The 144,179-nt window shown below is 43.9% G+C and overlaps 1 long non-coding RNA gene across 1 annotated transcript; it reads right to left on the reverse strand.

Moving 5' to 3' along the window:
• Positions 1 to 22,335: 22,335 nt before the first annotated feature.
• Positions 22,336 to 87,496, reverse strand: LOC140069570 (uncharacterized). The gene is made up of 3 exons (XR_011848808.1): positions 87,388 to 87,496; positions 85,720 to 85,861; positions 22,336 to 22,835 (listed from the first exon to the last, which is right to left on the reverse strand). It is a non-coding gene; the product is annotated as an uncharacterized lncRNA (long non-coding RNA).
• Positions 87,497 to 144,179: the final 56,683 nt, after the last annotated feature.

The following is a 144,179-nucleotide window of genomic DNA, read 5'->3' on the forward strand; positions in this document are numbered from 1 at the left end:
ATCTCCCCTGTGGGATCTTACCACCTCCTTGGGATGTGATTATACTCACTTAATATCCCACTGGCGCGCATTCTTATGTGCTTTACCGATCTCTCATTAGGTGATGCATCACCATAGTGGGCACCAGGCGCAAATCACCTTGAATCTATGTATACTACGTAGAGGTGTATATTACTATCCTGCCGCCATGGTAATGAGAGCGATTCTCTTATCCCCAATACTTAGGTTAATGTGTGTGTGCTCATTTTTTCATTTTAAGTTGCTGTCACAGGTCATTTGTTGTTCATTTTCTTGGCCTCAGTGCACACTGCATTGAGGGCTTAGATGCCCTTTTCCAAGATGTCTTCTCAGCAGCCTCAGGGCTCCACTGCACATGTGCAGGCTGGATCCACAGACGCTAAGATTGTATCAGCTGTGGACCAGAAGCTTCCACCAAGAAAGTTCTCTCCAGAGCCTTTTGGGTAATTTTAACCCCTACTTTACACGCCAGTCTTTGCACTTGCACACTTTATGATTACACTTTGTACTGTATAATTGTACAGAGAACGACATTGTTATATACATGTACTTGAAACTGATGCACTTTATCTTTGAATGTATTTTTTATATATTTGTACAATGATGAATAACACAATATTGCACAGGCACTTTAAGACACGCCTCTTTATGCTAATCACTTACTATGTTTTGCTATATATATCCCATGTGGGTCACTTGTTTGTTGCTTGATGAAGGTGTTACACACCGAAACGTCGCCACTTGTTCAATAAAGTTCACCTTTTATTTTGAAATTTTGAACCATGGAGTGCTGCCCGCTTTTTACTTTATTTTCCTACCTTGAGAGTTAGATTTTGGCTCTTCTCAGACTACTCTTTTGCATCTGCGATTTGGTACTATTTTGCTATCTCTGTTGTGACACGGCTCGTCGATTATACATCCCTGTTTGTCTGTCTTGTTACATGTTTGCACTTTGGCATAGGGAGGGGCCGTTCACCAGTCACTGGAAACTGTTTAGGGTGCTTCGAGTAAGCGAGGCTTTTGGGGCGGCTTGAGTTTAGGGTTTACTGTCCTTCATTATAGTGGGGAGCAAAAAAACTGAAATGCAAAAAATGGAAAAATGGCTCTGCCCTTAAAAGGTTTTGCTGTCACAAATGGAAATATTAATACTGTAAACTACAATATGTTTTTAGTGTCAGTCCTCCTTTTTTCTCCACCTACTGGCCATTGTTTAGGGTGCATCAAGTAAGCAAGCAGGGGCTTTTGGGGTGGCATTTAGGGTTCACTGTCCTGTTTGTTTTCCCTATCTGCTCCTTAAACTTCTGTGGGGAGCAAAAAACTGAAACGCAAAAAATGGAAAATGGCTGTGCCCTTAAAAGGTTTTACTGTCACAAATGGAAACATTTCATACTGTAAACTACAATATGTTTTTACTATACTTCAAAGTAAATTATCCCACTCCCAGATCTGCACCTTTCTTTTGGATCAGTACATTTCTATTTGAAGAGCACTTTTTTGGTTGAAAACCCATAAGTGTTGGTGCTCCTTTTTTCTCCACTTACTGGCCATTGTTTGGTGTGCATCAAGTAAGCAAGCAGGGGCTTTTGGGGTGGCGTTTGGAGTTCACTGTCCTGCTTATTTTCCCTATCTGCTCCTTTCATTTCAGTGGGGAGAAAAATTGAAACACAAAAAATGGAAAACGACTGTGCCCTTAAAAAGGTTTTGCTGTCACAAATGGAAACATTTCATACAGTAAACTACAATATTTTTTGACTATAACTCAAAGTAAAACATCCCACTCACAGATCTGCACCTTTCCTTTGGATCAGTATTCTTCTATTTGAAGAGCACTTTTTTTTTGTTGAAAACTTATTAGTGTCAGTCCTCCTTTTTTCTCCACTAACTGGCCATTGTTTAGGGTGCATCAAGAAAGCAAGCAGGGGCTTTTGGGGTGGAATTTAGGGTTCACTGTCCTGTTTGTTTTCCCTATGTGCTCCTTTCATTTCAGTGCCGAGAAAAATTGAAACGCAAAAAATTGAAAATGGCTGTGCCCTTAAAAGGTTTTACTGTCACAAATGGAAACATTTCATACTGTAAACTACGATATGTTTTGACTATAACTCAAAGTAAAACATCCCACTCCCAGATCTGCACCTTTCCTTTGGATCAGTACTCTTCTATTTGAAGAGCACTTTTTTTTTTGTTGAAAACCCACAAGTTTCAGTTCTCCTTTTTTTTTCTCTCACCTCTACAGTTCGGGCAGTTTAAATTCAGCATAGTAAAAGCCTCCCGCCTGGTGACTCTCTTTTATGTGCGGCAGCCTATTGTTCGGCTCATGTAATGTGCACATTGATGGAGTTTCAGCATTTATTTGAAATGGAGAGTGGAATATTAGACTTCAAAAAGTCAGGAGCAGCTTCCTCCAGATAAAGGGGAACGCCACCTGCAACTGTCACATCTGACAGGTTTTTCTAGCAGTTACCGTCGCTGGCAGCTCCCGACTGGCATCCCCATGCAATGCACTAGAAGCTTTGGAATGGATAATTGTGTCACTCGCCAGATTCAGTTCTTTCTGCCTAAAACAATTTGAGTTGAAGTAAATATACGTGTCCCCCTCCCCTCCCCCCCCCCCACATTTTCCAGTGGAAGCGAAATGACGGCATGAGAAGCCGTTCTGTCTTTTTTTATCTATATTTCCCCCGCGGATGTGAAAGAAAAGACACTGAATGTGACGTAAATTCTCATTTCTTATGCTATGTGCAATTGTGCATTTGATGAGATATAGGAGAAAATGTAATTGAATTTTTTTTTTTTTTTTGGTAATTTCATTCTTCTTTGTGAAGGCGAACTTCACTGGAGGAATCATCACAGATTGAAGCACTTGTGACAATGACGCCGTTCTCAGATGAAAGAGAATAGGCGCAGATTGTATGTAACACGCTGTAGTGAAAAGACTTTTTAACTCAAGCGGTAAAGTACTTGTAATGTGGCAGATTGAAATGGACATGAATGGATCCATGGCTATGCTCTTCAGCTATCAGATTAACCATTGACTTGACCAGATTCCTAAATAGGCCATATTAGCAAAATGCCTTATTATAGGAATTATAGCAAGACATGAAATACATTTCTGTACAGTTTTTAAACTGAATTATTCCCAGTAAAGGTAATGCCCTTACATTTGATGAAAGACTGGAATACTTCTGCTGGAATATGACACTTAAAGATAAAAAATATCTAAAATATACAGATTTGTCATGGATTGCCCTTTCAACATTGCAGAGCGAATTCTATGACGGAAATATGATGCATGATTTAATAGTTTGCAATTAATATGGTGAAAATTTCAAAAAGTATTCAAAAAATTGAAGGGGTATTCCCATATAGACAAGGTTTTTAAATATACTCAGCATAACAAAATAACACATTCCCTAATTTACTACTTTTAACAAAAAATACAGCATTTCACAGATGTAAGTTTAACCTGTCTCTCAGTCCTGCTGTACACAATTTTGGTTGTTCCATTATACGACCGTAAATTTTCTGACTGTAATCGGATTCTTCTCTTGAATAGCTTCTCTTATCTGCACACTGCAGTGCTCTCTGCCCCCTGCCCCTCCCCCCTACATTACAAGACCAGCTCAGACACAAGAACTACTTGCCAGCAAGCAGCAGGGTGCAGAGACTTACTCTACTGAATACAGACAGATAAGGTCTTTATCCAGGGGAGGGGGAGGAAAGCATAGCAGGGCTATGCGAGATATAGGTGAGTTAGCAGAGCTGAGAGTGTCTTTGTGTTTTATAGCCATGCCATGGATCTCATTATCTCTCATCCCTAATCTGTTGCATCTCTCTTTTTCTATGTCAGATACTAGTGCCTGAATAAAGAGAAAATCCTTGAGGGAGGGGGAATAAGGAAGCTGTTGGCTGAGTTACTCAGTGACTTACTAAAGATAAATTCCTGAGGGAGGAAGACGTTGGCTGATTTACTCAGTGACTCATTGAAGAGAAATTCCTGAGGGAGGGGGAATGAGGGAGACGTTGGCTAATTTACTCAGTGACTTACTAAAGAGAAATTCCTGAGGGAGGGAGGAAGGAGGGAGACGTTGGCTGATTTACTCAGTGACTCATTGAAGAGGAATTCCTGAGAGAGGGGGTGCTAAGGGAGCCGAGGGAGACTTTGTAGAAGAGAAAACTTGGCCCTTGTGACTCGGTGAGTCTCCTGCCAAGGGGACAGCTACTTTTTAAAAATTTATTGAATACAGATATGAGCTATGGAGTTTTATAATAAAAACTGAATGGGAAGCAGTGTGAAGACTTCTGGGGGATCCTGTCACTAGACTTAATGGAGAAAACTTGATGGCAGCTGATCCAGCTGCAGTACTATCTTTGTCTGGTCATGTGGTGTCAAGCTGAGTCATTATGTGATTGATAGCAAACAAGTGAGAGAAAGAAATTAGTGACATTCTGAAAATGAAGATGGAGCATTTATAAAATGAGATAAGAAGCTGCACTACAAAAATGAAGTGGATCATTTATAAAAGTTGTGCAGAGTGTTACTTACAGTCCGGTGGAGAAGGGCCAGGGATGTAAAGTTTAGATGTAGGTCTTCTTTAGTAGCATTTTCCTTTTGAAATTTGCTAATAATTTGCATTCATATGGGTCTCATAATCAGCTTATCAGTGGGGGTCTCACATTGTAAGCCCCACTGATCCTTTGATTCCCCATAGAGATGAATAGAACATCAGCAACCTGTAGCTCCATTCATACATGAAAACAAGCACCCATTACTCAAGACGGGTGGATGTTCCAATGGTTGGACACCCACCAATAAAAAAGTTATCACCAATTCTCCTTATGGAGGGCTCAAAACACGATAACTAGGTGCAATCCCTTTACATATTCTAGAATGGACTTTTCTTTAGGTGACAATGAAGATTGAAATACTAAGACATCATACATAAGCGATTGGTAACCAGTTTTATACATTACTCACAAAAAAATTAGGAAATTTGTCTTTCCTACAAAATCTATGGAAAATTGTAAAAAGATATTATAGCATCAAAGTTGATTATTTAAGCGGAAGCATTCATTGGTGCTTTCCTCATGTCAAGCAATTGAAAAACAGCAACACCAGAGCTGGGTGCACCCCACAAGAAATTTCTCAATAAATTTTGATTTGGCCTTGCGCATCAATTGCAGCTTGACAAGGCTTGGCATTTATCACACAGCAATGAAGCAATCACTGGTGTGGGATGTGGCCAAAGGATGTCCTATTCTATTTCTTTATGTGATTCCAGTCTCTCTGTATCTCTGTTCCAACCTACTGATGACACTCGGTGACACTCAGTTGCAACTTTGTCTACAGATACTACAACTGCAAGGTACAGTTGTCTCATGATGTCAACATGTGGACAGCATGATGAGGAGGACTTTTTAAATACCAATTCTAATTGAATCAGGAAATATATTGGGGGATTCATGGATCAAACACCTGTTTTGAATTTTGCATTGAGTTGGCTTGTTGGTGAACATTAGGAAGAACCACAAAATTCGCTTTAGTCCACGATCCTCAGTTCACCTTGCAATTCCGGTGCTTTAACATCCTGACCACGAATAATGCACAGTGTCTTTGTAAATTACACATTAACCTTTATGGTTGATTTATTGGGGTTGTCCGGTATTATACATGTTTTTATATATGGCTGGGGGTCTCTTAAAATTCAAAAAGAACTTATACTTCCCTCTATCCCCATTCTGTTTCTTCCACGGTGTCGCCCACCATTGGCGGCTTCTGTTTGTATACAGAGACTGACGTCAACGTGGTGACGAGCATGAACAGCCGCACTCCAGGTACTGCATTCGTTTTAATGTGGTATTAGGATTGGGGCTGTATTTGGGCGCCACCACCAGTTTTTTCTGGGAGCTTTGGGCGCCACCACAGGAGAACGGGAGCAGGGGCAGAAGAAAGTTTGAGAGTTCTTTTTTCATTTTTAGAGCCCCCCCCAGCCATATATAAAAAAAATTTAGAAACCCTGACGACCCCTTTAAATTTACTTGTAAAGGGCACTTTAGTTTCATCTTGAAACTTCCCTAACAAGCCATGAATCCCTTATATTTTTTGAGAAGTATATACTAAATAAATCCCTATTTATACTGCACCTAATACCACATCGCAGGTGGAAAGCCTTGATACAGATCGAGACCAAAGAGCTACGTGTTGCATGGGAAATTGAAATAGATTTGTTATTCGCCGGATGTTCACTTGAGTGTAGATTTGTTCATATAAATTCATGCCTGTTAATATCAAAGCAGAAGAGCTTTAAGATGCAGTCTGGAGCCAATCAAGGCTGACGTTCTATTCCGCAGAAAGAAATATATACAGCCGGGATGGGGAAGACTGAAGGACAGAAAGGAGATGTCACCGAGTTCTGCCGCTGTGCTCTACTAATGTCAGGAAATCACTAGCACGCCGGAGGGGAGTCTGATTTTCTCCATTCCACACCTGCTTATCTCTTTGCCCTCACGAGACGAGTCAATGCATAGAGTACGGCAATGGATTTGAATAAATCAAAGCGTCTTGCCATGAAATATACATCTATTTGCTGGGCTCTGACTTGATTAAACAAAGGCACAGTCTCCCCCCTTAAATCACACATATCAAATACATTTCTATGCATATATTGATTGGAATTTCAGTGTATAATACCGTAGACATCAATTCAAAGGAGGCATACATCAAAATGGAGTCACTCATCTAGAAGTCTTTCTTCTCTATGACTTTCTGTTCTCCCAGAGGTAATGTAAATGTACAACGGCGGCCATCTTGAGTGCAGACAGTATAGATCTATATTGAACACTGACATACGGTCACCCTTCATGGAAATGAGCTAAAACAGATCAATATCCCACACGTGATATGATTGATATTTGGAATTTAACCAATTCAGGTAATGGATATGTTGGGTCTTGAGGAGGAGAGACCATTTTGCAGTTTTTATCAAGTCCGTTTTTTTGGGATTAACAATAGGATTAATGCAAGATTTTATTTTCATTTGTTTCTTGTCTTATCATTTATATACATAACAATCTTATGTAACAAGGGTTTTGGGCAGTTTTAGATGAATCGTAATAAAAGGGGTATGGCCACGTGAAAAAAAATCATGGCTTTATGGTGAAGGTTGGCAAGGCCTCAGTTATACTATAAAATGATGCAAATTAACCAAACTTTTGGTGCATAACTCCGGTGTAAACTAAGCCTACAATTAGGTAGAGTCTAGACTTATACAACGCCAGATACATCATCCAGCATTAGAGACCGCTAAATTTGTTTACATTCTAAATTCTAAAATTCTACTGTAACTTGGGTTGTTCTGCATCCTCAGTTACAGCAGGATTCAGCTTTGTTGCACCAGGAGTCTGACGGGTCGGATGACCAATCCCTGATCAACGGGACCAAAATCGACAACAGCATTGGTGGGGCAAAACTCTTCTGGCTTTTCCCCAGGCTATAAGGCTTTAAGGACCTGGCCCGCAAAGCGTAGTTTTCATTTTCAAACTTTGCTGTCCCCTTTAAGGCAGGGCTTTGGAAATAGAGACTACAACATTTTTATAAGGGATCTGATATAGGTTTGTTGGTACTTTTCTGCCACAATGTTGTGGTAAACTGCCACACTATAATCTTATAAGTGCCATAGCTGGGCAGGTATAATTATTACTTGATGTATACTGTCTCTTCTATATCTCCGAGTCTCTATACTTCCAAGCGTTTCCTTTCATCAGTGGCTGCAGTCACCAGGTCCCTTACACTCTATGATGTGCCCTCCTTGCAAAAGCTGAAGCTCCTTTAACCAATGCGATTTGTGTAAAATTATCCATAGCCAAACCCTGGTAACTCCTGTTAGTGTCCTGCAACAGTTTCCTGATTTGTTTGTGAAGCTACTACCACAACTACTGTCTGCAGAAACAGGTCAAAACAGATGACCTCTCCACAACCATGAAATTGGGGCAGGAATAGGACCTGCTCTATCTTTTTTGGTGAAGCCACCCAACTCGGTCACAATGCAATGAGGCGTGATGTATTCACGACCATGACGGTGACCATGCACAATATTCCTCGATGGTGGCAAACATTTATGGTTGTGTGTTTACGGTCTCACTCAACACAATTTCTCAACTGCATCCTGATTTAACTCTTACGTGTTTTAGAAGACAATTTTTAGATGTCTGTCCTGACCCCGGGTCTGATATTTGATTACACAAGATTACTACCTGCCCCAACCCCAGCTTGCTCCTGACCACTCTTTGTCTCATTCCCTGGTGCATCCAAAGGAAGAAGCAGGCTGATGACCACAGAGAAGATCAGATTCCTGTGCACGGTTTACAGAGCAAAAACTTATGGGTTCATTTAGACAATGCTTTTAGGAGTATTCAAAGTCAAAACTGGTTATGGGGAGTTTCAAAACCCATTGGGGCAGATTTACTTACCCGGTCCATTCGCGATCCAGCGGCGCGTTCTCTGCGGTGGATTCGGGTCCGGACGGGATTCACTAAGTCAGTTCCTCCGACGTCCACCAGGTGTCGCTGCTGCGCTGAAGACCATCGGAATGCACTGAAGTTCACCGTCCTGTCGTGGGTGGAGGTAAGCGCGTATCGAGCGACACTTTTTTTTAAAAATGCAGCGGTTTTTCAGAATCTTTCGGGTTTTTTTATAGCCACGCCCCCGATTTCCGACGCGTGCATGCCAGCTCCGATGAGCCACAATCTGATTGCGTGCGCCAAAATCCTGGAGCAATTCAGGAAAAATTGGCGCAAATCGGAAATATTCGGCTAACACGTTGGGAAAACGTGAATCGAGCCCTTAATAAATGACCCCCATTGTACTTTACACTGGTGAATGTTTTCTCCAAATTTAGTCTTCTCTACTTTTCAATGTTTTGTACTACCCTTATTACATATTAAAACAGAAAATGCACTTGCCAATGGAAGATCACTTGTATCTCTGGTCCACAGGGTCAAATTATTTCTTTGTTTTGTTCAGAGCCATAATAATGCCCCAGAGAGGTGCCTCCAATTTTCTAATAAAGGTATAATGCTCTTCATTAAAAACGCTTGTGGCATGCATTAGCGCTCACAATATTATGGAATAATATCCGCCACATATGGCAGTAGCTGCGGGCAACCTGATACAGTTTCTCGATGCGTGAGCCTTAAGTAATATTTCTACCTATTATCGCGCTCCTACAGCTGGACTGACATTAGGACAGAAGAATAATCTGCCATTGACTTCCACGCAATACTCACAAGCTGAAGATGTAGAAACAAATTAGGATGTTTTGTGTAATCTAATTCTACCGCACCAATATTGTGTACATAGTTTTCTTTGGCGCCACAGGAGGCCATTTTTAGTCATTGCTTTTTATGCAGCATGGTATGTTTTATGCTGCATGCATAGATTTCTAAATCTCGGGAACAGCATGTTCCTATAATCACAATGTAGGAAGCAGAGACAGCTGAAGTATGAGTAATTAAGGAATATGTGCCGTACACTTAAAGAAGTTTCGAATGTTTAAGGATCGTATAATTGTTCTGTTTACGGCTCACTATTGTTTTCTTCGAGCATCTGGAAAATAGACAAGTATATTCAGGTGAAATGATAGGAATGTTCTGTTCAAGATGGATTAAGATGTTGGTTAATCACCTATAATAATCTGATTACTTTGCAGAAAGCCAAGATATTTTTTTTTCTGGGGCTAAACATAAAGATAACACGTCCTTCGAATAGGTCCATAATATTAGATTGGATCGCAAGATGGCAGCCATTAAGGTCATTGTTAAGGTTATTCGTCTCACGACAAACTTTCAGTGCTGTGAGGGGGTCAGTGGGGTTTTGCATTAACATGGGCAGTGGGTTAAAGGGGTTGTCCGAGATTTATGAAAAAAACAAAAGGTAGCTAGGAGGGGGTTGCTTAAAAAAGTAAAGATGTACTTACCTTCCGACACCCTCCGGGTGTCCCACGCTGCTTTCGCTCCGTTCCGCGCGCTAGCATGGAAGCTGAATTCAGCACTGCTCCGGCGGCCATGTTTGTTTACATGGCGCGCAGACCAGAGCAAAAGCAGCGTGGGACATAAGGAGGGAGTTGGAAGGTAAGTACATTTTATTTTTTAAGCAACCCCCTCCCGGCCACCCTTTGTTTTTTTAATAACTCTCAGACAACCCTTATAATGTGCAGGATCGGGGTGGGGAATGTGAGCAGGGGCGATTCTACACTTTGTGGCCATACAGAGGGTTGTGGTTAGGGTCCAATGTTTAAAATTTCAACAACCCTACCAACCCCCGTCCCCCCTTCCCCCCATCACCATGCCAGCTCAATCTCCATAGGTCCCTGGAGAAAATTCATACATGCAACCTGTTCCTGGTCACAAAATGGTTGGGGATCACTGCTATAGAGGATCTCTATTTCACCGCACCATTCTCATATCTTTTCGTATAAGTCAGGGTCATGCTGCAGGAAACTGGACAATGTAAGCAGTGGATCTGCTGCAGTAGGGGTTCTAAACAAAGGGTATGGGTAAGTATTGGGGGCACAAAATTAACTTTTTGGCAATGGCTCCTCCCACAACAAATTCCCACCTGACCTTCCCCCTTTGTTAGTCCTTGGAGCAAATTGAAGCATGCAGTCTGTCCCTGGTCACAAAAAGGTCAGGGTTCACTGCTATAGGGAACCCCGCTTTTACTGCACCATTCTCAGATTTTTTTGTTGTAAATTGTGAGCATTCCTCCAATTTTTTTATGGAAAGCCAAAGGGAATTGAGTCTTTTATGAAAATGTCACAAATTCTTCATTTTATTCTTCTTTCCCCTTTATTTGTACAGCAAATATCTTCTAGAAAAAAAAATCCTCTATAGACCTTCAATTTGTGAAGTGTTTGAGTTGTAGTAGTGTCCTGTATAGAACGGAGAGTCATTGTATATTCTCCTTATACAGGAAATCCGTAGAGACTTGGCGTGAATCCTGAGAAACTTTCATTTAAAGTGCCGGCACATCACTAGGTTATGTAATCGCTTTCTGATTGATGGAGGGGAGATGGGACCCCCAACTGATCCTGATAATGATGAAGGCTCAGCAGTCGTTTTACACTGTGGGCCCCTTCAAAGTTTTACCCTCCGGACCACCTGCCATGCAGGAAAAAGCTGTGATGGGGTCACAGAGCTACAACAAAGGTGGAACCCTTTCCTTTATAGGGTGTCTGAGCCAATAAATGTAGCATGTACCATGGTTTCCAGTGTGCTTGCATCTTAACACTTCTAGCCTATATACCATGTGTGGTATATAAGCCACGTGTACCATCACATTATTTGCCTCCCATGCTATTTTCCTTGATGTTTTTGTATGTTCATTATGTTTTCATTATGTCATGTTATGTTTCCCAGAAAAAAATTCTAATTACCTCTCCAGAAATGTATGACCATATTTATCAAAATACAGTACAAATGCTGCGTGTGAACAAAACCTAATATGCTGCATATACAGAATACCATATTTTCAATGTATTTATACCAGCAAACTGAACTAAATGCACAGATAAAATTTCCTTATACACATCAGTGTGATAAACCGTCTGCATATAGCCAACACTAGGGGGAGCTCTATACATGGAATAATACATTTCATACATTGAACCCAATGGAATCTGTGAAAAGAAGGCGATCAGTGTCAGGCTACCTCCACAAACTCCATAGCCTCTGTGTGCTCTTGGTATGCCATTGGTTTCCACCACTGAGGTTTTGCACAGAATTATTAAGGATATGTGGAGAGGGTTCACATGCCAAGCCCGTTCCATAAAGAGTGATGACAGCTGTACTATACAGCAGACACTCACTGTTTACACCAACAATCAACACAACCACTGCACTTGAACGGTGGTCGCCACTGTGTAGTCTCCCTACATGGTAGGTATGAGATTGCTTTTCAATTTGCCATTAAAAGACAATTTGAGCTATTTAACAGGGTTGTCCAGGATTAGAAAAAAGTTGTATTAAAACAATAAACTTTTTTCCTCGCTTACATTAACCTGCGGAGCCGCCTGTTACTGACTGCCTCTGTTTGTATAAAGATGTCGGTGGTACCATCCCAACCACTGCTACGTGCCTGCTACATAACTAGGAGAGGAAGGATATATTGGTATATACACACAAATTTATATACTTAATTACATAGACATACAGCTCTTTACATACATCTATACACTCTTACACACATTTATACACTCTTACACACATTTATACACACATACAAACAATCATAGGGTATATACACACATACAGTGCCATATATAAAATGTACATCTTAATATACAGCATATACACATAACAGATATCCGCACATGTAAAGCATAGTAATAAGCATAATGGGGCACATTTACTTACCCGGTCCTGTCACGATTCAGTGGCGCGTTCTCCGCCGAGGATTCCGGTCTTTGGGCGATTCACTAAGGTAGTGCGCTCGATGCCCACCAGGTGTCGCTGCTGCGCCAAGGTCCGCTGGAGTTTGCCGTAGTTCACCAACCTATGCTGGGTGCAGGTAAGTGCTTGTCAAGCGACACTTTTTTAAAAAAAAAAATACGGCGGCTTTTCCGAATCCGTCAGGTTTTCTGATGGCCCCTGAGATTTCCGCCGCATGCATGCCGGTGCCGATGCGCCACAATACGATCGTGTGCGCCAAAAACCCAGGGCAATTCGGCGCAAAACGGTAATATTCGGGAAACCCAACGGAAAAACGCGATTCGGGCCCTTAGAAAATGACCCCAAATATGTATATAATTGTGCACATCCTCCATTCTTTAGTGTGGCAGGTCGAATGATGGGTTCCCCCTCACACTGGGGCCCATTAGCAGCTGCTATGGCTGATACCCCTGTAATTACTCCTAAAAGGGGAAGTAAAACATGTAACATCTACCACTAAGTCATGGATTGTAAACCAAGCACACTGACCTGTGTGAAGCCTCTGGAAGGGTCTGCTCTTCTTTTAGCTTCTTATGCCCCAATTTTTAAGAAATAAAAGGCTTTCAAATGTATGCAAATTATCCTGAGGGGCTCATAGCTGCATTAACAACTATGGAGCCTGGAGCCCCTCAGGCTCGTTTGTTAAATTTTTAAAGCCTTTTTTTTTTGTAAAACCCAGTGTATAAGAAGCTAAAAAGGGTGGGGCGGCACACACCAGGATGTCAGTGTGCTTGGTTTACAATCCTTTATCCTGGTGGTAGATGTGCTTTAAAGGGTTCCTGTAGGAAGAACAATATGTCCCACAGAAAACAAGCCCTCATAGGTCTCTGTAAAGGTAAAAAAAATAAAAATTTAATGGGATTTAAAGAGGACCTGTCACCCAAAATTTCGGCACTAGGAAATTTACAGTGCCTACTAGTGCTTGAATACACGCCGCAGAAGGATAGCGTTGCCGGAAACCTGCGTTGCCAGAGTACAGTGTACTCCGCAAAGCGGTCCGATGTATTCATGAGGGAGGGGGGCGTGGTCCGAGGCGCTGCCTCTTCCCCGGACCGCCCAGCTCACTCCATATGTCGGCAGTGACTGCCGCGTGTCAGGCGGCAGTCACCGCCCCTAACCCCACCTCCTCATGAATATGTCGGACAGCTTTGTGAGCGGTCTGACGATTACACTGTACCCCGTCGCAGTGTTATCCTTCTAACACTGCGGCATTTGTTCAAGCACCAGGAGCTGCTTACTTTAGTAAGCAGCTCCTAGTGCCGAAATTTTGGGTGACATATCCTCTTAAAGAGGAGAAACAGAAAGAGAATGAGGCAGGAAGTTATACAATGAATCATGAGAGCCCTGCTTTCAGCAGTTATGTAATGGAAGCCGTGATGCCAGGAATAAAAAAATCAATGCTGCGCCCACTTAGTTTTTGAATGTAGAACCTGGACAACCCTTTCAAAAATGGAAGCTTATGTGGACCACCAGCATTGTACCAGTAAAATAACATTCTTCTAGTGCAGCTAATGATAATAATTAGAGATGAGCGAACATGCTCGTCCGAGCTTGATGCTCGTTCGAGTATTAAGGTACTCGAGACGGCTCGTTGCTCGGACGAGTATTTCCCCTGCTCGAGATCGAGCATTTAATTAAAAAAACACAGTGAAGAACAATGAAGAATAGAATAAAAACAATGAACACAGTGAACACAGGATCATTTAAGTGAAAAACACAGTGAAGAACACAGTGAAGAATAGATTACAGATGTTCGGCACATCTGCTTACTTGTCGGAAGATACGCGCGGAACGGTGCGAACAAAATAGTATGTGAAGAACAATATATATGTGTGAAGAACACATTGAAGAACACGGTGAGCAGGACAGAGACAACGGGGAGCAGCACAGAGACACCGGGGAGCAGCACAGAGACACCGGGGAGCAGCACGGAGACATGGGGCAGCGGCAGCACAGAGACATGGGGCAGCGGCAGCACGGAGACATGGGGCACGGAGACATGGGGCACGGAGACATGGGGCACGGAGACATGGGCACGGAGAGCAGCGGGGCACGGAGACATGGGGCACGGAGACAGCGGGGCACGGAGAGCAGCGGGGCACGGAGACATGGGGCACGGAGACATGGGCACGGAGAGCAGCGGGGCACGGAGACATGGGGCACGGAGACATGGGGCACGGAGACATGGGCACGGAGAGCAGCGGGGCACGGAGACATGGGGCACGAAGACATGGGCACGGAGAGCAGCGGGGCACGGAGAGCAGCGGGGCACGGAGACATGGGGCACGGAGACATGGGGCACGGAGACATGGGCACGGAGAGCAGCGGGGCACGGAGACATGGGGCACGGAGACATGGGGCACGGAGACATGGGCACGGAGAGCAGCGGGGCACGGAGAGCAGCGGGGCACGGAGAGCAGCGGGGCACGGAGAGCAGCGGGGCACGGGACAGCGTATCTCCCGACAAGTAAGCAGATGTGCAGAACATCTGTAATCTATTCTTCACTATGTTTTTCACTTAAATGATCTTGTGTTCACTGTTTTTATTCTATTCCTCACTGTTCTTCACATCTGTTAACTTGTCGGGAGATAATATACGCGCGGAACAGTGAAGAATAGATTGCAGATGTTTGCATACATCTGCTAACTTATCAGAAGACATTCTTTTTCAATTAATTAACACATTTTATTCCCGAACCATGGTCCCTTTGAAAAATGCTCGAGTCTCCCATTGACTTCAATGGGGCTCGTTATTCGAGACGAGCACTCGAGCATCTGGAAAAGTTCGTCTCGAATAACGAGCACTCGAGCATTTTAGTGCTCGCTCATCTCTAATAATAATGTTTTCCAAAAACAGATAGAAAATACTGTCCTCGGTGGAATAGAAAAACATAATAAATGAATAAATAAATCATTACTTACCTTTTACATTGGCTCCATTCTTGTCCTCCCTGGTGGCTTGTGTATAATGTTTTGCAGCATTGACATGCCTGCCTACAGATGTCACAACTTCAGGGGCGGAGCTTATTTTTATAGTGTAAAGTCTTTAATACGACATTGAAGCAATGGAGCTATCTTTTTAAAATAACACTGCAGCGTGTCCTGTTTTATATATATATATTTTTTTTAGTTTTTTTGCTTATTGACTTTGAATGGAAGAAAATAGACCTTGATGAAATGGGAAAACTATGATCATAGATTGTACAAGTGAGAACAAGAGGAAAATTACCATGGAAACATCTCCCTATAAGAGCCGTAATAAAAGTGTCGTTGTTGCAGAGATGAAGCAAGGACAACCTAGATTTACTAGTGGTTTTTGAGTTGCTGAAGTAATGTAAGTGTAAAAGGAAAAAATTCAAGCGGCTAAGACCGGCTCTTTCTTTAAATTTTTTATGGACCCTGGAGATTAATTTCCGGAAATCAATACAAAATTGTATATTTGTACTATTGAGTCTAGAACAGTGGCTCTCAACCTTCCTAACAACACAACCCTTTAATACAGTTCCTCGTGTTGTAGAGACCCCCAACCAAAAATTATTTTTGTTGGAACTTAATAACTGTGATTTTGCTACTGTTAAAAATTGTAATCACAGTGATCCTCCAGCAACCAGCAGTCACAGTTATGCCCCCGGTACCCAGCAGTCACAGTGATACTACCAGCAACCAGCAGTCACAGTAATGCCACCAGTAGCCAGCAGTCACAGTAATACCCCCCAGTAGCCAGCAGTCACAGGAATGTCCCCAATAGCCAGCAGTCACAGGAATGCCCCCAGTAGCCAGCAGTCACAGGAATGACCCCAGTAGCCAGCAATCACAGTGATCCCCCCAGTAGCCAGTAGTCACAGTGATTCCCCCAGTAGCCAGAAGTAGTCACAGTAATCCTCCAGTAGTCACAGCCGCAGCCCCCAGTAGTCAGTAGTCACAGTGATGTCTATTGTAGCCAGTAATCACAGTCATCTTCCAGTAGTCACAGCGCCTGCATCCAGTAGTCAAAGTGATGCCCCAAGTAGCCAGCCGTCACAGGAATGCCCCTAATAGCCTTCAGTCACAGGAATGTCCCTAATAGCCAGCAGTCATAGGAATGCTCCCGGTAGCCAGCAGTCACAGGAATGTCCCCAATAGCCAGCAGTCATCGGAATGCTCCCAGTAGCAAGCAGTCACATTGATGTCCCACAGTAGCCAGTAGTCACAGTAATCCCCCTAGTAGCACATGGGGAAAATAACATAATTACCTTCTTCCTCTTTGCGCTTTTTCTGTTTCTTTTTCATTCCAATGCTGGAGCTGTGATGTCATCTTGTATCGGCCTGCACCACTTCTGCACCGTAGGCCATGCTCATGGTCTGCGTCATACGGAGAGCATCTGTCTCACATAGTAGGTGTGAGCCAGTTCTGCCCTGTCATGTCTTGGTTCCTAAGACTATCGGAAAACACATATTTCTGGTGGTCTTAGGTGACCCCTTTTATAGGGTCATTTGAACTGCTGGAGGAAATAAAATGTTATCACTCCATCACTGTCACTCAACTTCCTGATGTTTCTCCGTTTATTTGGAGGTGACAAGATCATCCCTCACCTATTTGCCATTAGTATAAACCTGAAGTTTGGGGGTGCAGTCACACGTCGTGTCTAACACATGTATTTAAAAATGCATTATAGCAGCTGAAGAGAGATTTGCATAATTAAACAGCTGTTAACACTTGCCTTTATAAGACGCAAATGTTAACACTTGTTTACGTATGTTATCATTGTGTTAAGAAACACATGTGTTCACACATTGTAAACACATGCATTAACACCACGTTAACTGTTGCATTTTTTTAAAATTGCTATTTATTTAGGCATATCTCCCTCAAGCTGGTGCAGCGTATTTTGAAACGCATGCGTTAGACGCGACGTCTGCCCTAAGGGTGCAGTCACACGTTGCAGTTAAAACTGCATCGCAATCAGCTTGCGGTTTCAGGTGCAGTTTTGTCAATCTAACAAGTGAATGGCATTTATTGGGGCTTATTTATTAGGGTTTCCGCGCACACTTTCGTCTGACTTTCCAACGTTTTCTGGTTTTGAATGGCTATTGCAGTTATTTAGCAGGGGTTTGCGCTGGCATTGTGTTGCACGTGACCGGATTTTGGTGCAGCTGCGCTGGCTTCCATGTGACAGAAATTGGGGGGACGTGCCATCGGACAATGCCCTTTTGGTGGATTGGGTAAGAGGCTACTGGGGTGTGGAGTATGTGGAGCTGAGGCTACACATAGCGGCTACTCCACGCCCCAGTTTCCTCTTTGTTCCTCCTACCAGAAATCTTCACGAGAAACCCCCTTCTTTGGCTTTTCTCACCATTCTTCCATTTACAATTCCCATTATCCAAAAAATAAAATAAGACGGAAAGAAAGTCACTTTATCATTCACTGGGATGTGCTTTTGGCACTCTCTCTATGGAGAACTATCCAAATCTTAGTAACATGGAGATCTAGTTTCCTTATTGGCAATGTGTTTCGAAAATGTAGCGTTGAACACCTGCCCCCGGCACTAAAATTTGGCTCCTAGAATAAGCAGGTGGAAAGCTTATTGATTTATTAGTGAAACATGGATGAAAGAAAAATGATGAAGTTTACACACAAACCACAACCATCTAGAGAATGGACATTTAATTAAATTACCCAAATTTTAATTCTGTATGTTTGACTTATAGTGTAGACAAAAAAAAAAGCGCAGAATCCCAATGTTTGGTCTTCTTCATAATCCTCTCAATAATACAATTCTTTCATTCGAAATATTTTCAAAGGATTAACGAAACCAAATAATTGTAACACGTTGAACTACAGTAACTTGTAGAACAAATAGAAAGTTTTCTATCTTTCCATTTTGCAGTACAGGAGGGCCAAGACATTTGACTTAATTTTATGCGTGTGCTGCATATCACTGTGTCAACATGTCTACCGCAGATTCCAGGGAAATCTAAGTAATGAATCAAAGAGTTATACTGCACAAAGCCCCAAGCTACAAAATTTTTTACACCCTCTCTGGGAAACCTTGCTGGAAAGCCTCATTCCTATGCATAATATAGTACAGCGATAAGGCCAGGCAAGAACACGGTCAAGCTCCGAGCGCTGTTGAGATGATTAACTAAGTCGCTCCTGAAATCAGAGGCATGCGGGGGTACAACACAGTCTAATTTATTCTTTGGGTGCCCTGGTATGAGAACGAGACTTTATCGAGAGAAAGAACAGGTTCAGGAAGTGGCATCATGTTAGGTAGCAGAAATGGAGAGCTGTTTGCTCTTACCTATTTGGATGTCTGTTGTAGAAGTTGAATTGTGAAAAATGTATTTATATTCTAGGATTGTAGCTGGATTTGGAGGGTTCTCACACTGCTGTGCATTGAGCTGCTCTGAAAGCTCCTCCCATCTGCTCAGTGTAAGGTCTTGTGCACACGAACATGTAGAGAACATATTAAAACGTCCGTAGATATGGGCATTTTACAGCTGGCATACGGCCCATGCATTCCATGTACATGGCCGTAATCTCCACTGTACCGTACCGTGAGCGGGGAGTATAAAAATTTAGAGCATGTTCTATTTTCCACTGTATTTCTGTTCCTTACGGCCCATAGAAGTCAATGGGAGCATCTAAAACTTGGCAAGCTCTGTGCAGCACTGCGTAATCTGTGTGCACTTTATAAATAAAGAATTATTATTATTATTATTGTTGACCCCTTGATGCTCTGCGCCTTAGCTGTACGGCGCAGAGGCGTGAGGGGTGTATGAAGATGGCTCTTGGGCTTAGCCCTCTTCATACACAGGTGGGGTTTGTTGCATACTGCAGCAAACCATCACCACTAATAACCGGTAGATTACCGCTGACACCTTGTGACTCCCAATGCCGGCTCGGCTCTGGTGCAGAGCCGAACCGGCATCAGCTCAGCTCTGTACTGGTATGGCGCTGATCGCTAATAGCGGGAGCCCGCGCAGTACTAGTATGTTGATTACACCCCGTAAAGCAGTGAATAATGTGCTAGGAGAAGCGCTGGGGCAGCCACAGAAGCGAGACAGCTTCATTATCATAATTTTATCAGCAAAACCACTTAGTTCATAATGCATCAAATCAAATGGACGGTTCCTTTAATCCTACCTCTCTCTGACTGCTCCCGGCTCTCCTCCCGGCGCTCCCAGACCACAGAGCGGTGATACCGCCATTCCTCTACAGCGCTGAACGCCTGCACAGCAGCCCTAATCTTTCCTTCACATCACAGATTGTGTCTGACGAAGGTCAATGTTTGACCGAAACGTTACACTTACCTGTGTGCCAAAAATTAAACATTATTGATTTAAAAATTACAATCAGTGTGACTGGATTCCATATCAGATGTATTGATGGGATTGGGTCCCTATCCAGAGCACCTGAACAAGCCAATTGGTGTGCGGTACGACTCCTTTACACTAAGTGGCTCTCCTCATGGCGTCTCCCACTGTGTGTCTTGCTCTCACAGTCCCCTTACTGATAGACACAGAGGGGCAGATTTACTTACCCGGTCCACTTGCGATCCAGAGGCGCGTTCTCTGTGGAAGATTCGGGTCTTCCGGCGATTCACTAAGGTAGTGTGCCCAATGTCCACTAGGTGTTGCTGCGGCGCTGGCCTGGCCGGGTGTAGGTAAGCGCGTGTGAAGCGACACATTTTTTTTTAAAATACGGCGGTTTCTCCGAATCCATCGGATTTTCTTACGGCCGCGCCCCCCGATTTTCGTCGCGTGCATGCTGCCACCGATGCACCAGAATCCGATCGCGTGCGCCAAAAACCTGGGGCAATTCAGGGAAAATCGGTGCGAAACGGTAAAAATTTTTGTAACCCGACGTAAAAACGCGTTTTGGGCCCTTTGTAAATGACCCCCAGAAAGTGGGAGGAGGGGGGGAGCAGGATGGGCCATAATCTTCTACTGCTCACACATATAAACAAAGAATGACGGAGTGTTTGAACACAGCAGAGAAGTGAGTAGCCAGAATGCTGAATAGCTTGATGAAGATTTAGGGATTATTATTAAGGTAGTAAATTTGTGAAACCTTTCTGACTCTTTACTTACTCGTCAGATTGTAAAAATTGACTGTCTGTTCAAAGATGTCATCCTCGAGTATAAATGCCTCTGATACCTCCAAACAAACAGACTTAGGGGTACGACGGCCGAAACACAGAGCCCACATTTTTTTCTTAATTTTCTTTTTCTTTTCTAAAAATCACATCGGCCAGGCTGCCAGTCTCTGCTGTGTTAGTAAAGTATCGCCCCTAAGATGACAATTTACTCAAGGGCAGCGTAAGCGAGCACAGCTTATTTGGTTTATAAGCACATCCCATTATTCCCATACATTATTTAGCTGAGTAATATATAATTTGTCATATATATTGTCAAATGGGGACCTCAATCTTCGGGATTGTGAGATGAAGCTTTGCACTTTTAGCCGGGATACCTTTCCTACCTTTAATGTGTTTCTCTCAGATCTGCTGAGCCAACCATTTTATAACAGTCTATGACATGGAGATTAATTTGCTACTAAATAAATGAAGAAAACTGCGGCAAGTGATGATGATATTAATGATTTCAATTATTATGCCAGGTGAATCATTCAATGACCTTTCTCTTTGTTCCACATGGTCACCCTCTGCATTGACTAATGAAGCAAATAGGTCAATGGTGGAATTAATGTCATGGACGCAGCATTTTCAATAGACTCATTAGAATATGTTGACTCCTATATAATCGGAGGACAACTACTGTATATGATCAAACTGTGCATGGAGGGTCTTCTCACTGCCAAATACAAGGGGTAGGTTCACACATTCTTGGCATCAACACACCAACAAGATATACATTGGGTTGACATTTTTGTGGGTTTCTTATTTGTAAAGGGTTAATGGGAACCTGTCATCAGCAATGTGCCTAATGAACCATTATTGGAATATTGTAAAGCAGTGTGACACCTTATAGGTTTTGTTTCTTCCATGGCCCATGGTGGTTGCACCATCCAGAAAATCTACTTTGAAGTGAGATGTAAATAACGTCAAGGAGGAGGAGAGTTTAACACTGAAGTCAAGGTGCGGAGCTCTGATGCCTCCTTCTCTGTGATTGACATCATGCGATCTGGTTAGTGATCTTTCTGGAGGCAGGGCCATCAATAACAGTGAAGGGGGTTTCTGAGCAAAAGAGAGCTTGACTTCAGTTTTAAAATCTCTGCCTCCTTGACTTTATACTGACAATTTACGTATCACTTCAAAGTTGATTTTCTGGATGATGCCACCCTACTGGACCATGAAAGAAACATGATCTGAAAGGTGTTCAGCTGCTTGACAACATACTACACTGCACAGTGAAGCAGGGTGTACTGCTTTCAGCGACACCAGGTACACAGTATTTTATATGTGCCTGAGCTCAATATGTTTGGGTTCCTAAAACCCATGTGTATAAAGGCATGCTGGTGGTGTAGTAGTCCCAAAAAGAGATGAGCGAAACTGATGGTCAGGTTTGGGTTTGCCGTTCATTTCAGCCATGAACATGAACATATCCCCCCCCCCCAATAATAGCTGTTCGACTGCCAATCCGGAAATATGTCTGGTCAAGTGGCCAAACCCAAATGCTGAACCATTAGGTCTGCTCATCTCTAGTCCCAAGTGGTCCTGTAATACACACTTGCAAGTGCTTACCACTTCAAGTCCACAAAATACCAGTCCACGCCCGTTACATTCTCCTAAATGTAAGACTTTTTACATTTAATTTTCATTAGTTTAATTGAAAAGAACTATGAGACAGATTTTATTTTTAGAATTAAGTTTTAATTAAGTTTAATCAGTTTTACAACTTTTCATACCCTTTTATCCATTTTTATAGGTGGCGAGATAAACCAAAAGAGTTGTTTCCATCATTTTGCTTAGGTTTATTCTTTTGGAGTTGGTTTATTATATTTCTTGTTATAAAGTCAAAACAAACATGTAATGAATGTGGTTGTGGGGGGTGAGACACAACTCCCCCCTTATCAGTTCTGCCAGTAACTGATGTCTGTAGTGTTTGGATGAGGGCTTTGGCTTCTTCACACTCAACAAATAATCCACTGAGCATTGGATTTGGTATTGGAGCTTAGACCCATCCACTTGAATTAGAATGAACTACAAACAGTCTGTGTGACCAGGACTGTGGAGATGGAGCCGTGGAATCAAAGTTGGTGACCATTTTGGATAGAGTCGAAGTCTGCTGCAAGTGGCTGCTGTCTCGCAAAAGCAGCTGTTTCGATAACTCCGATCATCCACCGCCTTCGGTCCACAGTTCCAGTGAGTAGGCTGAGGATTCCCTGGAAGCTGGAGGGGATAGGATGGGGAGAAATAGGAGAAAAATGGGTAAGAGTGCTGAAGCATGGCATTGAGGCAGCCACCTATCTAGACTTAATGAAGCGATCACTGGGCTCTGACTGTCAGCAGGGTGCAGGATGCAACTCTCAGCTTGACAGGTTGCATGTAGCCCATCAGCCGTAGTTTGTGCATCCATGATCTAGGCTTTTAAATGAGATGAATGTGTTCTGTACTTTATGTACATACTCAGTAGTGAAACTTCTGAGCTACATATCAGAGGAATAAGGCCCTGGGAAGAAATGTTAAACTGCTAGAGTGACCTGAAAAACAGAACTGTGAAGTCACAGGACTATGAAGTCAGAGTCGCAGACCATATTGGTGGTGTTGGATACAGAGTTGGAGTTAGGGAAATTGAGGAGGCAGAGTTGGAGTTGGAAGTTTGGCTTACCGACTCCACCGCCCTGCGTGGGACTGAGGGTCACAACCTCACATGCCGTGAAGTAGAGGCAGCACTCACTGGAGCTCTAACATAACTGAACGGTGGGTAAGCCAGGTGTGAAACTCCTGCTAGGTAGTATAGGTGATCAAAATGTTCTTGAAAATCCTTGTGATTTGCTTCAAAAACTTTATTACATGCTTTAGACCCTTTTTTAACCTTTTCTGGTTAGAGGGCGTGACCTGATACTAATGGGGTAATGTCTGTAGGAAAAGACGGTGGCTTACAATACTCTTAATGTGGAAAAGACTGACCCCCTGATTGTGACACAAAAGTCAACTAATTGGCGCCATAAATTTGGACTAGACAATGCAACATATGAACCAGTGTAAAATCCCTACAAATCTTGTGGGTCCAGACTCCAGCTTTACAAGGGATGGAATCAGATATATGACATTTATTTGCTTTAAGTACATTTGGCTCCATTCTACTACGTTATACTGCACTTTACCGCAGACCCAACCCAATGGATACCTGATTCTATTGTACAGTACTGTATTATATCATATAGTAGTGTTTGATACAGTACATGTATAGACATGGTCTATGCATTCTCTTCCTTGCCTCATTTCCTTGAGGGATCTTAGTCACATTTATTAAGGTCATAAATGCTCTTTAGAATGGCAATGGGCCACCAGCAATACATGTAAGCATCTCTAATCCTGAGACCCCCATGAAGACCACCCACTGATTTACAGCTACTGGGCAACACTAGCTCCTCAGCTGAAAATAATTGATTGAAGAAATAGCAGCTTCTTCTTGACTGCAAGTCTAGGCTAATCCGAAGCTGCAAGGAACTACATTGCGATGAAACCGTCTGCTCCGTTCTGATAGAGAACATGTTTCTCATCATTTTAGAGCTTGTCAGTCTGAACAAGGTGGAAACAAAGAATAACCATGAAATGTGAGGGGATACACATCGGAAGGATCTGAAGAGTATTCTTATAGTTATAAGTCAGAAATTTTGATCAGTGAGGGTCCAGGGACTAGGACACCCACAGATTGCTGAAACGAAGGGGCAGAATCCCTCATCTGAACACTGTGTCTCTCCGACTGTGACTGTTCGGCTGTTCCTGGTTCTCCTCAGCAGTCGAAGACGAGATCATTGATTTTTTATGGCTCTGTCTTCAGCTGCTGAGGAAAGCAAAAATAAGTTGTCTGAATGTTCTATCCCTTAGTTTTTGGTTATTGGGCTCAGTATCAGAACCCCCAGTGGACAAGAGTTCTGATGTGTCACTACAATAAGGGTTTTAGTGGTCCACCATATTGTCTCCTGCAAATGGTACTGCCATGGCAAGTAAAATGTTTGGTGAATAAAACTGCACCTAAAGATGGTAAAGGACAGCGGAGGATATTTATGTGATCAATGACTTTTTAACAAGCTTTGCTTAAATGAATAGTACAAGAGACTAAAAGAAACTTTGTAAATCTGTAAATCAGAATTGTCAAGACAGGGAAGAAGTGGGAGACCTGCACTTGCCACAACCTCTGTCCGAACCAACTTGCCGGCCCTACACTAAAGTACGGGTGACAACTGTGCGGCACTCCCTAATCTGGGTTTGTGGACACAACAGTAAGTCAAACAAGGGAGACAAAGAGAAACATTTCAGCCAAACCAAATCAAAACCAAGATGGCCACAAGGTACAAAATCATAAGGCAGAGTAGAGATAAAGGTAGAAGTAAAAGCTCAGAATTCCAGCTAAAGCACAACAGTGTATAAGGATAATCAAGAGCCAGCAGACCTCTAAGAGAGAATACTATTCCAATTTGCTAAAGCATAACATTACATAGGACCTCTATGGGGGAGGGGGAATGGTGTGTCACAACAGCTAGATATCATCCTATCACAGGGTGACTACAAGCAACATAATATCCAGGAACAGTGTTAGGCTCATATACAATGTGTGGCCAGCTAATGGCCGCCATAGAAGTCTATTAAACCACGACAGAGCCAGGTGGATGTGCCACAAAAAAATAGGTCCTAACTATGATAGGATTTGTGGCGCAGTCGCTTGCCTTCCTTTAAAGACAGGTGCAGGGAGAAGCCCTCACAGTTGTGTGCATGAAGCCTTACTTTTTAAACAGACAACACTACTGACTACTTTCTGAAAATTTTGCTAAAATATTAGATGTGCTTCAAGATTCTGCAGTGTTCCCAGGGCAGACATTTTTCTGGACTTCTTGTTAGTAAGTTGATAGAAGAATACAGTCAGTCTGCTCATGACTGCTTTCAGAGAACAATAGATTAGACTACTAAAGCTATACATTAGGATTAGTGTCCCTTTCAGCCATATTCCAATCTGCTGGCGATGACATCATATACATATTCATAAATGCACATACATGTCCTGAGCTACTAATGCAATTGAATCCCCATTGTTCAACCCCCGATCCAGCGCTACACATTTCTTTACAAAAAAATAAAATAAAACTGCATATTCTTTAATAGCATGTCACGATTGTGGATTGTGCCCTATGCGGGAATTTAATGGACAATTTAACATAAACTTTCCAGCTCGGCCTTAATGACGTCTATGGAGAAACGGTATTCTCCTTTGTGTTGATTGCTTTTTTATGATGCAATATTTCTTACTGTAAAACTCCCCATAAAACATTTACTAGCATGATACGTTCCCCGGGCAGAATTACTACGCCACTGTCACATCCGCCTAAAGTTTCTGCCAGATTTTAAGAAGAAATAAAAAACAAACAGAAATCGGAGTCATATTCCCCACCACGGAAAACGGTCAATGCGGCGGAGCTGGAGCATTAAAGTAATTCAAGAATTGCAGACATGGAGGGTGGACATATATTTTACATTGGAGCGCCTCTGTCCTCCATGGCGTCCCTGGCTCATCCATCATCTCTAGGTTTGAGCGATCGGTATATGTAACAGGCACTAAAGACACGTCTAGTTCCCGGTGGTCCCGATAGATGCATTACTGCTTTCTTAATCAACTGCAGCTTATTTTTTATGGAATTAGTATTTTCCGGCATATATGGCAGCTTGTGCATGATCAGGGGCTGTAACCAAATCCAATCGCCCTACAGCGCTAATATACCGTTGTATTGGATATGTGTCGTAATATTTACCCATCAATATTACCGTACCGGTAAACAAATGCAGTGCAGAGCCCAACACAGCAGATGCTTCCATCGGTAATTATGTGTCGACAGGTTTCTTTACAGAATATTTTCTCACTGTCACATTCATGGATGCGACACGGACAACCTGCCCAAATAGAGAAATCAAACATGAGACACATGGGTCCGAAAAAGAAAAAAATCCCACAAAGGAAGTTGTGTTTCCAACCAGTGCATTCAGGGTTAATGATGAAGATGGGTACTGTATGTCTGGATACTGCAGGTATTGACCGAAAAGATGTGGTCCTCGCGCATCCATTCTGAACACGTACACGCTGAGCCGTGGTTACCAAGGCAACGGGAGCCATAGGAAACATTTCCATCTACTAAAATCCCCCCTACAGCACCCCCTCATCCCCCGCCCACGCATGGGCTGCTTCAGCAACCAGGGCTAACGAGCCAGCGTCTGGCTCAGAAGGCAATTAACCCCTCCATTACAGCAGCTGCATTGGATGACCACAGCTTCTGATTACTGACGGACCCCACCATCTTTCTCACATTGGTGAACGTGCCCTGTATTACGGACCGGTCACGGTGGTAGATGAAAATATGAAACAAATCGTTAAAAATTCGCTGTAGACAAAACAGTGGCAATGTCGTACCTATATGTAATACCTATAGGCTATATATCCAGAAATGGCGTGAAATTTTCTTTCTTCTATTGTTAAATTTAATCTTCTCATGACTTCTAAAATGAAGGTTTTTGCTGTTACATACTGTATGTACCTATACAATATGATGTATTTGGACACCTTACTATCATACCTATGCATGTGAACTTTTTGGGGCACTCTAAGGGACAATTTTTCAGATTAATCTGCTCCACTCTTCCAGGAAAACTTTCTGCATGAATTCTAAATCTGTCCATGTACACCAGACACTGATATCAAATGCAAAGCCTTCGCTTGCATTGGCTTTCCTATTCACCCAAAGGTGTTTGATGGGGTTGCGTTTGGAGCTATAGGTAACACAAATTCCTGCACATATAGATACCTTGAAAGTGGCACGGTAAAAGGCCAAGCATGTCCAGTGTGTAGCCTTGTTAGGTCATCTAGTCAGGTTACGTTCTATTGAATTGATTTGAGGGTCTAAACCAATGTTTTAGGGCCCCAAATCAACCTGTATTATACAATTAAATTCTACATTCTTCCATCTATCTACCAACCTTATCCACTGTACTTAGCCTTATCTTTATACATACACTCACCGGCCACTTTATTAGGTACACCATGCTAGTAACGGGTTGGACCCCCTTTTGCCTTCAGAACTGCCTCAATTCTTCGTGGCATAGATTCAACAAGGTGCTGGAAGCATTCCTCAGAGATTTTGGTCCATATTGACATGATGGCATCACACAGTTGCCGCAGATTTGTCGGCTGCACATCCATGATGCGAATCTCCCGTTCCACCACAACCCAAAGATGCTCTATTGGATTGAGATCTGGTGACTGTGGAGGCCATTTGAGTACAGTGACCTCATTGTCATGTTCAAGAAACCAGTCTGAGATGATTCCAGCTTTATGACATGGCGCATTATCCTGCTGAAAGTAGCCATCAGATGTTTGGGTACATTGTGGTCATAAAGGGATGGACATGGTCAGCAACAATACTCAGGTAGGCTGTGGCATTGCAACGATGCTCAATTGGTACCAAGGGACCCAAAGAGTGCCAAGAAAATATTCCCCACACCATGACACCACCACCACCAGCCTGAACCGTTGATACAAGGCAGGATGGATCCATGATTTCATGTTGTTGACGCCAAATTCTGACCCTACCATCCGAACGTCGCAGCAGAAATCGAGACTCATCAGACCAGGCAACGTTTTTTCCAATCTTCTACTGTCCAATTTCGATGAGCTTATGCAAATTGTAGCCTCAGTTTCCTGTTCTTAGCTGAAAGTAGTGGCTTCCGGTGTGGTCTTCTGCTGCTGTAGCCCATCTGCCTCAAAGTTCGACGTACTGTGCGTTCAGAGATGCTCTTCTGCCTACCTTGGTTGTAACGGGTGGCGATTTGAGTCACTGTTGCCTTTCTATCTTTCTATCAGCTCGAACCAGTCTGCCCATTCTCCTCTGACCTCTGGCATCAACAAGGCATTTCCGCCCACAGAACTGCCACTCACTGGATGTTTTTTCTTTTTCGGACCATTCTCTGTAAACCCTAGAGATGGCTGTGCGTGAAAATCCCAGTAGATCAGCAGTTTCTGAAATACTCAGACCAGCCCTTCTGGCACCAACAACCATGCCACGTTCAATGGCCTCAAATCACCTTTCTTCCCCATACTGATGCTCGGTTTGAACTGCAGGAGATTGTCTTGACCATGTCTGAGTTGCCACCATGTGATTGGCTGATTAGAAATTAAGTGTTAACGAGCAGTTGGACAGGTGTACCTAATAATGGCCGGTGAGTGTATGTTTTCTGTTATTTACTGACCAACAGAATTATTATTTCACTTTGAAAAAGGGGATGCCCCTTCCCTGAAACGTGTTGTGACTACCTGTTACAGTCTTTTTTATACTAATAAAACTTTTGGAGAACTATCGGTCTAGTTGTGCATCTCTCGTCCTTAACCCTCGCTGAACCTGTATAAAGGCTGCACATGTAGAAAAAAAAAAAACTTTTATACTTTTCTGCATGTGGGACCCTTTGTCAGTGCCTCCTCTTGTGATGTGGCAAGAGAGGCCAAGGGAGGAGGGGGCACTACACCGTCTTCACTAAGTTCAACCTGCAGAAGGGAAGGGAATGAGGATGGAGGTAACTACACGCTGCAGTTTGGGACACAAAACCACCGCTCCATAAGGTAGTGTGGGTTTAATGTCACTAATTGCCATGACAGATTCCCTTTAAATTAAAAGGTTAAAAAATTTGTGAAAGGGGTGGAGCCTAAATGTGGCTCTAACTAACAAATATAATGTATACAATTATTGTGGAGGTTTCCCTTCCAGAATTTGTATAATATATCATCGAATGGGGTTATTCAGGCCAGTGATTCCAGTTTAGAGAAGACAAGAATAGAGGTATCCTGTGGCTTGCTCACTTTCTAACATAGGGTTTTTTCTCCAGCAAAATTAATAGTTATTAAAACTTGGGTGCAGCTTCCCAAGGAAATCGTTTTCACAAAGCTGATCCATAGTTTTTTGCTGATGTCATTACTAAAGGCATTTTGGCACTCAGTAGTGTGTGATGCACAAGAGGATAGACGGAGACCACATGCTTCATTACTTGGCAGTCACTCCCAAAGATTCTAGGTTGAGGCGTTGTTCCTACTAGATTCACTGTAGAGGATAAAAAAATTCTCAAGTTCTTCGGCATGGAACATCCTGCTTGTATTTTTTGTCTATGGAGATAGCACAGTGCAACATACCCCACCGGGGCCTAGCCTTTTCTTGGGGCTGGAGGCAGCCGAGGCCCAGAATACCGGAGTGGCTGGTCTCCAGCAGGTGGCGTGTGCAAGAAATATGGAGGGAGAGGCTGATGTACTGGGTCTCCCAGGGGCAACCCCTTAATGTCTATAATGTATGTCCCTGGGTAATGAATGGGGAGCCCTTGTGGTAAAGCCGTATCCAGGGAACAGACGGAGGCAACGCTGTGCAAAATAACTCATTGTTCTTTATTAGAACCACTGCAGGCAACGGGCCAAATGGTCTTGTTACAGATGCCGAATTGTTGGAGAGTCCGGATTACTGGAGTGGTCATGGAGAGTGGTCCTTAGGAATTGGTTCACCAGCCTGGTAGTAGATGCAGGCTGGGATGTAGCTGTGTCAAATACTGGAAGCTGCAGCTTTGTCCTGGGTTAGTTGAGTGTCTGGAGGTGCACAAACCCTGTCTCTGGTCACTCTGATAATCTGCAAGGTGTGCTCTGCCCGAGAGCTAGATCCCGAGAGCTGAGACAGACTCTCTGCTCTGTAGAAGGGCCTGGGGCCTAAGAGCTGCTCATGTGGTGAGAGCATGTGCTCAGAAGTAAGGCTCAGGCTTAAGAGACCTAGTCCCTCCCTGTCCAGGGGTTTTGTTAAACCCAGGTCAGGCGGTGGTTCACTCCTCAATCACACTCCAGTGTACAGGTTGGAATACAATTGGATAATAACTTTCAGATACTTAACCCTTGCCTGTCCAGGCAGTATCTACCGCTGCTAATTACCAAAGTCCTGTGGATTCCCTCTCTACGTGTTGATCAGACTCACTAGATGGGTTCTATCAGGCTGAGGGCCTCATTCGCAACTACTCCTATGCCCATGTTTTGGCAGGGGTGTTGCAACAGCAATCTGTTGGCAATGGGTACAGTTGTCAAACATAACCTACATAATATTGGGGGTTGAACGTGCTTACCGATGTATTTTACATACTTCAGGAACAAGGCAGCACTCCAAAATTCAAGTGAAAAAGCAGTGTGTCTTTATTCCATGTTGCAACGTTTCGGTGGCACAGCACCTTTTTCAAACATATGCCACCGAAAAATTGCAACACGGAATAAAGACACCCTGCTTTTTCACTTGAATTTTGGATTGCTGCCTTGTTCCTGAAGTATGTATTGTGGACTACATTGCCAATAGTCTGACGGATTTGCACTCACATTTTTGTGCTACTCTGGAATTTCCTTACTACGATGTATTTTACAGTGAGAAGGAAACCAGCTTGTGTAATACCGGCACTTAATGTCTATCTGGCAGCTAACAGATTCTCTTTTACTTTATTTTTATTTACATATTTTATCGGAGGAGACTCTTTTATCTTATTCTTCTTTGCTGCCATCTCAGCTTCTTCCAGCCACTACTTCTCTCTGCAGATTTATCAATACAAAAATTTTAGGTGCCTCATTTCATCATCATTATCTCCTTATCTCAAAAATTAACTTGGCTGATTTATTGTAAGGGAAGTAAATAGGGGTGAGACAAGAGCAACAGATATAAAGAGGGAATATGGTATAATACAGCTACAAGCTGACACAGAGAACCCCTAGTGGTAGTAAAGGGTATACCAAATATACCGGTCAAGTCTGGCTGGGATAGTAGTGCAAAAAGTTCTCTTGATATAATAAACTCTGTAAGCAAAGATAGGGTAAAAGCACAATAAACCACAGAAATAGAACTCACTATCACTCCCTGCAGGTGACAACACACACTACCCGTACAGATTGACATAGCACTAGTGCTGCAGCAATGCATGTAACACAGTCCAATGATTGGGGCCATGGTGCCACACACGACGGTGAGATTTCTTCAAACATTGGTGCACTTTATACTCTCAGTCCTCTCAGGAGCAGTTCTCTTACAAACTTCTTAATAACAATGATGTCTACTAATACCTCCTCGCAGCAAAGGTGACTCCATTCCAGGCTGCAGCATTCAGATCCCTGGAGACAAGCACATTTACTAAGAACAGTGCAGTCTGTACTAAATGCAGTTTGCCTGTGTAGTGTGCAGGGGGCGCCAGATTCAGGATTTCTGGTGCCCGTTCTTCATGAATCTAGCGCCCCCTTTCACAGCTCCACTTTTTTTTGGTGCACCTTTAACATGGGGCGAGCTACACAATTCTGTCGGAGATTGCATGTTAAATCTGGCACAAGGGGGGTCATTTACTAAGGGCCCGAATCACGTTTTTCCGGCGGGTTACCCAAATTTTTCAGTTTTGCGCCGACTTTCCCTGTATTGCCCCGGGATTTGGCGCATGCGATCGGATTGTGGCGCATCGGCGCCGGCATGCACGCAAAGGAAATCAGGGGGCTTGGCCGTACGAAAACCGGATCCGTAAAAACGGATTTAAAAAAAAAAAAAGTTCACCTGGTGAACATTGGGGGAACTACCTTAGTGAATCGCCAGAAGACCCGAATCCTCCACACAGAACGTGCCGCTGGATCGCGAATGGACCGGGTAAGTAAATCTGCCCCATGGTCTGACTGAGCACCGGAATGCCCCCTAATTTGTGTCCCATGATGCCTAGTGCACCACAAAACGGTTGTGTGCAACACACATGTGATAAAATAAGTACCTGTGCAAGAAGTTTGCACTAGAAAGTCCGAAAGAAAACTGGCGCATGGAGCTTAGTCCCCCTTTGTGCGGTAGACCTGGAGAACTCAGGCTGCTGTGCAGAGATGAACCTTCTCCAGCACGGCTGGAGCTGCTGGACTGTCAGGACTGTCTCTGGACCACTGCTGTGTTTGCCTCAGTGCAAGACAAGTTCAAATTGCCCTCTATCCCTACATAGGAAATATAAATAAATCAACAGACATATACATAAATCTGTTTTGGTATTGCCACATCCCAAAATATAAAAATATAAAAACGATTATTTGATTATTCCGCACGTTGGAATCACATGTTGGTATCGTCACTTTTGCGCCATTTCAGAACGCCTGAAAATTTGAATAAAAAGTGATCAAAAGATTATACTGTCCACAAAATGATAGCAATGAAAACCTCAGTCCGTCCTACAAAAAAGTATAAAAAGGAATGAAAAGTATGAAAACTCTTTTTGGCCTTATATTTTTGTACAATAGGTTATAAAACCTACCGTATATGAATTTGGTATTTTCATGATTGTACTGACCCAAAGAATAAAAGAGAGGTGTCAGAGGTGAGAGAACAGTGAAAGCCATAACAGAACCCACAAGAAAATGGACGTCAAATTGGACATCAATTTCACCACTTTTTGAATGTTTTCCAACTTCAGCACATGGAATATTACAGACACAACAAAGCACAATTTGTTGAACAGAAAACAAGCCTCCTATTACTCTATACACATGAAAAAAGAAAAAGTTATAAATTTTGAAAGGAGGGGAACAAAAAACTGAAAAGGAAAAAGGGCAACGGCAGGAAGAGGCTAAAGAACACATTAAAAGGGTGCAATAAAGCAGTAAAAGAGAAGAATGGAACACCCATTTAAAATCCATTGTATAAGTTGTAGTGGTGGGTGCTGGAGGTAGCCCAGAGGAAGATCCTCATTGGTTTATTTATAGCAGGTCGTCCACCCGGGGGGCCTGGCAATCCAACCTGCTCATCTCATGAAGACTATGGGGCAGATTTACTTACCTGGTCCCGTCGCGATCCCACGGTGCGTTGTCCGATGTGAATTTGGGTCTGCTGTGATTCACTAAGCCCGTGCGCCCGAGTTCCTGCATCCGTTGCTTCTGCCTCGAGGTCCGCCAAAGTTCACCTTCTTCTTCCTGGTGCATGTGAGTGCTTGATCTTGCGACACAATTCCTTTTTAAATTCCGTGGCTTGTCTGAAACCGTCAGGTTGTCAGACGGCCACGCCCCCCGATTTCTGTCGCATGCATGCCGGCACCGATACGCCACAATCTGTTCGCCAAAAACCCGGGGCAATTCGGCGCACATCGGAAATTTTCCAGACGGAAAGGCGGTCCCGCGGACCCTTAGTAAATAAGCCCCTATATGAGAGCAGCTACAGGCAGATCTATCTGTAGGTGAGTGAAGCCGGAGAAAAGAGAGGGCAGGACATTAGCCGAGGTTCTGATCATCCTCCCTCCTCTTCCTGTTGCTGTCGGTCCTGCAGACGCAGGAGGGGGTCACGGTTCAAGAAAATGGAAGTAAATCGTTTTGTGCAAATGGAGAACAAAAAGATGCAAATCAGTCCTTTGACTTATAAATGCTGATAAATTCCCCCCTTTATAGCACATACTTCTGGGATGTAAGGGGTCCACATTTTTTGCCCATTGGTCCCTTAATCCGACACTGAGGTAAAAAATATTGATAATTGGTGCAGGTTCTGGGTGTCGGACCTTCTTCAATCACATACTGATGACCTATTCATATTCCACCATTGTTTGTATTATTTCAATGACCGCACTGAGTATAATATATTCATAGTTTTGCTGATACAAATCTATATGGAATAAAGGTTATTTTGTTGTTTCTAAATATCTCATTGATGTGAATATTTTTCCTTTGTTTCTAAGACATGAACTTAATCAAAGCCACAGAACTAGAGAAAGATACTTGAAGATGAGAATTGATGAAAGAACATCTATCAATATTCAGAGGTCCTTGCACTCATACTTGAAGAAGATGAAGAACAAACAGACCATATAAGGAACAATGCAGTGCGGGAAGGTGGGAATTCAATTAAAAGGTTATGAAGAAATCTAAAGGTCATAACAACAGGAATGCTGCTAACCTTACATCTGATGGAGAAGTAGAAAACAGCTTTGCCTACAAGGATCAATTATTAACAACAAAGGATCCAGCAGTCAAGAAATGAAAAGTCGAATGACACTTGGGAGAGTAAGGGTGAGAAACATGGAGAAAATATTTAAAGCGGACCTGTCACCTCTCCTGACATGTATGTTCTAGTAAATAATTATATCCCAAATGTCATAACAATTTTCAAACAATACATTTTCAACCGGGTTGTTACCATTAGGGGCGTATCTAACATCATCCCATCAATGCAGCCACTATTTAACAAGAAGAGTGGTAATGCATAAATAACCCTCACTATTAGAAGATGGAAATGTGAACTATCCAAGTTTCCCATGTGGACCATCCGGACAGTTCCATGAGAAAATCTGATATTTACAAAAATATAAAGGTCAAGGGACAGGACTGGTTCATTAAATTTAATGATGTTCTGTGAAACAAAGGTCATGATTTTGCAAGTCTTAGGGCCAGTTCACATCTCAATTATTTCATAAGTTTGGAGACAGAGATTAGGATAATGAAAAGATTTCCACCTGTTCTGAGTGTTCAACCCCTGGTTTTGGCTAACAATAGCTGATGAAAAAAAACTGAGGAAATAACTAATTTGTGGAATAACTATTGGCCAGTTTTCTTTTAGAACACCCAAAGACAATGTGGGAGATTCATTATACGTTTTCTGTTGGAGAGAGCACATGAATCTCCTCTTCTCCCACTTTGGGCATGTTGGGGTGGAGAGCGGGAAGCGGGACCACGGAGGACGTGAATGCCTGGCCTGCCACATTTACTAAAGTCTCCAGCGGACTACCGGTGGAGACTATAGCAAAAAAGGTTGGAACTGACGAAGTTTGCACCTGTATCCACTAAGAGGCTTCAGCTATGAGCGACAGACCACTAGTGGGGGAAACTTTAAGACTGCCGCTCGAAACACCAGTCTTAATAAATTCCCCCCAATGTATTGCTTACTTCTTACAACTAGGATGTAAGCTCTTATGGACATTGTTCCCCCTTCATTCAAATAGTACTTGACTCATTGAGGAAAAAAATGCCCTTAAAGAACTTGTTGGTAATCCCTTCGGCTTGCATCAATACCCCAAAAGTTGGTTATAGTCAGGAAGATACAGAGGATGGAGGACCTTCTCCATTCTTCTCCAGGTCGTATGTAGACATTTTGGAATGTATGGTTTTACTGAATGAAAATCTCATTGTCTATTATGTTCCTTGAGCTTATAGGAACAAACCCCAAACCAACTGGGGGGGACATTGAGTAAATATTACATATGGTTTGCCCAGACAATAAAGAGGTTATCTAGGTTTTAACTAGGCTCATAATTTTTAATTTGCACTTTTGTAGTGTTCTAGTTCTTGTGCAAGCAAAAAGTATAGTAAACTTGCTTATTTTAGATGTATTATTTTAGACAATGGGAAACATTTATTAAATTAATATTACATTAATTTAAAAGTGTCTAAAACTCAGCCAGCATAGAGTTAGACAGTTATAAACTAAAGCAAATACATCAAAGTGTCTGGCGCTGAATGATAAATGTGTCACAGTCTATGAACGTTTACTATAACATTTCACCTCCCGTTGTAACAACTATTGGTATTGGCTGATTGAATATGATACATGAAGGGGATAGTATGTGGGAGGCTTTGTTAGTGATGGTTAGTATTTTAAACTGAAGTTTTGTACAATGTGTAACCAGTGGAGAGAGAGGGGAGGGGAGGCAGAACAGAAGCGAGGGGACATATGGATTAGCCGAATAGAGTTATAGGGGTATTCTCATGAAGACAAGATTCTTAAATATACTCAGGATAACAAAATAACACATTCTGCAATTCACTGTTATTAACAAAAATGCAGCATTTCACAGATATAATTCCAATCTGTCTCTATCAGTCCTGCTGTACACAATTTTAGTTGCCCCTGGACCCTGGCTGCTCTCTGCCTCTTGCTCCCACACTTGCATTAAAGGTATAGCTCACACAAACACTGACTTCCTGCCGGCAAACAACAGCACAGCGTGAGGAGAGTAAAGCTACAGGCTACAAACAGTAAGAAGTTTACTGGGAGGTATATAGCAAATCTGACAGTATGTAATGGCTGTGATAGCAGAGTGGAGAATGTCATTATGTGTTATATGCATCTCATGGATCTGTCATTTCTGATCTATCGCATCTCTCTTTTCATGTGTCAGATACCAGTAGAATGTTCAGAAGCTAAATGAAAGTGTATATAAACCTATACCCTGATAATCTGACCACTTTGTCCGCACATAGAACTAGAGGAATCATGAAGTGTCTGCTAAAGGAGTCCCCGCCCACACTCTGGAATATTACACTGACCATTACTAAGTTATAGGAGCTACAACAGCTATAAAACTGAGTAAAATTGTAAAGTAAGGGGTTACAAATTATCTTTATTGTGTAAACATCACTATGGGATTGAAATAGGATAATTTTCTATAATGGGCAAACCCCTTTAAGGATGTATTGGAGTGACATTAGAGAGTTTGCTGTGAGACTGCAGAGAAGAATATTACAGTAGTAAAAGCAGAAGATGATGAGGACATGGACTCTCAATTTTGTAGACTCCGGATTGACAAAGGATTGAATGCAAAAGATGTTCTTGAGATGAAGGCAGCAGGTTGTACTAAGGGCCTGGATGTGAGGCTTAAGGGATAAGGCAGAGTCTAAGATGACTGAAAGGCAGCAGACTTTAGGGCTCTTGGTGACTGTGGATCCATGAATTGTGACAATTAGGTCTAGTGGGAGGGATGTGTTAGGTGGAGGAAGAACAACACTCATTGTACTTCTTCTGCTATTGAGATAATGCTTTGTATTCCAACCCTTGTTATGCTACAGTTTGTCATGCGAGTCTGTACCAAGTCATCCAACCATTTATCCTGACACCAAATGTGTCTACCTGTCTTCCGATCTATTTCTCTATTTATTTGTCATCTTTTCTGAGTACAAATTCAAAGTAGGGAACGTCAAACAGTTGCCACCTGCGGGCTAGCGCAGAAGCTGGCAAGTAGGCAAGATGAGAGGTCATGGGTAATTTCAGAGCCTGCACCCTTTTCTCTGTCTTGAAGACATCCTTTTGGAAATAAAACTGCCTAATACTCGTAACAAACCTGACTGGATGGATAAAAAAAGATATCAGCCAATAGAGGTCTGAAGCTGGAATCCCAATACATTCACTGATCAGCAATGGGTCATGAAAACGCTTCTCTTCATTTTCGGCAAAATAAATGTGATTGCTCTAATTGAGGATAATTCTACCAATTTGCTTCTGGGGAAAACATTGGGTTGTGCTTCTCCTTGCTGCTGGTGTTGAAAGGGAGTAAGGATGATTGGGAAGGGTCATAGTCAGAAGAAAATGTAATTGCTAGGTTATAGAACAGGTGGATGATCACTTTGTCCAAGAAAACACTTAGACCCCACTGGCCAATTATTCTGTTTTTATAGTAAATTATTTAACTTGAGTCATCCTAGAGAAATAGATACATAAGAAATGAGAGGTAACAACAATTAGGCTGCATTCACACTACAGTATGGGGGACGTATATACGGCCGACGATATGCGACCGATATACGTCCCCCATACACTTCTATGGGCTCGCGGCGCCCTACGGGAGCGGTACGGTGCAGCACACGTGCGGCACCGTACCGCTCCGTAGCCTGGGAAAAAATAGGACATGTCCTATCTTTCCCCGTAATACAGCGCCGTGCGCCATTAATTCCTATGGAGAGGGGCGGGGGTGAGCTGCGCTCACCTCCTCCTCCTCTCCCCGCGCTGCCGTGTGCCCGCCGTGCTACAGTGCGGCTGTATTTGTAGGCGGTAGAAACAACCAGGAGCTAGAAATAAGTTATCTTCTCACAAATAGTTAGAAGATGAGATTGAGGTTTCTAGCTGCTGAAGGTTAAAATGATGTGTCTAGGTCTAATAGGTTAGAAAGGTATTTGTAGAAGGTGGCCTATGTGATGACAATGTTTTACAAAGCGATGATGTATCTTTTTGACTACAATCGACCTTTGGGATATTGATGACAGCTGAAGGGACCATCAACAAGTTCTTCAAGTGACAAAAAATGGAGCAGGTACAACGTCCATAAGGTTGCCAATTAAAGTTGTAGATAATTTAACATAGAAAGTGAAATTGAATCTTTGTAGCCACCTATAAATGACCAAAGTTTGGTTCCAGTAACAAAGTCTTTTTGAAAGTTAAGTTATTGAGAAAGTTCACAAAAGATCATGAAACAAATTTCGACTGGTGTGCCACTAATGCATGTGCTACTGTAGTATTACTAGTACTGGTGTGGTTACAGGGTTTATTAGGCTTCATTTGGGGTTGGTAAACTATATACCCCACCTACCTACTGTATCCGCTGTATCTGAGGTCAATTAAGGAAGGGTTAGCAGGAGAAAATATTTGAGTAACATTAGGAATAGTAGGGATCCAGAACAAGATGTATGACTAGGCAGGCAGATGTCCTCCGTGATGGAGATGAGAAGGGGGTGACCCCTATCTTCATTGGAATGCATTAGGTATGGGCCGTAACATGGGGGAAGATAGAACATGTGTCTGGCCCATAGAAAGCATCTTTTAAGAGCCACCACGGTGGGTATACCAATACAAATGCCAATCATATTAGCACATTTAACCCCACTGCACCCATATCAGTGCCCATTCCATATCTCGCACAATAGTGCATGCCCCAAACACTGTGGCCCCAAACAATGTGACACATTTATCATGCCTTGCATGAAAAAGTCAAAGGCCATGATTCTGACTTTTTAAGGGTATAGACTGGTATTGACTTCATTCTGGCACACGAACACTGCCAGAACCTCTTACTTAACCCTGGGGTGCTTATGCCAAGATGTTAATAAGTGAATTAATACTTTACATTATAGAATTTTATATAGTAAAATGAAAACAATGAAAGATTTTTGTTTAAATTTAATTCTGTGTCCAGGTCTTTTAAAGAATTCTTTAAATGACCTTAATTTGTTATACTATATAAAACCCCCAAATAAAGTAGCAGCAGTGCCTATTCCAAGTGCATTGTGCATGTTTTTTTTATACATTTTAGCACATTTTAGCACAGCTTTATTATAGCATGCCATGTGCTTCTTGTAGAGGGACTAAGAAAACCTTTGTATGTTATTTTTTATCATACTAGGTGTATGGTATATGAAGCAGTTCATGATCAAGAAGTACATGCAACTTTTGATAAACCTGATTGTGGTGTTTTACTTGGACTGCTATGGAGAGGTACACAGCATAATACAGCATATAAACATCACATATAGAGCATATACACTTCACATATACACAAATACAGCATATTCACACGCAATACCAAAGGTGACAGGCCCCCTTGACACTTTGGGCCCCATCGCAGCTGCAGTCAAGGAGGTACACTACCAAAAAGTAGACTCAATAAGAAGTCAGTGATCAAGAGGAACACTACCCAAAATAAGGCTCAGAAAGAAGTCAAAGATCAAGAGGTACACTACCTAAAATAGCCTCAGAAAGTGGTCAATGATCGAGAGATTCCCCAGCCAAAAGTAACCTTACAGAGCAGTCAATGATTGAGAAGTACACTAGTCAAAGTGGTCAATGATCAAGAGGTACATTACCCGAAAGTATCCTCAGAGAGCAAGCAATGATCAAGTATTACAATAGCCAAAAGTAGCCTCCCACTGAAGTCAATGATCAAGAGCTACACTACCCAACAGTAGAACAATTGGGGAACTACTTTTACTCCCTCTTGACTCAATGCCTAAACAAGCCCTGTATAATTTACATATCTGAGTAATAATCTCCACATCTGAGACATAACTGCACACATTTCCAAGTGGACTTCACCTTTCATCAGTGAGTGCACTTACCGTGTCCGGAGCAATTAATGATCTACTATATACTCAGGACAGTAGGTATCTGCTGACATTTACTATAAGGGTGTATTATCTGCATTCTTTCTGTCTTCATCATCCGGTGTGTAGGTTTTCCATATCATGAGTAGAAGGAAGAAGCTGCTTCATCCACTCTAATCCGCACTGTTGACGCTTGAATCATCCTGACCTCCTACGTGGCAATCAGATTAATTCCCGGCATCAATCACCCCAACTGTGTAATTTACTATTTATAATCATCATTTCTCCTGATAGGGAATTATGTTTTACATTCCATGACATGCAGATTAAGCAGGAGGGGCTAGACCCGCACCCGTTACCGATTCCATACACCGCACCACAGACATAATATACTTCTATTTTTTCTTATTACTTTTCCTATCTTTGACTACATAAACGAATCATCTTTTTAACTTTTCATTACTAGTCATCTTCTACGTTCATTTTCTCTTTCTGGATAGCGCCAGTTATGGATTAGCCGATGCTCCCAGCATGCAATGCTCTGGAAAACATGAAGCATCTATTGATTACAGCAATGTAAACCATAGGTGAACAGAAGTTATCAAAGAAGAGATAGCTGTACAATCAGTCCTCGGGATGCTGCTGAGCTTTTAATATTGCTTACGTCTTGACACATTTACTCTGTAATCACTATGGTGTGAGGCTTCTCGGACCCCTGCTACGTCGCTCTTCCACCTGCCTTCCCCGCGTGTGGAGAGAAGGATTCTTCCGTGATCTGTATCCTGCACCGTGCAAAATCTAATATGTATCTGATGGAATGACCGATGCTGAGCTCATATAGATTATTATACAAAATTTTACATTCTATCAAAGAAATCAATGAATTTACACAGTTGTTATGACCTTGTCTACAGGAGAGCAACTACGAGGGTGCAGAGGTAGCGGAACAGAAGCCTCAAAGACCAAAGGAATGGAGAGCGCTGCTATTGCTTTAGCGTTAAAGAGCCTTAAAGGAACGTTTGCTTTAGATCATGTACGTAGAACATACGTAATGTATATATACCAAAACCGGGAGTGGAATCTACATAGAATGAAAGCATTATAGAAAGGTTTGTATATGTTTTAGACCTGCAACGTCCACCCACCGGTGCCTGCCCTTGGTTTGGAGGCATCTGGATTGCCTGAGTGGTACCCTTGTACCTGAGTGGCTGGGTTATATCACAGGTGGCCTGGCCCAGGAGAACAGGCCTCATCCACCCCCGCCAGGGCCAGTGAGGGGACGCAAGCAGAGGGAGAGGCCGGAATGTAGTGGAAGACTCCCTTGGGGAACTCCCGGTGGAAGTTTTGTGATGGATCCCCAGGCAGGTGGTGAAAGTTAATAGTGGCAGCAGGCAGACAGGGATCACACATGGAAACAGGGATGATGAACAACAAACTCAAAGTCTCTTTATTTGGTAGCAGTAGGGATCCATGAAGCAGGGGTTGGTTGGATTTGCAGCTTGGCTTAGGATGCCTCAGCCATTGTCTAGTAATTTAGGGCTGGATAGTAACTTAGGCTGCTTTGACAGTTACCCCTTGACAAAGGTCCTTTGACCGAAACACCTTTTGGAGCTGGTGCTGGGCTGTGTGGTCTCCCCCTATTCATTTGAGGTTATCTTGTGTAATCTTGTAATCTTGTCCTGCACTGGTGCTAAGTTACTTTTGGTCTAATCATTATTACACGCCATGCTGTAATCATATTCATATTATTGTGTGTATTTTAATAAAATATAAATAAAACTTATACATTTTACTGTAAGTGTGGCAACACTCTCGTTTTCAGTTTTTGGTAGTCATCCTGATATAGTCTCTTTGGAATTAGGCACACAACTGCTGGTCTGGCAGAGGGGTTTTACCTCTGAAGGGAGACAGCAACTGCAGGCTAACTGTCTCAACAGACTCAATGGTAGGACACTGAGGAAATATATTCAGAGCTTTGCATAGTGCTTCCTCTTATAAGCTTAAAGGGAACCTGTCAGCAGAAATTGACCTAATAAAACACTACCAGTATGTTGCCGATGCAGCTGAACACCTTCCAGATCATGTTTCTTTAACCCCTTAACGCTCTGCGCCGTAGCTCTACGGCGCAGAGGTATAAGGGAAGTATGAAGAGGGCTCACGGGCTGAGTCCTCTTCATACAGAGGTGGGGGTTTTTGCATTTTGCACAAAACCCCCACCGCTAATAACCGCGGTCGGTGCTTGCACCGATCGCGGCTATTAACCCTCTAAACGCCGCCCGCAAAGTCGCGGGCGGCGTTTAAAAGACGGCGGCGCGCGGGCGCCGCCATCTTTTTTTCGATCGCCACGCCCCCGAACGTCATCGGGGGGCGGCGATCGGTTACCATGGTAGCCTCGGGTCTTCTCTTGACACGAGGCTACATGGTTTATGCAGGTTCGTTACAATGAGCCAGTGGCTCATTGTAATGTAAGACCTGCAAAAACGCCATATATTGCAATACTGTAGTATTGCAGTATATGGTAGGAGCGATCTGATCATCTAGGGTTATTGTACCCTAGATGGTCTAAAAAATAGTGAAAAAAAAAAGAAAAAAAAAAGTTTAAAAAATAAAAAAAATTAATAAAATATTAAAAGTTCAAATCACCCCCCTTTCCCTAGAACGGATATAAAACATAACAAACAGTAAAAATCACAGACATATTAGGTATCGCCGCGTCCCAAAATGCCCGATCTATCAAAATATAAAAACGGTTACGGCCGGCGGTGACCTCCGAGGCGGGAAATGGCGCCCAAATGTCCGAAATGTGACTTTTACACCTTTTTACATAACATAAAAAATGAAATAAAAAATGATCAAAATGTCGCACAGACCTCAAAATGGTAGCAATGAAAACGTCGCCTCATTTCGCAAAAAAATGACCCCTCACACATTTCCGTGCGCCAAAGTATGAAAAAGTTATTAGCGTCAGAAGATGGCAAAAAATTTTTTTTCTTTTTTGTACACATTCGTTTAATTTTTTAAAATGTATTAAAACACAATAAAACCTATATAAATTTGGTATCACCGCGATCGCACCGAACCAAAGAATAAAGTAGGCGTGTTATTTGGAGCGAAGAGTGAAAGTCGTAAAAACTGAGCCCACAAGAACGTGACGCACGTGCGGTTTTTTTTCAATTTTTCCACATTTGGAATTTTTTTTCAGCTTCGCAGTACACGGCATGTTAAAATAAATAACATTACGGGAAAGTAAAATTTGTTACGCACAAAATAAGCCCTCACACAGGTCTGTACACGGAAAAATGAAAAAGTTATGGATTTTTGAAGTTGGAGAGCGAGAAATGAGCCGGAAAACCCTCCGTCCTTAAGGGGTTAATGATCCAGTGCAGTGGTATCATCCAGAAAATGTACATTCAAGTTAGATGTAAACTGGGTGTATAAAGTCAAGGAGGCGTCAATTTCAACACTGAAGTCAAGCTCTTTCTTCCCCAAAAAGTTTACTTCAATGTAATTGATGGCCCTGCATCCAGAGACATCACTAACCAGATCTTCTGTAGTCCAATGCATGATGTCCATCACAGAGGCGACTTTGTCTTCACTGTTAAACTCTCCGCCTCTTTGACAATTTAGACACTGGGACATGGAAGAAACAGAAACTAGAAGGTGTTACACTGTTTGATAATATGCAACTCCCCTGCCGACTGCTATGCAAGGTAGTGCTTGCGAATAAGGCCATCTACTGGTAGGACCACTCTAAGGGAGTCTGATCAAATCACCTTTAGGATAATGCAGTCAATTAAGGTAATTAGCAGCTGTAGATACTGCCTGTACAGGCAAGGGTTAAGTTTACTAAATTTATTGTCCAATAATATTCCTTTAAGTGAACTGGAGTGTGATTGGAGAGTGAGCCACCACCTGACCAGGGTTTAACAAAACCCCTGGACAGGAAAGGGCAAGTCCTCTTAGGCCCCAGCTATTGACAGAGGAGCAGCTCTTGTAATCCAGCTCTCCTAGAGAGCACATCATCCGTCAGAGCATACAGAGAGATAGTGAGTAGCACACCTTCAGTGCTACACATAGTACTACCTCCCAGGGCAAAGCTGCAGCTTCTAGTACTGGACACAGCTCCATCCCAGCCTGCATCTACTACCAGGCTGGTGAACCTACTCCTGAGGATCTCTCTCCATGACCACTCCAGTAATCCGGAATATACAACAATCCGGTATCCAACAATCCAACAAGACCGTTTGGCTCGTTGCCTGCAGTTGTTCTAATAAAGAACCATGAGTTATTTTGCACTGCGTTGCCTCTGTCTTTTCCTTGGATACTGTTTCACCATCACGGGGTCAACATCCATCACCCAGGGATATATATTACGGCTCTAAGGGGTTTCCCCAGGGAGACAGCCCTCCGGTACCCATACCAAGCACCGTGACATCAGCGTGCCTAGTGCGCAACCGCCAGCCACTCCGGTATTCTGGGCACCGGCTGCCTCCAGGCCCCAAGAAAAGGCTAGGCCCCTAGGGGGGATGTTGCATTTATATTGGTAGTGGTTTATTAGGCCAATTGCTGATGACAGGTTCAAGCAAGAGCTCACTGCCAGATAGTTCACCAACCAATAGATGCCTCCGAATTCAGCAGAAAGAATTACTTAGTGCAAAATTTAATTGCAAACAATAATAACATTAACCCTTCTAACAAAGGCATATCAAACATCAGCTGTAGTACTGCAGACAGTCACTAGGTGGTAGCATAGAGTAAGGAATGTATCCATTGGCAATAGGTAAAATTACCTAGCTTAGTTTAACAGAGTTGGCCAGACTCCATTAGCTAACCAGGAGATCAACTGGAGTGAATTAGGGTACATTCACACGCGGTATGCCCACCGTGCGTCAATTACTAAGGGGCCGAATCACGTTTTTACGGTGGGTTACCCAAATTTTTCCGTTTTGCGCCGATTTTTCCTGAATTGCCCACGGTTTTTGGTGCATGCGATTGGATTGTGGTGCACGCGGTGGATATGAGGGGGGGGGGGGGGGGCTTGGCCATTCGAAAACCCAACAGATTTGGAAAATCCGCTGCATTTAAAAAAAAAAGTGTCGCTTACCTGCACTCGGCCCGGCTTGGTGAAGTTCAGTGCATTCCGAAGGATCTTCAGCGCAGCAGCTACACCTGATGGACGTCGGAGGAACTACTTTAGTGAATCCCGGCAGAACCCGAATCCTCCACACAGATCGCGCCGCTGGATCGCGAATGGACCGGGTAAGTAAATCTGCCCCTTTGTCATATCTGCAGGCAGCATGTTATAGAGCAGGAGGAGCTGAGCCGATTGTACATAGTGTCCTTTCTGCAGGCATCATGTTATAGAGCACCAAGAGGTTAGCAGATTATACATAGTGTCATATCTGCAGGCAGCATGTTATAGAGCAGGAGGAGCTGAGCCGATTGTACATAGTGTCCTATCTGCAGGCAGCATGTTATAGAGCACCAAGAGGTTAGCAGATTATACATAGGGGGTCATTTACTAAGGGCCCGATTCGCGTTTTCCCGACGTGTTACCCGAATCTTTCCGATTTGCGCCGATTGTACCTGAATTGCCCCGGGATTTTGGCGCACTCGATCGAATTGTGGCGCATCGGCGCCGGCATGCGCGCGACGGAAATCGGGGGGCGTGGCCGAACGAAAACCCGACGGATTCGGAAAAAACGCCGCAATTAAAAACCCGAAAAGTGTCGCTTGCGAAGCGCTTACCTTCACCTGGTCCGAGGTGGTGCATTCCGGCGCGTTCAGAAGATTTTCAGCGCAGCAGCGCCACCTGGTGGACGGCGGAGGAACTGCCTTCATAAATCCCGGCCGGACCCGAATCCAGAGCAGAGAACGCGCCGCTGGATCGCGAATGGGCCGGGTAAGTAAATCTGCCCCATAGTGTCATATCTGCAGGCAGCATGTCATCCTCCACAAAACGATATTTCTGCTCGGCTCCTCCTGCTCTATGAATGAATTATGTGTACAATGTGACTGGCGTCTTTAATTCTGCTCCTTGCCTTTTATATTTCAGCAGATTTTCTATAAGAGACATGCTCCATGTGATGTAAGATCATGGGAAGATATTCATACAAGTACTTACTGCAATAGTCTGAGTAATTACCCCCGCAGCAGGTACATTTCTTATCATCCACCGTTGAGGTCATGCGGGCAATGGCTTCCTCTGGGCTGCAGCCTTCAGAAAAGCGAAAAGACAGTTTTCTGTGTACCAAAGCGCTGTACATACTTATCTGTGTAATCCTGTGCACTGTATATACTTCTCTGTGTAATCCCGTGCACTGTATATGCTCCTCTATGTAATCCTGTGCACTGTATACATAGCTCCCAACCGTCCCGATTTTGACGGGACTTTCCCGTTTTTCGTACCCCTGCCCCGCGTCACGGGCAGCTATGATATTGTCACGGATTCTCCCCCCAGGTCCCGCTGTGTCCCGGCGCTGTGTCCGCATAGTAAATACTTTGAAAGTCTGAACTCACAGTACAGAATGGCTTCTACAGACATCGGGAGGGAATCCTTTTCAGAGAAGTGTCGGGCTTAGTGCAGAGCAGGGACCACGTCATCAGCTTCAGATCTGTCCATATATGGTCACTGCATCTCCTAGGGTTCCCCAGAGCAGACATCGGGCAGGGAATCCTTTTCAGAGAAGTGTCGGCTTAGTGGAGAGAGCAGGGACCACGTCATCAGGTCAGATCTCTATCTGTCCATATATGGTCTCCAGGTCTTCCCCAGACACAAGCTCTTTATATAATTAAATTAAATAAAGTTTTGGCCAGGCTGAGATTCGAACCTGGGACCCTCTGCACCATAGACAGGAGCCTAACTAACTGAGCTATAAGCCCAGTGATACAGAGCTGAGGATTTCTGGTAAGTAAGACATGTTATCAGCCAGTGTTACATTGTGACACAGACTAATGCACTGATATATAGGGAGGGATCTTCTCAGAGATTATTATTGTAATTATTGAGACTTATTATTATTATAAATTTTATTATTATGGAGATGATTATTAATAATGGTAAAAATAATAATAATCATCTCAATAATAATAATAATAATAATAATAATAGTCTCAATAATTACAATAATCTGAGAAGATCCCTCCCTATATACCAAGGCAGTATATAGTTCTTAGTTACCAAAATTCTCCACTTGTTAATCACTGAGGTTATAGCTCAGTGGGGTGAGGCGCTGTGTTATTATTGTACATGGACACTGCAGGTTCTGGGTTCAAATCCCAATGAGGATAATTTTTTTTTTTTTTTTAAATTATGATTTTTATTATTTTTAATATGGCTAAAATTTGGGGCGTGGCCAGGGAGTGATTGGGGGTGTGGCTTAGGGGGATCGCCGCGGCACGCTACGCGTGCCGCCATTTTGTCCCTCTTTCCTTTTCCCAAATGTTGGGAGGTATGCTGTATATACTTATCTATGTAATCCTGTGCATTGTATATACTTCTATATGTAATCCCGTGCACTGTATATGCTCCTCTATGTATTCCTGTGCACTGTATATACTCCTCTATGTAAACCTGTGCACTGTATATACTTCTCTATGTAATCCTGTGCACTGTATATACTCCTATATGTAATCCTGTGCACTGTTTATACTTCTCTGTGTAATCCTGTGCACTGTATATACTTCTCTGTGTAATCCCGTGCACTGTATATACTTCTCTGTGTAATCCTGTGCACTGTATATACTCCTCTATGTAATCCTGTGCACTGTATATACTTCTCTATGTAATCCTGTGCACTGTATATACTTCTCTATGTAATCGCGTGCACTGTATATACTTATCTGTGTAATCCCGTGCACTGTATATGCTCCTCTATGTAATCCTGTGCACTGTATATACTTCTCTATGTAATCCTGTGCACTGTATATACTTCTCTATGTAATCCTGTGCGCTGTATATACTTCTCTGTGTAATCCTGTGCACTGTATATACTTCTCTATGTAATCCTGTGCGCTGTATATACTCCTATATGTAATCCTGTGCACTGTATATACTTCTCTATGTAATCCTGTGCACTGTATATACTTCTCTATGTAATCCTGGGAACTGTATATACTCCTATATGTAATCCTGTGCACTGTATATACTTCTCTATGTAATCCTGTGCACTGTATATACTTCTCTATGTAATCCTCTGCACTGGATATACTTCTCTATGTAATCCTGTGCACTGTATATACTTCTCTATGTAATCCTATGCACTGTATATACTTCTCTATGTAATCCTGTGCACTGTATATACTTCTCTGTGTAATCCTGTGCACTGTATATACTTCTCTATGTAATCCTATGCACTGTATATACTTCTCTATGTAATCCTGTGCACTGTATATACTTCTCTATGTAATCTTGTGCACTGTATATACTCCTATATGTAATCTTGTGCACTGTATATACTCCTATATGTAATCATGTGCACTGTATATACTTATCTATGTAATTCCATGCACTGTATATACTTCTCTGTTTAATCCTGTGCACTGTATATACTTCTCTATGTAATCTTGTGCACTGTATATACTTCTCTATGTAATCCTGTACACTGTATATACTCCTATATGTAATCCTGTGCACTGTATATACTTCTCTATGTAATCCCGTGCACTGTAAATACTTCTCTATGTAATCCTGTGCACTGTATATACTTCTCTATGTAATCCTGTGCACTGTATATACTTCTCTATGTAATCCTGTACACTGTATATACTTCTCTATGTATTCCTATGCGCTGTATATACTTCTCTGTGTAATCCTGTGCACTGTATATACTTCTCTATGTAATCCTGTGCACTGTATATACTTCTCCATCTAATCCTGTGCACTGTATATACTTCTCTATGTAATCCCGTGCACTGTATATACTTCTCTATGTAATCCTGTGCACTGTATATACTTCTCCATCTAATCCTGTGCACTGTATATACTTCTCTATGTAATCCCGTGCACTGTATATACTTCTCTATGTAATCCTGTGCACTGTATATACTTCTCTATGTAATCCTGTGCACTGTATATACTTCTCTGTGTAATCCTGTGCACTGTATATACTTCTCTATGTAATCCTGTGCACTTTATATGCTTCTCTATGTAATCCTGTGCACTGTATATACTCCCCTATGTAATCCTGTGCACTGTATATACTCCTCTTTGTAATCCTGTTCACTGTATATACTTCTCTATGTAATCCTGTGCACTGTATATACTCCCCTATGTAATCCCGTGCACTGTATATACTTCTCTATGTAATCCCGTGCACTGTATATACTCCCCTATGTAATCCCGTGCACTGTATATACTTCTCTATGTAATCCTGTGCACTGTATATACTCCCCTATGTAATCCTGTGCACTGTATATACTTCTCTATGTAATCCTGTTCACTGTATATACTTCTCTATGTAATCCTGTTCACTGTATTTACTTCTCTATGTAATCCTGTGCACTGTATATACTTCTCCATCCAATCCTGTGCACTTTATATACTTCTCTATGTAATCCTGTGCACTGTATATACTCCCCTATGTAATCCTGTGCACTGTATATACTCCTCTTTGTAATTCCATGCACTGTATATACTCCTCTTTGTAATCCTGTTCACTGTATATACTTCTCTATGTAATCCTGTGCACTGTATATACTTCTCTATGTAATCCCGTGCACTGTATATACTCCCCTATGTAATCCCGTGCACTGTATATACTTCTCTATGTAATCCTGTGCACTGTATATACACCCCTATGTAATCCTGTGCACTGTATATACTTCTCTATGTAATCCTGTTCACTGTATATACTTCTCTATGTAATCCTGTTCACTGTATATACTTCTCTATGTAATCCTGTGCACTGTATATACTCCCCTATGTAATCCCGTGCACTGTATATACTTCTCTATGTAATCCTGTGCACTGTATATACTCCCCTATGTAATCCTGTGCACTGTATATACTTCTCTATGTAATCCTGTGCACTGTATATACTTCTCTATGTAATCCTGTGCACTGTATATACTTCTCTATGTAATCCTGTGCACTGTATATACTTCTCTATGTAATTCCATGCACTGTGTATACTTCTCTATGTATTCCTATGCGCTGTATATACTTCTCTGTGTAATTCTGTGCACTGTATATACTTCTCTATGTAATCCTGTGCACTGTATATACTTCTCCATCTAATCCTGTGCACTTTATATACTTCTCTATGTAATCCTGTGCACTGTATATACTCCCCTATGTAATCCTGTGCACTGTATATACTCCTCTTTGTAATCCTGTGCACTGTATATACTCCTCTTTGTAATCCTGTGCACTGTATATACTCCTATATGTAATCCTGTGCACTGTATATACTTCTCTGTGTAATCCTGTGCACTGTATATACTTCTCTGTGTAATCCTGTGAACTTTATATGCTTCTCTATGTAATCCTGTGCACTGTAAATACTCCCCTATGTAATCCTGTGCACTGTATATACTCCTCTTTGTAATTCCATGCACTGTATATACTTCTCTATGTAATCCTGTGCACTGTATATACTCCTCTTTGTAATTCCATGCACTGTATATACTTCTCTATGTAATCCCGTGCACTGTATATACTTCTCTATGTAATCCTGTGCACTGTATATACTCCTCTTTGTAAATCCATGCACTGTATATACTTCTCTATGTAATCCTGTGCACTGTATATACTCCTCTTTGTAATCCTGTTCACTGTATATACTTCTCTATGTAATCCTGTGCACTGTATATACTTCTCTATGTAATCCTGTGCACTGTATATACTCCCCTATGTAATCCCGTGCACTGTATATACTTCTCTATGTAATCCTGTGCACTGTATATACTCCCCTATGTAATCCTGTGCACTGTATATACTTCTCTATGTAATCCTGTGCACTGTATATACTCCTCTTTGTAATTCCATGCACTGTATATACACCTCTTTGTAATCCTGTTCACTGTATATACTTCTCTATGTAATCCTGTGCACTGTATATACTTCTCTATGTAATCCTGTGCACTGTATATACTCCCCTATGTAATCCCGTGCACTGTATATACTTCTCTATGTAATCCTGTGCACTGTATATACTCCTCTTTGTAATTCCATGCACTGTATATACTCCTCTTTGTAATCCTGTTCACTGTATATACTTCTCTATGTAATCCTGTGCACTGTATATACTTCTCTATGTAATCCTGTGCACTGTATATACTCCCCTATGTAATCCCGTGCACTGTATATACTTCTCTATGTAATCCTGTGCACTGTATATACTCCCCTATGTAATCCTGTGCACTGTATATACTTCTCTATGTAATCCTGTACACTGTATATACTTCTCTATGTAATCCTGTTCACTGTATATACTTCTCTATGTAATCCTGTGCACTGTATATACTCCCCTATGTAATCCTGTGCACTGTATATACTTCTCTATGTAATCCTGTGCACTGTATATACTTCTCTATGTAATTCCATGCACTGTATATACTTCTCTATGTATTCCTATGCGCTGTATATACTTCTCTGTGTAATTCTGTGCACTGTATATACTTCTCCATCTAATCCTGTGCACTTTATATACTTCTCTATGTAATCCTGTGCACTGTATATACTCCCCTATGTAATCCTGTGCACTGTATATACTCCCCTATGTAATCCTGTGCACTGTATATACTTCTCTATGTAATTCCATGCACTGTATATACTTCTCTATGTAATCCTGTGCACTGTATATACTTCTCTATGTATTCCTATGCGCTGTATATACTTCTCTGTGTAATCCTGTGCACTGTATATACTTCTCCATCTAATCCTGTGCACTTTATATACTTCTCTATGTAATCCTGTGCACTGTATATACTCCCCTATGTAATCCTGTGCACTGTATATACTCCCCTATGTAATCCTGTGCACTGTATATACTCCTCTTTGTAATCCTGTGCACTGTATATACTCCTCTTTGTAATCCTGTGCACTGTATATACTCCTATATGTAATCCTGTGCACTGTATATACTTCTCTATGTAATCCTGTGCACTGTATATACTTCTCTGTGTAATCCTGTGCACTGTATATACTTCTCTATGTAATCCTGTGAACTGTATATACTTCTCTGTGTAATCCTGTGCACTTTATATACTTCTCTGTGTAATCCTGTGCACTGTATATACTTCTCTATGTAATCATGTTCACTGTATATACTTCTCTATGTAATCCTGTACACTGTATATACTTCTCTATGTAATCCTGTGCACTGTATATACTTCTCATGTGTAATCCTGTGCACTGTATATACTTCTCTATGTAATCATGTTCACTGTATATACTTCTCTATGTAATCCTGTACACTGTATATACTTCTCTATGTAATCCTGTACACTGTATATACTTCTCTATATATTCCTGTACACTGTATATACTTCTCTATGTAATCCTGTGCACTGTATATACTTCTCATGTGTAATCCTGTGCACTGTATATACTTCTCTATGTAATCATGTTCACTGTATATACTTCTCTATGTAATCCTGTGCACTGTATATACTTCTCATGTGTAATCCTGTGCACTGTATATACTTCTCTATGTAATCATGTTCACTGTATATACTTCTCTGTGTAATCCTGTGCACTGTATATACTTCTCTATGTAATCCTGTGCACTGTATATACTTCTCTATGTAATCCTGTGCACTGTATATACTTCTCTGTGTAATCCCGTGCACTGTATATACTTCTCTACGTAATCCTGTGCACTGTATATACTTCTCTATGTAATCCCATGCACTGTATATACTTCTCTATGTAATCCTGTGCACTGTATATACTTCTCTATGTAATTCTGTGCACTGTATATACTTCTCTATGTATTCCTATGCGCTGTATATACTTCTCTGTGTAATCCTGTGCACTGTATATACTTCTCTATGTAATCCTATGCACTGTATATACTTCTCTATGTAATCCTATGCGCTGTATATACTTTTCTATGTAATCCTGTGCACTGTATATACTTCTCTATGTATTCCTATGCACTGTATATACTTCTCTATGTAATCCCATGCACTGTATATACTTCTCTATGTAATCCTGTGCACTGTATATACTTCTCGGTGTAATCCTGTGCACTGTATATACTTCTCTATGTAATCCCGTGCACTGTATATACTTCTCTATGTAATCCTGTGCACTGTATATACTCCCCTATGTAATCCTGTGCACTGTATATACTTCTCTATGTAATCCTGTGCACTGTATATACTTCTCTATGTAATCCTGTGCACTGTATATACTCCCCTATGTAATCCTGTGCACTGTATATACTTCTCTATGTAATCCTGTTCACTGTATATACTTCTCTATGTAATCCTGTGCACTGTATATACTTCTCTATGTAATCCTGTGCACTGTATATACTCCCCTATGTAATCCCGTGCACTGTATATACTTCTCTATGTAATCCTGTGCACTGTATATACTCCCCTATGTAATCCTGTGCACTGTATATACTTCTCTATGTAATCCTGTTCACTGTATATACTTCTCTATGTAATCATGTGCACTGTATATACTTCTCTATGTAATCCTGTGCACTGTATATACTCCCCTATGTAATCCCGTGCACTGTATATACTTCTCTATGTAATCCTGTGCACTGTATATACTCCCCTATGTAATCCTGTTCACTGTATATACTTCTCTATGTAATCCTGTGCACTGTATATACTTCTCTATGTAATCCTGTGCACTGTATATACTTCTCTATGTAATCCCATACACTGTATATACTTCTCTATGTAATCCTGTGCACTGTATATACTTCTCTATGTAATTCCATGCACTGTATATACTTCTCTATGTATTCCTATGCGCTGTATATACTTCTCTGTGTAATTCTGTGCACTGTATATACATCTCTATGTAATCCTGTTCACTGTACAGGCAGTCCCCGGGTTACATACAAGATAGGGACTGTAGGTTTGTTCTTAAGTTGAATTTGTATGTAAGTCGAAACTGTATATTTTATCATTGTAGTTCCCAACAAATTTTTTTTTTGCCCCAGTGACAATTGGAGTTTCAAATTTTTTTGCTGTAATAGGACCAAGAATTATCAATAAAGCTTCATTACAGACAATTTTAAGCTGATTATTGCAGTCTGGGACTATTTTAAAGCATCCAGAGAGCTTCACCAGAGGTCACAGTGGGCAGAGGGGTCTGTCTGTAACTATGGGTTGTCTGTAAGTCGGGTGTCCTTAAGTAGGGGACCGCCTGTATATACTTCTCTATGTAATCCTGTACACTGTATATACTTCTCTATGTAATCCTGTGCACTGTATATACTTCTCTATGTAATCCTGTTCACTGTATATACTTCTCTATGTAATCCTGTTCACTGTATATACTTCTCTATGTAATCCTGTGCACTGTAAATACTTCTCTATGTAATCCTGTGCACTGTATATACTTCTCTATGTAATCCCGTGCACTGGATATACTTCTCTATGTAATCCTGTGCACTGGATATACTTCTCTGTGTAATCCTGTGCACTGTATATACTTCTCTATGTAATCCTGTGCACTGTATATACTTCTCTATGTAATCCCGTGCACTGTATATACTTCTCTATGTAATCCCGTGCACTGGATATACTTCTCTATGTAATCCTGTGCACTGTATATACTTCTCTGTGTAATCCTGTGCACTGTATATACATCTCTATGTAATATTTTGTGATACACATGCTTTCTTGTATGTTTCATATAAGACTTTTCTGTCTATTACATATAAAGTCACTACCATATGCGTTTACACTGTCAAACAATAGAATACCAGATAGTTGCTAGATGTATCTACAGTTAATGGCAATGGACCCAGTAATATAACTTATTGATTAAGAGGGGTCCCATATTTGCAGGATTAAGGGTTTGGAAAATAAGGAGGCTGAGGAAGTGGCAGGAAATGTTGGTCATGCTCTGAGAACTACTTGTCAAAATTTTGTCAGCATTACTTGTCACTCTGTTATCAGGGAAGGCAGTCATTGGGGCAAATTTACTTACCCGGCACATTCGCGATCCAGCGGCGCGTTCTGTGCTCTGGATTCGGGTCCGGCCGGGATTTAAGAAGGTAGTTCCTCCGCCGTCCACCAGGTGGCGCTGCTGCGCTGAAAGTCATCTCATCGCGCCGGAATGCACCACCTCGGACCAGGTGAAGGTAAGCGTTCCCCAAGCGACACTTTTGCGGTTTTTAAATGCGGCGGTTTTTACGAATACGTCGGGTTTTCGTTCGGCCACGCCCCCCGATTTCCGTCGCGCGCATTCCAATGCGCCACAATCAGATCGCGTGCGCCACAATCCCAGGGCAATTCAGGTACAATCGGTGCAAATCGGAAATATTCGGGTAACACGTCGGGAAAACGCGAATCGGGCCCTTAGTAAATGACCCCCATTGTGTATATTTTGCTTGATCCAAAAAGAAGGATAGATACCCAAACTGGTTGATATGACCTTTTAGGGGTACCATTAGACACACACAATTTCAAGTTCACATCCATAAGTCCAAAATAAAGCGGTCACCACCTTGAATTTGTCCAATAATGGTTAATCTTGCAGGTTTCTCACCCAGCATGCATGGGCATGACAATCGGTCCCAGGGATGGTTAAGGGAACCATTAGGGATATTACATTAGTGAGTGGAGGCTGCTGGGCAATGCATTAGTAAGGGGCGGCTGCTGGACATTTCATTAGTGAGGGAAGTCTGCTGGACATATAATTACTGAAGGGAGTCTGCTGCTCAATTCATTGGTGAGGGGAGGCTGCTGGGCATTTAATTAGTAAAGGGAGACTACAGGATATTTAATTAATAAGGGGACTGTTGGACTTTTCATTAATGAGGGAGGGCTGCTGGACATTTCAATAGTGAGGGGAGGCTGCTGAACATTCATTACTGAGGGGGCTGCTGTGGACATTTAATTATTGAAAGGAGGCTGTTGGACATTCAATTGGTAAGGGGATTCTGTTGGACATGTCATGAATGTGGGGATGCTGCTGGACATTTCATAAGTGAGGAGAGGCTGCTGGACATTTCATGAATGAGGGGAAGCTGCTGGATATTTCATTAGTGAGGGGAGGATGTAAGTTTAAGTATATGGGTGAAACAGGGCATTGGAAGAAGCGTGAAGAGGCAAAGCCTGAGATCGGGCAAGGCATTTGGCGCTTTTAAGGACTTCTCTGCGCAATTTTAACCTGCTTTTTTTTCTGTACAAGAATAAACTTTTTTTATCCTTATACTTGGGCGATCTGCACGATCTATTTGTTCTTTTATAAGATCTTTGACAGGTTTTGGACAAGAAAGTGTCTTGGATACCTGACTATAAGGATTACATGTTGGAACTTATGCACGAGGCAACGCTGAAGATCTTCCATTTCTGAACATAGCGGAGTACTGAGATTATCCTTTTAACAGACGGCATTGTTCTTTTGAAAAGCAGTTGAGGTTTTTTGTATTTTAAGTATATGGGGCCATGATTAGAGATGAGCGAGCACTAAAATGCTCGGGTACTCGTTATTCGAGACAAACTTTTCCCGATGCTCGAGTGCTCGTCTCGAATAACGAGCCCCATTGAAGCCAATGGGAGACTCGAGCATTTTTCAAGGGGACCAAGGCTCTGCACAGGGAAGCTTGGCCAAACACCTGGGAACCTCAGAAAAGGATGGAAACACCACGGAAATGGACAGGAAACAGCAGGGGAAGCATGCATGGATGCCTCTGAGGCTGCTTAAACGCACCATTATCCCAAAATTATGGGCAACAGCATGGCCATGACAGAGTGACCGAATGAGGCTAGATAGCATCTAAAACATGCAATAATTGACCCTGACACTATAGGGGACTATGCAGAGGCAGCGGCGGCAGGCTAGAGAGTGGCATGGCGACATACCCTAAATGGACTCAGGCTTCAAACCAATGGGTGGCAGAGAGGAACCAAAGGAGGTGAGCAAGAAGCGCTGAAATTATTTCCTCTGTGAACAAAAGGTTGACGGTATATTTAGTCGATAACACAGCATGGTGGCGACATAGTGACCAAGTTCCATAGCGTATCTGGTGAAACATCCGAAAAATGAGCCTGACACAGCTCGTTTGATAAGGGGACGACATTTGGAGGCTGCCATGGAGAGGACTTCCATGATTAAGAGCGACAGTATGGGGCATCCATATTGCGCTTCTATGATTGCAACTGCAGGTCTCCAGCATGGCGGCGACAGACGTGCCGAGTTCCACTATGTATCTGGTGAAACACCTGAAAAATCTGCCTGACACAGCTCGTTTGATAAGGGGACCATGTATGGAGGCAGTGAACTAGCAGTAGATTAAAGGTGCTGCAGTTAAAACTATGTTAGTTGGATCTTGGGATGGAGCTGGCGCTCCGCTGCCAGGCGAGCTTTCGCCAATCCAAGCCCCTGTCTCTAGGCTACTCCCCAAACAGCACTTCTAAGAACCTTTTGTATAAGATCAAGTGTAGTAGCGTTCTTATAAGTTTGGGATATGGCGGGTGAGGGGAATGTAAACTGATGCGCAAGAAGCGCTGAAATAATATCGGTAAATGATAAAAGTTTGCCAGTATATTTTGTGGATTACACAGCAGGGTGGCGACAAAGTTAACAAGTTTGATGTGGAATGCCCTGTAATAGCTCTTGGGCGGTGTGCCTTTTATCGCCTAGGCTCAGCAGTTTGAGCACCGCCTGCTGTCGCTTAGCGACGGCACTGCTGCTGTGCCTAGAGCTACCGACTGATGGCGCCATGCCCACGGATGGTAATTCGGAGGAGGAGGAGGTGGAGGAGGGGTGGGAGGAGGAGGAGGTATAGTAGGCCTTTGAGACCTGGACCGAGGTAGGCCCCGCAATCCTCGGCGTCGGCAGAATATGACCAGCCCCAGGGTCAGACTCGGTCCCAGCCTCCACCAAGTTAAGTGTAGTAGCGTTCTTATAAGTTTGGGATATGGCGGGTGAGGGGAATGTAAACAGATGCGCAAGAAGCGCTGAAATAATATCGGTAAATGATAAAAGTTTGCCAGTATATTTTGTGGATTACACAGCAGGGTGGCGACAAAGTTAACAAGTTTGATGTGGAATGCCCTGTAATAGCTCTTGGGCGGTGTGCCTTTTATCGCCTAGGCTCAGCAGTTTGAGCACCGCCTGCTGTCGCTTAGCGACGGCACTGCTGCTGTGCCTAGAGCTACCGACTGATGGCGACATGCCCACGGATGGTAATTCGGAGGAGGTGGAGGAGGGGTGGGAGGAGGAGGAGGTATAGTAGGCCTTTGAGACCTGGACCGAGGTAGGCCCCGCAATCCTCGGCATCGGCAGTATATGACCAGCCCCAGGGTCAGACTCGGTCCCAGCTTCCACCAAGTTAAGTGTAGTAGCGTTCTTATAAGTTTGGGATATGGCGGGTGAGGGCAATGTAAACAGATGCGCAAGAAGCGCTGAAATAATATCGGTAAATGATAAAAGTTTGCCAGTATATTTTGTGGATAACACAGCAGGGTGGCGACAAAGTTAACAACTTTGATGTGGAATCCATGAAAACAACCCAAATTTGTGCCTGACACACCTCGTTTGATAAGGGGACGATGTATGGAGGCAGCTATATGGACGACTTTTGGAGGTAGCAATGGAGACAACGTGTGGAGGCTGCTATGGAGACAATTTAATTTGGATAGTGCCTGTATGTGGCAGTCCAAAAAAGTTTTCAAACCAGAGGAGCAGGTAGGTGGCCCTCCAGAAAAATGAAATAGATTGAGTGCCTGTATGTGGCAGTCCAAAAAAGTTTTCAAACCAGAGGAGCAGGTAGGTGGCCCTCCAGAAAAATGAAATAGATTGAGTGCCTGTATGTGGCAGTCCCAAAAATTGTTTAAAACAGAGGACCGGGTAGGTGGCCCTCCAGAAAAATTAAATGCATAGAGTACTATAGCTAGAGCCAGTGGGCCCTGTCAAAAAATAGCCAGTTTCCTCTGCTTTAGTGTACAAAGAGGAAGGAGGAAAATGAGGAGGAGGAGTGCATAAATTATTCAGGTTGAGCTTCCTTCACCTGGTGGAGATTGGAAATTATGAGAAATCCAGGCTTTATTCATCTTAATAAGCGTCAGCCTGTCAGCGCTGTCAGTCGACAGGCGTGTACGATTATCGGTGATGATGCCACCAGCTGCACTGAAAACCCGCTCGGACAACACGCTAGCGGCAGGGCAGGCAAGAACCTCCAAGGCGTACAGCGCCAGTTCGTGCCACATGTCCAGCTTTGAAACCCAGTAGTTGTAGGGAGCTGTGTGATCATTTAGGACGATGGTATGGTCAGCTACGTACTCCCTCACCATCTTTCTGTAAAGATCAGCCCTACTCTGCCGAGACTGGGGACAGGTGACAGTGTCTTGCTGGGGTGACATAAAGCTGGCAAAAGCCTTGTAAAGCTTACCCTTGCCAGTGCTGGACAAGCTGCCTGCTCGCCTACTCTCCCTCGCTACTTGTCCCGCAGAACTACGCACTCTGCCGCTAGCGCTGTCAGAAGGGAAATACTGTTTCAGCTTGTGCACCAGGGCCTGCTGGTATTCATGCATTCTCACACTCCTTTCCTCTCCAGGGATGAGAGTGGAAAGATTTTGCTTGTACCGTGGGTCCAGGAGAGCGAATACCCAGTAATCAGTGCTGGAATAAATTCTTTGAACGCGAGGGTCACGGGATAGGCAGCCTAGCATGAAATCTGCCATATGCGCCAGAGTACCAACGCGCAAGAATTCACTCCCCTCACTGGCCTGACTGTCCATTTCCTCCTCCTCCAACTCCTCCAACTCCTCTTCTTCTGCCCATACACGCTGAACAGTGAAGGACTGAACAATGGTCCCCTCTTGTGTCTCGCCAACATTCTCCTCCTCTTCCTCCTCATCCTCCTCCACCTCCTCCGATATGCGCTGAGAAACAGACCTGAGGGTGCTTTGGCTATCAACAAGGGAATCTTCTTCCCCCGTCTCTTGTGATGAGCACAAAGCTTCCGACTTCATGCTGATCAGAGAGTTTTTCAACAGGCCAAGCAGCGGGATGGTGAGGCTGATGATGGCGGCATCGCCACTGACCATCTGTGTTGACTCCTCAAAGTTACTCAGCACCTGACAGATATCAGACATCCACGTCCACTCCTCATTGTAGACTTGAGGAAGCTGACTGACCTGACTACCAGTTCTGGTGGAAGTTGACATCTGGCAGTCTACAATCGCTCTGCGCTGCTGGTAAACTCTGGATAACATGGTTAATGTTGAATTCCACCTCGTGGGCACGTCGCACAACAGTCGGTGAGCGGGCAGTTGGAGGCGGCGCTGCGCTGCCCTGAGAGTGGCAGCATCTGTGCTGGACTTCCTGAAATGCGCACAGATGCGGCGCACCTTCGTGAGCAAATCAGACAGATTGGGGTATGTCTTGAGGAAACGCTGAACTATCAGATTTAGCACATGGGCCAGGCATGGCACATGTGTCAGTCTGCCGAGTTGCAGAGCCGCCACCAGGTTACGGCCGTTGTCACACACAACCATGCCTGGCTTCGGGTTCAGCTGTGCCAGCCACAGATCAGTCTGCGCCGTGATGCCCTGTAATAGTTCTTGGGCGGTGTGCCTTTTATCGCCTAGGCTCAGCAGTTTGAGCACCGCCTGCTGTCGCTTAGCGACGGCACTGCTGCTGTGCCTAGAGCTAGCGACTGATGGCGCCATGCCCACGGATGGTAGTTCGGAGGAGGAGGTGGAGGAGGGGTGGGAGGAGGAGGAGGCATAGTAGGCCTGAAAGACCTGGACCGAGGTAGGCCCCGCAATCCTCGGCGTCGGCAGTATATGACCAGCCGCAGGGTCAGACTCGGTCCCAGCCTCCACCAAGTTAACCCAATGTGCCGTCAGCGATATATAGTGGCCCTGCCCAGCAGCACTCGTTCACGTGTCCGTGGTCAGGTGGACCTTGTCAGAAACGGCGTTGGTCAGGGCACGGATGATGTTGTCTGACACGTGCTGGTGCAGGGCTGGGACGGCACATCGGGAAAAGTAGTGGCGGCTGGGGACCGAATACCGAGGGGCGGCCGCCGCCATGAGGTTGCAAAAGGCCTCGGTCTCTACTAGCCTGTAGGGCAGCATCTCCAGGCTAAGCAATCTGGAGATGTGGACATTGAGGGCTTGGGCGTGCGGGTGGGTTGCACTATATTTCCTTTTCCGCTCCAGCGTCTGGGGTATGGAGAGCTTAACGCTGGTGGATGCTGTGGAGGATCGTGGAGGCGACGATGGGGTTTTTGGGCCAGGGTCCTGGGCAGGGGGCTGACTATCAGCTGACACAGGGGAAGGAGCAGTGGTATGCACGGCCGGAGGTGAACGGGCTTGGTGCCACTGAGTGGGGTGTTTAGCATTCATATGCCTGCGCTTACTGGTGGTAGTTAAGCTAGTAGTGGTGGAACCCCTGCTGATCCTGGTTTGGCAAAGGTTGCACACCACAGTCCGTCGGTCATCCGGTGTTTCCTTAAAGAACCTCCAGACTTCTGAAAATCTAGCCCTCGCCGCAGGAGCCCTCGCCACGGGAGCTTCACTACGTGACACATTTGGCGCTGATGCACCAGCTCTGGCCCTGCCTCTGTCTGGCCCCACCACTGCCTCTTCCAACCTGTTCTGGTCGAGGACTCTCCTCCGTCTCAGAAGCACTGTGTTCACCCAGCCTCTCAACCCAGCTTGGGTCTGTCACCTCATCATCCTCCGATCCCTCAGTCTGCTCCCCCCTCGGACTTCCTGCCCTGACAACAACTTCACCACTGTCTGACAACCGTGTCTCCTCATCGTCGGACACCTCTTTACACACTTCTTCCACTACGTCAAGAAGGTCATCATCACCCACAGACTGCGACTGGTGGAAAACCTGGGCATCGGAAAATTGCTCAGCAGCAACCGGACAAGTGGTTTGTGACTGTGGGAAGGGTCCAGAAAACAGTTCCTCAGAGTATGGCGGTTCAAATGCCAAATTTTCCTGGGAGGGGGCAGACTGGGGGGGAGGAGGCTGAGGTGCAGGAGCTGGAGGAGTGCCGATTTCGGTGACATGGGTGGACTGCGTGGAAGACTGACTGGTGGACAAATTGCTCGAAGCATTGTCGGCAATCCACGACATCACCTGTTCGCACTGTTCTGGCCTCAACAGTGATCTACCACGAGTCCCAGTAACTTCAGACATGAACCTAGGGAGTGTAGCTCTGCGGCGTTCCCCTGCTCCCTCATCAGCAGGTGGTGTCTCACCCCGCCCAGGACCACGGCCTCTGACCCCTGCAGTAGTTGGACGCCCACGTCCCCACCCTCGTCCTCTACCCCTAGCCCTCGGGTTAAACATTTTGAAAATGAAAGTTATAACTTTAATTTTTTTTTTTACTTTTTTTTGTGTTTTTTAGTTTTTAAAACCAAACGATGCTATCCTATTGCTATGGCTATTTTCTAGCCAACTATGAAAGCACACTGCTATGCCAGATGAGATGACGCTGAGTTATGAAAAAATAAACGTAAAATAAAAAGTAAATGGCAGACTGTGCCTAATTTCAATCAAACCCCTAATAAATTGTCCCACTTCGGTCTTTGCGATGGATATGTGCGCCACTAAGCGCTAAACACAACGGTCCCAAGTCTCACTGCAAATTCCTCACAATATGGTAGTAGATGCACTACAGCAAGGCCAGCCACCAGCAGATCAACCAGAAATAAAATATATAACGCTATTGTAGGCCTAAGTAAGCCGTTTGGATTCTCCTATGGCTATTTTCTAGCCAAGTATGAAAGCACACTGCTATGCCAGATGAGATGACGCTGAGTTATCAAAAAATAAACCTAAAATAAAAAGAAACTGGCAGACTGTGCCTAATTGAAATCAAACCCCTAATAAATTGTCCCACTTTGGTGTTTGAGGTGGATATGTGTGTCACTAAGAGCTAAACACAACGGTAGCAAGTCCCCCTGCAAATTCCTCACAATATGATACTAGCTGCAAATAAAAAAAAAAAAGTATAACGTTATTGTAGCCCTAAGAAGGGCTGTTGGGTTCTTGTAGAATCACTCCTGCCTAACACTATTCTAATAGAACAGCCTAACGCTTTCCCTGACCAGCAGCAGCTCTCTCCCTAGCGGCATCCAGACACAGAATGATACGAGCAGCGCAGGCAGGGGCTAGTCTATTCCAGGGTCACCTGATCTGGCCAGCCAACCACTGCTATCGACATGTAAGGGTACCACGTCATGCTGGGTGGAGTGCAGAGTCTCCTGGCTTGTGATTGGCTCTGTTTCTGGCCGCCAAAAAGCAAAACGGCGGGAGCTGCCATTTTCTCGAGCGGGCGAAGTATTCGAAGTATTTCTAGCCATGATCCAAAGTTTGCACCTGGGTCCACTGGGGTCTTATTACTTCACTGCCACATACATCCAGTTGGTGGCTGCTTAACGTCTGACTCTTTTTAGAAGGCAACTCTTTGCCAGTCAACAATTTTCCAAGTCTAAATTTGGAAAATATGTGTAAGCTAAGGTCGTTTTTGGGGAAAATGGATGCACTCACCAGCCCTCTGTTAGAGCCCAATAGCAACAGTTTTCACTTCATTTGACTTCTCACCTTAAATATACACACAATGGCCCAGATTTATTAATAATGAGGCAGTGTTTCCTACATGTAGTTTGCCTCACTATTGTTTAGAGTGCACCAGATCAATGAAGACCAGACCACGGTCTTCATTTATCTGGTGCACCCTGTGGGGGTCCAAAGTGCTTGAAATGAGTGCATCAGTATTTTTCTGGTTCATTTACTTTAACGGACGTGCGCCATAATTATATCGGACTTGTTGACAAATGTGGTGCCATGTGCAAATACGGACCAGAACAACCTCTTTAGATAAACGCTGTTGTGTTCCGGTGGACATAGTCCAGACATGAAAAAATACACAAGCTTCGTAAATACATGTGTAAGCAGTTTGTACATACATTTATATGCAAAGACCACCAGAATACTGGCACAGAGCCCTTAATAAATTTGGGCAAGGGTTTGCCTGTGAGACGTACATTCCATCATGGGTCCTTGACATCAGTAGTTGGGTCTGAATATAATAATGTCTGGTACATAGCCGGCAATATTGCCATTCACTGACTGTCTCTAACTATCATTTCCAATTATTGCTACAAGAGAATCTATATTAGTGAAGGTATTAGATAAGGTTTAGGGATTTGTAATTATGTATTAGAGTCACAGTTTGCATAAGAAACGGCAAATTACACATCTACAATTCCCAGTTTAATATGTATGCAAAAATTACCAGCTACAATCCTGCAGTTTTGTTGCTTATTTAAGCCGAGCAGCAGTGTGCGGTATGTATGAACTTCTCAGGCCTTACACATTTTTTGCATAAACCAGTGGTTCTCCACCTTCCTAATGCCATGACCCTTTAATATATTTTCTCATGTTGTGGTGCCCACGAACCATAAAATTATTTTTGTGGCTACTTCATAACTTTAATTTTGCTACTGTAATCATAATCACCCACATAAGTTACAGCACCTGCCCAAGGTAGCCAGCAGTCACAATGCCTGCCACCAGTAGCCATTAGTCACAGTGATGCCCCCAGTAGTTACAGCTCCTGCCCTAAATAACGAGTAGTCACAGTGATGCCCCCAGTAGCCAGTTTACACAGTGATGTCCTTTAGTAGCCACAGTGCCTGACCCCAGTAATCACAGTGATGCCCCCAGTAGCCAGTTTCACAGCGATGCCCTTTAGTAGTTACAGTTCCTGACCCCAGTAGCCAGTAGTCACAATGATGCCCCCAGTAGTCACAGCGCCTGTCGAGAGTATTCACAGTGATGCCCCCAGTAGTCACAGTGCCTGACTCCAGTAGACAGTAGTCACAGTGATGCCCCCAGTAGTCACAGCATCTGCCACCAGTAGTCACAGTGATTACCCCAGTAGTGACAGCACCTGCCCCCAGCAGTGAGTAGTCACATTGATGCCCCGGGTAGTTAAAGAAATTCCCCCATGTAGCCAATAGTCACATTAATGCCCTCAGTAGCCAGCAGTCACGGTGATTCCCCCAGTAGCCAGTAGTCACAGTGATGCCCTCTGTAGCTAGTAGTCACAGTGATGCCCCCTGTAGCCAGTTGTCACATTGATGCCCCTAGTAGCCAGCAGTCATGTGAATTTGTCCAGTAGCCACAGTGATGCCCCCAGTAGCCACAGGAATTCCCCCAGGAACCAGTAGTGACAGTGACCTCCAGTAGTATATGCAAAAAAAAGAAATGAAACTTACAATGCGCTTTCTTGCTTCTCTTGCCGTCTTCTTCCAATGCTTGAGCAGCCACGCAGTCAATGCGGGAGGCATAAGCATCATTACACATCGTCTTTCAACACATCTACTATCACACAGACCCCACCTCACGGTCTGAGTGATGGAGAGCAGTGCAATAACAGAATAAAAAATAGAGACTAAAAAACAAAACAAAAAAGAACCTTTTATTAAATTCAAATAATTTTTCTGCTTTACAAAACCTTTTGTGGCACTTAATAATGAAACTGTATTCCACATTCTCCAAAGCTCCCCCTAGTGGCTCCTGCTGGCAGACTAAATATTAGATTTCCAATTTATACTTTTCCGTAAAAATGGACATTTATGAAACATTCACTCAGACCAATGAATCCTGCAAAAGCTTCAAGGGGTTACAGCAGATGGCAACTATTAATTCTTCACACTACTTTATGGTTTCTTGAATCTCTGCTGGTAATAGAAAAAATGTGAACATTATATTTAACATGCAGAATATTTCACAGCAGAGCGACTTTTCCCCCTTGCCTAATCTAAACTTCTAAGGATTAGACTCTATTGTGGAACAATGAGGCAGTATTTAGGATGCTGTGTGAGCACCGGTTTCGGTGGGAGCCGTCCTGAAGAGGGGCAGAATGTACAGCGGGAGATTCTCCTTCTTTGAAGGATTAATTTTGTCTTCTTAATTTGTGTCCGTTCCTGCCTTCTTCTGGCTCGCAGCGGCGATGGAAGGTACAGCTATAGTGGTGCGCAAGGCGAAGGTTGTGGGGGGGGGGATGCTCTGGCTGTCGCTGAAAATTCATGTGAGCATTCATTCATAGCTCAGTACATTAAATGTTTGTTCCAGCACATTGCTGTTTTATGGCTGTGCTCTGCACTGCAATTAATATGCTTGATGCAAATTGAAAACCAAGACTCGATCCATCCTTCTCTTTCACCGAGCCCGAGATGCTGTTATTACTGCCGAGCTACAAGGGGGGGGGGGGGGGGGCATTCTCTAGACTTGAATGCTTGTTAGCTCAAATCTGCATGTGCAAATGAGTCCCGAGTTGAAGCGAATCAGCCGTCTTATCACCTCCAGTCGTTAAACACAGATTATAGGGTGGTGACTTATATATCTGCACCTATCTATGGAAAAATCAGCATCCACGGATACATAAAGGAAACCTACATAAGCAATCCAGCGTGAAGCCTCCGAGCAGGGGGAGCGTATAACGCATTAGGAAGACGCATGTTTCCAGGCATACACTTTCAGGTGTGCAAAATCAATTTTATTTACTTATTATTAGAGATGAGCGAGCACTAAAATGCTCGGGTACTCGTTATTCGAGACGAACTTTTCCCGATGCTCGAGTGCTCGTCTCGAATAACGAACCCCATTGAAGTCAATGGGAGACTCGAGCATTTTTCAAGGGGACCAAGGCTCTGCACAGGGAAGCTTGGCCAAACACCTGGGAACCTCAGAAAAGGATGGAAACACCACGGAAATGGACAGGAAACAGCAGGGGCAGCATGCATGGATGCCTCTGAGGCTGCATAATCGCACCATTATGCCAAAATTATGGGCAACAGCATGGCCATGACAGAGTGACAGAATGAAGCTAGATAGCATCTAAAACATCCAATAATTGACCCTGACACTATAGGGGACGGCATGCAGAGGCAGCAGCGGCAGGCTAGAGAGTGTCATGGCGACATACCCTAAATGGACTCAGGCTTCAAACCAATGGGTGGCAGAGAGGAACCAAAGGAGGTGAGCAAGAAGCGCTCAAATAATATCGGTACATGATAAAAGTTTGCCAGTATATTTTGTGGATTACACAGCAGGGTGGCGACAAAGTTAACATGGAAGCCATGAAAACAACCCAAAATTCTGCCTGACACAGCTCGTTTGATAAGGGGACCATGTATGGAGGCAGTGAACTAGTAGTAGATTAAAGGTGCTGCTGTTAAAACTATGTTAGTTGGATCTTGGCATGGAGCTGGCGCTCCACTGCCAGGCGAACTTTCCCCAATCCAAGCCCCTGTCTCTAGGCTACTCCCCAAACAGCACTTCTAAGAACCTTTTGTATAAGATCAAGTGTAGTAGCGTTCTTATAAGTTTAGGATATGGCGGGTGAGGGGAATGTAAACAGATGCGCAAGAAGCGCTGAAATAATATCGGTAAATGATAAAAGTTTGCCAGTATTTTTTGTGGATTACACAGCAGGGTGGCGACAAAGTTAACAAGTTTGTTGTGGAAGCCATGAAAACAACCCAAAATTCTGCCTGACACAGCTCGTTTGATAAGGGGACCATGTATGCTTACAGTTCATGCCAGTAGCTGCACTGGCTGCCAGTCTCCTTTCGAATAGTTTAAAATAATAACCCTCATCCATAAAGCTCTGTATAATGCTGCACCCCCCTACCTCTCCTCTCTTATCTCAGTCTATCGCCCAACCCGTGCTCTTAGATCCGCCAGTGATCTTAGATTAACCTCTACCCTAGTGCGGACCTCCCACTCGCGTCTCCAAGACTTCTCTAGAGCTGCACCAATTCTATGGAATGCTCTGCCCTGGACTATCAGACTAATACCTAACCTCCAAAGTTTCAAACGTGCTCTTAAAACCCATTTCTTTAGGCAAGCCTATAACAGTCATTAACTGCATGAAGTTTTAACTCTTCTACTAACCCGTCCTGTGTCGTCCTCCCATCTGTTATCCAGCAACCAACAGGCACCAGACTTCTCTACAGTCCCATTCACCCTGGACCTGGTATATAAGATGACGGCTGAGTGGTTCAAGCGACAGCAATTCCATTTATTATATTTTGTTCTATTCCCTAAGAAGAATGGCTTGACCATTAAATATTCTTTTACCTCGTGTTACCCCATCATCTTCATAAACCGTAAGCTCTGGCGAGCAGGGACCTCACTCCTGTTGTTCCATACAAATGTTGTGCTCTGTTACATTACATTTGTATTTGTTTCCTATGATTTGTAAAGCGCTACGGAATATGATGGCGCTATATAAATAAAGATTATTATTATTATTATGGAGGCAGTGAACTAGTAGTAGATTAAAGGTGCTGCAGTTAAAACTATGTTAGTTGGATCTTGGGATGGAGCTGGCGCTCCGCAGCCAGGCGAGCTTTCGCCAATCCAAGCCCCTGTCTCTAGGCTACTCCCCAAACAGCACTTCTAAGAACCTTTTGTATAAGATCAAGTGTAGTAGCGTTCTTATAAGTTTGGGATATGGCGGGTGAGGGGAATGTAAACAGATGCGCAAGAAGCGCTGAAATAATATTGGTAAATGATAAAAGTTTATTAGTATATTTTGTGGATAACACAGCTGGGTGGCGACAAAGTTAACAACTTTGATGTGGAATCCATGAAAACAACCCAAATTTCTGCCTGACACACCTCGTTTGATAAAGGGACGATGTATGGAGGCAGCTATATGGACGACTTTTGGAGGTAGCAATGGAGACATGTGGAGGCTGCTATGGAGACAATTTAATTTGGATAGTGCCTGTATGTGGCAGTCCCAAAAATTTTTCAAACCAGAGGAGCAGGTAGGTGGCCCTCCAGAAAAATAGAATAGATTGAGTGCCTGTATGTGGCAGTCCCAAAAAGTTTTCAAACCAGAGGAGCAGGTAGGTGGCCCTCCAGAAAAATTGAATCGATTGAGTGCCTGTATGTGGCAGTCCCAAAAAGTTTTCAAACCAGAGGAGCAGGTAGGTGGCCCTCCAGAAAAATTGAATAGATTGAGTGCCTGTATGTGGCACTCCCAAAAATTGTTTAAAACAGAGGACCGGGTCGGTGGCCCTCCAGAAAAATTAAATGCATAAAGTACTATAGCTAGAGCCAGTGGGCCCTGTCAAAAAATAGCCAGTTTCCTCTGCTTTACTGTACAAAGAGGAGGAGAAGGAGGAAAATGAGGAGGAGGAGGAGTGGATCAATTATTCAGGTTGAGCTTCCTTCACCTGGTGGAGATTGGAAATTATGAGAAATCCAGGCTTTATTCATCTTAATAAGCGTCAGCCTGTCAGCGCTGTCAGTCGACAGGCGTGTACGCTTATCGGTGATGATGCCACCAGCTGCACTGAAAACCCGCTCGGACAAGACGCTAGCGGCAGGGCAGGCAAGAACCTCCAAGGCGTACAGCGCCAGTTCGTGCCACATGTCCAGCTTTGAAACCCAGTAGTTGTAGGGAGCTGTGTGATCATTTAGGACGATGGTATGGTCAGCTACGTACTCCCTCACCATCTTTCTGTAAAGATCAGCCCTACTCTGCCGAGACTGGGGACAGGTGACAGTGTCTTGCTGGGGTGACATAAAGCTGGCAAAAGCCTTGTAAAGCGTACCCTTGCCAGTGCTGGACAAGCTGCCTGCTCGCCTACTCTCCCTCGCTACTTGTCCCGCAGAACTACGCACTCTGCTGCTAGCGCTGTCAGAAGGGAAATACTGTTTCAGCTTGTGCACCAGGGCCTGCTGGTATTCATGCATTCTCACACTCCTTTCCTCTGCAGGGATGAGAGTGGAAAGATTTTGCTTGTACCGTGGGTCCAGGAGAGTGAACACCCAGTAATCGGTGCTGGAATAAATTCTTTGAACGCGAGGGTCACGGGATAGGCAGCCTAGCATGAAATCTGCCATATGCGCCAGAGTACCAACGCGTAAGAATTCACTCCCCTCACTGGCCTGACTGTCCATTTCCTCCTCCTCCAACTCCTCCAACTCCTCTTCTTCTGCCCATACACGCTGAACAGTGAAGGACTCAACAATGGTCCCCTCTTGTGTCTCGCCAACATTCTCCTCCTCTTCCTCCTCATCCTCCTCCACCTCCACCTCCTCTGATATGCGCTGAGAAACAGACCTAAGGGTGCTTTGGCTATCAACAAGGGAATCTTCTTCCCCCGTCTCTTGTGACGAGCGCAAAGCTTCCGACTTCATGCTGATCAGAGAGTTTTTCAACAGGCCAAGCAGCGGGATGGTGAGGCTGATAATGGCGGCATCGCCACTGACCATCTGTGTTGACTCCTCAAAGTTACTCAGCACCTGACAGATATCAGACATCCACGTCCACTCCTCATTGTAGACTTGAGGAAGCTGACTGACCTGACTACCAGTTCTGGTGGAAGTTGACATCTGGCAGTCTACAATGGCTCGGCGCTGCTGGTAAACTCTGGATAACATGGTCAGTGTTGAATTCCACCTCGTGGGCACGTCGCACAACAGTCGGTGAGCGGGCAGTTGGAGGCGGCGCTGCGCTGCCCTGAGAGTGGCAGCATCTGTGCTGGACTTCCTGAAATGCGCACAGATGCGGCGCACCTTCATGAGCAAATCTGACAGATTGGGGTATGTCTTGAGGAAACGCTGAACTATCAGATTTAACACATGGGCCAGGCATGGCACATGTGTCAGTCTGCCGAGTTGCAGAGCCGCCACCAGGTTACGGCCGTTGTCACACACAACCATGCCTGGCTTCAGGTTCAGCGGTGCCAGCCACAGATCAGTCTGCGCCGTGATGCCCTGTAATAGCTCTTGGGCGGTGTGCCTTTTATCGCCTAGGCTCAGCAGTTTGAGCACCGCCTGCTGTCGCTTAGCAACGGCACTGCTGCTGTGCCTAGAGCTACCGACTGATGGCGCCGTGCCCACGGATGGTAGTTCGGAGGAGGAGGTGGAGGAGGGGTGGGAGGAGGAGGAGGCATAGTAGGCCTGAAACACCTGGACCGAGGTAGGCCCCGCAATCCTCGGCGTCGGCAGTATATGACCAGCCCCAGGGTCAGACTCGGTCCCAGCCTCCACCAAGTTAACCCAATGTGCCGTCAGCGATATATAGTGGCCCTGCCCGGCAGCACTCGTCCACGTGTCCGTAGTCAGGTGGACCTTGTCAGAAACGGCGTTGGTCAGGGCACGGGTGATGTTGTCTGACACGTGCTGGTGCAGGGCTGGGACGGCACATCGGGAAAAGTAGTGGCGACTGGGGACCGAATACCGAGGGGCGGCCGCCGCCATGAGGTTGCGAAAGGCCTCGGTCTCTACTAGCCTATAGGGCAGCATCTCCAGGCTAAGCAATCTGTAGATGTGCACATTAAGGGCTTGGGCGTGCGGGTGGGTTGCACTATATTTGCGTTTCCGCTCCAGCGTCTGGGGTATGGAGAGCTGAACGCTGGTGGATGCTGTGGAGGATCGTGGAGGCGACGATGGGGTTTTTGTGGCAGGGTCCTGGGCAGGGGGCTGACTATCAGCTGACACAGGGGAAGGAGCAGTGGTGTGCACGGCCGGAGGTGAACGGGCTTGTTGCCACTGAGTGGGGTGTTTAGCATTCATATGCCTGCGCATACTGGTGGTAGTTAAGCTAGTAGTGGTGGAACCCCTACTGAGCCTGGTTTGGCAAATGTTGCACACCACAGTCCGTCGGTCATCCGGTGTTTCCTTAAAGAACCTCCAGACTTCTGAAGATCTAGCCCTCGCCGCAAGAGCCCTCGCCACGGGAGCTTCACTAGTTGACACATTTGGCGCTGATGCACCAGCTCTGGCCCTGCCTCTCCGTCTGGCCCCACCACTGCCTCTTCCAACCTGTTCTGGTCGAGGACTCTCCTCCGTCTCAGAAGCACTGTGTTCACCCGGCCTCTCAACCCAGCTTGGGTCTGTCACCTCATCATCCTCCGATCCCTCAGTCTGCTCCCCCCTCGGACTTCCTGCCCTGACAACAACTTCCCCACTGTCTGACAACCGTGTCTCCTCATCGTCGGACACCTCTTTACACACTTCCACTACGTCAAGAAGGTCATCATCACCCACAGACTGTGACTGGTGGAAAACCTGGGCATCGGAAAATTGCTCAGCAGCAACCGGACAAGTGGTTTGTGACTGTGGGAAGGGTCCAGAAAACAGTTCCTCAGAGTATGCCGGTTCAAATGCCAAATTTTCCTGGGAGGGGGCAGACTGGGGGGGGGAGGCTGAGGTGCAGGAGCTGGAGGAGTGGCGATTTCGGTGACATGGGTGGACTGCGTGGAAGACTGACTGGTGGACAAATTGCTCGAAGCATTGTCAGCAATCCACGACATCACCTGTTCGCACTTTTCTGGCCTCAACAGTGCTCTACCACGAGTCCCAGTAACTTCAGACATGAACCTAGGGAGTGTAGCTCTGCGGCGTTCCCCTGCTCCCTCATAAGCAGGTGGTGTCTCACCCCGGCCAGGACCACGGCCTCTGACCCCTGCAGTAGTTGGACGCCCACGTCCCCGCCCTCGTCCTCTACCCCTAGCCCTCGGGTTAAACATTTTTAAAATGAGAGTTATAGCTTTAATTTTTTTTTACTTTTTTTTGTGTTTTTTTTTTTTTTTTGTGTTTTTGAGTTTTTAAAACCAAACAATGCTATCCTATTGCTATGGCTATTTTCTAGCCAAGTATGAAAGCACAATACTATGCCAGATGAGATGACACTGAGTTATTAAACAAAATAAACGTAAAATAAAAAAGGACAAATGGCAGACTGTGCCTAATTGAAATCCAACCCCTACTAAATTTTCCCACTTCGGTCTTTGCAATGGATATGTGCGTCACTAAGCGCAAAACACAGCGGTCGCAAGTCTCACTACAAATTGCTCACAATTGGCTAGTAGATGCACTGCAGCAAGTACAGCCACCAGCAGATCAACCAGAAATCAAATATATAACGCTACTGTAGGCGTAAGCCGTTTGGATTCTCCTATGGCTATTTTCTAGCCAAGTATGAAAGCACACTACTATGCCAGATGAGATGACGCTGAGTTATTAAACAAAATAAACGTAAAATAAAAAAGGACAAATGACAGACTGTGCCTAATTGAAATCCAACCCCTACTAAATTTTCCCACTTCGGTCTTTGCAATGGATATGTGCGTCACTAAGCGCAAAACACCGCGGTCGCAAGTCTCACTACAAATTGCTCACAATTGGCTAGTAGATGCACTGCAGCAAGTACAGCCACCAGCAGATCAACCAGAAATCAAATATATATAACGCTACTGTAGGCGTAAGCCGTTTGGATTCTCCTATGGCTATTTTCTAGCCAAGTATGAAAGCACACTACTATGCCAGATGAGATGACGCTGAGTTATTAAACAAAATAAACGTAAAATAAAAAAGGACAAATGGCAGACTGTGCCTAATTGAAATCCAACCCCTACTAAATTTTCCCACTTCGGTCTTTGCAATGGATATGTGCGTCACTAAGCGCAAAACACAGCGGTCGCAAGTCTCACTACAAATTGCTCACAATTGGCTAGTAGATGCACTGCAGCAAGTACAGCCACCAGCAGATCAACCAGAAATCAAATATATAACGCTACTGTAGGCGTAAGCCGTTTGGATTCTCCTATGGCTATTTTCTAGCCAAGTAAGAAAGCACACTACTATGCCAGATGAGATGACACTGAGTTATTAAACAAAATAAACGTAAAATAAAAAAGGAAAAATGGCAGACTGTGCCTAATTGAAATCCAACTAGAGATGAGCGAACATGCTCGTCCGAGCTTGATGCTCGGTCGAGCATTAGGGTACTCGAAACTGCTCGTTGCTCGGACGAATACTTCGCCCGCTCGAGAAAATGGCAGCTCCCGCCGTTTTGCTTTTTGGCGGCCAGAAACAGAGCCAATCACAAGCCAGGAGACTCTGCACTCCACCCAGCATGACGTGGTACCCTTACACGTCGATAGCAGTGGTTGGCTGGCCAGATCAGGTGACCCTGGGATAGACTAGCCGCTGCCCGCGCTGCTCGGATCATTCTGTGTCTGGATGCCGCTAGGGAGAGAGCTGCTGCTGGTCAGGGAAAGCGTTAGGGTGTTCTATTAGCTTACTGTTAGGCAGGAGTGATTCTCAAAGAACCCAACAGCCCTTCTTAGGGCTACAATAACGTTCTACTTTTTTTATTTTAATTTGCATCTAGTACCATTTTGTGAGGAATTAGCAGGGGGACTTGCTACCGTTGTGTTTAGCTCTTAGTGGCACACATATCCATAGCAAAGACCGAAGTGGGAAAATTTAGTAGGGGTTGGATTTCAATTAGGCACTAACTCAGTGTCATCTCATCTGGCATAGTAGTGTGCTTTGATACTTGGCTAGAAAATAGCCATAGGAGAATACAAAGAGCTTACTTACGCATACAGTAGCGTTCTATATATTTGATTTCTGGTTGATCTGCTGGTGGCTGTACTTTCTGCAGTGCATGTACTAGCCAATTCTGAGCAATTTGTAGTGAGACTTGCGACCGCTGTGTTCTGCGCTTAGTGACGCACATATCCATAGCAAAGACCGAAGTGGGAAAATTTAGTAGGGGTTGGATTTCAATTAGGCACTAACTCAGTGTCATCTCATCTGGCATAGTAGTGTGCTTTGATACTTGGCTAGAAAATAGCCATAGGAGAATACAAAGAGCTTACTTACGCATACAGTAGCGTTCTATATATTTGATTTCTGGTTGATCTGCTGGTGGCTGTACTTTCTGCAGTGCATGTACTAGCCAATTCTGAGCAATTTGTAGTGAGACTTGCGACCGCTGTGTTCTGCGCTTAGTGACGCACATATCCATAGCAAAGACCGAAGTGGGAAAATTTAGTAGGGGTTGGATTTCAATTAGGCACTAACTCAGTGTCATCTCATCTGGCATAGTAGTGTGCTTTGATACTTGGCTAGAAAATAGCCATAGGAGAATACAAAGAGCTTACTTACGCATACAGTAGCGTTCTATATATTTGATTTCTGGTTGATCTGCTGGTGGCTGTACTTTCTGCAGTGCATGTACTAGCCAATTCTGAGCAATTTGTAGTGAGACTTGCGACCGCTGTGTTCTGCGCTTAGTGACGCACATATCCATAGCAAAGACCGAAGTGGGAAAATTTAGTAGGGGTTGGATTTCAATTAGGCACTAACTCAGTGTCATCTCATCTGGCATAGTAGTGTGCTTTGATACTTGGCTAGAAAATAGCCATAGGAGAATACAAAGAGCTTACTTACGCATACAGTAGCGTTCTATATATTTGATTTCTGGTTGATCTGCTGGTGGCTGTACTTTCTGCAGTGCATGTACTAGCCAATTCTGAGCAATTTGTAGTGAGACTTGCGACCGCTGTGTTCTGCGCTTAGTGACGCACATATCCATAGCAAAGACCGAAGTGGGAAAATTTAGTAGGGGTTGGATTTCAATTAGGCACTAACTCAGTGTCATCTCATCTGGCATAGTAGTGTGCTTTGATACTTGGCTAGAAAATAGCCATAGGAGAATACAAAGAGCTTACTTACGCATACAGTAGCGTTCTATATATTTGATTTCTGGTTGATCTGCTGGTGGCTGTACTTTCTGCAGTGCATGTACTAGCCAATTCTGAGCAATTTGTAGTGAGACTTGCGACCGCTGTGTTCTGCGCTTAGTGACGCACATATCCATAGCAAAGACCGAAGTGGGAAAATTTAGTAGGGGTTGGATTTCAATTAGGCACTAACTCAGTGTCATCTCATCTGGCATAGTAGTGTGCTTTGATACTTGGCTAGAAAATAGCCATAGGAGAATACAAAGAGCTTACTTACGCATACAGTAGCGTTCTATATATTTGATTTCTGGTTGATCTGCTGGTGGCTGTACTTTCTGCAGTGCATGTACTAGCCAATTCTGAGCAATTTGTAGTGAGACTTGCGACCGCTGTGTTCTGCGCTTAGTGACGCACATATCCATAGCAAAGACCGAAGTGGGAAAATTTAGTAGGGGTTGGATTTCAATTAGGCACTAACTCAGTGTCATCTCATCTGGCATAGTAGTGTGCTTTGATACTTGGCTAGAAAATAGCCATAGGAGAATACAAAGAGCTTACTTACGCATACAGTAGCGTTCTATATATTTGATTTCTGGTTGATCTGCTGGTGGCTGTACTTTCTGCAGTGCATGTACTAGCCAATTCTGAGCAATTTGTAGTGAGACTTGCGACCGCTGTGTTCTGCGCTTAGTGACGCACATATCCATAGCAAAGACCGAAGTGGGAAAATTTAGTAGGGGTTGGATTTCAATTAGGCACTAACTCAGTGTCATCTCATCTGGCATAGTAGTGTGCTTTGATACTTGGCTAGAAAATAGCCATAGGAGAATACAAAGAGCTTACTTACGCATACAGTAGCGTTCTATATATTTGATTTCTGGTTGATCTGCTGGTGGCTGTACTTTCTGCAGTGCATGTACTAGCCAATTCTGAGCAATTTGTAGTGAGACTTGCGACCGCTGTGTTCTGCGCTTAGTGACGCACATATCCATAGCATAGACCGAAGTGGGAAAATTTAGTAGGGGTTGGATTTCAATTAGGCACTAACTCAGTGTCATCTCATCTGGCATAGTAGTGTGCTTTGATACTTGGCTAGAAAATAGCCATAGGAGAATACAAAGAGCTTACTTACGCATACAGTAGCGTTCTATATATTTGATTTCTGGTTGATCTGCTGGTGGCTGTACTTTCTGCAGTGCATGTACTAGCCAATTCTGAGCAATTTGTAGTGAGACTTGCGACCGCTGTGTTCTGCGCTTAGTGACGCACATATCCATAGCAAAGACCGAAGTGGGAAAATTTAGTAGGGGTTGGATTTCAATTAGGCACTAACTCAGTGTCATCTCATCTGGCATAGTAGTGTGCTTTGATACTTGGCTAGAAAATAGCCATAGGAGAATACAAAGAGCTTACTTACGCCTACAGTAGCGTTCTATATATTTGATTTCTGGTTGATCTGCTGGTGGCTGTACTTTCTGCAGTGCATGTACTAGCCAATTCTGAGCAATTTGTAGTGAGACTTGCGACCGCTGTGTTCTGCGCTTAGTGACGCACATATCCATAGCATAGACCGAAGTGGGAAAATTTAGTAGGGGTTGGATTTCAATTAGGCACTAACTCAGTGTCATCTCATCTGGCATAGTAGTGTGCTTTGATACTTGGCTAGAAAATAGCCATAGCAATAGGATAGCATTGTTTGGTTTTAAAAACTCAAAAAAAAACAAAAAACACAAAAAAAAACAAAAAACACAAAAAAAAACAAAAAAAAGTTAAAAAAAAAATAAAGTTATAACTCTCATTTTAAAAATGTTTAACCCGAGGGCTAGGGGTAGAGGACGAGGGCGGGGACGTGGGCGTCCAACTACTGCAGGGGTCAGAGGCCGTGGTCCTGGGCGGGGTGAGACACCACCCGCTGATGAGGGAGCAGGGGAACGCCGCAGAGCTACACTCCCTAGGTTCATGTCTGAAGTTACTGGGACTCGTGGTAGAGCACTGTTGAGGCCAGAACAGTGCGAACAGGTGATGTCGTGGATTGCTGACAATGCTTAGAGCAATTTGTCCACCGCCAGTCAGTCTTCCACGCAGTCCACCCATGTCACCGAAATCGCCACTCCTCCAGCTCCTGCACCTCAGCCTCCTCCCCCCCAGTCTGCCCCCTCCCAGGAAAATTTGGCATTTGAACCGGCATACTCTGAGGAACTGTTTTCTGGACCCTTCCCACAGTCACAAACCACTTGTCCGGTTGCTGCTGAGCTATTTTCCGATGCCCAGGTTTTCCACCAGTCACAGTCTGTGGGTGATGATGACCTTCTTGACGTAGTGGAAGTGTGTAAAGAGGTGTCCGACGATGAGGAGACACGGTTGTCAGACAGTGGGGTAGTTGTTGTCAGGGCAGGAAGTCCGAGGGGGGAGCAGACTGAGGGATCGGAGGATGATGAGGTGACAGACCCAAGCTGGGTTGAGAGGCCGGGTGAACACAGTGCTTCTGAGACGGAGGAGAGTCCTCGACCAGAACAGGTTGGAAGAGGCAGTGGTGGGGCCAGACGGAGAGGCAGGGCCAGAGCTGGTGCATCAGCGCCAAATGTGTCAACTAGTGAAGCTCCCGTGGCGAGGGCTCTTGCGGCGAGGGCTAGATCTTCAGAAGTCTGGAGGTTCTTTAAGGAAACACCGGATGACCGACGGACTGTGGTGTGCAACATTTGCCAAACCAGGCTCAGCAGGGGTTCCACCACTACTAGCTTAACTACCACCAGTATGCGCAGGCATATGAATGCTAAACACCCCACTCAGTGGCAACAAGCCCGTTCACCTCCGGCCGTGCACACCACTGCTCCTTCCCCTGTGTCAGCTGCTAGTCAGCCCCCTGCCCAGGACCCTGCCACAAAAACCCCATCGTCGCCTCCACGATCCTCCACAGCATCCACCAGCGTTCAGCTCTCCATACCCCAGACGCTGGAGCGGAAACGCAAATATAGTGCAACCCACCCGCACGCCCAAGCCCTTAATGTGCACATTTCCAGATTGCTAAGCCTGGAGATGCTGCCCTATAGGCTAGTAGAGACCGAGGCCTTTCGCAGCCTCATGGCGGCGGCCGCCCCTCGGTATTCGGTCCCCAGCCGCCACTACTTTTCCCGATGTGCCGTCCCAGCCCTGCACCAGCACGTGTCAGACAACATAATCCGTGCCCTGACCAATGCCGTTTCTGACAAGGTCCACCTGACCACGGACACGTGGACGAGTGCTGCCGGGCAGGGCCACTATATATCTCTGACGGCACATTGGGTTAACTTGGTGGAGGCTGGGACCGAGTCTGACCCTGGGGCTGCTCATATACTGCCGACGCCGAGGATTGCGGGGCCTACCTCGGTCCAGGTGTTTCAGGCCTACTATGCCTCCTCCTCCTCCCACCCCTCCTCCACCTCCTCCTCCGAACTACCATCCGTGGGCACGGCGCCATCAGTCGGTAGCTCTAGGCACAGCAGCAGTGCCGTCGCTAAGCGACAGCAGGCGGTGCTCAAACTGCTGAGCCTAGGCGACAAAAGGCACACCGCCCAAGAGCTATTACAGGGCATCACGGCGCAGACTGATCTGTGGCTGGCACCGCTGAACCTCAAGCCGGGAATGGTTGTGTGTGACAACGGCCGTAACCTGGTGGCGGCTCTGCAACTCGGCAGACTGACACATGTGCCATGCCTGGCCCATGTGTTAAATCTGATAGTTCAGCGTTTCCTCAAGACATACCCCAATCTGTCTGATTTGCTCACGAAGGTGCGCCGCATCTGTGCGCATTTCAGGAAGTCCAGCCCAGATGCTGCCACTCTCAGGGCAGCGCAGCGCCGCCTCCAACTGCCCGCTCACCGACTGTTGTGCGACGTGCCCACGAGGTGGAATTCAACACTGACCATGTTATCCAGAGTTTACCAGCAGCGCAGAGCGATTGTAGACTGCCAGATGTCAACTTCCACCAGAACTGGTAGTCAGGTCAGTCAGCTTCCTCAAGTCTACAATGAGGAGTGGACGTGGATGTCTGATATCTGTCAGGTGCTGAGTAACTTTGAGGAGTCAACACAGATGGTCAGTGGCGATGCCGCCATCATCAGCCTCACCATCCCGCTGCTTGGCCTGTTGAAAAACTCTCTGGTCAGCATGAAGTCGGAAGCTTTGCGCTCGTCACAAGAGACAGGGGAAGAATATTCCCTTGTTGATAGCCAAAGCACCCTCAGGTCTGTTTCTCAGCGCATATCGGAGGAGGTGGAGGTGGAGGAGGATGAGGAGGAAGAGGAGGAGAATGTTGGCGAGACACAAGAGGGGACCATTGTTGAGTCCTTTACTGTTCAGCGTGTATGGGCAGAAGAAGAGGAGTTGGAGGAGTTGGAGGAGGAGGAAATGGACAGTCAGGCCAGTGAGGGGAGTGAATTCTTACGCGTTGGTACTCTGGCGCATATGGCAGATTTCATGCTAGGCTGCCTATCCCGTGACCCTCGCGTTCAAAGAATTTATTCCAGCACCGATTACTGGGTGTTCACTCTCCTGGACCCACGGTACAAGCAAAATCTTTCCACTCTCATCCCTGCAGAGGAAAGGAGTGTGAGAATGCATGAATACCAGCAGGCCCTGGTGCACAAGCTGAAACAGTATTTCCCTTCTGACAGCGCTAGCGGCAGAGTGCGTAGTTCTGCGGGACAAGTAGCGAGGGAGAGTAGGCGAGCAGGCAGCTTGTCCAGCACTGGCAAGGGTACGCTTTACAAGGCTTTTGCCAGCTTTATGTCACCCCAGCAAGACACTGTCACCTGTCCCCAGTCTCGGCAGAGTAGGGCTGATCTTTACAGAAAGATGGTGAGGGAGTACGTAGCTGACCATACCATCGTCCTAAATGATCACACAGCTCCCTACAACTACTGGGTTTCAAAGCTGGACATGTGGCACGAACTGGCGCTGTACGCCTTGGAGGTTCTTGCCTGCCCTGCCGCTAGCGTCTTGTCCGAGCGGGTTTTCAGTGCAGCTGGTGGCATCATCACCGATAAGCGTACACGCCTGTCGACTGACAGCGCTGACAGGCTGACGCTTATTAAAATGAATAAAGGCTGGATTTCTCAGAATTTCCAATCTCCACCAGGTGAAGGAAGCTCAACCTGAATAATTGATCCACTCCTCCTCCTCCTCATTTTCCTCCTTCTCCTCCTCTTTGTACAGTAAAGCAGAGGAAAATGGCTATTTTTTGACAGGGCCCACTGGCTCTTGCTATAGTACTTCATGCATTTAATTTTTCTGGAGGGCCACCTACCCGGTCCTCTGTTTGAAACAATTTTTGTGAGTGCCACATACAGGCACTCAATCTATTCCATTTTACTGCAGGGCCACCTACCTGCTCCTCTGGTTTGAAACATTTTTGGGACTGCCACATACAGGCACTCAATCTATTCCATTTTACTGGAGGGCCACCTACCTGCTCCTCTGGTTTGAAAAATGTTTGGGACTGCCACATACAGGCACTCAATCTATTCCATTTTACTGCAGGGCCACCTACCTGCTCCTCTGGTTTGAAACATTTTTGGGACTGCCACATACAGGCACTCAATCTATTCCATTTTACTGGAGGGCCACCTACCTGCTCCTCTGGTTTGAAAAATGTTTGGGACTGCCACATACAGGCACTCAATCTATTCCATTTTACTGCAGGGCCACCTACCTGCTCCTCTGGTTTGAAACATTTTTGGGACTGCCACATACAGGCACTCAATCTATTCCATTTTACTGGAGGGCCACCTACCTGCTCCTCTGGTTTGAAACATTTTTGGGACTGCCACATACAGGCACTCAATCTATTCCATTTTACTGCAGGGCCACCTACCTGCTCCTCTGGTTTGAAAAATGTTTGGGACTGCCACATACAGGCACTATCCAAATTAAATTGTCTCCATAGCAGCCTCCACACGTTGTCTCCATTGCTACCTCCAAAAGTCGTCCATATAGCTGCCTCCATACATCGTCCCTTTATCAAACGAGGTGTGTCAGGCAGAAATTTGGGTTGTTTTCATGGATTCCACATCAAAGTTGTTAACTTTGTCGCCACCCTGCTGTGTTATCCACAAAATATACTGGCAAACTTTTACCATTTAGGGATATTATTTCAGCGCTTCTTGCGCATCTGTTTACATTCCCCTCACCCGGCATATCCTAAACTTATAAGAACGCTACTACACTTGATCTTATACAAAAGGTTCTTAGAAGTGCTGTTTGGGGAGTAGCCTAGAGACAGGGGCTTGAATTGGCGAAAGCTCGCCTGGCAGCGGAGCGCCAGCTCCATGCGCATCATGCGCTTCTTGCGCATCTGTTTACATTCCCCTCACCCGCCATATCCCAAACTTATAAGAACGCTACTACACTTAACTTGGTGCAGGCTGGGACCGAGTCTGACCCTGGGGCTGGTCATATACTGCCGACGCAGAGAATTGCGGGGCCTACCTCGGTCCAGGTCTCAAAGGCCTACTATACCTCCTCCCACCCCTCCTCCACCTCCTCCTCCTCCGAATTACCATCCGTGGGCATGGCGCCATCAGTCGGTGGCTCTAGGCACAGCAGCAGTGCCGTCGCTAAGCGACAGCAGGCGGTGCTGAAACTGCTGAGCCTAGGCGATAAAAGGCACACCGCCCAAGAGCTATTACAGGGCATTCCACATCAAAGTTGTTAACTTTGTCGCCACCCTGCTGTGTTATCCACAAAATATACTGGCAAACTTTTACCATTTAGGGATATTATTTCAGCGCTTCTTGCGCATCTGTTTACATTCCCCTCACCCGGCATATCCTAAACTTATAAGAACGCTACTACACTTGATCTTATACAAAAGGTTCTTAGAAGTGCTGTTTGGGGAGTAGCCTAGAGACAGGGGCTTGGATTGGCAAAAGCTCGCCTGGCTGCAGAGCGCCAGCTCCATGCCAAGATCCAACTAACATAGTTGCAGCACCTTTAATCTACTACTAGTTCACTGCCTCCATAATAATAATAATAATAATCTTTATTTATATAGCGTCATCATATTCTGTAGCGCTTTACAAATCATAGGAAACAAATACAAATGTAATGTAACAGAGCACAACATTTGTATGGAACAACAGGAGTGAGGTCCCTGCTCGCCAGAGCTTACGGTTTATGAAGATGATGGGGTAACACGAGGTAAAAGAATATTTAATGGTCAAGCCATTCTTCTTAGGGAATAGAAAAAAATATAATAAATGGAATTGCTGTCGCTTGAACCACTCAGCCGTCATCTTATATACCAGGTCCAGGGTGAATGGGACTGCAGAGAAGTCTGGTGCCTGTTGGTTGCTGGATAACAGATGGGAGGACGACACAGGACGGGTTAGTAGAAGAGTTAAAACTTCATGCAGTTAATGAGTGTTATAGGCTTGCCTAAAGAAATGGGTTTTAAGAGCACGTTTGAAACTTTGGAGGTTAGGTATTAGTCGGATAGTCCGGAGCAGAGCATTCCATAGAATTGGTGCAGCTCTAGAGAAGTCTTGGAGACGCGAGTGGGAGGTCCGCACTAGGGTAGAGGTTAATCTAAGATCACTGGCGGATCTAAGAGCACGGGTTGGGCGATAGACTGAGATAAGAGAGGAGAGGTAGGGGGGTGCAGCATTATACAGAGCTTTATGGATGAGGGTTATTATTATTTTAAACTGTATTCGAAAGGAGACTGGCAGCCAGTGCAGCGACTGGCATGAACTGTAAGCATACATGGTCCCCTTATCAAACGAGCTGTGTCAGGCAGAATTTTGGGTTGTTTTCATGGCTTCCATGTTAACTTTGTCGCCACCCTGCTGTGTAATCCACAAAATATACTGGCAAACTTTTATCATGTACCGATATTATTTGAGCGCTTCTTGCTCACCTCCTTTGGTTCCTCTCTGACACCCATTGGTTTGAAGCCTGAGTCCAATTAGGGTATGTCGCCATGCCACTCTCTAGCCTGCTGCCGCTGCCTCTGCCTCTGCATGCCGTCCCCTATAGTGTCAGGGTCAATTATTGGATGTTTTACATGCTATCTAGCTTCATTCTGTCACTCTGTCATGGCCATGCTGTTGCCCATAATTTTGGCATAATGGTGCGATTAAGCAGCCTCAGAGGCATCCATGCATGCTGCCCCTGCTGTTTCCTGTCCATTTCCGTGGTGTTTCCTTCCTTTTCTGAGGTTCCCAGGTGTTTGGCCAAGCTTCCCTGTGCAGAGCCTTGGTCCCCTTGAAAAATGCTCGAGTCTCCCATTGACTTCAATGGGGTTCGTTATTCGAGACGAGCACTCGAGCATCGGGAAAAGTTCGTCTCGAATAACGAGTACCCGAGCATTTTAGTGTTCGCTCATCTCTAAATCCAACCCCTACTAAATTTTCCCACTTTGGTGTTTGAGGTGGATATGTGTGCCACTAAGAGCTAAACACAACGGTAGCAAGTCCCCCTGCTAATTCCTCACAAAATGGTACTAGATGCAAAAAAAAAAAAAAAAGTAGAACGTTATTGTAGCCCTAAGAAGGGCTGTTGGGTTCTTGGAGAATCACTCCTGCCTAACAGTAAGCTAATAGAACACCCTAACGCTTTCCCTGACCAGCAGCAGCTCTCTCCCTAGCGGCATCCAGACACAGAATGATCCGAGCAGCGCGGGCAGCGGCTAGTCTATCCCAGGGTCACCTGATCTGGCCAGCCAACCACTGCTATCGACGTGTAAGGGTACCACGTCATGCTGGGTGGAGTGCAGAGTCTCCTGGCTTGTGATTGGCTCTGTTTCTGGCCGCCAAAAAGCAAAACGGCGGGAGCTGCCATTTTCTCGAGCGGGCAAAGTATTCGTCCGAGCAACGAGCAGTTTCGAGTACGCTAATGCTCGAACGAGCATCAAGCTCGGACGAGCATGTTCGCTCATCTCTACTTATTATATGTCCATTAACAACAGACTTAAACCAAGTATCATTCTCAGTGTGTAGACATGCAATGACAACATATTATCATTAATATACAAGTGAACATAAAGGCTAAAACTGATGGGTCCTCCTTAGCTTTCCTTTTGGCTCGGAGATGTGGGGCATGAGATGACCAGCTTTGAGAAAAATATGATTCTGTGATACTCAGATTGAGATGTCAATGTTATACAGTTACAGGGGTAGTTCGGTCACAAATTTCCCCCTATATACAGAATAGGGTATAAGTTGCTGATCGTCCGGGGTTTCAGCAGGGAGACCCAAATAGATAAAGAGATCAGGTGTCTGTTGTACCCCAATTGAATGGAGCAGAAGATCGAACATGCTCACTGCCGATCCACTGCCATAGAGGTAGAGCAACAGGGCGCACATGTGACTAACTGTTATATTAAACTGAGGTTACAACACTGTCTTTGTGATCCATTGGGGTCCCACCACTGAGACCCCCCACCCAGAGGCGCAACAAGGTGAGGCAGGGCCCCATATCTGGCATAGGGCTCCCCTATGCCCTCAGAAGATATACATATTTGTATGCAACAACACTTTGAGCAAGCCGCTCACTCACGTGGACCTTGAAGAGCCGTAGGGAACACCTCTGTGGAGTCCGGTGCACGTATCCCAAATGGGCTTGTCGGAACGCCCCGAAGCAATCACAGAACAGGAAAAGGTAGAGATCGGCACTCCAGGCTGACTAAAATATCAATCTTCTTTTTTCAAAAATCCATAAAAATAAATACAAGGTGGTCATAGTGCATAGTCATTTTATAATTTATTACAAGAATCCCCATAATATGTATATTATGGTGCACATCCTCCATTTTTTATTGTGTCAGGTCAGATGACAGGGCCCCCTGACACTGTTGGCCCCATAGCAGCTACAATGGCTGCTACCGCTGTTGTTACGCTCCTGCCATCACTGTTCAGCAAGTCATAACTTGTTCTGAACGGATAACCCCTTTAAACTTATTTGAGGCAAGTACCCAAAATTGCATTAAATGGTCTTCTCAAAGAAATCTGCTGTGGCTGAGGGGATTTATCATACACTGGGGCATCGTGTGGCAGCTTATGATTAAACCCTACACCACAGTGCATCTAATAGGAGGCTTTGGCCTCGGATGGCTGCACTGCTGGTAAATTCTTTTCCAGGTCCTGTCATAGACTATAGGTAGTGTGCAGGCCCACTCCGCCAACTGGCAAGGCTCCTTCCATGACTCTCCACACCCACCTGCCGTGAAGATGGCACAGGGACGTAATTGGCTGTGTGCCAGAAATTGCTACTATTTCAGAGCGTACAAACCCTGATAAATCTGCCTCTATATCTAGATACACAGACACCCAGTGGTTGTATTGTGAATTGTTCCTGAGCATGTGCCCGCCCAAATACGTCCATCCGCTGGAGAGGAGGGGGGATGACCCCTCCCCATTCCATAGAGATGCATGGCATACACCCATGCACACAGGGAAATATAGGACATGTCCTATCTTTCCCCGTGTAGGGAGTGGTACAGTGCAGCATGTGTGTGGCATCGTATCGCTCCGTGCAGCTATTGCTGTCTATGGGAAACGTATGTACATCCGGAAGCTTGCGGCTGTACATTCGTCCCCCATAGTTCCATGTAAATGAACCCTTAAGGTAGAGGTGAACACATCTGTATATAGGAACTATTCAAGGATAACCTCAGCATAAAAGGAGTGTGGAAGTGAAAATGGTGCGATCAAATTATTCTAGAGGGTTCGTCATCCAAAACCCACAGCAATCCGCTGATGATACTTAGGGAACTTCCCACTATTTGTTTCCACTGCTGTACAAGTAATGTAGTACTGCATGACTTCCATCCAATGTAAATGGGGACATGAGCTGAGGACTATCTGCTATGAAGTAGTGTATAACGCATGTAAGACATGTTAAAGTAGCAATTTCCTGTGCACAAAATTGAAATTGTGACTTTTTTGTCCATTGCACCCTGACATACAGTTCAGTTCTGGTGTCAGTATTGTCAACAGATCGAGACCTTATTGATTCTGTTGTATTTGTTCTTGCACCAGCAAAGCCAAATATCAAGAACTGAAAACAAAGGGGGAGATTTACTTTGCCTGGTCCTTCTTTTTTTTGATTGGAAATGACTTTATGACTGGTCCTTAACCGGGCCGGTTGCTGTTTTTACTACACTCTCTGCCGAAAAACCAGTGGACACTGCAGCTCAAATCTCCACCTGGTCTTAACTGATCTTACCTGTCAGAAATTGCTTCTGGATCTACCTTTAGGCAGGAGTCTCTTTGTATATCAGACACACAAAGTGTTGCTCTCAAATTGGTCCCTAAAACACTATGGGGGAGATTTATCATCAAGTTTCTGAGGTAAAACTGTTCTAGTTGCCCATAGAAACCAATCAGAGCTCAGCTTTAATTTTATAAACAGCTGTGAGAAAATGAAAGCTGAGCTCTTATTGGTTGCCATGGGCAACTAGAACAGCTTGGCTCTTAGAGACTTACAATAAATCCCCCCCTATGTCCTTGTCTCCTCCTTCACTGCAATAATAAACAATACTTACAAGGGGAATAACTCATATTCATAATAGATATACATTTAAAGGATTATATGATGAAATATAGCTTTTTAAGTGATAGCAGGTCTCTTAGAGAAAGAGTCCTGTTTGCTCCGCCCACAAAATGGCAGCTTTTCCTGTCAGAATTACACATTTTACATGGAATACATGGGACCAAATCATAGAAAACTATATGTTACTTAATTCAGCATCTTCCCATCTTTGTTATTGTACCTTAGACAAGACACTTTAAATGGAATAAAGACCATTTTGTTCAAGGTAGCAACTAAAAAAATCTGCCGCATTTAGCCAAAATCTGACAGTCATTTCATCAGGGGTTTCTTATTCACTCCAGAATGTTTTTCTCCTTATACTATACTTCATCTAAGCCTCTACAGGCTGATTAAGTGCACTTCAGCCGACATATATGTTAACAGAAATTAAGTCTATTCAGGACTGATTCAGAAGTAATTTCAAAGAAACTCTTCACAAATCCCCTTCCTGCAATTGCCCAAATTCACGGAAGCTTTGTATCATCACCAATGTCTAAGGATTTTCTTATATGTTAATAACATATTTTTTACAAAGTTGGAACAACACAATTCAGTTTATCCCCAGAGAGACCAAATACTTTCCGAGATTTTGCTCCTTGTCATTGGAGATGACAAAATGTTCCAAAATGCAACTAATACCCATTCCAACTATAAACGTGGGACAAAATATTGGTGAATCCTGAAGTATACATGATTTTTTTTTATTGGTTTTCATTACAAATAGTGTTGAGTGGGACCAGATCACTAAGTCAAATCCGTGGCGGACTTTGGTGGTGTGTACCGGCTCATCACTATCATCAGAAGTTCAGGTCCGGCTCAACCTACAGCTGGTAACCCCTGCGATTGGTGCAACAAAGTCAACAGTTTAAATACGGCAAAGTTCCTATCAGCATTTAAATTCATCTGGCACCTACATGATGGGGAGTTCCAGCGCACTGGCAACGGGGGTGTTTTTTGGGTTTGAACTGAATTTTCACGTTGCTTGGGTCCTCTCATTAAGTTGCAAACTTTATCTCTATAATTGCAAGGGGAATAAATCATGTTCATAAAATATATACATTTAAAGGATTGTATGATAAAATTTAGCTTTTTAAGTGATACCAGGTCTCTTAGAGAAAGGGTCCTGTTTGCTCCGCCCACAAAATGGCAGCTTTTCCTGTCAGAATTACACCATTATTTTACATGGAATACATGGGACCAAATCATAGAAAACTATATGTTACTAAGTAACATATCTATCACAAATACATGTGTCTCTCTTACTTTTCCACTTGAGTGAGAATACCCTAAAATCTGTGGTGCTAGATAACCAGCTACACTATTTAACGTATAGAATCTCCTTAATGCTCGTTTAATTTCCATTATGGTCGTTTTCATAAGAATTCAGACTAAATGAACCGAGTTGACCTTACTGTATGAGAAAAGCAACAGCCTGTAGGAGACAAACACTGCAAATAATAAAAGACTTGGACACTCTATACAATCTGCTCAGCTTTTTCTGCTCTATAACATGCTGCCTGCATATAGGACACTATGTACAATGTTCTCAGCTCCTCCTGCTCTATAACATGCTGCCTGCATATAGGACACTATGTACAATCTGCTCAGCTCCTCCTGTTCTATAACATACAGCAAGCAGATAGGACACTATGTACAATCTGCTCAGCTTTTTCTACTCTATAACATGCTGCTTGCATATAGGACACTATGTATAATCTGCTCAGCTCCTCCTGCTCTATAACATACAGCAAGCAGATTAGACACTATGGGGCAGATTTACTTACCCGGTCCGTTCACGATCCAGCGGCGCGTTCTCTGCGGTGGATTCGGGTCCGGCCGGGATTCACTAAGGTAGTTCCTCCGCCGTCCACCAGGTGGCGCTGCTGCGCTGAAGTTCCCCGGAGGCGCGCTGGAATGCCCTGAAATTCACCGGCCTATACCTGGTGAAGGTAAGTGTAATTTTCGCAACAAATTTTTTGTCTTAAATGCGGCGGTTTTTCCGAATCCGTCGGGTTTTCGTTCGGCCACGCCCCCCGATTTCCGTCGCGTGCATGCCAGCGCCGATGCGCCACATCGCGGGGCAATTCAGGTACAATCGCCGCAAATCGGAAATATTCGGGTAACACGTCGGGAAAACGCGAATCAGGCCCTTAGTAAATGACCCCCTATGTACAATCTGCTCAACTTTTTCTGCTCTATAACATGCTGCCTGCAGATAGGACACTATGTACAATCTGCTCAGCTTTTTCTGCTCTATAACATGCTGCCTGCATATAGGACACTATGTACAATCTGCTCAGCTCCTCCTGTACTATAACATACAGCAAGCAGATAGGACACTATGTACAATCTACACAAATCCTCCTGCTCTATAATATGCTGCCTGCAGAGAGGACACTATGTGCAATCTACACAACTCCTTCTGCTCTATACTTTGCTATGTGTATATCAGTCACCGTGAGCTATTCCCTTTTAATACAGCAGAAAAATGTTATGCTGACGTCAGGCAGTCACAGGTGAGTGATAATAAGAACATTATCTGCTGCAGATTGCTATAAAGTCAAGTTAGTGTAACATTCATATTTTTCTCTTTCCTCCCTTTAAAGGCCACTGTAAGCTGACAAATAGTAATTCTCCCTGGAGTAATGAATAATACACTGCTGCCCCCAGGCAGGGAGCAAAATCATTTCTAAAGATATTAATCAATGGGATTTGCTGCAGAAATCAAAAATATTGAGCCCTCCTTCTGGGCCAAGGAAGAAGAGCATCTTCAATGCTATAATTACGCACCTGCTATATTGTCATATAGTTACAGTGTTTGTAGGTCCATGCTGTATGATTGTCTTACCTAATATACAATATAGTAAACCTTTTTTTACACAGTTACTGGATTTTAATATCTTTTCAACCAACAGAAACCTGTCTCAGAGTTTTGGATCTCATCAGTACAAAACAGGAGGATGTTTGAATAAATGAGATAAATTTAATGCAGTTCTGGGGATTCAGTGGTTACAATCAGGACATCCAACCAAGGTTACCATTAAACTAATTACTAATTAAACATTAGTCACTAAAAAAAAAATTGGTTATCGGTTCCATTTAAAGCAAAATAGAGTAGGGAGAAAAATACTCCCTGCTCTGCCATTATAAGTAGTGTGGTGCATTATAGAGAGGAACCAGACACCACTTTCTTCTGGACCCAGAATATCCAAATTTTCCCCTTAATCCAACTTTTATTTTTGACTTTTTGTCAATCAATGCTTCATGGGGGTCAAATGCACCTCATTCAGCCAACTTCACTGGTTTGTACTGATGATGGACAAGAAACCCAAAACAGCTTTCTAGCTAAAATCAGATTAGATAAGAGAGCGCTAAAGTGCATTTCCTGCGGGAGCCAAAAAATTCCCTGCTTGTCGATTAAGCATAGAGTTGTACATTCAGGAACAGGGTTGGACCAGGCATATATGTAAAACCAGATGTTCTCATACACTATAAAAACGAGACATAGGATGTTTTTATCAGTATGTGACATGAAAACAGAATATACCTTTCCTGTTTTAGGTCAATTAGGATTACCAAAATTATTTATATTTGCCAAATGGCAGAATAATAAGAGAGTGAATTTTTTAATGAGTCAAAAGTCAAAAGTTTACATACGCCAAGATTACTATGCCTTTAAACAAATTGGGACAGCCCATATAATGAGGTCTTTGAAAGCATCAGAACAACCTCTGGATGTATTTAAACGTACACCTAAAACACACTGCTTTTTGTATAACATCATTTGAAAGTCTAAAGAAATCAACCAAGATATCAGGAAGAGAAATGTGGACCTGCACAAGTCAGTTTCTTCCTTAGGTGCAATTTCCAGAACCCGGAAGGTGCCTTTTTCATCTGGACAAACACTTATAGGTAAGTATAAACTAGATGGGAATGTCCAGCCATCATACCGCTCGGGAAGGAGATGGGTTCTGTGTCCCACAGATGCTTTGGTCTGAAATGTGCCTTTCAACCCATAAAAAATAGCAAAAAACCTTGTGAAGATGCTGCTGAAACTAGTAAGAGTTTGTCATTATCCATAGTGAAACGAGTCGTGTATCGACATTGGCTGAAAGATCACTCTGTCAGGAAGAAGCCATTACTGACAATCCCCGGCTTACGTACAAAATAGGTTCCTTAGGTTTGTTCTTTTCTTGTTATTGAATTTGTATGTAAGTCAGAACTGTATATTTTTAATTGTAGCTCCAGACAAAAAATTTTTTTGTGCCATTGACAATTGGATTTTCAATATTTTTTGCTGTAATATGAGCAAGAATTATCAATAAAGCTTCATTACAAACACCTTACAGTCATTGATCATTACAGCCTGGGACTAAAGTAAAGTATCCAGAGAACTTCACCAAAGGTCAAAGTGGGAAGAGAGGTCTGTCTGTAACTAGGGGTCGTATATAAGTCGGGTATCTTTAAAGGGGTTTTCCCACTGAGGCAAGTTAGGCCCTATCCACGAGATAGGGCTTTTGTTGCTGATCAGTGGGGGTCTCAGTGCTGAGACCCCACAGATCGCGAGAACGAGGGCTTCGACCAACCCCCCGACAATCCTAAGACTGATAAAGCAGACAGCCGCGCATGACTGTTCTGCTCCTTTAAACTCTATGCAGCAGACGGAGATCGCCCACTGATCAGCAAGTTAGGCCCTATCCCTCTGATAGGACCTAACTTGCCTTCGTGAGAACACCGCTTTAAGTAGAGGACCACCTGTACTCCAAAAGAAACGTTTAACACCCGGATTAATGTTTGTAAATGCACAGGAACAAAGACCTTAATTTTTGGAGACATGTCCTGTTGTCTGATAAAAGTAAAACTGAACTTTTTGGCCATAATGACCATTATAACTAGTTTGGAGATGCCTACAAGCCTGAGAACTCCTTCTCAACTGTGACACACTGAGGACAGCATAATGTTGTGGGGGAACTGGTGCATCTTACAAAATATGGAAGAACATTATGTGGCAATACTGGAAGTTAAAGCTTGGGTGTTCATCGGTCTTCCAAATGGACAATGACCTGTAGCTGCTGCCAAGATGGTTACAAAATGGCTTAAAGATAACAAAGCCATTGACCATCACAAAGCCCAGACCTCAATCCTATTGAAAATTTATGTGCAAAGCTGTGAGCAAGGCGGCTACAAACATGGCTCAGCTACACCAGTTCTGTCAGGAGGAATGGACCCAAATTATAACCAACCATTATAAGAAGCTTATGGAAGGATATCCAAAATGTATGATCCAAGTCATACAGTTTGGAAATCCATACAGGCCAATAGCACCAAATTCTTAATAATATGTAGGTAATCTTTGGAATTTGAAGTAAAATGTGCAATAAAAGGACTAAAAAATCCTCTCTTTCTCATTATTCTGGCATTTAACAAATATAAATAATTTTGGTAATTCTAATTGACCTAAAACGGGAAAATTCTATTTTGATTTCATGTCAGATGAACAGAGGAACATCACACATGTCTATTTTATATTGTATGTAAACTTCTGGTTTAAGCTGTATCTTTGCTTCTTAACTCAGAAAATCCAAATCTGCTTGTACATCCAACTTCTGTTTTAGACTTACTGTCAGTCAATATATAATTGTATATACAATTATAATTATGTAAATGAGTCTGAAGGGCTCTGTGGGGCATTACCAGAGCCTCTCATTGCTGAAGAATTACAGGCTGTAACAATGAGCATAACATGTCTCACCCAGCCAGAAGCCACAGGAGGAACAAAAGGAACCGTGACCTGCTCTGCTCATTATGATAGCCTGTGAAGCTACAGCATGGAGAGGCTCTAGAAATACCCACTAGAGCCCATATGGCTTGTTAGAATAATTATAAATATACATTTTAGAAGGAAGGAGGCCATGGATAACAAATATAAGAGGTGTAAGTGCCCCTTCAGTTTGATGGTAGATTTTCTTTAAGCTTGGATCTGTGCAATATGGAGGGGAACCAGAGATAAATTTGCTTTTCAACTCAGAATATTCAAAACTGCTCGTAAATTTAACTTTTATTTTAGGCTTACTTTTAGTCAGTGCTCCACCACAAAAAATCTAAGCCAACTACACCAGTTTGTACAGATAAGAGCCAAGAACCCCCAAACAGCTGTCTAGCTAATATTACATATTTTCCTTTTCTGGTAGGGGAACTAATTTGCATACAAGGTCCACAATAAATTAGGGAAGCAGAGTCCTCTTCTTTATGGCACTAAAAACCAGTTCTTAGACTTTCAAAAATTAGTGTATTCCTTTACAAGATGTATTTCAATAATTTTCTTCCTTCTGGGAGGGGAGCTAATTTGCATACATGGTCCATAGTAAATAAGGGAAGCTGAGCCCCCATTTTATGTTACTAAAAAAAAGTTCTTAGAGTTTAAAAAATGACTGGGTTCCTCTACAAGATGCAACTTAATAGTTTTCTTCCTTCTGGGAGGGGAGTTAATTTGCATACGAGGTCCATGGTAAATTAGAGAAGGTGAGCCCCCTTTTTATGTTACCAAAAACCAGTTCTTAAACTTTGAAAAGTTAGTGTTTTCCTCTACAAGATGCAATTTAATAGTTTGCTTCCTTCTGGGAGAGGAGCTACAAGTCCACAGTAAATTACCATAGCTCAACCCCCTTTTTTATGTTACTAAAAACCAGTTCTTAAACTTTGAAAAGTTAGTGTGTTCCTCTACAAGATGCAACTTAATAATTTTCTTCCTTCTGGGGGGGGAGCTAATTTGCATCCAAGTCCACAGTAAATTACCATAGCTCAACCCCCTTTTTTATGTTACTAAAAACCAGTTCTTATACCGTGAAGAATTACTGTGTTCCTCTACAAGATTCCAATTTAACTCCCCACATTACCACATAATACACATCTTCTTAATACCAGCTTACTAGTAAAATAATCAGATAAATTATAGGTGCGGTGAGAATGTCACAGACAATTAGATGTAGTTCTTCTGTAAGCCACCGTATGCCGTTCAGAAACGGAGCCCTTTTTAATGTGACAGCCCATAAGGTCATGTCACGGGGCTCCTCTGATTGGAGGGGGGGGGGAGTTAGTAAGGACGTCTTTCCAATCCCCCTAATCTTCCGCATTAATAGGTCAAACCCGCAGTCATAGAAAAAAAAAAAACTTGTGACAATGTATAAAAAAAAACACAGAATTTTAAATAGAAACGGGAACCGGTCTAATGGGGGAAGTGGGCAAATGTGAATAGCCCAAGGACAGCTGAGATGACAAATCTGAACCTGCTTAGAAATCAATGCAATCTCCTCACATCCTACCCTGACACCGCAAGGTGGGTGGAGGGGGAGAGAGGACATTATGTATTCCTCACCACAGGTCAGTTGCTTAGCGACTGCATCACGGCTAATTGAAAGCGCAGAGGATTACTGACTGCAGGACCACTGGGCCGGGGAGAGGCAGATGTGAAGTCAGATGTAATCTCGCCCGGGGATGAAAGTAAAGACCCCGTGTCCCTCTCCTACAATCTAACCCTCCCCTCCTGCATATCACAGCAATACAAGGAATGCAATGACTTACCACTGGGGCATTATAGACATGCCTCCGCACATCAATAGGTAGATGTATGAAGAAATAAACAGCGCCTGCATAGATTCTCCGTTTTTTCTGCATCATTATGTTAACATTTCGCATCAGGTCGTACAGAATCTGTAAACAAGGGCATGGAGACGCGGCTGATTTAGTGTGTTCTCATATATCATTGTGTTAGACACAATATCAGGTGTTGGGAAATAACTAGCGGAAATGTAAGTCTGTGTCAGGGTGATGTATATATCTAGGTCGGAAGCGCCAATGCAGATTCTGTCATTAATAATGGCACAAATGACAAAAAACGCACTCCATCCGGTGGAGACCATTGACTACGGGGCATCTGGTGAGGAATTATAGTCTTTTTATTCTAATTGTTCTCTGAGTAGTTTTTTATCTTTGCCTATGACTTAATGGGGCTCATTTACTAAAGGTCCATGGAGCGCATTTTCTTCAGGTTTCCCGGCAATTTCCGTTTTGCGCAGCATCACGCCAGGGATTGTGTTGCACGCAATTGGATTTTGGCGCATCAGCGCTGGCTTGCACGCGACAGAAATGGGGGGACAACGTGCAAGATTTAACATTTAGAATTGTGTCCCAAGACACACACTTTCAAGCACCGGGAAGAAGAAGGTGAACTCCGGCGGACCTCGGCGGGGAAGCGATGGATGCAGGAACTTAAGCGCACGATCTTCATGAATTGCGCCAGACTTCATCCTCATCAGACCGTCCGAATCGGGGATCGAGACTGAATCAGGTAAGAAAATTTGCCCCAATAGGGGGGTCATCTAGGGTTGTTTTTTGTCTATGTTTGGCGTTGTTTTGGCGTGGTTTTGGTGCACATGCTGTTTTGCAATTTTCCATTGCGCCAAATGAACATAGGACAATGCAAAGTCACTTTGACATAGACACTGCTTGCACCAAATTCATAATTTCACAGTTTTCACAATTGGACTGAATTTTTGATTCGCGACTTTCCATTTAGGCGCAAATTGACGCCAGTCCCCATCTTGGTCTAAGTTCTGCCAGTGGATTTATCAAAGCCACTTTAATGAATATGATGGCAGTGTAAGTACAAAGACAGACAAAGAACTGTCCCAAGGAGCTGGCCTAATGATAACCCCCCAATTACCCCCAATATATTCAGAGATAAACAGTGTTCGATGATCTGTTTTAACCCTTTCCCATTGATGCCCTATTCCTTTTTTGTGTATCCATTTTTTGCTCCCCTTATTAAAAATTTTTCATTTACGGAGCTTTGGAGTAGATTGTTTTTTGTGTAACAAATTTTAGATTTTTTTTTTTAGGGGGTGATTTGTACTTTTATTTATTTTTTTTTAAATAGGGTCCTTTAACCCAAAGTGATCTGATCAAGCCGACCATGTAATGCTATACTACAGTTTTGCAGTACAGGCGGTCCCCTACTTAAAGAGAACCTACCACCACAAATCTACCTATAAAGGTAGATCGGGTGGTAGGTGGATGTAAGGGACGTGAGGAGAGCACTTTTTAGAGCTAATCCTCACGTCCCCGCTAACTTTTGGGAAACTTTATTAACCTAATATGTAAATTTAGTTATGCGGCTACTGGGGCGTGGAGTAGCCGGCACGAGGCTACACAGCGCGCCCAGTAGCCACATTACTCCTCCTACCCTGTTGTGTCCGACGCGCAGCTCCTCGCAGCTGCGCGCCCTCGTCCGATATGATGGCGTTCTGCGCATGCGCAGAACGCCGGCTGAGCAGTCCCAGCTCCGAGGCCGGAGCTACTGCGCATGCGCAGTAGCCGGCTTTTCAGACGAGGGCGCGCAGCTACGAGGAGCTGCGCGCCGGACACAACAGGGTAGGAGGAGTAATGTGGCTACTGGGGCGTGGAGTAGCCGCGCTGTGTAGCCTCGTGCCGGCTACTCCACGCCCCAGTAGCCGCATAACTAAATTTACATATTAGGTTAATAAAGTTTCCCAAAAGTCAGCGGGGACGTGAGGATTAGCTCTAAAAAGAGCTCTCCTCACGTCCCTTACATCCACCTACCACCCGATCTACCTTTATAGGTAGATTCGTGGTGGTAGGTTCCCTTTAAGGACACCCGACTTACAGACAACCCATAGTTACAGACAGACCCCCTCTGACCTCATAATCCTTGGTCCCATTACAGCAAAAAATTTTAAATGCCAAATGTCACTGGGGCCAAATTTTTTTTTGTCTGGATCTACAATTATAAAATATACAGTTTCGACTTGCATACAAATTCAACTTAAGAACAAACCTCCGGACCCTATCTTGTAGGTAACCCGGGGACTGCCTGTATATGGTGTTTTTGCACATGATCTGTTACAGTGTGCCAACGGAAAATTTTGCAAGTATGACAAATCCTCAGGGTGACCTGAGGCTGTCATGGCAATGTATCTATACTCCCTGATTAAGTCATGGGGAGCAACGATTGCTGCCAAGATAGCTTTGCCCATGCCCTGCCCATTCCATGCCTCTAACAGCTATGCAGGTGGCATGTAAAGTGTTGTGATTTTTAAACAATAAAGATCATTTTAACCCCCTACTTTACAATGTTTTATTACTGTTTTAGCTCATATCACTCATGATCATGGTTAGGGTAATATTCCAGAGTGTGGGCGGGGACTCTATAAGCAGACACTTCATGATTCATCTAGTGCTGTGAGATGCCGTGTGCTGACAATGTGCTTAGATTATCAGGATACAGGGTTTATCTACACTTTTATTTACCTTCTGAACATTGTACTGTTATCTGACACATGGAAAAAGAGATCAGATGATGAGATCCATGACGAGGATATAAAACACAATGAGACTCTCAGCTTTGCTAACTCACCTATTGTATAACACACTCTAAATCAGCTATGCTACATGCCTCCCTCCTGGATAAAAATCCAGAGTGTGGGCAGGGACTTCATGATTCCTCTGTACTATGAGCTGCTGTGTGCTGACAATGTGCTTAGATTATCAGGGAACAGATTTATCTACACTTTTATTTACCTTCTGAATATTGCACTAGTATCTGATACATAGAAAAATAGAGATGATAAGATCCAGGAGATGGATATAAAACACAATGACACTCTCAGCTCTGCCAACTCAACTGTAACACAAACAGAGTCAGCTCTGCAGTGTGCAGACAAGAGAAGCTATTCATGAGAAGAATATGACCATAGTCACAAGATTTACGGGCAATCAAATCTGTATACACCACTATGAAAGTAACTTATTCCAGGAGAATGGGGGGTCCAGAAGTCTGCATGAATAAGACACAAGTTTACAAGGTGGCACCTATAGCATGGGCAGGGATTTACTGTAGTGGCCACATCGGTAGATGGACGTGTCATTAATTTGCCAAATTAAACAAAAAGCATCAGGGAGCAACAACATATTGGTGGTGCGGGAACACCAGTGGATTTTCCAGTAAGTATTACGCCTATTGTTATTTTATGAATTGCCCCTTTAAATCCATTTAAATATGTGACTCTTATCTCTAACCATAAGAACACATTGTAAAGGATAAATTACCCAAACAGAATCAGAGAAGCATACATGCTTAAAAATCCTGAAGTGATAAATGGTATCTAGCGAATGACAAAGTACCATCTGTGGTATTAGCCAGCTCTGAAGTTGTACAGCTCATATATCTGAGAACCCATATTGTCAATTTTATGTCATTTTTAGTTACCAATGAATGTTCCAGAATGTGTGTTATATATTACACTATATACTAAAATATATATTTAGATATTTCCAAAAACACAACATAAAAAGCAGAAAATAGGTAATATTGAACTAACGATCAAGGCATATGTTTCTTGCCTTGGCATGCGTGGCATCAAAAAGACCCAATTTTTGAGGCATATCATGTGAATTGCAACTTTTTTACCCCACTTTGCCACACTTGCCACTGGGTGGAACAGGACGGAACCAACATGGAACCAAATTGTCCTGACAGATCTACTGCAATAGAAATTTCACATCAATTTTGGTGTGTAAGTTATTATGAGGCCAGAGCCTCTTAATAGTTTGGTTAGGTTAGGTTAGGTTAGGTAAAAATGAAAATCAGCACACCAAGCTTTGGTCTTAAAGAGGTATTCCCATGAAGACAAGATTCTTAAATATACTCAGGATAAAAAAGAAAATATTCTATTATTCACTGTTATTAACAAAAATACAGCATTTCACAGATTTAACTACAACTTTTCTCTATGAGTGCTGGTGTTTACAATTTACAACCGTAAATCTTCTCACTATGGACCAATTATTCTCATGAATAGCTTCTCTTGTCTGCATACTGCAGTGCTTTCTGCCTTCCTGTTCCTCCCCCTGCTTTACAACTCTCTTAGAGACCTAGTCTAATAGCTACAGACAGATAAGGTCTTTATCCGGGAGGGAGGCATAAAGCAGAGCTGACTTTGTTTGTGTTATAGATGAGTTAGCAGAGCTAAGAGTGTCTTTGTGTTTTATTTCCATCTTCTGGATCTCAAAATCTATCCTTTTGAGATGTGACAGATACTAGTAAAATGTTCAGAAGCTAATTAAAAGTGTAGATAAACCTAGACCCTGATAATCTAAGCACATTATCAGCACACTATATCTCAGAGCACAGAGGAATCTTAAAATGTCTGCTCTGGAATCTTACACTGACAATCATAGAGTGATAGGAGCTAAAACAACAATAAAACGTAGTAAAATTGTAAAGTAAGTGTTAGGATCAGTGGATCCTCTGGACCACTGCGGGAGATGTAACTAGCCAACACCCGGAACTGGAGCCTAGCGGCACCTGGTATTCACCAGAGCCCGCCGCAAAGCGGGTTGGACTTGCTGCGGCAGGATACCACTAGGTCGTTCCCAGGTGTGACTAGCCCACGGTGGCAGCCGAGGTCGAGGTACCTTAGCGGATGACAATCTCGTAGACAGGTCCAGGCACAGGGTCAGGGCAGGCGGCAGAGATGCAACGTCAGGTCCAAGTCCGGGGTCAGCAACAGGAGGTCCAGGCAGGTGGGAACGGGAACACAGGCACACGGAACACAGCAACATGGAGGAACTCAGGTAACACGGCAACACAGGACTCAGGAGCGGGAACACACAGGAATACACGGGAACGCAGGAATACACGGGAACGCAGGAATACTCGCTTGGAAGCTTTCTCTAAGGCTATGAGGCACAAAGATCCGGCAAGGAACACAGGAAGAGGCAGGATTCTTAAAGGTGAGGTGTTCAGCCAGTGCACCAATTAGCGGTGCGCTGGCCCTTTAAATTTCCGGCAGGAGCCGCGCGCGCGCCCTAGGAGGCGGGGACGCGCGCGCACGGCAGTCTGAGGAAGTGCAGGAGCCGGGAGAGGTAAGTGAGACCGGGCAGCAGCGGGGGCACATGAAGGAGCACGGATGCGCCCGCGATCCGTGACGGGGATCGCGGGAGCACCCGTGACAGTAAGGGGGTTATAAATTATCTAAATTGGAATTAAAATTGAAGAACTTTCATGGGCAAACCCCTTTAACACTCCTTTCTCAATGACTTTGAAATATCTTAGATGTTCCACAAAGCAAAGTTTGTTTCAACAAACTTTTTCTTTGTGACGGTCAAATTTACTGCCCCGTACTCATCTCATCTAACAGAAAATCAGCTAGTCAATGGACAGAGCTTATTGGACCAAATTGGTCTCCATGCCAGGGCTAATAATAAAATTTTTCCATAAAATATATATGCATGGAATTATGTTTATGAATGCTGGATAGGGCAGAGAACAAGAGCACCAAATGATTTTCCAGTGGAGGAGGAGGTTACAGAGGTGGATAAGAGGCAATCTGAATGGTTGTTACATTCTGGATGATGACATTGCTTAAACACTCCATACATAGTCAATGTAATAATCCATGAGCTGTTCCCTGGAGCAACACAGTTGTCATCCAATGAGTTGACATCTGCATAGTTGGAATAATCTACAAGGCAGTAATACTCATTCGTCTTCTCCGAGGGCAAGTGACCACAGCTCACCACTTTCATGTTATTTAAAAATGTTCCATTGTGAGAATACTTCCCATTAATGTGGACTTGTTGTCCCTTAGTAACGAGATAGCTGTCCTTGGATATGACCACCACCATGCTGATCAGCAGTGGCCACACATGCGCTACTGAGACCTGCCCAACCACCTCTGCGAGAATACAACTGCAGTAGCAGACTTCTTAATGTACACATAGGGGCACATGTATCATAGTTTTGAGGTGAATTTTAGAGACTTTTGGCGGCTAGTTTTTGCACCTTATTAGAGATGAGCGAGTATACTCGTCCGAGCTTGATGCTCGTTCGAGTATTAAGGTACTCGAAACGGCTCGTTGCTCGGACGAGTATTTCCCCTGCTCGAGATCGAGCATTTAATTAAAAAAACACAGTGAAGAACAATGAAGAATAGAATAAAAACAGTGAACACAGTGACCACAGGATCATTTAAGTGAAAAAGACAGTGAAGAACACAGTGAAGAATAGATTACAGATGTTCGGCACATCTGCAGCAGGGAGACATCAAGCAGCAGGGAGACATTAAGCAGCAGGGAGACATCAAGCAGCACGGGGAGACATGGGCAGCACGGGGGAGACATCGGGCAGCACGGGGGAGACATCGGGCAGCACGGGGAGACATCGGGCAGCACGGGGGGAGACATCGGGCAGCACGGGGGAGACATCGGGCATCACGGGGGAGACATCGGGCAGCACGGGCAGACATCGGGCAGCACGGGGCAGACATCGGGCAGCACGGGGGAGACATCGGGCAGCACGGGGGAGACATCGGGCAGCACGGGGGAGACATGCGTTTTTCACTTAAATGATCCTATGTTCACTGTTTTTATTCTATTCTTCACTGTTCTTCACATCTGCTAACTTGTCGGGAGATAATATACGCGTGGAACAGTGAAGAATAGATTGCAGATGTTTGCATACATCTGATAACTTATCAGAAGACATTCTTTTTCAATTAAATAACACATTTTATTCCTGAACCATGGTCCCTTTGAAAAATGCTCGGGTCTCCCATTGACTTCAATGGGGCTCGTTATTCGAGACGAGCACTCGAGCATCTGGAAAAGTTTGTCTCGAATAACGAGCACCCGAGCATTTTAGTGCTCGCTCATCTCTACACCTTATGTATGATCCTGTCTTTTTACTAGTGATACATGTTCAGTTTTTCCCATCCTGGCAGGTGCAAATTTTGGCTTCTTTTTGAGACTTTTTGTTGCAAATGTCTCAAATGCACATGGACACAAGCCACGTGAGAGGGTTATATACAGGAATGAACATAAGCCACGTGAGGGGTTATATACAGGAGAGGATACAAGCCATGTAAGGGGGTTATATACAGGAGTGGACACAAGCCATGTGAGGGGGTTATATACAGGAGTGGACACAAGCCATGTGAGGGGTTATATGCAGGAGAGGATACAAGCCATGTGAGGGGGCTATATACAGGAGAGGATACAAGCCATGTGAGGGGGTTATATACAGGAGCGGACACAAGCCATGTGAGGGGTTATATACAGAAGAGGACACAAGCCACGTGAGGGGGTTATATACAGGAGAGGATACAAGCCATGTGAGGGGGTTATATACAGGAGAGGATACAAGCCATGTGAGGGGTTATATACAGGAGAGGATACAAGCCATGTGAGAGGGTTATATACAGGAGAGGATACAAGCCACGTGAGGGGGTTATATACAGGAGAGGATACAAGCCACGTGAGGGGGTTATATACAGGAGAGGATACAAGCCATGTGGGGGGTTATATACAGGAGAGGATACAAGCCACGTGAGGGGGTTATATACAGGAGAGGATACAAGCCATGTGATGGGGTTATATACAGGAGAGGACACAAGCCATGTGGGGGAGTTATATACAGGAGAGGACACAAGCCATGTGAGGGGGTTATATACAGGAGAGGACACAAGCCACGTGAGGGGGTTATATACAGGAGAGGACACAAGCCATGTGAGGGGGTTATATACAGGAGAGGACACAAGCCACGTGAGGGGCTTATATACAGGAGAGGACACAAGCCATGTGAGGGGGTTATATACAGGAGAGGACACAAGCCACGTGAGGGGGTTATATACAGGAGAGGACACAAGCCATGTGAGGGGGTTATATACAGGAGAGGACACAAGCCATGTGAGGGGTTATATGCAGGAGAGGACACTACTGTTGGGATTTAACATGTTGCATTTTTAAAGCTGAGGAGAGGTGATTTTCCTAATTACATTACTGTTAACATTTGAATGTACAAAACACATAGTAAACGCAATGTTAACATATGCGTTAATGTGGCGTTTATATTGCGTTTTGTACACGCAAATGTTAACAGTAATGAAATAAGGCAAATCACCTCTCCTCAGCTGTTGTTATTGGTTTCAAAATGCATTAAAAACGCAATTAAACAGCTACGTGTGACCTCGCCCTTAGAAGTAACCAATAAAAAGGAAAAATGCAAAAATTTAAGAATATTGACAAAAGAGGTTACTGTGCAAAATGTTAAACAGTTAAAGCATGTGAAATAATTCCGTTTTACATGTTAAAATTGGGTCCATGAAAAAAAAACTTTCTTTGCACCTGCCCTGGACCAGGTGCAGAATTGTGCCAAAAATGGCGCAAAAATGGTGCAAAAACGGCAAAATGTTGCACGGAACATCTGGAAAACAATGATACATAAGGCACACTGCACAAAGGTGCAGACAAGGCGTAATTGAAACAGAACAGAGTTAAAAGTTGCAAAATGGCGCAAAAACGGCACAAGTCGCTAAAATTTGACAATTTGCCTAGCTGAAACTATGATACATGTGCCCCATAATGCATACACCAGGGCCGACTTGGTGCAGTTTTGTTGTAAAAACCTGCAAACATTTAGTGGTTAAAATTTGAAAGCTTTGGCGAGTGCAGAGGCACAACACAGGAACGTCCCATGCCAGCCCACTCCACCAGTGCCCACATCCCCTCCAAGGATTTTGTAGCTTAAAAACAGTGTGGGCACAAGTTAGTGTAGTGCTGGGGGAACCTGCCATTAGTTTTAATAGTGAAAACCTGATGATAGGTTTCCTTTAAGTCACACTTGGCTTTTTGCTCTGTGATGTGGGTTGCAGTACCAGTCCCGGTCCAAGGACAAGGGTGGTGCCGTAATCATTTTTATTTTATTTCAGATAACCCCCTCTCCATTTATGACATGTATCTTTTATAGTGATATATATTTAGAGATAATTTCTGAGATATTGCATCACCTGTATCAGCATCTGCAGAGCAGCTCTTTGTACTGAATGCATTTCTACCTACCAGTCGCTTTTTCTTCCACCTCTGAGAATTTTCTGGGGTTATTTGCTGCTCTGCAGTCCAGAAATCGTTTTCTTTTGTTCCATTTGTGTTTGGCAGTGAGCAGTATTATATATAATACAGCAGCCACAATGTGAAGCCCTTTATCAGAGCTGCGAGACTGTCGCTATAGACGGTCCTTATCATACAAATCAAGCAGAGAGAACGCACAGGCTGCACCTCCGATCTCTCAACTCATGTGGAATTGTACATCCAACTATACACAAAGCATCATGAAAATAGTTCATGTTTTATGCAGAATTTTACTTTTACCAATTTTATTGGAGATAATATTATATTTAAAATTTTTAATTGGAATTTCCAATAAAATATTCATACTTATCATATATATTTGTAATAGTTAATTTTAGCAGGGCAGGTAAACCATACAATGTGAAGGCCCCAGTCCGCAGAGCACTTAGTTCTGAGCTACAATGGTGGCTCCCTGTGCTATCATTTAGTCTCTGCCACTGCATGTGTGGCAGAGGCTGACAGAAGCAAAGAGATTACCCCATCACGCCTGTATGTACCCCAACACATATGTACAGCTATTTGCATCAAAAAAGAAAGAAGCAGAAGGATGTAAAAAAATAATAATAATTTTGGGGGGGATAGGGATTATAAATAAGAGATGATTTGGAGGGAGCAATTTTAATAATGTCCTTATGTAATAGTGATTTACATTTCTCGATTTGAGATTAATACATTATCTTATGTTATAAGTGGAGGTGTAACCTCCTCCCACCGGGGCCTGACCTAATGCCTTGGGCACAGCTGGATTCCACTGGTACCCGTGTGGTTAGCTTAAAAACGGCCTACTCTTGAATTGGTCTAGGTCACTTGGTCGTCCAGGTGGAACAGGCCTTGTCCACGCCGGGCAGGTCCGGCAAGCAGATTGCAAGAAGAGGAAGAAACCACAGTAAGTCCTCTATTTAGTCCTAGGGGTTGGCTTTTGGTTTGGATGCATTTCAAAAAACAGCACATAATTTGTTTGTGCTACTCACTCCTCAGCCATCAGCCCCCACCTTTGTGCTCCTGTACAGCTCCTCCCTCTTACACTGATGTCACCAGGCTGTGAGCTCTGTTCCTCTGAAGAAGCACTAAGTTGGGGGCAGAGAGCTGAGGAGTGAGCAGCATACACACAAGTCATGAGGTTTTTGAAATGCATCCAAACCAAGGCCAACCCTGGGACTAAACAGATGATTTTGTCAGGATGCAAGGTAAGCTATAACATACAATTTTAGCATTCAAATGCTTATAGAAGGCCAAAATACATATTTGCAATGCAGGTGTAATAGACTTCTGCAACCTGTCTTTAGTGAAAATGAGGTCCCTGGTGACAGGTTCTCTTTAAAGTCGCGTTTCAGGTGTGTGGAGACTTACGGCCATTAACACTCCAATTCTGGGGAGTATGCAAATACATTTTTCAAGATGGGATAAGAAAAACAATGCCTATTTTAGCTAAAATGGAAAATGTATTTGCATATTTCTCATAATCCCAAACTGGAGAGTTAATGGCTGTTAACGGCGGCATCAATGGGACGGGTAAGTAAATGTGTCCCATAAAGTTTGTATTTTAGCATATGAAGAATCTGTAATAGGAAAAGCAATTAATCTTAACATTTCCAGAAGAGAACACTCTGACAATGGGCAATAATAATATAATGTATGACCGTTTTATCAAGGTGTTTGGCATTTCGACTACTGTAAAGTTCACTGTTTAGTCACCTCCTTAGCTCGATGGTATCACGGTCATTATATCTAGTGACAGCTCTAAGAGTGACGCAAAATCCCTAGTTACTCTAGTAAATATTTATATTGATTTCAAAAATATTCCTAGGAGAATAAATAGTTTTCATGTCTTGATAAAGGCTTTTGGGTTATTAAACTATCGGTCATAAGCTCTGACCTGTCAAAGCATTGACTTTACAAGGACTCTAAATGTGTGATGTGGAATCTTATACTGAGACATTAGCAGCAGATCCTTTAAAGGGGTATTCCAGGAATAAGCATAATCCATATTCAAATGGGTCATAAAAATATAAGCCAATATGTAATTAGTTGTTATTTAAAATTTTGCTTCCCTTAGCAGAAAAATCTTGTGGACATAGACTGTAATGGAGAATTAAAATGCTACTGGCCCTTTAATCAGTCCTGTGACTTTGTCCCTGTGGAGGAGACACAGGACAGAAGATGGCCGCTGGTCACATGTCCATATCATATGTCCTGCACCTGTCTGGGAAGGTCATGTTTGAGGAAGGTACCCATAGACTGGGGGCTGACGTTATTAGATGCAAAAGGGTTAAAAGTTTGGGTACTATTGCACTTTAATAGGGTTGGTGATCTGTGCCTTTAAGATGTGTTCTCACCCCACCCCTGTTGCTTACCTCATGACCTCCGCCCTCCTACAGGATGTGGGGGTTTATATGGCTGATAACTCAATGTTACCTCCCTCTTTGAGGCGACACTAAAGCTGTCCATCCTTCCCTATGTTATTGAGATGTTATGTTTTTTTGTAATGTTTTACCTTTGTATTTTATAGTTAATAGTTAAAGTTATAATTTCATTTCACAGTAGGCTTAATGGTGGAAGATTTGAGATGGTGGCTGCTTGGTTGGCCGACTTGCCAGCTGGGAGTCCAGCTAGGCATACAGCTTCCAGGACTCTAAAATATGTGATTCTATCGTAAGTGCCTGATTTTGGGATATTTTAGATTAATATATAAAAAATAAACCTGTGACCTAATTTTTCACCCAGCAAGTGTCTGGCAGATTACGGAAGTTAACTTATATGGTTAAAGTTAACTCATATTTATGTTATGGGTATTTTATTAAAGTGCCCTTACAGGTGGTATACATAAGGAGTTCTGTTGCATGCCCTCCAGTCCTATTTTTGGTTGTAGTCAGTTGGTTACGGTGCATCGAGTGTGGGCAGTGTTTTGTTGAGACGTTATCTCAGTGGGGAAATGTGCAGTGATGGCAGTTTTACATTGTTACTATGGTAAGAGAGCAAACAGTCTGTTACATCATCAGAGCATGAGCGGGTATATCATGTTTGTGTGTGTTGGTGTTATTTCATTTACTGTGTCTTAATTGACCCAGGTTTGTCCTATTTATGCTTCCTGACTGCCAGCTGTTTGACGCTCACCTGTAGGCTTAGTAGTCCAGGAAGTCCACCTACCAGAAATATACCACCGTTCAACTTTTATAGGATGATCTTGTATTTGTAGAACCATGTTCCTGTCTCACAATTTTGTATTATCTTAAGGATCCTAGTCTGCAAACTATGAAGTGACACTTTGATGAAGACCTTTATGTAGACCTGAATGTTTCTCATGTACGTCCCAAACCCTACATGAGGTAATAAAGCTGAAACAATCTCTACCACCTCATCCTGAAAACTAGCGTAAAAACTAGAGATGAGCGAGCACTAAAATGCTCGAGTGCTCGTTACTCGAGACGAACTTTTTCCGATGCTCGAGTGCTCATTTCGAATAACGAGCCCCATTGAAGTCAATGGGAGACTCGAGCATTTTTCAAGGGGACCAAGGCTCTGCACAGGGAAGCTTGGCCAAACACCTGGAAACCTCAGAAAATGATGGAAACACCACGGAAATGGACAGGAAACAGCAGGGGCAGCATGCATGGATGCCTCTGAGGCTGCTTAATCGCACCATTATGCCAAAATTATGGGCAACAGCATGGCCATGACAGAGTGACCGAATGAGGCGAGATAACATCTAAAACATACAATAATTGACCCTCACACTATAGGGGACGGCATGCAGAGGCAGCGGCAGCAGCGGCAGGCTAGAGAGTGTCATGGCGACATACCCCAAATGGACTCAGGCTTCTAACCAATTTAAAAAGTTCCTTTTGGCGAGGATAACGTGTAGCACTGTATGTATCAGTATTTTGCCTGGTTAAGGCGGCAGAGAGGAACCAAAGTAGGTGAGCAAGAAATCAGACAGCAACCACAGAAGATGATTGCTATGGCTAGTTTCTAACCTACACTGACAGCACACTTTAACTTTTGAAAAACGCTAACAAGAGCTTTTGGGTTCTTGGAGAATCACTCCTGCCTAATAGTAAGGTTCTTGGAGAGTCTATTCCAGGGTCACCTGATCAGGCCAGCCAAACACCGCTAATCTAAACGCCGCGAGATTACATCTTCTCGAGCGGGCTAAATACTCATCCGAGCAACAAGTAGTTGCGAGTACGCTAATGCTCGAACGAGCATCAAGCTCGGTCGAGTATGTTCGCTCATCTCTAGTAAAAACAACTTTTTGAGAAGAAGTAGAAAACAAACCAATAAAAAAGTTGGATAATGGCTTGATCAGGACTGGTTGGGTTCTTTATAGGGGTTTTAATGGATTTAAAAAAAAATTATACATGACTGGAGGGTATAAAACAATAAACATATACTCAACTCCTCCAGTGTTCCTGTTCTTCCTCGGCACCACCAGTCACTGCCAAGTCTCTGTTTGTTTCCAGAGGTGGGCGCTCCTGTCCCAACCACTGTTCCACGCCTAAAGCTACAGCTTTAGTTTCAATGTGTGGCAGGAGTGTGGCAGTAGTCAGGAAGGAAATGCCGGCCTCTGTAAACAAACACAAGGCAGTAATGATAGACGGTGCGGCGGGATACCGGAATTGCCGGAGGAAGTGAGTATATGGTGTTTATCATTTGATAGCCCCCTTCTCCAGCCATTTATATATTTTTTATAAATCCTGGACAACCCCTTTCAACAAGGCACACAAAAACTGAACATAACATTTCCAGATTTGTCCTTTCTTACTGGTCATCTTGTCTTAAGATATCCCACACCTAGTGGCACACAATTTCCAGATGTCCAATAAAAAAATTGGCACAGAATTTTTTCAAAGCCATGCACTTCAGAATATCAGCAGCCTACAGGAAAATGAAAGGGGTTGTCCACTTTCAGCAAATAATTGATAAGGTTTGGTTAAGAAAAGTTATACAATTTTCCAATGTACTTTCTGTATCAATTTCTAGATCTCTGCTTGCTGTCCTGCTATGGAAAGCTTCTATGTTTACATCCAGTAGATAGAAATCTGTCCGTGTGATGTGATGGACAGGCACATACGTGTGATAGTAATGGCTTGTGCCCCTGCGTGTCCATCACATGATCAAGGACAGATTTCTACACTCTGGAAGTAAACATAGAAGCTTTCTATAGCAGGACAGCAAGCAGAGATCTAGGAAACGATGAAGAATTGATACAGAAAGTATATTAGAAAATTGTATTATTTTTCTTACACAAACCATATCAATTATTTGCTGAAAGTGGACAACCCCTTTATGGGCAGCATCTGGACTAGGAAACACTAAAAAAACTTCATACTAGCTTTTAGAGATGAGCGAGAACTAAAATGCTCGGGTACTCGTTATTCGAGACGAACTTTTCCCGATGCTCGAGTGCTCGTCTCGAATAACGAGCCCCATTGAAGTCAATGGGAGACTCGAGCATTTTTCAAGGGGACCAAGGCTCTGCACAAAGAAGCTTGGCCAAACACCTGGGAACCTCAGAAAAGGATGGAAACACCACGGAAATGGACAGGAAACAGCAGGGGCAGCATGCATGGATGCCTCTGAGGCTGCTTAATCGCACCATTATGCCAAAATTATGGGCAACAGCATGGCCATGACAGAGTGACCGAATGAGGCTAGATAGCATCTAAAACATCCAATAATTGACCCTGACACTATAGGAGACGGCATGCAGAGGCAGCGGCAGCAGGCTAGAGAGTGTCATGGCGACATACCCTAAATGGACTCAGGCTTCAAACCAATGGGTGGCAGAGAGGAACCAAAGGAGGTGAGCAAGAAGCGCTCAAATAATATCGGTACATGATAAAAGTTTGCCAGTATATTTTGTGGATTACACAGCAGGGTGGCGACAAAGTTAACATGGAAGCCATGAAAACAACCCAAAATTCTGCCTGACACAGCTCGTTTGATAAGGGGACCATGTATGGAGGCAGTGAACTAGTAGTAGATTAAAGGTGCTGCAGTTAAAACTATGTTAGTTGGATCTTGGCATGGAGCTGGCGCTCCGCTGCCAGGCGAGCTTTCGCCAATCCAAGCCCCTGTCTCTAGGCTACTCCCCAAACAGCACTTCTAAGAACCTTTTGTATAAGATCAAGTGTAGTAGCGTTCTTATAAGTTTGGGATATGGCGGGTGAGGGGAATGTAAACAGATGCGCAAGAAGCGCTAAAATAATATCGGTAAATGATAAAAGTTTGCCATTATATTTTGGGGATTACACAGCAGGGTGGCGACAAAGTTAACAAGTTTGATGTGGAAGCCATGAAAACAACCCAAAATTCTGCCTGACACAGCTCGTTTGATAAGGGGACCATGTATGGAGGCAGTGAACTAGTAGTAAATTAAAGGTGCTGCAGTTAAAACTATGTTAGTTGGATCTTGGCATGGAGCTGGCGCTCCGCTGCCCGGCGAGCTTTCGCCAATCCAAGCCCCTGTCTCTAGGCTACTCCCCAAACAGCACTTCTAAGAACCTTTTGTATAAGATCAAGTGTAGTAGCGTTCTTATAAGTTTGGGATATGGCGGGTGAGGGCAATGTAAACAGATGCGCAAGAAGCGCTGAAATAATATCGGTAAATGATAAAAGTTTGCCAGTATATTTTGGGGATTACACAGCAGGGTGGCGACAAAGTTAACAAGTTTGATGTGGAAGCCATGAAAACAACCCAAAATTCTGCCTGACACAGCTCGTTTGATAAGGGGACCATGTATGGAGGCAGTGAACTAGTAGTAGATTAAAGGTGCTGCAGTTAAAACTATGTTAGTTGGATCTTGGCATGGAGCTGGCGCTCCGCTGCCAGGCGAGCTTTCGCCAATCCAAGCCCCTGTCTCTAGGCTACTCCCCAAACAGCACTTCTAAGAACCTTTTGTATAAGATCAAGTGTAGTAGCGTTCTTATAAGTTTGGGATATGGCGGGTGAGGGGAATGTAAACAGATGCGCAAGAAGCGCTAAAATAATATCGGTAAATGATAAAAGTTTGCCATTATATTTTGGGGATTACACAGCAGGGTGGCGACAAAGTTAACAAGTTTGATGTGGAAGCCATGAAAACAACCCAAAATTCTGCCTGACACAGCTCGTTTGATAAGGGGACCATGTATGGAGGCAGTGAACTAGTAGTAAATTAAAGGTGCTGCAGTTAAAACTATGTTAGTTGGATCTTGGCATGGAGCTGGCGCTCCGCTGCCAGGCGAGCTTTCGCCAATCCAAGCCCCTGTCTCTAGGCTACTCCCCAAACAGCACTTCTAAGAACCTTTTGTATAAGATCAAGTGTAGTAGCGTTCTTATAAGTTTGGGATATGGCGGGTGAGGGCAATGTAAACAGATGCGCAAGAAGCGCTGAAATAATATCGGTAAATGATAAAAGTTTGCCAGTATATTTTGGGGATTACACAGCAGGGTGGCGACAAAGTTAACAAGTTTGATGTGGAAGCCATGAAAACAACCCAAAATTCTGCCTGACACAGCTCGTTTGATAAGGGGACCATGTATGGAGGCAGTGAACTAGTAGTAGATTAAAGGTGCTGCAGTTAAAACTATGTTAGTTGGATCTTGGCATGGAGCTGGCGCTCCGCTGCCAGGCGAGCTTTCGCCAATCCAAGCCCCTGTCTCTAGGCTACTCCCCAAACAGCACTTCTAAGAACCTTTTGTATAAGATCAAGTGTAGTAGCGTTCTTATAAGTTTGGGATATGGCGGGTGAGGGGAATGTAAACAGATGCGCAAGAAGCGCTAAAATAATATCGGTAAATGATAAAAGTTTGCCATTATATTTTGGGGATTACACAGCAGGGTGGCGACAAAGTTAACAAGTTTGATGTGGAAGCCATGAAAACAACCCAAAATTCTGCCTGACACAGCTCGTTTGATAAGGGGACCATGTATGGAGGCAGTGAACTAGTAGTAAATTAAAGGTGCTGCAGTTAAAACTATGTTAGTTGGATCTTGGCATGGAGCTGGCGCTCCGCTGCCAGGCGAGCTTTCGCCAATCCAAGCCCCTGTCTCTAGGCTACTCCCCAAACAGCACTTCTAAGAACCTTTTGTATAAGATCAAGTGTAGTAGCGTTCTTATAAGTTTGGGATATGGCGGGTGAGGGCAATGTAAACAGATGCGCAAGAAGCGCTGAAATAATATCGGTAAATGATAAAAGTTTGCCAGTATATTTTGGGGATTACACAGCAGGGTGGCGACAAAGTTAACAAGTTTGATGTGGAAGCCATGAAAACAACCCAAAATTCTGCCTGACACAGCTCGTTTGATAAGGGGACCATGTATGGAGGCAGTGAACTAGTAGTAGATTAAAGGTGCTGCAGTTAAAACTATGTTAGTTGGATCTTGGCATGGAGCTGGCGCTCCGCTGCCAGGCGAGCTTTCGCCAATCCAAGCCCCTGTCTCTAGGCTACTCCCCAAACAGCACTTCTAAGAACCTTTTGTATAAGATCAAGTGTAGTAGCGTTCTTATAAGTTTGGGATATGGCGGGTGAGGGGAATGTAAACAGATGCGCAAGAAGCGCTTAAATAATATCGGTTAATCATAAAAGTTTGCCAGTATATTTTGGGGATTACACAGCAGGGTGGCGACAAAGTTAACAAGTTTGATGTGGAATGCCCTGTAATAGCTCTTGGGCGGTGTGCCTTTTATCGCCTAGGCTCAGCAGTTTGAGCACCGCCTGCTGTCGCTTAGCGACAGCACTGCTGCTGTGCCTAGAGCTACCGACTGATGGCGCCATGGCCACGGATGGTAATTCGGAGGAGGAGGAGGTGGAGGAGGGGTGGGAGGAGGAGGAGGTATAGTAGGCCTTTGAGACCTGGACCGAGGTAGGCCCCGCAATCCTCGGCGTCGGCAGTATATGACCAGCCCCAGGGTCAGACTCGGTCCCAGCCTGCACCAAGTTAAGTGTAGTAGCGTTCTTATAAGTTTGGGATATGGCGGATGAGGGGAATGTAAACAGATGCGCAAGAAGCGCTGAAATAATATCCCTAAATGGTAAAAGTTTGCCAGTATATTTTGTGGATAACACAGCAGGGTGGCGACAAAGTTAACAACTTTGATGTGGAATCCATGAAAACAACCCAAATTTGTGCCTGACACACCTCGTTTGATAAGGGGACGATGTATGGAGGCAGCTATATGGACGACTTTTGGAGGTAGCAATGGAGACAACGTGTGGAGGCTGCTATGGAGACAATTTAATTTGGATAGTGCCTGTATGTGGCAGTCCAAAAAAGTTTTCAAACCAGAGGAGCAGGTAGGTGGCCCTCCAGAAAAATGGAATAGATTGAGTGCCTGTATGTGGCAGTCCAAAAAAGTTTTCAAACCAGAGGAGCAGGTAGGTGGCCCTCCAGAAAAATGAAATAGATTGAGTGCCTTTATGTGGCAGTCCAAAAAAGTTTTCAAACCAGAGGAGCAGGTAGGTGGCCCTCCAGAAAAATGAAATAGATTGAGTGCCTGTATGTGGCAGTCCAAAAAAGTTTTCAAACCAGAGGAGCAGGTAGGTGGCCCTCCAGAAAAATGAAATAGATTGAGTGCCTGTATGTGGCAGTCCAAAAAAGTTTTCAAACCAGAGGAGCAGGTAGGTGGCCCTCCAGAAAAATTGAATAGATTGAGTGCCTGTATGTGGCACTCCCAAAAATTGTTTAAAACAGAGGACCGGGTAGGTGGCCCTCCAGAAAAATTAAATGCATAAAGTACTATAGCTAGAGCCAGTGGGCCCTGTCAAAAAATAGCCAGTTTCCTCTGCTTTAGTGTACAAAGAGGAGGAGAAGGAGGAAAATGAGGAGGAGGAGGAGTGCATAAATTATTCAGGTTGAGCTTCCTTCACCTGGTGGAGATTGGAAATTATGAGAAATCCAGGCTTTATTCATCTTAATAAGCGTCAGCCTGTCAGCGCTGTCAGTCGACAGGCGTGTACGCTTATCGGTGATGATGCCACCAGCTGCACTGAAAACCCGCTCGGACAAGACGCTAGCGGCAGGGCAGGCAAGAACCTCCAAGGCGTACAGCGCCAGTTCGTGCCACATGTCCAGCTTTGAAACCCAGTAGTTGTAGGGAGCTGTGTGATCATTTAGGACGATGGTATGGTCAGCTACGTACTCCCTCACCATCTTTCTGTAAAGATCAGCCCTACTCTGCCGAGACTGTGGACAGGTGACAGTGTCTTGCTGGGGTGACATAAAGCTGGCAAAAGCCTTGTAAAGCGTACCCTTGCCAGTGCTGGACAAGCTGCCTGCTCGCCTACTCTCCCTCGCTACTTGTCCCGCAGAACTACGCACTCTGCCGCTAGCGCTGTCAGAACGGAAATACTTTTTCAGCTTGTGCACCAGGGCCTGCTGGTATTCATGCATTCTCACACTCCTTTCCTCTCCAGGGATGAGAGTGGAAAGATTTTGCTTGTACCGTGGGTCCAGGAGAGTGAATACCCAGTAATCGGTGCTGGAATAAATTCTTTGAACGCGAGGGTCACGGGATAGGCAGCCTAGCATGAAATCTGCCATATGCGCCAGAGTCCCAACGCGCAAGAATTCACTCCCCTCACTGGCCTGACCATTTCCTCCTCCTCCAACTCCTCCAACTCCTCTTCTTCTGCCCATACACGCTGAACAGTGAAGGTCTGAGCAATGCTCCCCTCTTGTGTCTCGCCAACATTCTCCTCCTCTTCCTCCTCATCCTCCTCCACCTCCTCCGATATGCGCTGAGAAACAGACCTGAGGGTGCTTTGGCTATCAACAAGGGAATCTTCTTCCCCCGTCTCTTGTGACGAGCGCAAAGCTTCCGACTTCATGCTGATCAGAGAGTTTTTCAACAGGCCAAGCAGCGGGATGGTGAGGCTGATGATGGTGGCATCGCCACTGACCATCTGTGTTGACTCCTCAAAGTTACTCAGCACCTGACAGATATCAGACATCCACGTCCACTCCTCATTGTAGACTTGAGGAAGCTGACTGACCTGACTACCAGTTCTGGTGGAAGTTGACATCTGGCAGTCTACAATCGCTCTGCGCTGCTGGTAAACTCTGGATAACATGGTTAATGTTGAATTCCACCTCATGGGCACGTCGCACAACAGTCTGTGAGCGGGCAGTTGGAGGCGGCGCTGCGCTGCCCTGAGAGTGGCAGCATCTGTGCTGGACTTCCTGAAATGCGCACAGATGCGGCGCACCTTCGTGAGCAAATCAGACAGATTGGGGTATGTCTTGAGGAAACGCTGAACTATCAGATTTAACACATGGGCCAGGCATGGCACATGTGTCAGTCTGCCGAGTTGCAGAGCCACCACCAGGTTACGGCCGTTGTCACACACAACCATGCCTGGCTTCAGGTTCAGCGGTGCCAGCCACAGATCAGTCTGCGCCGTGATGCCCTGTAATAGTTCTTGGGCGGTGTGCCTTTTATCGCCTAGGCTCAGCAGTTTGAGCACCGCCTGCTGTCGCTTAGCGACGGCACTGCTGCTGTGCCTAGAGCTAGCGACTGATGGCGCCATGCCCACGGATGGTAGTTCGGAGGAGGAGGTGGAGAAGGGGTGGGAGGAGGAGGAGGCATAGTAGGCCTTTGAGACCTGGACCGAGGTAGGCCCCGCAATCCTCGGCGTCGGCAGTATATGACCAGCCCCAGGGTCAGACTCGGTCCCAGCCTCCACCAAGTTAACCCAATGTGCCGTCAGCGATATATAGTGGCCCTGCCCGGCAGCACTCGTCCACGTGTCCGTGGTCAGGTGGACCTTGTCAGAAACGGCGTTGGTCAGGGCACGGATGATGTTGTCTGACACGTGCTGGTGCCGGGCTGGGACGGCACATCGGGAAAAGTAGTGGCGGCTGGGGACCGAATACCGAGGGGCGGCCGCCGCCATGAGGTTGCGAAAGGCCTCGGTCTCTACTAGCCTATAGGGCAGCATCTCCAGGCTAAGCAATCTGGAGATGTAGGCATTAAGGGCTTGGGCGTGCGGGTGGGTTGCACTATATTTTCTTTTCCGCTCCAGCGTCTGGGGTATGGAGAGCTGAACGCTGGTGGATGCTGTGAAGGATCGTGGAGGCGACGATGGGGTTTTTGTGCCAGGGTCCTGGGCAGGGGGCTGACTATCAGCTGACACAGGGGAAGGAGCAGTGGTGTGCCCGGCCGGAGGTGAACGGGCTTGGTGCCACTGATTCGGGTGTTTAGCATTCATATGCCTGCGCATACTGGTGGTAGTTAAGCTAGTAGTGGTGGAACCCCTGCTGATCCTGGTTTGGCAAAGGTTGCAAACCACAGTCCATCGGTCATCCGGTGTTTCCTTAAAGAACCTCCAGACTTCTGAAAATCTAGCCGCGGGAGCCCTCGCCACGGGAGCTTCACTACGTGACACATTTGGCGGTGATGCACCTGCTCTGGCCCTGCCTCTCCGTCTGGCCCCACCACTGCCTCTTCCAACCTGTTCTGCTATAGGACTCTCCTCCGTCTCAGAAGCACTGTGTTCACCCGGCCTCTCAACCCAGCTTGGCTCTGTCACCTCATCATCCTCCGATCCCTCAGTCTGCTCCCCCCTCGGACTTCCTGCCCTGACAACAACTTCACCACTGTCTGACAACCGTGTCTCCTCATCGTCGGACACCTCTTTACACACTTCCTTTCACTACGTCAAGAAGGTCATCATCACCCACAGACTGAGACTGGTGGAAAACCTGGGCATCGGAAAATTGCTCAGCAGCAACCGGACAAGTGGTTTGTGACTGTGGGAAGTTTCCAGAAAACAGTCAATTGTAGAGATATGGTGTCGGGGGATACCCAGTCGCCCGACTAGGATGTCGGCACTGCCAGACCTAAACGCACGTGATTAATGAGGAGGTATTAAGACACACCACTTGGAGCTGGGTACAAAAGACTGTGCGGGTGGTGCTCTGCCGTAACGCAAGGTAGATACTTCATGCAAATAAAGACAAAGATAGCGGCACTCACCCAGAAATCTTCTTTATTCTGCTATATGCATGTGACAGGGAGGTGCAGCACAAGAAAAGATTCGGCGACGGGCCGTTTCGCGCACTCCTGCGCTTCGTCTAGCCGTATGAGGGACGCCAGTGGAGGCGGGATTAAATACCTCCTCCTCCTGACGTCACCCATAGAGGAATCATGTGATCAGGAAAGTCATGTGATTGAGGGAGCAGGGAGTGTACGCCGAGGCGTGGGCGGCGCCCGCCCGGGACCTTCAGCTGGCCAGTCCCGGTGAGGGCGCCGTCATGACGCGTCAACATCTCTCCAACACCCACAAAGAAAAAAAGGGGGAATAGGTAAGTAACACATAGAACTATTAATGTCACATAATTAAAAACAATTTCTTTGTAGTGCGACATATCAAAAAGGGAGTTACAATAAACCGCGTGGCTTACGGTACATCTTATATAAAGACTGACAAGCTAAAGAAAAACCGCCATGTCGTTTTTATCATTTAGTCCCAACGGACCTTCGGCTTCAGTCCTAAGGATCCATCTGGCCTCACATCGAAGTAGTTCCCTATGTCTATCTCCTCCATTGGTATCCACTGGTACCCTTTCTATGCCCGCAAAGGACAGTACTTCGGGGTTGCCCGCATGCTCGGTGTGTACATGTTGGATTAATCTTGGAGATCCTTTGCCTGTGGTTACTGACCGGAGGTGTTCCCTGAACCTGATGAATAGGGGTCTGATGGTTTTTCCTATGTAGAATCTTCTACATGGACAAAAGATGACATAGACTACATAGTCTGTTTTACAGCTAATGAAATGTTTCACAGTAGCTGTCACCCCTCCTATCAGGAAATTTTTGTCCCTTATGTGGAATTTGCAGAAATTACAATGGTGGCACGGAAAATTACCCTGTGGGGTGGCTCTATCTAGCCATGTGATCCTGTCGTCTCCAAATTTGCTTCTGACCAAGAGATTTTTCAAAGTGAGATTATGTCTGAAGGCCACTATAGGTCTATTGGCCGTAAGTGCTTTAAGTTCTGGGTCCCTTTCTAATATGTTCCAGTTTTTCTGGATAGCTTTTCGGATATTAGTCTCATTGGGTCCGAAATCAAAGGTGAATGTAAACCTATTTCTCCCATGTTCCTTGTTATATCCCTTGTGGATCAGTTGCCTCCTCTCTAGGCATGAGGCCCTCTCAAAGGCCTTACCAATAATGTCATCCGGGTACCCTCTGGCCCTAAGTCTATCCCTAAGTTCCACTGCTTGTTTCAAAAAGGATTGGTGTGTGTCATTAATACGTCTTAAGCGAACAAATTGGCCGTAGGGAATAGCTCTCTTTACGTGATCCGGGTGGGCACTATCGTAATGTAATAGAGCGTTAGTGGCTGTAGATTTGCGGAAGCCGCTTACTTGAATATGGTCGTGTACCGTATCTACCTGGACATCTAGAAATTCGATGTGTGTATTGCCAAAGACACTAGTGAAACGCATGTTCATTTTATTCCCCTCGTTTAGGTAATCTACCAACCCATTGAAGTCTTGTTCAGACCCGGACCAAGCCATGAATATGTCGTCCACATATCGTAGATACGTATGTATATATTTAATAAATGGATTGGCCGTGCTTAAAATATACCTACTCTCGATAACGGCCAGGAAGATATTTGCGAATGTACATGCTACCGGTGTGCCCATTGCCGTTCCTGTAATTTGATTATACCATTGATTATTGAATAAAAACGAATTGTGGGTAAGGATAAACATCAAAGCTTCACGTATGAATTCTATGAGGGCATCGCTCTTTTCTGACTTCCGTAAGACCAGACAAATGGCTTCCACTCCCTCCAGGTGGGGAATCCTGGTATACAGGCTCTCAACATCGATAGATGTGAGCTTCAGATCTTCCCGCCAGGGGATACCCTCTACGGCCCTAAGGAACGAATTTGTATCCTTCAAATACGAGGGGATGTCAGTTAGAATGGGTCTAAGCAACCAATCCAAAAATTGTGACAATGATTCGGTCACCGAGCCAATTCCCGCGACAATGGGTCTGCCGGGGGGTTGGCTCGGTGACTTGTGAATTTTGGGAAGGAAATACCAAGAGGGTTTTTTAGGGAATTTGGGAAGTAACTTCTCTGCCATTTTGTCAGAGAGTACCCCTTTCTCTACTGCCCGTCGCAAGACGGAACGAAGAAGGGACAGAGGGGTCTCCTATTAATCGTGTATAGGTAGAGGTGTCATTCAATTGCCTTTCGGCCTCGGCTATATAAAACTCTTCCTGCATGATGACTATGTTTCCGCCCTTGTCGGCCGGCTTTATGACAAGGGATTTATCCTTTTTTAATTTTTGTAGAGCATTCCACTCTTCCGTGGATAAGTTAGGGGCTTGAGTGGGATAAATCAAGGCTTTTACTTCTCTGCAAACCTGATCATAAAAGATGTCAATGGGGGAGCCGGCCGGCAAGGGAGGACAAAAGGTGGATCGATTTCCACCTCTGAACTCAGGGGTATTGGAGACATGGTGTGTCAAGGTGTTATCATCATTTTCTGTCAAGAGCTCATGCAGTGTATCTAGACAAATTAAATCTGTATTTTCGAGGGGGCTGTTGATGTGAAAACCTAATGGTCCTATGCAGGGTGTCTCACCTTCTGGTTTTCTCTCATAAGGTGTGTTCCTAGGATTCTTATTATCATAGAGCTTTCTCAATGCTATTTTTCTAATAGCTTTATAAAGATCAATCTGGAATTGTACAAAATCAAAATTCCTAGGGAAACTATAATTTAAACCTTTAGAGACGGCTGACATACAAGCATCGTCCAAAGTTCTATCGGACAGGTTAATCACATTACAGTCCAACAAGGGACCTTGGACTGGGTCAGTGGATTCTAACGCCAGGAAACTTTCTTTCTCTTTTGACTCGGTTTCCATCTTCCTCTGCCTCTTCCTGCACCTTCCCCTCCGGATCCTGCGTCGCGATTCGATCTCCCTAAAGGGGTTTCTGATGTTGGGGTGATGGGTTCGTCTCGACCGTCCATTGTTGATGGACCTCGTTCCCCGGAGCTGCTTGAGTCCGACTCAGTTGTCCAGAAGTCCGTAGCACGGCATCTGTTTGATTTAATTCGTCTTGTAGGTTTTTCCTGATAGGAGGGGTGACAGCTACTGTGAAACATTTCATTAGCTGTAAAACAGACTATGTAGTCTATGTCATCTTTTGTCCATGTAGAAGATTCTACATAGGAAAAACCATCAGACCCCTATTCATCAGGTTCAGGGAACACCTCCGGTCAGTAACCACAGGCAAAGGATCTCCAAGATTAATCCAACATGTACACACCGAGCATGCGGGCAACCCCGAAGTACTGTCCTTTGCGGGCATAGAAAGGGTACCAGTGGATACCAATGGAGGAGATAGACATAGGGAACTACTTCGATGTGAGGCCAGATGGATCCTTAGGACTGAAGCCGAAGGTCCGTTGGGACTAAATGATAAAAACGACATGGCGGTTTTTCTTTAGCTTGTCAGTCTTTATATAAGATGTACCGTAAGCCACGCGGTTTATTGTAACTCCCTTTTTGATATGTCGCACTACAAAGAAATTGTTTTTAATTATGTGACATTAATAGTTCTATGTGTTACTTACCTATTCCCCCTTTTTTTCTTTGTGGGTGTTGGAGAGATGTTGACGCGTCATGACGGCGCCCTCACCGGGACTGGCCAGCTAAAGGTCCCGGGCGGGCGCCGCCCACGCCTCGGCGTAAACTCCCTGCTCCCTCAATCACATGACTTTCCTGATCACATGATTCCTCTATGGGTGACGTCAGGAGGAGGAGGTATTTAATCCCGCCTCCACTGGCGTCCCTCATACGGCTAGACGAAGCTCAGGAGTGCGCGAAACGGCCCGTCGCCGAATCTTTTCTTGTGCTGCACCTCCCTGTCACATGCATATAGCAGAATAAAGAAGATTTCTGGGTGATTGCCGCTATCTTTGTCTTTATTTGCATGAAGTTTCCAGAAAACAGTTCCTCAGAGTATGCCGGTTCAAATGCCAAATTTTCCTGGGAGGGGGCAGACTGGGGGGGAGGAGGCTGAGGTGCAGGAGCTGGAGGAGTGACGATTTCGGTGACATGGGTGGACTGCGTGGAAGACTGACTGGTGGACAAATTGCTCGAACACTTGTCGGCAATCCACGACATCACCTGTTCGCACTGTTCTGGCCTCAACAGTGCTCTACCACGAGTCCCAGTAACTTGAGACATGATGAACCTAGGGAGTGTAGCTCCGCCCTCGTCCTCGTCCTCTACCCCTAGCCCTCGGGTTAAACATTTTGAAAATGAAAGTTATATAACTTTAATTTTTTTTTTTACTTTTTTTTGTGTTTTTTTGTGTTTTTTAGTTTTTTTTTGTGTTTTTTAGTTTTTAAAACCAAACAATGCTATCCTATTGTTATGGCTATTTTCTAGCCAAGTATGAAAGCACACTGCTATGCCCGATGAGATGACGCTGAGTTATGAAAAAATAAACGTAAAATAAAAAGGAAATGGCAGACTGTGCCTAATTGAAATCCAACCCCTAATAAATTATCCCACTTCGGTCTTTGCGATGGATATGTGCGTCACTAAGCGCTAAACACAGCGGTCGCAAGTCTCACTCCAAATTCCTCACAATTGGCTAGTATATGCACTGCAGCAAGGACAGCCACCAGCAGATCAACCAAAAATAAAATATATATAACGCTATTGTAGGCGTAAGTAAGCCGTTTGGATTCTCCTTTGGCTATTTTCTAACCAAGTATGAAAGCACACTGATGAGATGACGCTGAGTTATGAAAAAATAAACGTAAAATAAAAAGGAAATGGCAGACTGTGCCTAATTGAAATCCAACCCCTAATAAATTTTCCCACTTCGGTCTTTGCGATGGATATGTGCGTCACTAAGCGCTAAACACAGCGGTCGCAAGTCTCACTCCAAATTCCTCACAATTGGCTAGTATATGCACTGCAGCAAGGACAGCCACCAGCAGATCAACCAGAAATAAAATATATATAACGCTATTGTAGGCGTAAGTAAGCCGTTTGGATTCTCCTTTGGCTATTTTCTAGCCAAGTATAAAAAAAAGCACACTGACGAGATGACGCTGAGTTATGAAAAAATAAACGTAAAATAAAAAGGAAATGGCAGACTGTGCCTAATTGAAATCCAACCCCTAATAAATTTTCCCACTTCGGTCTTTGCGATGGATATGTGCGTCACTAAGCGCTAAACACAGCGGTCGCAAGTCTCACTCCAAATTCCTGACAATTGGCTAGTATATGCACTGCAGCAAGGACAGCCACCAGCAGATCAACCAGAAATAAAATATATATAACGCTATTGTAGGCGTAAGTAAGCCGTTTGGATTCTCCTTTGGCTATTTTCTAGCCAAGTATGAAAGCACACTGATGAGATGACGCTGAGTTATGAAAAAATAAACGTAAAATAAAAAGAAACTGGCAGACTGTGCCTAATTGAAATCAAACCCCTAATAAATTTTCCCACTTTGGTGTTTGAGGTGGATATGTGTGTCACTAAGAGCTAAACACAACGGTAGCAAGTCCCCCTGCAAATTCCTCACAATATGGTACTAGCTGCACTACTAGTGCCAGCAAGCCCAGCCACAAGCAAACAAAAAAAAAAAAAGTATAACGTTATTGTAGCCCTAAGAAGGGCTGTTGGGTTCTTGGAGAATCACTCCTGCCTAACACTATTCTAATAGAACACCCTAACGCTTTCCCTGACCAGCAGCAGCTCTCTCCCTAGCGGCATCCAGACACAGAATGATCCGAGCAGCGCGGGCAGCGGCTAGTCTATCCCAGGGTCACCTGATCTGGCCAGCCAACCACTGCTATCGACGTGTAAGGGTACCACATCATGCTGGGTGGAGTGCAGAGTCTCCTGGCTTGTGATTGGCTCTGTTTCTGGCCGCCAAAAAGCAAAACGGCGGGAGCTGCCATTTTCTCGAGCGGGCGAAGTATTCGTCCGAGCAACGAGCAGTTTCGAGTACGCTAATGCTCGATCGAGCATCAAGCTCGGACGAGTATGTTCGCTCATCTCTACTAGCTTTAGATTGGAAGTTTTTTTACAGCAGCGGCTGAACTATCTCTTTACAATAAATCCAGTATTTGAGAATGATGGATCTTACAAATGACTGAATACAATGAGTAACTAGGGACAAGGCAGCGTTAAAATATTCATAGAAGAACTATACATTTTCGAAGTAATTAACATTTGAAAGTTTTATCTGACTTTGCTATGGCAAACATTCAGTTTGTTACTAAATACTAACATTTGCTGTAAAGAAACTCAATATATCCCAACTGTAAGCGAGAGATAAAGCGTACCTATTGTGAGCTGAACCGATAAAGAAATCCTCCGGGAGCCGTGAACTTACAGAGATTGAATGATTCTGTACAATATAGACTTCTGAATTATGGAGACGAAAGTAATCGAAAAATATCCTGATTATAAATTATAATTGGAAGTAATTACTGGTTATCCACCTATTATTCACAAGAGTTTATTAGGGTGGAATTTCAACATGAAAACAGCATTGTTAATAAACAAATGTAAAGTTTGTCTACACAGAGGAGAAAGATGTGCACAAACAGGTTACAGGAAAATTATTTTGCCAGTGTTTTATCTGGAAAACCAACCCTTTTGTATGAATTTGTGAAATAATGGGGCAAATTTACTTACCCGGTCCTGTCGCGATTCCCGATCCGGACGGTCCGACGAAGATGAAGTCCGGCGCGATTCACGTAGCTCGTGCACCCAAGCTCCTGCATCTGTTGATTCTCCGCTAAAGTCTGCTGGAGTTCATCTTCTTATTCCCGGTGTATGTGAGTGCATGTACTGCGCGTAGTCTGAATCCGTTGGGTTGTCCAACGGCCACGCCCCCGATTTGTGTTGCATGAAAGTCGACGTGATCGGGGACATCTAGTTCAAGGGGTTGTTTGGAATAGGGAAACTTTTGTCATTACTAAGAGTGGCCATAAAACATTAAACAAGATTATACATAGACCACTCAGTCTGTGGAACTTACCCGCCCAATACTCCTGAACTGAACAGAGCATGTCACTTTGCCTCAGTTAGGGGTGTAACTACAGAGGTAGCAGACACAGCAGCTGCTCAGGGGCCCGCAGTGTCAGGGGGTCCGGCCACCCCACCTGCTACACAATAGAATGAAAAACGTGACCCCACCTGCTACACAATAGAATGAAAAACGTGCCTCACTATCATATATATAATGTATATACTGTATGTGTGTGTGTAAATGTGTATAAACCAGATTCATCAGGGGCATCTAGTTCAATTGGTTGTTTGCTATTGAGAAACTTTTGTCATTATCGAGAGTGGCCATAGAACATTAAAAAAAGGTTATACATAAACCCCATAATTGCTGTGCAGTGTGCAACTCACAGGAACAAAAGCTGAACCCCTGAACTGAACTCTGCATGTCACTTCATCAGACACAGCAGCCGCTCACTGGATTGCAGTGTGAGGGGATTCGGCAACCCGACCCGCAACACTAAAAAATGGAGGACATGTGTCTCTCTCTCTCTCCTGTATGTGTATGTCTGTATAGGCATATTCAGAATGTGTGTATATGGTTTGTTTTTACTTTATGTATGTGTATATATGGTGTGTATATACTGTATGTCTAAGTATATGATGTGTATATACTGTATAAGTGTGTAGATTATATGTGTAGGCTGTATGTTAGAGTATATCAATGTGCAATAATGTGTGTTTATGAGTGTATACATGTATATATGTGTATAAAAACGTATACATGTGTGTGATAAGTGTAGAAATAAGTATATAAATGTGGGTATATAAGTATATAAATGTGTGATTGTATAAAGACATGTGTATACAAATATGTATACATTTTTAAGGGGAATGGGGACCCATGCAGAAGTCTGCTTTGGGGTCTTGCCCCTCCTGCACTGGGAAGAAGAAGGTGAACTCCGGTGGACCTGAGCGGGGAAGCGACACATGCAGGATATCAGGCGCGCGATCTTAGTGAATCGCGGCACAATCCATAATCGACTGACATTCCGGATCGGGGATTGCGACATGGACAGGTAAGTAAATGTGCCCCATTATATCAAAATTAGGATTCAAGCCACGTCCCCTTTCCATGCAGTGTGATGGGCTATGTGTCTCAAGCCTTACAGAATCTATCTACACAGCAGTACATGTATATGGGCAGAAAAGACTAAAAGGAAATTCAGATATTTTTTGCACAGAGCAAAACCAAATTACTGATATTTTTTTTGTAATCTGAGGTGAATGGATTCATATTTATGTACTGTATTTTCTTATGTGGGAAGCAATATCATTTATACTTTGTGTATTATAGTATATAGTAAAGTACACATATGGTTGACTATTGAGTGATTTATTAAATCAGGTACAAAAAATGGCGGTGCAACCTCACATATAAAATATTCATGTGGAGGAATAATGGTAAAGTCATTCAAATATTAGATTCAATTACATTGGTTTTATTAGATTTTACTTCAATGAGGAGTCCATACATAATGTAAGCTAATCCTATAACACATTCATTTAAAAAATTGTGTAACCATTCACAATGCTGTGATTGGTCAACGAAAGCTAGAGAAATACAATGGGCAAATTAATCATTAGGTTGTTTTCCCACATCAGTATTTTTAATTGGGGTAGATAGGGCCTAGTGTGCCACCTACACCTCCCACCCAGGGGGGCACTGTCCCTGCTCTCAATAGTATTCAACGGTATGTGTGTCTCTAAGATACACATACTGCTGATTACTGGACACATGCAGCGCAATGCTACCACTGCTAGCAACCTCTGTGTGACGCATGTGGTACAGTTGACTAATCAATGACGTCATCAGCACCACCTATGTCATAGAGACGTCCTGTGTGAGAAGGAGCGCGGGCCGAGGGAGAAGCAGCAGGTAGCACAGGTGGGAGAAAATTAATAAATATATACAAGGGCATTTGCTGTGATACATACTGGGGTATGTGGTTGGCTATATATATGCTGGGGGCATGTGCTGGGCTACATATATACTGGGGGCATGTGCTGGGCTATATATACATTGGGTATGTGCTTTGCTACATATATACAGGGGCATGTGTTGCTCTACATATATACTGGGGGCATGTGCTAGGCTACCTATGAATGGGGAGGGGAGTTCTGGGCTACGTAATATATTAGGCGCTTATGCTGGGCTACCTATATACTGGGAGCATGTGCTGATCTACATATGTACTGGGGGTGTTCTTGGCTACCTATATATTGGGGGTATGTGCTGGGCTATCTATATACTGAGGGTGTTTGCTGTGCTACCTATATACTGGTGGTATATGCTGGGCTACATATATACTGGGGCATTTACTTGGCTACCTATATATTGGGGTGTGTGCTGGGCTGCCTGTCAGACTAATCTGATTGGTTTCTACGAGGAGGTAAGTTCAAGACTGGATCTGGGGGACGCTGTGGATGTTGTATATCTGGACTTTTCAAAGGCATTTGACACCGTGCCACATAAAAGGTTGGTATATAAAATGAGACTGCTGGGAATAGGAGAAAATCTGTGTATTTGGGTAAGTAATTGGCTTAGTGATAGAAAACAGAGGTTGGTCATTAATGGCACATTCTCAGATTGGGTTGATGTTACCAGTGGAGTGCCACAGGGGTCAGTATTGGGGCCACTTCTTTTTAATATTTTTATTAATGACCTTGTAGTGGGTTTACACAGTCAAGTTTCAATATTTGCAGATGATACTAAGCTGTGTAAAGTAATAAATACTGAGGTCGATAGTTTAGCATTACAGAGGGATTTGTGGAAGCTTGAGGGATGGGCAGAGAAATGGTTGATGAGGTTTAATGTAGATAAATGTAAAGTTATGCACTTGGGCCAGGGAAACAAAAAGTATAATTATGTTCTAAACGGTCAATTACTTAGTAAAACTGAAGCTGAAAAGGACTTGTGGGTATTGGTGGATGGTAAACTTAATTTTAGTGACCAGAGCCAGGCGGCTGCTGCTAAAGCAAATAAAATAATGGGATGTATCAAGAGAGGAATAGATTCTCATGATAAAGACATACTTTTGCCCTTATACAAATCCCTGGTCAGACCACACATGGAATATTGTGTACAGTTTTGGGCACCAGTGTATAAAAAGGATATAGTAGAGCTGGAACGGGTGCAGAGGAGAGCAACCAGGATTATAAGGGGAATGGGGGAACTAGAATACACCGACAGATTAAAAAATTTGGGATTATTCAGTTTAGAAAAAAGACGACTGAGGGGAGACCTCATTACAATGTACAAATATCTGAACGGACAGTACAAGGATCTCTCCAAAGATCTTTTTATACCTCGGCCTGTGACCAGGACAAGGGGGCATCCTCTGCGCCTAGAGGAGAGGCGATTCTACCATCACCATAGACAGGGGCATCCTCTACACCTAGAGGAGAGGAGGTTCTACCATCACCATAAACCGGGGGCATCCTCTACACCTAGAGGAGAGGAGGTTCTACCATCACCATAGACAGGGTGCATCCTCTACACCTAGAGGAGAGGAGGTTCTACCATCACCATAGACAGGGGCCATCCTCTACACCTAGAGGAGAGGAGGTTCTACCATCACCATAGACAGGGGCATCCTCTACACCTAGAGGAGAGGAGGTTCTACCATCACCATAGACAGGGGGCATCCTCTACACCTAGAGGAGAGGCGGTTCTACCATCACCATAGACAGGGGGCATCCTCTACACCTAGAGGAGAGGCGATTTTACCATCACCACAGACAAAGGTTCTTTACTGTAAGAGCAGTGAGACTATGGAACTCTCTGCCGCAGGAGGTTGTTATGGCGGACTCTATGTACATGTTCAAGAGAGGCCTGGATGACTTTCTGGAGAGAAAAAATATCACGGGTTATGGGGATAAAACATTTATTTAATTCTTAAAGGTTGGACTTGATGGACTTGCGTCTCCTTCCAGCCTTATATACTATGATGATACTGTATACTAAGGCTATGTGCTGGGCTACATTTATACTGGGGGCATGGACTTAGGACTTGGAACTTCCTGTTGCACCCCAATTTTCTACTTTTTGAAGAGTCACACTTCATAACTCTGTTCTCCACATCTGGATTCACATGATAAATCACAAGTTAGTTGAGTGAAAAGTTGAGTGTCTCACTACAAAGCAAAGTTTTACACTTCTGCACAAATCCAGATAATTTTTGTGATATTTTAATGGTTCAAAAATCTGATGTAACTACAAAGTTTTTTTTGTATTTTTGAAATTTTTTTTAAAATCAGAAGCAGTACAATTATATCCCTGGTACAATAATGTATTTTTTTTTCTTGTTAACCCACGCCTGTCTTTAGCTAAATAAAAACTACAGAGAAATCTACTCCAAAAACATTCTATGTGTCTTCAGCCACAGGCAGTTTTCTGAATCTGTCCTAATATGTTTCAGATTGTACAATGTGTTCTCACCTTTACTTTCGACATGCAGCATGCAGAAATAAAAACACTTTAAAAAGTTATTTTGTGGAGCTGTAAATACTGTTTCCTTCTAAGTTCTTCCATTTCGTCTTCCTTTCTAACTTTACATAGTTTATTGAAATAGGATAAAAACATCTCACAAATACCTAATAAAATTATAGAAAACTCTCCTTAGAGGATGGTGAGTAGAGTTTGGCCTTGTTTATGGGGAGCCTATTGTAAAAGTTTTGGAATATGGATCCATAATGAATATTTATAATGATGTATTAATATTCCATCCGTATTTGATCAGTATTCTATCAGTGTTTGGCCTCATGCACACGGCCATATTTGGGAACCGGGGGCTATCTTCACAAACAACAGTTATCTCACGGCCCCCATTGAGCTTTGTTGTGCACAGTCATGGTCTGGTGCGTTTCAGTGCACCATGACTGAGCTGGGCGACAGTGCCACAAAATATACAGCAGTTCCTATTTCTTCCCTATTGTGGCCGCTCATGTCCTGTGGAGATGGAGGAGCTGAGCAGCACTCACAGGCCCCCTATCTCCACCCGGCCAAAACGGGCCTTAAACATTCCCCTGCCTTTCCTGGCAGGTGTAATTTTTGGATATTTTTAGACTTTTTGTTTCAAATGTATCAAATCCACATAGACACACGCCAAGTGAGGAGGTTATATGCACGAGTGGACGCTACTGTAAATTTTGTATTTGAGGCCGGGTCCTCTGCATTTTTAAGCACTGTAGTCACACCCCAGGGAGATGACGACATATGAGGCTGCGGCCATACATGTTGTTTGTGATGTGTTTTTAAAAGTTTCGCAGAAACATGTGCGTTTTACATTGGTTGGTTAGAAAATGTTTCTCTTCATTGTTGGAAGTGTAAGCACTTGTGTTACATATTTACCGCTGCTTACACTTCCAGCAATGAAGAAAAACACTTTCTAACCAACCAAACAAATGATAGCACATAAAACACATGCTTTACTGCAATGCATTTAAAAATGAATTTCAAACGCCACCTGTAACCTCTCCCTAGTATATAACCAATAAATTTCAATAAAATATGAATCTAAAAATTTATAAAATTAAAAAAAAAAAAGCTGCCCAAATGTTCAATGCCCAGCAGGTAAATATTGACAGCAAAAGTCGCAGTGAAAAGTCACAAAACAGAAAGAAGAAAATGAGCAGAAAAAATATACGTCTGCCAGTGTTTTGTTTATGTTAGACTGAATTCACACGACCATATGAGGGACGCATATGACCCCCATGATGGCAATGGGTGCACAGAGAAATACGGTCCAGAAGATGGCGGCACCGTTCAACTGCGTTCATGGGGAAAAGATAGGACATGTCCTATCTTTCCCCGTATGCACGGCCGTACGCCGTGCATCTCTATGGAGAGGGGTCACCCCTCCTCCATCATGCCGGACATTTGCCTGTCCGGGTATGTCCCGGCCGACATACATTAACGTGAATCCAGCCTTAGGCTACATGCACACTGCCGTTGCCCGCCGCACTGTAGCACGGCGGGCACACGGCAGCATACGGGGAGAGGAGGAGAAGGTGAGCACAGCTCACCCCCGCCCCTCTCCATAGGAACATATGGGCCATGTCCTATCTTTTCCCGGGCTACGGAGCGGTAGGGTGCCGCTTGTGTGCTGCACTGTACGATGCCGTGAGCCCATAGAAGTGTATGGGGGACATATATTTACCTTATGTACGTCGGCCGTATAAACGTTCCCCATACATGTGTGTGAATGCAGCCTTAGGCCAATAGAAAAATTATCACTGAATGTAAACACTGATGAAATATTGATACACACTGCTGAAATCCTAGTGCAGCCTTTTCTGCAGTCCATAGGGTATAATGGATTCATTGTGGAAAGAAAACTAGCAGAACTGTGACTGGCATCTTTTAAGCATGATCCAGTTCACAGGTTTCGGTTATCAGAGAGAGTAATGGAAACTAAATATGAAAGGTGAACAGATTTCCCATAGGGTTGCATGTACAGAAGCTGCCACTATACTGCTGTTATTTATAGCTGAGAAATGATACGAAAGCTCAATAGCTTTAAAAAAATAATAAATAAACCCGATAGGTTATCGTATAACAAACTCTAAAACACAGATGTAATGAGTAATGTTAATACACTCATCTCAAAGGTCACATGACACTATAGTACCGGTTTGGCTTACAGCACAACTAGTCGAAAGTAGCCACTAAAAAGCTCTCAGTACTTTTTGAAACTTTTTTTTATTGATGGAAAGCAACAAAAATGATTAAGCTTGAATAAAAAGTTACCCAACGCAGCTGAATAGGGGCTTAGGTCAAAAACATCATGGAATTTCTAATTTTGGTGCTGTCCGGGGTCCACAGTGTGGACAGACTTGGGTCAGAATGTAATCCTATCTTTTACATGTAATTGACCACTGGTGGTACTTGGGGGGCATATATATTCCTGTTATAGTGTAACTAAACTTTCAACAAAATTTTGCAGATCAGTAGTGCTGATAACAATAATGAAATGTGTAATATACTCTAGAAATCTGTTCCCTTCTTTTACCTCTGCCTTTCTTCCTTATTTATCCCCGTAGTGGTTTTGGACGTACATGTACGTCGGAAAATCAAATGATCACTTGTTCAAGTCCCACACTGGGACAAAACAAAACATTTAGAAAATAATAATAATAATAATAATAATAATAAAACAAAAAATTCATTAACCACTAAATGACGCAGCCTTTTTTTTCGGGACACATAGAGCTAGTGCAAATGTAATAAAAGTTTCAAAAAATTTAAAAAATATTTTTATTTGGGGGTTAAATGTGAAAGAAAAGGGTTTTTTTTGTAATTTATAGTACAAATTATTTTAAAATTTTAAATTAACTCAAAATCAACATCATTAATGTTAATGTATTTTTATAAACATTTAAAAATATTTTTGTGTACAGTATGTGTGTTTTTACAGTATGTGTGCTCGGCTATTGCGGAAGCAGTAGAAAACTGCAGCAACATCTTAAGACCTGCACCTGCTGTGTCATCTAAGCAGGCAGGCAGAGAGGAGTTACCGTATTTTTAAGACTATAAGGCGCACAAAGAATCCTTTGATTTTCTCAGAAATCAAAGGTGCGCCTTATAGTCCAGTACACCTTATATATGAACCGTACTTACAGACAACAGCTGCCTTGAACTGTGCACAGGTCTGTTACCTGCTGGTCATTCATCCTTATAATCAGGTGCACCTTATAGTCCAGTGCGGCTTATATATGAACCTAATAATTTTAGCAGGCATTTATTGATGGTGCGCCTTACACTCCGGTACGCCTTATAGTACGAAAAATACTGTAATAAAAGAATAAAAATTCCCAAATTCCCTAATCCAATGTTATGTGTTTTAACATAAAAAGGGAAAATGACTACAAAAACACAACATAATTGGTATTGCCGTGTCCGTAACAACCTGAAGAATAAAATAAAATTGTTACTGAGCATGTACTGTGAATGCAGAACAAAAAAATTAAGAAAACGTGCATTAATTACAATGTTGTTACATTTATTCTGATAAAAAAACAGTTAATCTGACATGATACCTGTAAAAAGTATAGCTTGTCCCGCAAAAAGAAGCCCTAAAACAGCTCCATAAACGAAAAAAAAGTTATGCCTCTTAGAACATGGCAATACAAAAACAAGCAAATTTCTCAGCAAATGAGTTCTGTATTCTGCAAAACAAAGCAACCATAAAAGAGTTATATAAATTGGTTATTGGCCTGACACATAGAATAAAGATATCGTATTATTTTTATAGTACGGTGAACTGCTAACAAAAACAAAACTAAAAACCCTAAACCAGAATTAGATACAATTTTTTATCAGCACCAAGAAAGAGTAATACAATCTCATCAATTAACTATTGACCCCCCCTAAATGATGTAGCTGAAAAGTGGATCTCATCCCAGAAAAAATAAGCCCCCATATGGCCACATTACAAAAAAATAAACATGTTAAAGCCTGTAAAATATGACAATGCAGATCAACTCTGAATGGCACCTCTTTCCCTTCTATGCCCGGCCTTCTGCCCAAACAGAAGTTTGCCAACACATATGCGGTGGTGTCGGTACACTCGTGCGAAATTGGGTATCATACTTTGTGGAGCTTTTTATCATTTACACCTTCATGAATGTTTAACTTTTGGACAACATGAATGTATTGACCAAAAAAATGACAAATTCAACCTCCATTTTGTTTTAACCCCTGTGAAACACCTGAAGGGTTAAATCATTCAACTTTTTCAACTAATTTGAGGTACAAAGTGTCACCGGAAAACAAACTCAAAATCCCCTGGATATGTTTAAGCATTCACTTATAGAGACATAAGGCACACAAGGAACACATATACACATGTTCACTTATAGTGACACAAGACAGGGACATATACATGCAGAGACATGTCGGATGGAAGAGATTTATTGAAAAGTGGCCAATCCCTTTAATGTCAACATTTGTAGAGTGCAACATGTATTGCTTTATAAACTCCATTGCAGCCTGTAATAAAAGATAACATTCATTTTTCATTCCTAATAAAACAAATATACTCGAGTATAAGCCTAGTTTTTCAGCACAAAAAAATGTGCTGGAAACCCAAACTCGGCTTATACTCGAGTAAAAAATATATAGGTTTAACAAGGTTTTTGTGGTAAAATTAGGGGCCTCGGCTTATACTTGGGTCGGCTTATACTCGGGTATATACGGTAGTAACCTGCTTCATCTCACCCATTGCTTAATTGAGGTCCTTCCCCACATTTGAATTAATGTGAAAATGGACATTTGTCTACAGAACATCAAAAATAGATAAAAGACAGACAGTAATGTCCTGTTACATTTTCTTACGTGTCATAAGATTGTGCAGGACCATGGGGGGTTTATGACAATAAAATGGGATTTGGTGAGGTGAAATGGAGATTAAATAAAATCCCAGATGGAAATTAAATTTTTTCAAGTAAATACACTGTCTCCTAGAGACCTGAATGCTAAGTAATTATTTACAAGCAAGTGATCAATAAACCTTTATGTCTAGTGGGTTTATCGTCTTTAGCTATTTATGGGATAGATTGACTTTTTGTTTTATTTTCCTTTTCTTAAATTTTTAAGGTAAAATTTTTGCTCCCGATTAGAGAGCAAAGGACCCGAGGTTTCAGGGTTTGGGTTTGACGTATTGCTAGATTTGCGCCCAAACAGCCAATCTGACAAATTGACCCCCCTAACAACTGGTCATGGTGGCTGAACCCAAATCCCAAACTCATACAGGAACGTTGGGTCCGTTTATCTCTACTCCTGATTTGACCCCTTAGGAAGCCGGTAAATGAAACTGGTTTCACAGAGATTGAATGTTAGTTTTTCACAATGGTAACTTGTGACTTGATTAAAAGCCCCTCAACCATTTAAGGACCATGAAATGTAACTATGTAAAAATATACGCACTTAGATTACTTTCTATTGTTATGGCTGAAGAGTCTAGACTAGTATCTCATGTAGTCTTCAATGACCCTGGTTGATTGACCTCCCCTTCACCCACAGGACCTTCTACTTTTAAAGGATAATGTAAAATTAGATCTTCCTGGACGCATATCGGTCACTTACTTCAAATTATGCCCAGCGTCTGCCACCATTTGCTCCAAAAACATCCCTTACCCCTTTCAAATTCCCAACTAAGTCACTTTGAACTCAGCTGCTCTTAGCTCCTAAATACCTGATACCTTCTTGTTGGCGCCATTCTTCCTCTCCTAGCATCGGACACTGAATAAGGAAAGTAGCCCGAACTGCCAGACTAGAAGAACTGAGTTCATCTGAGAAAAGAGCCCATTCAAAGCACTATGGGCCCCGTGGTTCAAATTTTTTGATAGTGACACCAGCAAATGATAACTTGTCTACAACAATCCTCTTCCTGGAGGAGGGCGAGTCGCCTATTTACATTCACGACCTCTGACATGCTGAAGTATGTTCCACTGTATTCCCAACATTCCCAACATGTTTTGTATCCTTGGATGAAAGCCTCACATCATGATATTTTCCCTGGATGTTACCCGGTCATCCTTTATTTATAGGATTTTTTTATATTTCCTCAATGTTGATCATTATTGATCGTTATTGATGATTGTCTGTAAATGCTAATGCTCATATCTACTTCATTGGACTGCCCTTTACTGTATATATGGTATATGGTATCACTATTAATACTTGTTTGTATACTTTTGTAATACATGTTATTTCTTGCAAAAAAATTTTTTTTTTTAAATAATAAAAAGATTTTCAAAACAAAATGTGATGATAAAATACAATTGGTAGATGAATTTTGTGTAGTGTTAACCTAATGGTAACTCTGTATGTATATATGTAATGTGTATATCTATATGTATATTTGTGTATATAACCAAGGGGTTAAGCATAGAACGAGAATAAAAGCTTAGTCAACATTGTGACTTTTAGTTGTTTGCTATAAAACTAGAAGTTCTCTGATGGAAGCGAATCTAAGGGAAAAAACAACTATTTTCCCTCTAATAAAAGGAGAGAGAGAGAATAATATCCATTATATAGGTAAGGAACATTTACAGAAAACACCAATAACATAACAATTACTTGGTCCTTTAATAATACATTACTTAAGGGAGGAACAAAAGCTATGAATTATACAAAGGCTAGATTTAATCAGTGAAGACAGACAATGCAGCTAATAGACTGGAGCAGTGTTCTTGTACAGAGAGGAGAAACCACAGGAAATATTTCAGAGCTAAACGCTGCAGAAAAAAAAGGAGAAAAAACGCTGCAGAAAAAAAAGGAGAAAAAACGCTGCAGAAAAAAAAGGAGAAAAAACGCTGCAGCTCCCAATTGTGAAATATTCAGAGGGATCCCAGTTTTAAGACACCCGTCTGACTGACATGTCCATTTTGGTAAATAATTGTACAGACAGTCCCTGGGTTACGTACAGGTCCCTAAAGTTTGTTCTTAAGCTGAATTTGTATGAATCTTGCAACTGTATGGGGGTCATTTACTAAGGGCCCGATTCACGTTTTCCTGACGTGTTACCCGAATATTTCCGATTTGCGCCGATTGTACCTGAATTGCCCCGGGATTTTGGCGCACGCGATCGGATTGTGGCGCATCGGCGCCGGCATGCGCACGACGGAAATCGGGGGCCGTGGCCGCACGAAAACCCGACATATTCGGAAAAAACGCCACATTTAAAAACTGAAAATGTGTCGCCCGGGACGCACTTACCTTCACTCAGCCGGCCTCGGTGAATTCCGGAGCGTTCAGACGCTTTTCAGCGCAGCAGCGCCACCTGGTGGACGGCGGAGGAACTACCTTATTAAATCCCGGCCGGACCCGAATCCACCGCAGAGAACGCGCTGCTGGATGGCAAATGGACCGGGTAAGTAAATCTGCCCCTATATTTTATTATTGTAGCTCCATAAAAAAATCTTTGGTTTGTCCCAGTGACAATTTGATTTTCAAAATATTTTGCTGTAATGGGACCCAGGATTATCAATAACGATAACAGATAATCTTTGTGCTGTTAATTCTATTAATAAAAGAAATTTCTAAATTCAATCACCAGTGGGTTTGACCTTTTGTGTGTGTGTAGGTGGTGGGGGGATGTTATATTATTTGAAAGTTTATATGCATTTTCATATAGATTAAATGGAGGTGTGGTGAGAAATCCTGTGTAATTTTGCTGGCCATAGAGAGTGTTGCTAATTTCTCCAGACTGGCATCTACAGATATCTGGGGGTTGCGACTCCCAGACCAGAAATCGGGTGCTGAACACTGGCTTCAATTTGCCTCAATGAGAAAACAGCCCAGTGTCCACAGCTCCAGAATAAAAAGCGGTGAGGGACAGCCAGAACAATTAAAATATACATCCTAACGCTGAAGTAGATGAAGAGACACCATAACATGGCCATCTTGGATGGTTTACATGTGCACACACCGCATTGGATTAAGAGTGATGGAGGCCACTGAGTGCAAACTGGTGAGGGCCCTATGTATATGATTCCCCACTAATAAATTTATACAGCCCCCCGTAGTATATATATATATATATATATATATATATATATGTACTGAGGCCCCAGTATTACATATATACAGCCCTCCAGTAATACAAATATATACAGCCACCCTGTAATACATATATACAGCCCCAGATTTACGAATGTAAAGACCCCCGGTTTTACATACATAGAGCCCCCCAGTAATACAATATATACAGACCCCCAGGAATACATATATATACAGACCCCCAGTAATACATATATATATAAAGCCCAATAAGGCAGAATATAGTTGAAGAAATGCAGAATACAGATATTGGTGAGAGTATTTCATAAAAAATTTGGAACATACTATTCTAAAGTTTGGACACCATTCCATTAGAAATTAATTAATATGAATACACACATATGAGGTTTCAAGCTTCATATTTCTTGTTTTGAACTGTGTCCTCAGGGTTGTACTTATCTCTCTCCTTCCACCAAACTAATGCTAAAAAGTTCTATTTTGGTCTCATTTGATCACATGATCTTGATCATCCAGATCGTCATTGGTGAGCATCAAACAGGCCTGGGCATGCTGGTGCGAGCAGGGGGACCTTGTGTGCCTGCAGGATTGTAATCCTAGATAATGTAGTGTGTTACTAACAGTAATCTGGTCCCAGCTTTCTTCAGGTCTCAGAATCATCCATATCACATGAGACAAGATCTTGCATGGAAACCATAGAAATGCACGGTTCTTCCATTTTCTAATTATTGTGCCAGCAATTGTTGCCTTCTCACCAAGCTACTTGTCTATTGTCCAGTAGCCCACACAAGCCTTGAGCAGGTCTACAATTCTGTCCCTGGTAGATGGCCTTTAAAGAAAAACAGATTATGTTCTGGTCCCTCATTTCCTCCTTATATTTTAGTTTCCTTATCATTTCTCCCTCTTATTGGGGTCCTTCTCATCTTTCCCTATAATTATTGGAGCCTCGGTATCTACCCCTCTCTTATTGTGAGCCCCCGCCCTCTACCCCTATTTTTTTGACCTTCTCTCATTGTTGGCCCCCTCATCTTCTTTGCCAGCTCTCATCTCCCTTCTATTAATGTTGCCCCCTTGTATCTCTCCTTCATTTTGTACCCCCTCACTCCCTCTTATTGTGGATCCCCTGGTATCTCCCTCTCATCTCCCCCTATTTTTCTAATCCAGTCTCATCTCCCCCTATCTTGTTGACCCCCTCATCTTCTGTTGCCCCCTTGTATCTCCTACTCTTATTATGGGCCCCATTTTATCTCCCTCTCATTTTGTAGTCCCTCATCTTCCCCTTCTTATTGTGGCCACCTGGTATTTCCCTCTCTCATTGTGGGCTCCCCTGATCTTCTGTAACCCCCTCTCATCCCCCTCATTTTTGGCCCCTCTCTCTACCCTCCTCTTAATTTTGTTTATTTGTATCTCCCCATCTTATTGTGGGGTCCCTGGTATTTCAACTCCACCTCTCATTGTGGACCCCATCTTTTGGCCATCCATTTTCTGGGCCCCCTCTCATTTTCACCCTTTTTTGTGGCCCCTTTCATCTTTCTCTTTTTAATGTTGCCCCCTCTTATTTCCCCCTTTTAGCGTGGCCTCCTCTCCTCTTTGTAGCATAGTTAAAAAAATAAAAACACCACATACTGATAGAGATGAGCGAACATACTCGTCCGAGCTTGATGCTCGGTCGAGCATTAGCGTACTCGAAACTGCTCGTTGCTCGGACGAATACTTAGCCCGCTCGAGAAAATGGCAGCTCCCGCCGTTTTGCTTTTTGGCGGCCAGAAACAGAGCCAATCACAAGCCAGGAGACTCTGCACTCCACCCAGCATGACGTGGTACCCTTACACGTCGATAGCAGTGGTTGGCTGGCCAGATCAGGTGACCCTGGGATAGACTAGCTGCTGCCCGCGCTGCTCGGATCATTCTGTGTCTGGATGCCGCTAGGGAGAGAGCTGCTGCTGGTCAGGGAAAGCGTTAGGGTGTTCTATTAGCTTACTGTTAGGCAGGAGTGATTCTCCAAAAACCCAACAGCCCTTCTTAGGGCTACAATAACGTTATACTTTTTTTTTTTTATTTGCAGCTAGTACCATATTGTGAGGAATTTGCAGGGGGACTTGCTACCGTTGTGTTTAGCTCTTAGTGACACACATATCCACCTCAAACACCAAAGTGGGAAAATTTATTAGGGGTTTGATTTCAATTAGGCACAGTCTGCCATTTACTTTTTATTTTACGTTTATTTTTTTAATAACTCAGCGTCATCTCATCTGGCATAGTAGTGTGCTTTCATACTTGGCTAGAAAATAGCCATAGGAGAATCCAAACGGCTTACTTACGCCTACAGTAGCGTTATATATATTTGATTTCTGGTTGATCTGCTGGTGGCTGTACTTGCTGCAGTGCATCTACTAGCAAATTGTGAGCAATTTGTAGTGAGACTTGCGACCGCTGTGTTTTGCGCTTAGTGACGCACATATCCATCACAAAGACCGAAGTGGGAAAATTTATTAGGGGTTGGATTTCAATTAGGCACAGTCTGCCATTTCCTTTTTTATTTTATGTTTATTTTTTTAATAACTCAGCGTCATCTCATCTGGCATAGTAGTGTGCTTTCATACTTGGCTAGAAAATGGCCATAGGAGAATCCAAACGGCTTACTTACGCCTACAGTACCGTTATATATATTTTATTTCTGGTTGATCTGCTGGTGGCTGTACTTGCTGCAGTGCATCTACTAGCAAATTGTGAGCAATTTGTAGTGAGACTTGTGACCACTGTGTTTTGCGCTTAGTGACGCACATATCCATCGCAAAGACCGAAGTGGGAAAATTTATTAGGGGTTGGATTTCAATTAGGCACAGTCTGCCATTTCCTTTTTTATTTTATGTTTATTTTTTTAATAACTCAGCGTCATCTCATCTGGCATAGTAGTGTGCTTTCATACTTGGCTAGAAAATAGCCATAGGAGAATCCAAACGGCTTACTTACGCCTACAGTAGCGTTATATATATTTGATTTCTGGTTGATCTGCTGGTGGCTGTACTTGCTGCAGTGCATCTACTAGCAAATTGTGAGCAATTTGTAGTGAGACTTGCGACCGCTGTGTTTTGCGCTTAGTGACGCACATATCCATCGCAAAGACCGAAGTGGGAAAATTTATTAGGGGTTGGATTTCAATTAGGCACAGTCTGCCATTTCCTTTTTTATTTTATGTTTATTTTTTTAATAACTCAGCGTCATCTCATCTGGCATAGTAGTGTGCTTTCATACTTGGCTAGAAAATAGTCATAGGAGAATCCAAACGGCTTACTTACGCCTACAGTAGCGTTATATATATTTGATTTCTGGTTGATCTGCTGGTGGCTGTACTTGCTGCAGTGCATCTACTAGCAAATTGTGAGCAATTTGTAGTGAGACTTGCGACCGCTGTGTTTTGCGCTTAGTGACGCACATATCCATCGCAAAGACCGAAGTGGGAAAATTTATTAGGGGTTGGATTTCAATTAGGCACAGTCTGCCATTTCCTTTTTTATTTTACGTTTATTTTTTTAATAACTCAGCGTCATCTCATCTGGCATAGTAGTGTGCTTTCATACTTGGCTAGAAAATAGTCATAGGAGAATCCAAACGGCTTACTTACGCCTACAGTAGCGTTATATATATTTGATTTCTGGTTGATCTGCTGGTGGCTGTACTTGCTGCAGTGCATCTACTAGCAAATTGTGAGCAATTTGTAGTGAGACTTGCGACCGCTGTGTTTTGCGCTTAGTGACGCACATATCCATTGCAAAGACCGAAGTGGGAAAATTTAGTAGGGGTTGGATTTCAATTAGGCACAGTCTGCCATTTCCTTTTTTATTTTACGTTTATTTTTTTAATAACTCAGCGTCATCTCATCTGGCATAGTAGTGTGCTTTCATACTTGGCTAGAAAATAGCCATAGGAGAATCCAAACGGCTTACTTACGCCTACAGTAGCGTTATATATATTTGATTTCTGGTTGATCTGCTGGTGGCTGTACTTGCTGCAGTGCATCTACTAGCAAATTGTGAGCAATTTGTAGTGAGACTTGCGACCGCTGTGTTTTGCGCTTAGTGACGCACATATCCATCGCAAAGACCGAAGTGGGAAAATTTATTAGGGGTTGGATTTCAATTAGGCACAGTCTGCCATTTCCTTTTTTATTTTACGTTTATTTTTTTAATAACTCAGCGTCATCTCATCTGGCATAGTAGTGTGCTTTCATACTTGGCTAGAAAATAGCCATAGGAGAATCCAAACGGCTTACTTACGCCTACAGTAGAGTTATATATATTTGATTTCTGGTTGATCTGCTGGTGGCTGTACTTGCTGCAGTGCATCTACTAGCAAATTGTGAGCAATTTGTAGTGAGACTTGCGACCGCTGTGTTTTGCGCTTAGTGACGCACATATTCATCGCAAAGACCGAAGTGGGAAAATTTATTAGGGGTTGGATTTCAATTAGGCACAGTCTGCCATTTCCTTTTTTATTTTACGTTTATTTTTTTATAACTCAGCGTCATCTCATCTGGCATAGTAGTGTGCTTTCATACTTGGCTAGAAAATAGCCATAGGAGAATCCAAACGGCTTACTTACGCCTACAGTAGCGTTATATATATTTGATTTCTGGTTGATCTGCTGGTGGCTGTACTTGCTGCAGTGCATCTACTAGCAAATTGTGAGCAATTTGTAGTGAGACTTGCGACCACTGTGCTTTGCGCTTAGTGACGCACATATCCATCGCAAAGACCGAAGTGGGAAAATTTATTAGGGGTTGGATTTCAATTAGGCACAGTCTGCCATTCCCTTTTTTATTTTACATTTATTTTTTTAATAACTCAGCGTCATCTCATCTGGCATAGCAGTGTGCTTTCATACTTGGCTAGAAAATAGCCATAGCAATAGGATAGCATCGTTTGGTTTTAAAAACTAAAAAACACAAAAAAAAACAAAAAACACAAAAAAAAGTTAAAAAAAAATTAAAGTTATAACTCTCATTTTCAAAATGTTTAACCCGAGGGCTAGGGGTAGAGGACGAGGGCGGGGACGTGGGCGTCCAACTACTGCAGGGGTCAGAGGCCGTGGTCCTGGGCGGGTTGAGACACCACCTGCTTATGAGGGAGCAGGGGAACGCCGCAGAGCTACACTCCCTAGGTTCATGTCTGAAGTTACTGGGACTCGTGGTAGAGCACTGTTGAGGCCAGAACAGTGCGAACAGGTGATGTCGTGGATTGCCGACAATGCTTCGAGCAATTTGTCCACCAGTCAGTCTTCCACGCAGTCCACCCATGTCACCGAAATCGCCACTCCTCCAGCTCCTGCACCTCAGCCTCCTCCCCCCCAGTCTGCCCCCTCACAGGAAAATCTGGCATTTGAACCGGCATACTCTGAGGAACTGTTTTCTGGACCCTTCCCACACTCACAAACCACTTGTCCGGTTGCTGCTGAGCAATTTTCCGATGCCCAGGTTTTCCACCAGTCACAGTCTGTGGGTGATGATGACCTACTTGACGTAGTGGAAGAAGTGTGTAAAGAGGTGTCCGACGATGAGGAGACACGGTTGTCAGACAGTGGGGAAGTTGTTGTCAGGGCAGGAAGTCCGAGGGGGGAACAGACTGAGGGATCGGAGGATGATGAGGTGACAGACCCAAGCTGGGTTGATAGGCCGGGTGAACACAGTGCTTCTGAGACGGAGGAGAGTCCTCGACCAGAACAGGTTGGAAGAGGCAGTGGTGGGGCCAGACGGAGAGGCAGGGCCAGAGCTGGTGCATCAGCGCCAAATGTGTCAACTAGTGAAGCTCCCGTGGCGAGGGCTCCTGCGGCGAGGGCTAGATTTTCAGAAGTCTGGAGGTTCTTTAAGGAAACACCGGATGACCGACGGACTGTGGTGTGCAACATTTGCCAAACCAGGATCAGCAGGGGTTCCACCACTAATAGCTTAACTACCACCAGTATGCGCAGGCATATGAATGCTAAACACCCCACTCAGTGGCAACAAGCCCGTTCACCTCCGGCCGTGCACACCACTGCTCCTTCCCCTGTGTCAGCTGATAGTCAGCCCCCTGCCCAGGACCCTGCCACAAAAACCCCATCGTCGCCTCCACGATCCTCCACAGCATCCACCAGCAATCAGCTCTCCATACCCCAGACGCTGGAGCGGAAACGCAAATATAGTGCAACCCACCCGCACGCCCAAGCCCTTAATGTCCACATCTCCAGATTGCTTAGCCTGGAGATGCTGCCCTATAGGCTAGTAGAGACCGAGGCCTTTCGCAACCTCATGGCGGCGGCCGCCCCTCGGTATTCGGTCCCCAGCCGCCACTACTTTTCCCGATGTGCCGTCCCAGCCCTGCACCAGCACGTGTCAGACAACATCATCCGTGCCCTGACCAACGCCGTTTCTGACAAGGTCCACCTGACCACGGACACGTGGACGAGTGCTGCCGGGCAGGGCCACTATATATCGCTGACGGCACATTGGGTTAACTTGGTGGAGGCTGGGACCGAGTCTGACCCTGCGGCTGGTCATATACTGCCGACGCCGAGGATTGCGGGGCCTACCTCGGTCCAGGTGTTTCAGGCCTACTATGCCTCCTCCCACCCCTCCTCCACCTCCTCCTCCGAACTACCATCCGTGGGCATGGCGCCATCAGTCGGTAGCTCTAGGCACAGCAGCAGTGCCATCGCTAAGCGACAGCAGGCGGTGCTCAAACTGCTGAGCCTAGGCGATAAAAGGCACACCGCCCAAGAGCTATTACAGGGCGTCACGGCGCAGACTGATCTGTGGCTGGCACCGCTGAACCTGAAGCCAGGCATGTTTGTGTGTGACAACGGCCATAACCTGGTGGCGGCTCTGCAACTTG

This window comes from Engystomops pustulosus, chromosome 7 (assembly GCF_040894005.1).
Source record: "Engystomops pustulosus chromosome 7, aEngPut4.maternal, whole genome shotgun sequence".
Taxonomy (NCBI): Eukaryota; Metazoa; Chordata; class Amphibia; order Anura; family Leptodactylidae; genus Engystomops; species Engystomops pustulosus.